Below are 144,179 nucleotides of genomic sequence, written 5' to 3' on the forward strand. Positions count from 1 at the left end.
ATAATGTTAAATAAGGGTGCATTTCACTTTTCCTTGCCTATGGACCCAAAAGATTTTTTGGTTCGCTCCGCTCGCCATTTGGCTATAATACCTTATCTATCTTATTTGCCCCCCCCCCACATTTTAAAACCTTCCTGCGCCCCTGACTTTGTTTCAACAACATCAAGGCTGTGCCTCAACACAGGCAAATGTAGTAGAACAATTTGGCATAGATTTGGAGTCAGTGCCTGACATGACCTGGAAGTTATTGAAGAAAAGTCCCAACTTTTGTCTTTAAAAAATCTTAAAAAATTGAAAATAGCTTAAAATGGAATAAAAACAAGTGTGCCTTACAGATGTTATCTATTGGCATGATTTTATATTAGTTTCGTCTTAGCTGGGCACAGGATAAGGAATTTATTGATTTTTGCTTCTGAAGAGTGCTTGGTTCAAAGAATGTTGACGGTCCCTAACTGCACCACCGCGTGGGGGAGGAGGGAGCAGCTGAGAGACGCTGGCCGAAATCCGAGTCCCTCAATCGAATCCACCGTGAGCTAGATCCCGCTGACTCCGCGGAGCTTGAATATCCAATATCCAACTTCAAACCAACTACACCGCGGTTTTGGACCGCACAGTTTAACTTTTTAAAATTTAGATATTGAATAGAATACAATGCGGGATGAGTAAATTGTTGAGACGCTGATATAAAATTATTATTTTTTTTTAGGAATTTCTAGGAATTCTAATTAAAACAAAGAAAATGTGACAACCATCCCCAGTCTCCCCTAAATTAGGAAGGAATCGAACGATACCGTTACCCAGTCCGCTTATAATGAGTGACTTTCCCCCCTCTATCTCCGAAGTCGCTTTTAAATTTGTTGAGTCATGGGTTGCGGCTTTTTGGGCTGTATTTTCACCGTGATGTCGCTTATTTAAGCATAAAACAAAGCTACACAGAGCTGCTCGTGCCGTCTGTCCGCGTGCATACACACCTCCCCTCCTCCCCCAAAGCTGTTTTCATAGAGCTGCTCGCTTGTTTCTCTCGCAAGATCTGTCAACAGTGAATAACATCGCAACGTGAAGAATACCTTAAAAAGAAGAAGAAAGAAAAATAAACGCTGCTTGATTGGATCGCAAACAGGGATCTCTGACGTCATCCGGCGAACCCCAACTTATCGCCATTTCCATGCTGCGGACGCCCGTTGACGGAACGGCTTTGATGTCTGTGACGTATGTTGATGTCTGTGACGTATGTTTGATGCTCGTAAATTCCAGTTCGACTGTGAGTTCACAACACTTCGACGAGCCTTTGAAGACCAGTACACTTTGCTGCTTAATTTGCAACAAGTGTGCTACATTCACAACGTTTGCTAAGTGCAATAATTCAACAATCCCAGGTGTCCTCATAGTTCATAGAAGAAAAATGGAATCTGGAAACCTTAAAATGAAAGAACTTCCCCACAGCATCTCAGTGAATCGCATACCTGGAGGTCTGCAGTCTATCAAAGGCTGTGCTGCACTCAGCTGCACAGAAATGAGGAAAACAAAGGGGAGACTTGGAACCTACAGTAGATACCGCAGAGGCAATGAGTGGATCAAAGAGGGAGAGCCCAAGTTATCCACCATCCCAGAAGTCTCTCAGATGGAGGAAATGTCGGCTGAACTTGACCATTTTGGATACAGCATCCAGAAAGAGATTGATGTAAACGGTCCTTCAAAATCAAACACAGGCAAGGACACATCACAGGAGCCCAGTTTAGAGGACAAACGGCGAAATTATGTGGCAGACGTTATTAAGCGCGTTTTGTTGGAGGCGATTAAAAGATCAGATACACCATGCACTCCAGAAGAATTTATAAAGCTTTACAAGACAATCTATCTAATGCTCTGGCCTAGGGTTAAGAGCCAACATTTTGATATTTGCCCAAAAGTCTGGGACAGATTTACGGATAGGTTCTGTTTCTTCGAGCTTTGTGGAAATATCTTTAGTACAAAGGAAGATTGCCTGAGTGAGTTAGCCCTTTCAGCACCTTGGCTTGAAGAACCAATTGTGTCCTGTTTTGAGAAGTATCTGATATGTAGAAATAAACTAATCAAAACATATTTGAAGGCCAAACGTAAAAGTTTGAAGAATAAGTTAAAAAGTTGGTGGGACAGCTTCAAATCCATATTTCAGCCTGAACCGATTCCCAGAGCTACCAGCAGCAGTGCGAGACAGCCTGAACCGATTCCCAGAGCTACCAGCAGCAGGGTGACACATCCTGAACCGATTCCCAGAGCTACCAGCAACAATGAGACACAGCCTGAACCGATTCCCAGAGCTACCAGCAACAATGAGACACAGCCTGAACCGATTCCCAGAGCTACCAGCAACAATGAGACACATCCTGAACCGATTCCCAGAGCTACCAGCAACAATGAGACACAGCCTGAACCGATTCCCAGAGCTACCAGCGGCAGTGTGAGACAGCCTGAACCGATGCCTGTCGTAGATATCTAGAGGAAAATTCCTCTAGAAAATTTAAATAAACCTTTAGCAAATATTTTCTTGTGTAAGTCTTGTGTAATAGACAGGGGCGGTTCTAGACCAAATTTACCAGGGGGGCCAAGGAGGGGCCAGTGTTTTTTCACAGGGGCACAGAACAAAAAAATTTAAAAACAATAAAATGGCAATATTTAACTGTGTAATAATATTAAGTGAGCCACTTGTGGCTCTGGAACTGCAGGTTTCAGACCCCTGATCTAGCAGTTGTAAACTTTGGTCCCTGCTCAATACGGCTAAAGCTAAACATGAATCATCTTAAGTTTTAAATTCTTTTTAGAGTACAGCTGTATAGGTAACAAATAATATTGGTCAAAGTGACCAATCAGTTATGGTTTCTTTGCCATTGCAAATAATTATGAGAAGTTTATTTAACATCATGCTTTTAGTACAGGGGCCATAACAGGGGTCAGGGCCATTTCTACAGGGGCATGGGCCCCTGTTGGCCCCTGTCTAGAACCGCCCCTGGTGATAGAACATCTGAAGAACCCCCTTAGCAGCTTCAAATCATAGAAATGGAAAACAATATTAGCGTTTTGCTGGGTTTTATCTTATTGGGTCGTCTGACTTGATAAAGCACTATAAAAGTACAAGGCATTTACCATCTGATATGTAAATACATTTTAAAAAGCTAAACTTCCAGAGGGATGCAGTTGTAAGTACTGGTGCTTTGCAGCAAACGGTTTCCCACCTTAAATCCTGGTTGGGACTCAGTCTGCATGTTCTCGTCCGTGGAAGTGTGGGTTCTCTGCGGGTGCTCCGCCTTTCCCACAGTCCAATTTGTTGTCATTTATTCGAATCAAAATTAAGCCAAAAAAACTCTTTAAAAATGTAACTCTTTGCGTAAGGTATTCAGCAAAAAAATGTATTTAAACTAGAAAAAGCTGTTCCTGCGTAACAGCAAGTGAGAAAGCTATTCTGCAGAATGATTTGAGCAGAAGATTCAGAAGATCCCTGCAGAAGAGAAAAAGAAGCTGAAATCCACATTGAAATCAAAGAAGAACAATTTAGAACCTGAAAGGACAACAGCTGAAGGATTAGAAGAATGTTGTGAGGGGGGGTCACGTGACCGAGGTCCAGGATGGCAGCATCAGTAAACAACTCCGAGGACTTTGTTCTGGCTCGTTATCTTCTCCCGGATCCGTTGCAATTCTCTCCTCTGTTGCCTCCAATTCCTCACTTCCTCTCCTCCTTCATCACCAACTTTCCACCTTAGATGTCTGCCTGCATGACAGTTTCCCTGATTTCAGCCAATTGAGCATATTTGCGAGAATGAATGAATGTAGTAGAGGCCATAAGCCAGGTGCGCATATACAGCACAATGTGGATATTTCATGTTAAATTGAAGCGTAGAAGAAGATTTCTTCTAAATAAATACATTTTCGTGTGAATACTGTAACGGTTCTGTTGAGGGTTGTTCCCAACTAGTTCTGTATCTTGTACGGTTGAATGTGTGAATGTACGTACAGACCTGCATTTTCAGTACCATTTTTACTTCATTTATTTTAGTTTAACAGTAAATTGAATAATCTGATATGGAGAAGACAACCAAAGGAAATATTTTAAATATCAAAATTACAAGCTGAAATGTCAGAGGAATAAGGAAGCTAACTAAATTGAAACAAGTATTAGACCGAATCTAAAATCATTTTTCTACAAGAATCTCATTTAATAGAGCCAGAAATACATCGGATGACCAAAAGATGGCAGTGTCAGGTGTATCACTCTTCCTTTACCAGTCACACCAGAGGAGTTCCCATTCTTATACATAAGTCAATACCACTTCAAACTGTAAGATCAATCAAAGACCCGTATGGGAGATATATTATTGTGCAGGGACGCATTTCAACATTAAAACTAAACTTGATAAATATTTTTGGACCTAACAATGATAACCCATCCTTTTAGGCTTTATTACATTATTGTGTGTTTTATTGGTGGAACATGAAACAAAGGCTAATCAGATGCTGTAAAGTTTACATTTAATTGATTTACTTCTTTTGTTGTGGAAGAAGATAAATCAATTAAATCAATAAAAAAAATCTTCGTTTCTCTGTTAGCTTCAAAAATATGTACTGTTCACTAAAATCAAGACACATATAGACAGTAATCCTATGCGAAGGTGGGTTTTGCTTGTTGAGAAAAATCTTCATCAAATAAACTTTGCTTCTATATTTTTGGTTTACATTATAAACCAAAAATATAGAAGCAAATTTTATTTGATGAAGATTTTTTTATTGATTTAATAGATTTATCTTCTTCCACAACAAAAACAAATACTGCCACAGGGTAGCGTGCCTCATATATTTCCTATTTGTTATACAAAAGATGCTAATTAAAAAGTTAAACTGTTCCCTGTCTGGGCTAGAAATGCGTCTAGTTTGTAGCATCTGTAGCGGATTCCACGGGAGTTCCTCAGTGCTTCCTCTCTCCTGGATGAACATTTTTGATTACATTTTTACTAAACAAGTGTTACAATCACCCTTATTGACTAGCCTATAGATGGAGATTCTTATTCATAAGGAAACTGAGATCCAATCTAACTAATAGCTAGATAAGCTGCATTGCCCATCTTTTCCAAGTCTTTTTTAGAAAGTGCAATTCTTTGCTCATTTGCTGAACAAACCAATCCAGAAAGCTGGTCCTGTGCTGAGGATCCTCTACCGGAACCGCTGAGCTGAATATCCAGAAAAGAATGCTGCATAAGTTGCCGAAGATGATGGACAACTTCACTCCTCTCCAAAACACAGTGAACAATCAACAGAGCAAGGGACTTCTTCATGTTCTTTAAGATGATAGCTCCAGAAGATCCTTCCTGCCAGCAGCTCACGTTCTACTCTATTTTCGATTGAAGTTTTATATATTTTAAATTTCCCTTAAGGTACTAATAATTTTTCATATTCATTTTGGCTTGAAATGTTGCAGATTTGTGGTTATTTCAGACATGTCTGAGACCAAGTGGTTAATATTTTATTGAAGTGTTACACTATAAGTATCTAATGGATCTGTCTCCACAGCTCAGAATTAATGCAGCCCCAAGGGGAAACAAAGTCCTGTGTCCCATTTTGGGCCGGTCCCAAGCCCGGAAAAATGCAGAGGGTTGAGTCAGGAGGACCATCAGCGGTAGCATGAGAGCCACTTAAGGTCTTTTTGAGAGGACATATGATCCAGTATGCCTCTCATAAAAAGAAAGAAATGATCACTAAGTTGCAAAACCTTGAACAACAAATAAAATAATTGAATCCAATTTTAAGAAAGACACCGCCTCCACTAAGTTGAACAAAATGACTAAACTGAGACGTGAATATTATCACAAAAATCAGAATTCTGTTTCGCACTAGACAAAGGTTTTTTGAAGAAGGAACTAAAGCAGGCAGACTCTTAGCAAAATGTGCTACGCAAAAGGAAGCCTGGATACCATCATAGTTTTTAGAGATAGTTATGAAAATCTATCATCTGAGCCAGGAAAAATTAACATGGTATTTAGTAGGTTTAGATAGATCTTTATTGGCCAGAGTCAAAGGCTGATGAAAATGACAGAGAAATTCCTGTTGAATCTTAAGCTTCCCACTATAGCAGTGGTGGGCAACCTGTGGCTCCAGAGCCGTATGCGGCTCTTTGATCCCTCTGATGCGGCTCAGCTGTTTAAAATAATTATGTCACTGGGGCATGTGGGCAATATTGTTGCAATATTATTTGCAAATGTGTGTGGAGATTTGTGTGCTTGTATCTCAATTTGTGTGTGTGCAGTGGGATTTGAAAATGTGCAAATAAACCTGTAAATGTGTGAGGAGATTTGTGTGTCTGTACAACAATCTGCAAATGTGCAACACAACTTGTGTGTGTAATCCGGTTTGCAAATGTGTAAGAAATCCACAAATCTGTATTCAGATCTAAAAATATGTGCTAAGATTTGTAAATGTGTACTATTGCTTTGTTAATCTGTACTAAGATCTGCAGACGTGTAGATCTGTAAGCACACACAGAGACACTTATGTCTAAAGTATTTTTGCTTCTAGACCCAGAAATACAGACACATCATTGGTTACAAGTCAGGCAGTTTCTATGTTGGCTCTCTTTACACACAAGATTTTTGCTACACTTCTGTTGTGTGAGATCCACAAATGTGTAAAAGGATTTGTATGTGTAATTTCTTGATTTGCTGCCCCTGAGCTCTTGCCAGAGCCATAGAGAGAAAGAGTTGCGACACTCTCTGATGTCACCGCCAGGGCAGTCACGTGGTTCGTGTAGACCGCTATAGTTCCAAAACATACGCTGGCTTTCATGTTCTTCTATGGGACAGACAGCAGCGATTGCGTTATTTAACGGTAAATATATATATAAACATACACCCTACTACTTTTTCAGCTGTTATTGCATGATAGATATTTGTTAATGTCAGTTTTCCATTTTGAGAGGCAGGGTGACAACGAAAAGCTGTATATTACTTAGATACCTTTTACATTTTTGGAGGGAAAAGCTTATGTTCATGTTCGTATGGACAGGAGTACAGGCTAGAACGGCTCTAACTTAGGTTTTCTTTTCCATATCATTCATGTGATGACAGATGTCTCATGATTTTCATTTTATCGCGACTGGGCTGTATTATTGATTTACCGTGATTTTGCTTATAAATTCCCATTCAGCCATTAGCTTACCTTCGTGGTAGCGTTAGGTCTGCCGTGGTTCATTCAGCATTCGCCTAGCAGCTAGCTCACTTCTGATAAGTGGTCACCCCCAGACCACAACGTGAAACATGATAATTTTAAGACTAAGAATATAATTTTAAGATTAAGCCATTGACATATTATCAAAAGCATTATGCTTATATGTTTGGGTCTATAGGTAAGTGCAGAGCTATTAAGATTTTTCTCTACGTCTGTGGGTTAATGCACAGAGTAAGAGTAATGTTAGCTGCAGAGAGGGTGATAGAGAACAGTGACAGGCAACACTCCCATTGGACTCCGTTGTTGCTTTTTGCTTTTTTGAGAAAGAACAGTCCATTCAGCATTTACACCCACGTTTTCTGATGAGACAGGAATTGGCCACACAGCAATGATAATTTTAATACTAAGCCATGTACAAAGAATCAAATATATTAAAGAATAACAACTCATTAAGCTTGGATGAATAAATCAAATATTGTTTAATAAAAAAATACTGAGTGAGACAACAAGGTGTGTGTGTGTGTGTGTGTGTGTGTGTGTGTGTGTGTGTGTGTGTGTGTGTGTGTGTGTGTGTGTGTGTATCTAACTGGAAAAACAAGAACAAAGTGAAGGAACAGGGAGGAATATTATAAGTGATTAATACATTTAAAAAAAATCCTCCACATACATCATGCTTCAGAGTGCATCAGGGCTGAAAGGAAGGACAACATTAATAATAAAAGGTACCTGGCATAAGATAAAAATGAACAGTGTGGAACAAAAAAATGGGAACAAGCATGAACAATATTAACAAACATACGTACAGTATGTGTGAACAAGAACAACAAATGTGTAAACAGGCGTTAAAGGTATACTATGCAACCGGGGTTGATTTTTCAGCGAGGCTCCCCCCAGAGGGCGAAAGTAAAAGTGCACTGTCGTAAAGATGCTCAGCTGTTCTGGTTTCTCCGTCAAGCCAGGCGCGGTTGTTTTGAGCTTAGCAGACAGGCGAACGCAACGAAAAGTAAAAAAAACGGTAGTACAAACAATGACACAGTGAAAGTATGAACATCAGGCTTCCCGCAGCGCTATCTTGGCGAGACGCTACCGCCGCAGCCGCCGCGGCCGCCAACATTCAAAAAAAAAAGATAAAATAAAATAATAATAATAATAAAACTCGATATGCTTGCATGTTTATTTGACGTTAACACGCGGTTCTTTGTTGTTGCTTTCGCGCGTGCATATAGTGAATAGCAGGGCAAAAACACATGGAGTTCTCGCCGTAAAGCAAGACCGACTCTCACGGTCTTGCACGAGAGTTCTGAACCTGTGAGTGCGGGCCGAGAGCTCTTGCAATTGCAAGTGCGGTATTTCCCCCACAGACCACCAGGGTGGCCGAGAAAACCTTTGTTCGACCTGAAATGACTCATTTAATCATCCAAAACGGTATGGAACACATTAATTAACTGAAAAATGTTGCATAGTATGCCTTTAAGAACAGGTATCCTAACCATTTTTTTGAGGGGGGTGGGGGGCTCCACTGAAACCTGAGATGGCCACAACAACGATACTGGTGGTCCAGCAAGATCTGTTGAGACAGGGGCACAAATATGTTCATTCAAGCCAGTTCATTCAGGACTGCCTAGAAAAATAATTTCTCTTGCATACATCATATCTATATCTATCTATCTATCTATCTATCTATCTATCTATCTATCTATCTATCTATCTATCTATCTATCTATCTATATCTATATATCTATATATCTATATCAATATCTATATATCTATATATATATCATTATATATATATATATATATATATATATATACATGTATATATATATATATATATATATATATATATATATATATATATACACACACACACACATCACTGTGGACATACAAATAAATATAAGCATATGCACCATAAAGGGCCTATTTATGTAATATACAGAGTTGACAATTCAAAAGAGGTAGCTATTTAATCAATTTACGCCTGGATATAACAGTGACCTCAGGTACAGTTTCTAGACGTTAGATCCTCTTTGTACCAGGTCAAGGAGGTTGCAAGAAATAACAGAGGCACGGTTTCCAAATAAATATATACACCTTAGTGTTCCCCAACAAAAACACACTCACTCCAAAACCCTAGTGCATATAATACAAAAGAAAACAAACTCTCCTCCCACTAGTCCCCTTAACCCAATCTGAATAAAACCAGAGCAAGATCCAGGGACAGCATAGGTCCTCAGGTGGGTCGAACCCAGACAGCAGCTAAAGAACACAAATTCTCCCCTGCTTTTACTAACACTAAAAGAGGAAGAAAACAAGAAAACAATCTGGAACTGTCGTGGAACAATAATTAAGATGGAACCGAACAACAAAAGAAACAGTAGCAAAACAGAACTAAAATCCCAACTGAAACAGTAGCAGGTCAGCCTGTATGGAGGACCAAGTCTTCCATAATTAAAAATAAATACAGAAATAAATAAATGCTCAATAAATAAATATGCATACAATTATGTGCCACCAAAAATATAATAAACAAATAAATGTAGGTAGAAAATAAATTATACAGTGAGACAAAATGTATATATCTCCTTTAATTAGCCACTTTATTTATTAATTACTTATTTTTTAAGTATTTATTTATGTGCATGTTATAATATTTTTGTCTGTTTTATTCTTTCTTTGTATTTTTTTGCCCTATTTATTTCTCCGATGCTGTTTATTTCTGCCTGTCCTTTTTACATTTCTGTTTGTCCTTTTTACATTTCTGTTTGCCGTTTTTACATTTCTGTCTCTCCTTTTTACATTTCTGCCTGTCCCTTTTACATTTCTGTATGCATTTCTGCCTCATTATGCAAATGAGGAGGGGCTGTGTCTTAAGGGCTCAACTTCTTCCCATTGGTTGGTTAACATTTTTACTGCATCGGTCAATCTACATGGCTTTTCCCCGCACTAAAGCTTTGTTTAGTAGTTTCAAACTCAGCAGGCAGACGTTCAGTGGCCGACCTCTTACGGGAAGCTGCTAATAGACTGGAAGAATTAGAACGCTGTACATTTGGGATCTGAAATGTTTTTCGGTGGTTTCAGATTCGGCTTTCCAGATCAATAACTCATCGGCGGATGATTTATTCTACAAAACAGACACCTCTCCGCAACCACCGCAAGGCAGACACTGAGCTTCAACCGTAGTTTCCTCAAAACGAGTCTTAGTCCGTGGGCCAGAATCTGTGGGACGTCTCCTTAAGAAGTTTCGTATGAACTGTCAGACGGCAACTTTCTTCCACCGGGAAAAGTTGCTACACATAGCAGTGATCTCAAAACACCAATAATCCCACGTTTTCACTTGCACATTAATAAGTTATTGCTGATAAAAAATCTAAACGGTTGCGCTCCGGTCCGAGAGGTCACGTGATTCGATTTTTGCTGCTCAGCCAATCAGATCGCTGTATTGTCAGCTGAGTGCGTTCAATGTATAAGGTGTTTTAAACATTTGTTTCCAGACGAAGAAAGCCCAATAATAGTATTTTCTGGCGCCAGTTGGCAAAGATCTTGATGGCAAGGAAAAAGAAATAGCCCAGACCATCCATTATCCATTTTCTAACACGCTTATCCCTGCTGGGTTCGGACCGGTGCCGATCTCCGGCTGTCAATGGGCGAGAGGCGGGGTATAAACTGGACAGGTCGGCAGTCCATCACAGGGCAGAAATAGCCCAGACTTTTGCTCATTTTGCTGTGATATCACCAAGACCTGCTGCGCTAGGATAGCACAGCCAAACGACTTATCCCCGGCAGAATTTGGATCCCCTGCGTCGGGAGAATGTTTGAAATCAATAAAAGTTTTAACCTTCAGCTTTGTGAAGTCTAAATATTTTTAAACATCACATTCTAATAAAATGAAATTGATTTTTTAAACTCCTAATACATTGTTCTGTTTTTAAAATCGACATATCTTGTTTTCTTAATATAGTTAATATCTCTATATGGTTCTTGGTTGAATTAAAATCTTATTAAATCTGATAATTTTGGCTGTACCTTTATTCAGTGTTTATTTGATCACACGTGAAATCCGCTTTATATGATCTATTCATGCGGGTCTAGCTACCAAAAAAGAAAAAGAAAAAAGACGAACAAGTAGACAGCTGTGATGGACTCATGAAGGTGGATTTTTGGTTTAAGCAGACAAACATGCGACAATCTAATAACAAAGCTAATATTTTTGTGACACATGTGGAAATGACCACAGAGCCGTTTACTTTCTCATAACATGTTATATTGAGTGATCAATCGAATTTTAACCGACATAACAATCCTTGATGATCGCACTAACAAGTGTTACATTTTTAACCCACTAACTGAACGATAATGTAACGACACCATTGATATATTTCATTAAGAAAAGTAAATCATCTTCATTTCCACGCCGGTTGGAGATGAGGCGGAGTTGACTGGATTCATTCTTCCAGCTGAATGCACTCCCGACGCAGGGGATCCAAATTCTGCCGGGGATAAGTCGTTTGGCTGTGCTATCCTAGCGCAGCAGGTCTTGGTGATATCACAGCAAAATGAGCAAAAGTCTGGGCTATTTCTGCCCTGTGATGGACTGGCGACCTGTCCAGTTTATACCCCGCCTCTCGCCCATTGACAGCCGGAGATCGGCACCGGTCCGAACCCAGCAGGGATAAGCGTGTTAGAAAATGGATAATGGATGGTCTGGGCTATTTCTTTTTCCTTGCCATCAAGATCTTTGCCAACTGGCGCCAGAAAATACTATTATTGGGCTTTCTTCGCCTGGAAACAAATGTTTAAAACACCTTACACATTGAACGCACTCAGCTGACAATACAGCGATCTGATTGGCTGAGCAGCAAAAATCGAATCACGTGACCTCTCGGACCGGAGCGCAACCGTTTAGATTTTTTATCAGCAATAACTTATTAATGTGCAAGTGAAAACGTGGGATTATTGGTGTTTTGAGATCACTGCTATGTGTAGCAACTTTTCCCGGTGGAAGAAAGTTGCCGTCTGACAGTTCATACGAAACTTCTTAAAGAGACGTCCCACAGATTCTGGCCCACGGACTAAGACTCGTTTTGAGGAAACTACGGTTGAAGCTCAGTGTCTGCCATGCGTTGGTTGCGGAGAGGTGTCTGTTTTGTAGAATAAATCATCCGCCGATGAGTTATTGATCTGGAAAGCCGAATCTGAAACCACCGAAAAACATTTCAGATCCCAAATGTACAGCGTTCTAATTCTTCCAGTCTATTAGCAGCTTCCCGTAAGAGGTCGGACACTGAACGTCTGCCTGCTGAGTTTGACATTACTAAACAATTCTTTAGTGCGGGGGAAAGCCATGTAGATTTGACCGACGCAGTAAAATGCTAACCAACCAATGGGAAGAAGTTGAGCCCTTAAGACACAGCCCCTCCTCATTAGCATAATGAGGCAGAAATGCATACAGAAATGTAAAAGGGACAGGCAGAAATGTAAAAAGGAGAGACAGAAATGTAAAAACGGCAAACAGAAATGTAAAAAGGACAGACAGAAATGTAAAAACGACAAACAGAAATGTAAAAAGGACAGACAGAAATGTAAAAATGACAAACAGAAATGTAAAAAGGACAGACAGAAATGTAAAAAGGACAAACAGAAATGTAAAAAGGACAAACAGAAATGTAAAAAGGACAAGCAGAAATAAATAGCATCGGAGAAATAAATAGGGCAAAAAAATACAAAGAAAGAATAAAACAGACAAAAATATTATAACATGCACATAAATAAATACTTAAAAAATAAGTAATTAATAAATAAAGTGGCTAATTAAAGGAGATATATACATTTTGTCTCACTGTATAATTTATTTTCTACCTACATTTATTTGTTTATTATATTTTTGGTGGCACATAATTGTATGCATATTTATTTATTGAGCATTTATTTATTTCTGTATTTATTTTTAATTATGGAAGACTTGGTCCTCCATAAGCCTGCACACAAAAGAAGTCATGTTAAAAACAGCACCTTAAACATCCAGATAACCTGCAACTGTCAATTTACCTCTAGTGTGAAAAAAAACAGTCCACGGTTCTTTGTGCTTGCCTACAAATGGGTTGCCTAAAATAATCAAAAAGAGGGATTTAACCAAATCATTCACCAGCAATCTCACGCTCAATGATAGCCATACCCATAGACATCATATACGTAGACGCCCCATTGTACGCTGCCGGCCGCTAGACTAACGTGCCTACAGGGCGGCCATCTTGGGTCAGACCACAGATCAGACATCTGCTGTCAAAATGAATAGGAGGCAGCTCAGATTTAATTTAAATCATATGTTCACAATGCTGGTGACCTTTCAGACAGATTACACATATTTATTCAGAACAAAAACATTTTAAACTGAAGTCTAACGGGATGATATATATACTCACAGTTATATATTTTCAGTTACATATTAATATAATAAACACAAATTATACACACATCTCTCTCTCTCTATCTATACATATACATATATAAATATACATATAAATATACATATATTATAAATATATATATATATATACACATACATACATATATACATACATACATATATATATATATATATATATATATATATATATATATATATATATATATATATATATCCTCAGTCAGATCTTTTAGAAATCAGGGTGTTTAATGTACTTTTCTTCGCTTCCATCCCTGCTACCCATTAGCACATAATGTGTTTATGCATAAAATCTTACTTGTGGAAGGTAATTCCCCGGGATCTGGTTTGTAATGCCCTTTTATTTCCGCACCCATAAGCCGAGCAAAAGTCGGGCATCCTGGGACGGAGCTCTGGAAGTTTGCTGACTGTCAATATAAAATCGAAATTATGTATTAAGTTAGACAATCAATCTTTTAATTCAATCAATTGGTCCCATGTAGCCCCTAAAGGGGTGACGTCTTCAGTCAGCTAATTTATCTGGAAATCGGTTGAGAATTCACCGGATTCAGAGTGTCTGAAAACATAAAGCACCACTTACCTGAACTGACTTGTATTCTGTCTGACTGCCGCTTGGTCTGACCTAAGATGGCCGCTCTGTCGGCACGCCTCTCAACCAAGAACGCGGCGTCTACGTATTCATGTCTGTGGCCATAACTTTACAGGAATCCTCTGCCTCAAATGTGCTTTCCTGAGCTGAGAGAAGATGGCGGACAGGGCAGTCGTATTTCTCTGAGCTCCCAAAGAGGTCCCGACACTAAATTATTTTATGAAGTGAACTATTAGTTAATATCTGTAAAATCAGCTCTCAGCTTGAAATATGAAGAAAAGCAACAAGTTGATGCCACCTGCAGTCAAGACTCTGCATACTAAAAGCTCTGAAAGTGATCACGACTATTCTGTGCCTATGGAGTCAACAACAGTTAGCAAACGGGAAAGGGAAGCCAATACCCCGACCAGCACTCCAGAAAAAAACATACACATGGAGAAAAGAACAAAAGGTACGTCCCAGGAACAAATGAACACCGAGTCCATTTTAAACGCTATAAGTTCCTTAGGACAGAAAGTAGATGACCGCATGGAAGAAGTTGGCACGCAAATGAAGCAACACAGTGCTATGCTAGCGGCTATTGCTAAATCGGTTCAGCTAAACTCAGAAGAGCTTGAAGATTGCAAAAAGAAAATAACAGCATTGGAGAAACAAGTGGATACACTCTCCAAAGAGAACATGCAGTTGAAAGAAGGTGTCCTTAACAGTGAAAGATATAAAAGACGGTGGTGCCTCCGCATAAAAGGAAAAAAGGAAAAGTCTAATGAGAACATCCGTGAAGAAGTGGTGGCCCTTCTGTGCAAAATTGCACCTAATTTGGCTTCAAAGATGGATGAAGAGGTTGATGTTGTCCATAGAGTGGGTCGAAGGATGAATAACAGGGACAGACAGATCATCATTATGTTTGTGAGACGAGCCTTAAGAGACGACATCTGGAGGAGAACTAAAACTTCTCCCATTTGCAAAGAAGAAGGAGTTCGCTTCTCTGAAGATTTGACACCAGAAGATTGGAAAGCGAGACAAGTTCTGTGGCCAAAAATTGAAAAGGCAAGAAAAGAAGGCAAAGCTGCGGGCTTCAGGGGCCCGTTTGGTTTCATTGAAGGCAAACGCATCATGGATGCTTCTACAGCTGAGAACTGAGATGCAGCAGAAATGAACATGGAAAGATAGAGGACTGTTCTGTTAATGGGACCTCTCACTCAACGTTTTTTCTTTTCACTCTCCTAAACCGTTTGTGCATAGGTTCATGTGTTCTATTTTTCAGATAAAAAAAGATTTTTCTTTAGTTTCTTTTAACACAAGGGGACTGAAAGACTCACTTAAACGGAAAGCAGTTTTTTTGTTTTGTAAAGGACAACAAGCACATTGCACCTTTTTACAGGAAACTCATTCTGACGCATCTGACGTGAAGTTCTGGTCGCAGCAATGGGGAGATAAAATTCTCTTCAGTCATGGGACAAATCGATCTGCTGGAGTTGCCATCTGCTTTTTCAGGTGTCCCGGTAAGATTTTGAGTGAAAAAGCAGATAAGGATGGACATTGGGTGGCCTGTGTTTTAGAAGTTGATAATGTCCCAATAATTTTGTTAAACATTTATGGATATAATAAGGATCAATACAACAGGAATCTGCTACATCAGATAACAATGGTTATTGCAGAGTTTAATGCTAATTTTCCTACTGATCATATCGTAGTTGGAGGGGATTTCAACTTGGCTCCAGATGAATATATGGATCGTTGGCCTTCACTGCTGGCAAAAGAAACTCCAAATCCTATTGTTAAAGAATTTGTTAGCAGCACGAAATTGATGGACGTCTGGAGAACGCTACATAGTGGAGTCAAACAGTTCACCTGGCACAAACCTAATGGTCAAAGTAAATCACGCATTGATTATTGGCTGGTATCTACTGCAATTCTAGAGTGTATTAAAGAAACAGAGATAGCTAACTGTCCTTTAAGTGATCACTGCATTATTAGTTTAAAACTACAAAATCTAGATAGACGTTCTAAACCCAATAATTACTGGAAATTTAATTCAAACCTTCTTAAAAACTTTGAGTTTTGTCAATTTATTAAAGAACTTATTCTAAATATATCAAATGATAATTCTATTGAAACACCAATTCTTAAGTGGGAATACTTGAAATACAGTATTAGAAAGTTTTCAATAAAATTTGGTCAAGAATTACATAGAAAAAAAAAGTAGAAGAGACAATAGTGATTAAAGATCTTATGTCACTTTACAGAAAATTAAGTTGGACTGATGAAGATAAAGAAACAATAAATAAATTGCAATCTAAATTAGATGAGATTTACATAAATAAGGCAAAAGGTGCTTATGTAAGGTCCAGAGCCAGGTGGATCGAAGAAGGAGAAAAAAATAGTGCTTTCTTTTGTAACTTAGAAAAACATAGACAGGAATATAATTCTATTAATAGTCTTATTATTGATGGAGTGGAATGTTCTGAGACTAATAGAATAACAGAAGAAGTATTTAATTTCTATAGTAATCTTTATAAATCTTCACATACAGAGAGAATTACTTCATCCTTTTTTGATAAAATAAGTAATCTAGTTCCTACTATTGATGAAAACTTTAAGAAAATCTGTGATGAAGAGCTAAGAATCTCTGAATTTGACATTGCTATAAGAAATATGGCGTCTGATCGCGCTCCTGGTCCAGACGGACTCACAGCTAACCTTTATAAACATTTCTGGGAGGATTTAAAACTTTTGTTGTTTCAGGCTGTAGAAGAATGTGTTAGTAGAAAGGAACTCATGCAAACTATGAAACAAGGCATAATTAAACTAATCCCAAAACCTGGTAAAGATAAGAAAAACTTAAATAATTTAAGGCCTATCACGCTATTGAACACAGACTACAAGATCCTAACAAAGGTTTTGGCAATGAGGTTAAAAACTGGCTTGCCTAGAATAATTAGTCAAACACAATCTGGTTTTCTAAAAGGCAGATCCATCCATAACAACATCCGCCTGGTTCTGGACCTTATTGATTATAGTCACTTAATAAAAGATGATAGTTTTATGTTGTTTTTAGATTTTCACAAAGCATTTGATTCTGTAGAACATCAATTTATTGTTAACACGTTGAGACATTTCGGATTTGGTAATAGTTTTCTTAATATGATTACCATGTTAAACACCAATATCAACAGCTGCGTGTCTCTGTCACAGGGCACATGTCTCAGATTCAAAGTAGAAAGAGGAATCAGACAAGGTTGCAGTATCTCGCCTCTCTTATTTATTTTAGTCACAGAGCTACTAGCAATAACAATTAAAAACTCCAATATTGAAGGTTTGGAAATAAATAACCAGAAAATAATCATTAGCCAATTTGCAGATGATACAACCCTCTTCCTAAAAAACAAAGAACAAATTCCTATAGCTCTAAAGGTAATAGAGTTGTTCTCTCAAGCCTCAGGGCTGCAGTTAAATATAAACAAATGTGAAATTATGAGCATTCACAACTGTTCTGATTCTTCAATTTTCAATATTCCAGTTAAAAATGAGATTAAATACTTAGGCATGTGGATTACTAAATGTAAAGCTACCAGCGTTAGAAAAAATTTACAGGACAAAATTGATAAATGTGGCAAAACCTTAAATAATTGGCTTCAAAGAGACTTGACGTTGTTTGGTAGAACGTTATTAACAAAAACTGAATCCTTATCCAGGCTGACGTATCCTGCATATTCCTTAGCCGTCCCTCCAAATATCATAAAACAGATTAATAGAATTAATTTTAACTTTATTTGGAAAAACAAACACATTATATCAGAAAAAGTGATTTGCTAAAAAATTATGAGGATGGTGGTATCAAGGCAATTGATTTTGAAATTATGAATGGTACTTTAAAAATGAGATGGCTTCAGTCCCTTATAAAAAACAGTGATCTCATTTGGTTTGTTATTCCGTCATTCGTATTTCAAAAAGTTGGAGGTATTGAGTTGTTATTGAAATGTGATTTTGAATTATCAAAACTCCCCCTACAACTCTCTAATTTCCACCAACAGGTTTTGTTACAGTGGAAGTTAATGTTTAAGCATAACTTCAGCCCTCATAATGTTCCACTGTGGAACAACAGAGCCATTCTATGTGGTAGAAAATCTATTTTTCTAGAAAATTGGTGGAATAAAGGAATCTGGTCAATTACTCATTTACTGGATGGAAATGGTGATTTTCTAAGTTTGGAGAATTTTAACAGGAAGTATAGAAATGATTGTTCACTAAGAATTTATAAGAAAGTTTTACGATGTATCCCTGATGTCCTCATTCATTCAGTTAAAAACAGTTTACCTAATTTCCTTATTCCTAGACTCCATAAGATTCAATTTGAGCATGTGGACATTAGAGATAATAGGTGCAACAACAAGTTTTTGAATCAGTATTCTATAAATAATATGTACCCAGGAAGAACAAAAAACACAGTTCTCTTACAAAATTTTAAGAAATCTATGATAGTCAAAATTAGGACAAATTATTTGAAATTCCCAATTCCTCCTAAATATAAAGAATTACAATTTAAAATAATAAATAACGTATATCCTTCAAATGAGTTTTTAAGGGAGAGATTTAAGTTTAATGTCGAGAATTGTGGCTTTTGTACAACTCAATTGGAAACAACTAAACATCTTTTTTATGAATGTAAAGAAGTATTAAACTTATGGGATCAACTTCGGAACTTTCTGTCTTCTAAAACAATAAATATAGATTTTATTTCCTTGCAAAACATTCAATTCGGTTTATCCATTAAAGAAAAAAATTTGGAATTTTTAATCAATATTATAATAATTGTAACAAAGTATTATATCCATAAATGTCGTTATGCAAAATGCTCCCTCTCAATCTCTGCTCTCAAAAACGAACTTTCCCTTTTCCAAAGATGTCTGAGAAAGATGCAAAATATAAATGCAATTAAATTGTTTAAGTTAATTGAAGAGTTTCAGTTGGTAGTCCCCACGGATTAATTTATTTTAACTACTATTATTATTTTATTTATTTTTATTCATTTTATTTTATTTTATACTTTGTTCCAGCCTTTGTATTTAACTGTATTTTTCAAAAGCAGGAGTTGTGATATTTCTACTTGTATTGAAATATTTGTTATTGACTTGTTAATTGAGATTGTTATTGTTTTTCTATATATTCAATAAAAAATAAAAATAAAAAAAGTGCTTTCCTTCTTCTTCTTCTTCTTTGTGTTTTTTTCTGGCGGTTGGCACGCAACGAAACGGTGCATTACCGCCACCAACTGGTTTGGAGTGTGGGTCAGGATGACTCATACTACCTAAAATAAATTAAACCAAACTACCAAAACAAAACAAACACCCAAAAAAATAAAAAAAATAAATAAAAAATAAATAAATTAAATCCTATCAATTAAATTACTTAGTCTAAGATAATGAAACATAATCCCATAACACTCATCTCTTGAATTACTTCTAAGCATTTCTATTAAATCAAATTTTATTCTTTTCCTTTTTAAATTTTTAACCATTTCCCTTCTTTCTTCTTCATATTTCTTACAGTATATCATAATATGCTCAACTGTTTCTTGTTCCCCACAATACTCACATCTTCCAGTGTTATGCTTCCCTATTTTGAATAATGTTCCATTTAATCCTGTGTGCCCAAATCTAAGTCTTGATATGATTGTTTCTTCCCTTCTGCTCCTCCCTGCACAACTCATTTCTCCCACTCTCCTCTGAATCATGTACAGCCACCGTCCTTTCCTCTCTTCCTCCCATTGCTTTTGCCACCTTTCCTTCATCTTCTGTTTAATAATGCTCTTTACTTCCATCTTACTAACTTTAATTGAGATATCAATGTTTTCTCTAATTGTAGCCTCCTTTGCAACCTTATCTGCCATTTCATTTCCTTTTATTCCCATATGTGCTGGTACCCACAAAAATATAACTGTAATTCCATCATTTGAATTCTGAACAATGTTTGCTGGATTTCTATTAAAATATCTGGTCTACTATCTGAATGACTTCTCTGTAAACTGATTAATGATGAAGATGAATCTGAACAAATTATTACTCTCAGTGGTCTTATTTCCTCTACCCATTGTACTGCCAACAGAATTTCTTCTGTGTATACTGATATGTTATCACTGATCCTCTTTCCTATTGTAATTTTAAACTCTGGAACAATAACTGATACTCCTATCTTATTAACTAAAGTTTTTGATGCATCTGTGTAGATCTGAATGAAACTATAATAACTGTTAATATATTTCTGTATTGTATCTGATTTAAAAAAAAAACTCCCTATCTTTGTTTTTCTTTTTAATAATTTAAAATCTACTTTTGCTTCAGGTAATGTGCTTTCCTTACCCATTTGCCCCCTTTTAACTGGAAAGGCTGATTGCCTCTCGTTAACCCCCAGCTGCGCGCGATCACAGCATCCTCCATATGTGGCAGGAGGGAGGGTGCGCAGCACAATGCTTCTGGGACAGAATGCCCCGGCTACATAACGTTAGTGCTACCTTTACAGAGGGCGAAGTCAAGCTAACAAACTAGCAGGCAATCGGTGGTCTACCAAGATAAAACATATAATTTCTCTCTATGGCGCTGCTCTGGCTCACAGGCTGCCTCTTCTGGCTGCAGGAGGTCACGTGACTTTCACGGATCGTACTGAAGAGTTTTGCTGCCAGAAGGGTGACATTGGTAACTTGCTATAACAAGATAAGTTTCTCGTTTTAATGGCATATGTTTCCCTTTTTAATGAGAGACTTATCTTGTTAAAACAGGATCATTTTCTCCTTATAACAACAGCATCATCTCGCGGGATATGTGTGACATGGGAGAAGATGGAGACAGAGGGAGGCCCTTTATTTCTTTTTAAGAAGTCGTCATTTGTCGGAGGAATGTGTTTCTGCACTGAGGAGTTACAAGGTAAGTCATGCATACAAAGCAAGTAGCCTACTTGAAATCTGATCAATTTGACAGTTATTATTTATAGTTAACTATTCTCTGGATACATCTGTAGTACCGTCTGGCTCTGTTTACACGGTGAAACAGGTTTGCGTTGCATTTGTATTGTCTACTCACACACTACAAGTTTTAACTGTTGCTTAAGGTGACTTGCAGCTATAGCTGTGGGTTTATTCAGAATAGTTTGCAGCCGAAACAGTACTAGGTGTCACTAACCGATACGTACCGGTAGCATGATCCGTTCCATCAGCTCATTTGCGCACGCGCGAACAGAATAACTTCAGGTGCATCCCTGCCGAGATATGCATCCACTGTCGCGGGAGCGCGCCTCGCTCTGTACAGCTGAATATCGACGAAGAAAGCGGATTAAAATGTGACCAACGGAGTTACTTGTTCTTATATTAATGATATCAAAACGTTTGAATATACCTCTTGTGTGAAAAAAACGGTGTTTATTTGGCAGATTCGTTTACAAAAGTACGGGTGTAATGAACACCATTAAATCCAAAGTTTTTATCTGAGGTACGGCTGATTTATTTGTTGTGCTCTCTTGTCATTCACATACAACAATAAACCGTGAGAACCGACGTGAGTTTTGAAACTGCAAAGCTTTGTCTTAAACGGAAGATCAGACTGCTTCTACAGTAAACAGCACAGCGTTCATAGACCAGTATGATGCATTCGCGACTGTCAGACAGCTATGTTGCATTCAGGGGCATGGGACATTTCCAACCTACAAGGAAAGAGGCATAAAACGGAAAAGAACTTAACTCATACAATAATGTATTTTTCCAGAAAATAGCGTGACCTTTCTAACAATACTGAATGCTTTATGCTTGTATTTATGATATTGTTTTTGATTATGCACATCTGCTAGCTTTTTATTCTGAAAATTCTATAATATTACAACAGCAAATTATCAAAGTTCTTCAAAAGCCTGTTTAAAAGTTCCAAATGGGGCTGCAGATCAAAGAGCGACAATTGCCCTGTCATTGTTTTAAAGGGCAGAATTTGCATTTGCTGACCCTTATCCTTTAACTACAGATGGATATAGAGGAATAAAGTCATACCAAACCCTCATAGATAACAATGGTTATTGCAGAGTTTAATGGTTGACCTTAAGTGCCAAACCCTCATAGAAACCCTCATAGCAGGGGGTGCGTTTTTTGGCAAGGGGCTGCCGAAAAGAATCCCCCTGGTTTTTAATCTAAAAATTGTCCCTGACTCATGAAATTCATACTGGTAGCTCAGAACAAACGAGTTAACATGTAGGAAATGTTAAATCAGCTACAAGTGTATATTTAAGTAAAATAGCAGGGGGGTGCGTTTTTCAAGTACATATCGCTGCAGCGCCTGTTGGATATCCAACTCCGCCCATCCAAGTCGGCCATTTTGATGACGTCACCCCAACTCAACTCGCCCATCCAAGTCGGCCATTTTTAATACGTCACCCCTGGGAAGTGTAACATAACAAACTGCAGTCACGTAATAGGGGGTTTTCAGCTGACGTCACACTCACATGACTACTCAGCGCGTCCGCCATATTGGGTGGCAGTCGTTTCGCACCGTTGACCTGCATTGTATGACGCCTTAGGCAGTATTGGAAGTGAACAATGGGGAAAACGTGTTTAATGGTTGGTTGCACGGCCCGTGGAGGTGGAGATCAACGCTCTTTCTATCGCCTACCAGCCGTAATAGTGAATCAATGTGAAAAAACTAAACAGCTATCTGAACAAAGCCGTCACCTATGGCTGACACGGATATCCAGGTCCGATTTGGATGGTGTTAAGCTGGAATACGCCAGAGTCTGCGGTGCTCACTTTGTCACAGGTAATTAACTGTTAAGTATTTAAAACATGTAATATGGGAGTTCGGGTCATTTTGACCTTTTTCCCTGGCTCTCGCCGATGGAAGCAACAGGAAACCATCTGGAGTCGTTATTTACTAGGACTGTTCCAAAATATGTCAAGTAGCGGAATTAATCGCTCTGTTGTTGTACTTTTAGTGATAAACACTTCCCAGAATTTAAGCCCTGTTGCCAATTGACGTCAATAGCGTGTAACGCACACACACCAATGGAGACACACAGACACTTGTGTTTAACGCACACACATTATGTTCTTTTAAAAAGACGACCATTGTATTTGAATGTCAGAATTCGCTCCGGAAACCCGTTTGTACGTTTCTAGGCATAATAAAGACGAATTCTCGTTGTTAAGACAAAGGAACGCCATTTTCTCTGAGTCTTTCTTTCTTTTTATAAGGTTAATAGTTAAGTAATTCTCCCACAAAATTGGTGAACCCCGACGTGATAGGAAAAAAGGGAGTTTTTGCCTTCCCGGACAGACGGCTTGGGTTCCCCCGCACGGACCTGGCCCCTCCGCGCTGGGGTGGAGGAGAGAGGACAGAGGTGAGTGAAAATACATTTTTTACTGCTCTGTCTTCTCCTCTCTCTGCTTGTTAGCGATGAATCTGCCGCCTGTGTAATTTGAATTGGGAAGAGCGTTGTTTGTGATTGATTGACAGACGGGAGTGGTCGTTCCTTTGGCTTGACATCTATTTGGTATTTTTCTACGTAGAAAAATAAGTTGTCTAAACATCAAAAGATTTGGAATGATATTTGCTTCCTCCACAGTTGGGCACACATGACAACTTAAAGAAGTGATTGGTTACTCCCAGCCGCTTTTATCGGATGTCCCGTCAAATATGACGTTAGAAGCGACGGCGTATAAGAAATGAATCGGACCAGTACGGGTCTTTGCTGAAGTTTTTCTAATATACATAACTTTTTAGAATCAAAGAGATCATTTCTGAAAGAATTGATCTTATAAATGTTCGGTTGGTCGGAGTCTTTAGGGCGCGGCCCTGTTAATGTAAGCGCTTGGAAAAAGAATAAGGCAGTTCTCGGATCATTCCATGCGTGGAACTCCGATGAAAATGTGGCCTTAACAGAGTTGACTGCAGTCTGTTTTTGGTTGAGTACTCCAGGTTTAGGCAAACGAGGTTAAAGCCTCCTATCAAATTTGAAGCAAAGAGGCCTTGCTGGTGCACGTGAAGTATAAATGTTTATTTTTAACTTTTTTTTTTGCTCTGGGTCCCATAAAAAAACCTGATTTAAATTTTCTGTGCGCACAGTTAAAATCCAGGAACATTGAACATTTGGACCTTTAAGAAAAACAATAAGTCTCCCGGGAGAGTGAGAGTGAAAGGAAAACGTGAGAATGTGGGAATGTTGAAAGGTGATGATTAAGAATGTGTGATTGTTGTTGACGTCTACGTGTGATTATAAAGGATGAGAGCTTTATTGGATGACTAAAACGCATGGATGAATGAAACTGCATGGTTGCTTTTGTTTTGTTTTTGTTTTTTGTTTTTTGTATTCAAGTCCCACTGTTAGAGGTAAAGTTGTCTAGGTTGATGAGCTAAAAAGTGCTTGGAAACTTTTATTGTTGTAAGGAAATCTTGGTGGACCAAGGTGTGTATACTTTTTGAAGCTGTTATGTTGTTAAGATGTGGGTGCAGGTATTTAAACTTTGTATTTGTAAGACTGTTTTGTTTGGGGAAGGAGACGGCTCCGTCTGCCTTTTTTGCCTGTCAGCGGGGCAGAACCACTGGCAGGCTGAGTTATTTTTAGCCTGTTAGTTAAAGACTGCCAAGTAGCTCTCTCCCCCGCCCGAAGGAAAATCTTGCACACACACACTAAGTTCTCCTCAGGCAGAGGAACCACACATACAGCTCTACGCAGGCAAGGAGAGCCACACACACAACACTTTTCACTCCCTCCTCCCGGAGCGTTGCCCCTCCTCTCCCTCTCTCCCCCGCCCGAGGAGAGACAAAAGGACCTCTGAAAAAACAAAAAGTAAAAAGATTTTAGTCTCGCTTTCGCGAGAGAAATTAACCCCGTATTGCATCTCAATTTTTTTTGTTTTTCTTAATGTGGATTAACGAAATGTGGACGATTTGTTAATCTGCGGAAACACACTAAATGACTGTCATCAGGACTCAATCAAAGTTCTGCAAAGATTAGCAGAGGGAGGACACAAGGTCTCCAAACAAAACTACAGTACTGTCAACCACAGGTAGATTACCTAGGAAAGACAAATACCTCAAGGAAGAGTTAGCATTTCACCTTCTCAACTGGAAGGTTTTAGCAAAGCTCCAAGTCCACGGACAGTCAGCGAAATGATGACATTGTTGGGAATGACAGGTTTCAATGCAGACTGGATTGAAAACTATGCAGGAAAACAGCATCGTTTAGAGAACTCCTAAAAGAAGCAGGAAACCAGTTGTTTAAAGCAGTGTTAAAATGGACAACTGAAGCTAAAATAGCTTTTGAGACACTAAAACAGCACTACGATAAATAATTTTACCTGTATGTAGCCAACAGAAAAACATGTACGCGTCAATGTACTAATGCAAGAAACCTCACCCCCACCAACTTGTCAGTGAGAGCCTGCGTCTGCTCCGCTGTCCCCTGACCAAGGAAAAAACTTACAGGGTAGAGTTGAAATGTAACAGTATCTTACAAAAACCTTAACCCTTTGTTACCTCCTTGGCAACCCCTACCGTTTGCCAAATTAAACTCGCTCTGTACAAAGAACATTAACCCATTAATAGCCCTACTGTCGTCGGTTCACTGGATCGATCATTGATTTTGAGGTTGAGTTGAAGCCTACTTAGTATGGATGTTTAATTGGATGTGTGATGTGATGAATGAGGTTATTTGAATATGTGAAATGCATGTGACAAGGTATTAACATTGCATGTTCGGCTTTAAGCATTAACAGCTGTTTCAATCGTAGTGCAGAGCAAACTCGCTGTGTGAAAGCAGACACACACACACACGCGCATGCTTTAAATAACTGCTGACAAGCAACTAGAAACGTAAAACTGTTTATAGCAATTCATAGAATAAATGCCGGCAAGATTATCTATAACATACAAAAGTTTGTGTTTGTCTAAGTGTTGTCTAAATGTTGTGTACGTCTAAGTGTTGTTTAGGGGTATTTTGTGTAAATGTTTAATCTATGTTGCGAAGGCGGTTTACTGACAGTTGTCTGATTTTTGTTTGTGCTATCGCAGTATGTTTTAATAATAATGTTGATAAGCATTATTAACGCAATGACATAATGGATCAACAAGAATTTATTAGTGTAAACAAAGGTCATAAGTTTTAGCTGTCCACAATGCCTGATGTCTCAGTATTCACAAAAGTCCGGACTGAAGTGAATGTTGGCGAATTGCCTTAAGATTATGCATTGGATTGTACTAAATTCTTAGGAATACTGGGGTGTCAGTCAGGCTGGAACTCAATTGTGAGGTTTATTAAAAAGAATCATCATCCATAAGCCTTTGTCAGTATCAGGAGTATGGGTGGAGAAAAGAAAAGAGAAGGAAAAGAGGAAAACCATTAATGATGTCTGTGTATTATGTGATAATGATGTCTTAAGAACAATGACCATTAGACTTTTGGTATATTTAAGGTAACATATACTTGCGTTAATGGTTTAGATAATTAAAGTGTAAATATTACTGAACTTTGCGGTTATGCAAAGACTTTGGAAGTGGTTGTGTCTCTCCACTCCTAAATACCAGGATTGACACAATGCCAGGAGCTGCAGAGCTCTGAGAGGAGAGCAGCAGAGAGGAGGTTGAGACTCCCGACTGCACAACAGGGGCGACCCTAGGAAAAACAGGGCCCCAACATATTTGACGTCTGTCGAATCACTATGAGTCAATAAACCATAAAATTTAAAGCATATGGGAGATCTGGATAATTAAAAACAACTTAAACGGCGAAACTGAAAAGGAGGCTTGTGATCAAAAGGTACTTCTAAATTAGTTCTCTTTTGGTTGGTTCACCATTGAGACTGATTATTAAAATACAAGTTTAATGTAAGCAACAGCTAAAAATTATAGCATTTACAGTGATTAATAAGGTCTAATTTAAATAGAATTAGAGTTGCCAAAGAATAGGTTGTGATAATTGTCATTCTTGTTAAAAACAATAAAATAAAATAACTTAAAGTGAAGATTAAGATGGTGAATTAATTATTTTGCCATTGGGAAACCTCTGTGACTTTGTAAAATTATAAAATGACTTCAGAAAATTGTTTAATTTGGTACAGGGGAAGTAAAGAATAAAATAGAACATAAGCAAAATTAAGGAATCAACTTATTAATCTCTAAATGGTGGATCTGATGAAAAGGGTTGCACATACTGAAATGGCACTGAAGGAGAAATGCCTAATGAGCAGCTGACTGGTGATGGTACAACCTGAGGTTTGTCAACAAGGAGAACCAGAACAAAATTTACATCGGCGGGAATCCTGCCCGGATTCCAGAGCGCTGGCTCAATGCCTGCTCAGACATGGAGCAGCGAAGGACGCTCAGGCCGTCAGGAAACACGGCTGAGCAAAGGAAGGGTCTCCACGTCTGTTGACAATGACCAGAAAAAGAGCTGCAGCACACTGATATTTGTGAAAACCCAGCGACTGAAGGTCCACCAAAGAAATTAGCACAATCCAATCGATTCGATTAATTCTGGAAGTAAAGTAAAACAAATATTGAGAATGGCAACTAGTTGCTATAATGTATTAAATTATATAAGTGGCTAAAATCAAATTGTCCAGTGTAATTATTAACAGAAAATTCCCAGTGATCAGATAAGTTAACATTTTGTTTTATACCTTTGAAGTTGAACTAGTAGAGTGTTGAATAATAAGACGATGGGTCCTCCCATGACAAAGTAATTAATTACCTCCGGCACTGTTAATTAGGAAACAGGCACTTTTAAGAAGAGGATAGCAGAATTTGAGGATTACAGAACAAATGAGGTATTCAACACTAGAGTGTCACATTATGATTGAATGACACGAGTAGATTGAGAAACCAATAACTTATGTATTTGAAAACAGATTTATGGCTTAATGACGTAAACACTAGAAAAAGATTAAAGTCATAAATTAAAATAATTTGGGTTGAAGATATTTCAGAAATAGTTTTGAACCCTAAACTAAGTACTTTTGTTTATTTCCTTTAAACATTAGACAAGAAGGACATGTTATTTTTTTTTATTCTTGAATAAAAATATTTTTGAAGTGGATTGGGAATCTTTCTGCTAGTATCAGCAGATCACAAGCCTCTGCTCAGTTCAGTGAGTATTTTATTTTGGTAATTAAAACCTTGGGTAACAGTGAATCAATCAGTGACAGTAACCCGATTTTTGTTATAACTATAAAAATCCTAATGTAAAAAGATACATGGGGTATGTGTAAATGCTTCATTTGAAAATTGAGTTTGTTACCGGGTAAACAGACACAGCCACAATACAAAGAGTAATGACAGGACCAGGTTTTGATTGCATGCTTAGCATTAACAACTCAGTCCTGATTGAGAGCACTAACTATTCTGTCTTCAGTCCTGTTTTTTCAGAAGTTGAGATTCTGTCCGGTTCTGGCCAACCTTTTTCTGATGGAAGACACATTGAAAAGACGAGAAGAACAGCTGTAAAGTGAGCATGGAGAGACGGTATGATAAATTATAAAGTGAAAATCAGACTGATGTCAACCTCTGATTTAAGAATAAATCTGAGCAGTCGGTTATATTTTTGGATTAGGATTGCAGTGCAGCATGGAGCAATGAATATTTGAAAAAAAAAGAAAAAAAAAAAAAAAATTCTAAATTGCTGAACAAAAGAGAGAATAGAAATATACCACTTAGTTTTACTTAGTTCTGGAAGGAAAAAGGGGCCTCAACTTCTAACACTTCTTCTTCTTTTCTTCTACTTTTGCTCCCTTATCTTGCATGAAAACCCTGGTCACTAAATTTTAATCATAAGGATGGAAATTTTTGTTAGGAATATCTTTCAGGAGCAGACGGAGAGCAAATTTGCACAGGAGTATGGCTGAGTCTGGGTACTGGCGGAGTAAGCCCTGTGAACATATCCTTTTTAAATTGTGAATTTTGATGAACAATTTTGTGACAAATGAGGACATTTTTGTTTAACCTTTTAAATATGTGAAAAGTCACTATTTTGCAGTTGATGTGGACTTTAAGTTCTAAATGTGCTGATGTATTTTATTTTCTACTGTTCCTATGTCCTGGAGTGGAGCATGGTTAATGGAGAACGGGATGAATTGTCACCGAAGCGGACTTTTATGTAAGGGCTGATAATATAGTGTGAAAAGAAGTTCCTGTCCAGGGATGGTGGTGAAGAGACCAGTCAAACCGGGAGACCTGGTGTACGTGAAGGTGTTCAGACGGAAATGGAACGGCTCGAGATGGGATAGACCCTTTGAGGTCAAACGAGCAACCGCAACCGCCGTCCAAGTTCAGGGAAGTGAAACGTGGTATCATTTGACTCATTGTACTAAAGTACACGCCAGAGACACTGTGAAGCCAGACAGTGCAAAGATAGACACTGTGAAACCAGACATTGGGAAAAAGTGTGAACAGACGATTTGCAGCAATGAGACTAGTATTAATGACATTTCACCTGTGGATGTTGGCAGAAGTGGTGAACCTAACGACAGCGAGGCCGGAGATGAACTCTCACAGCCTGCAGCCAGCGCCACAGCATCAGCTAACGACAGCTCAACCACGAGAGAAAGCAACGAGTAATGTGGGTCGAGACAGTCGACGTCCAACCATGAACTGTGGGACTTCGGTCTATAAAGGGAAATCCACCTTTGTAGAACAAGATAAGTACAACACAACGTTAATGGGTTTGAACAAGTACACACCAGTGTTTTTGCCAGCTGAACTAAAGTTAACGACTCATCTAGGTCTTAGAGAACACTTAAGAGTAAAAACAAAAAGAATGCGTAAGAAAAGACAGACCCATGCTGAATTCAAATGGAAAGCAACGGTAACCGATACAGAATTTCATACAGAATTAGATACAGAATTTGAGGTAAATGTCTATTACAATACCAGGAAATTATGCGGAAAAAGTGTTAAATAGGAATATAAAGTGTATGGGGCAGACCAGTGTTCAATCCTTTTATACATTAAGGACGATGGTTTTGGCGTAGAAGTAAGAATAGAGTCCCATTGGGATCCTGAGGACAATTACAAATATGACTTAACAGTAAAGAATCCAGGTAATGGTAAAGGAGGTACACAAAATGGTGATTTAGAGCGAATAGGAGACAAGGAGATGATTGCTACAGTTCAAATTGTTAATGATCAAATTAGGATTCATGTTGAACCAGACAGTGATAAATATGATTTGGTTGAAAGAAACGTGATTATCTCTAGATTGTTGCAAAAGGGTGACAGACGAAGGATGTGTAATTCGCATGCTAATGTGAGCCATCAATTATCTAGTATAAATCAAGAAAACATTAATTGTAAAATGACTGTTAAGATTACAAATTGTGGATGGATTATTGAAGCAGATGTTATAGCCTTCCGTATTGACAAAACATACGAGTTGAAATTTGAAGACATCACTTCAAGTGGAAAAGTTGATTCATCTATATTATGGAACTTACCGAAAAAAGAGGCTTTACCAAAAGAAATCATTTGTTTCCCCCCAACAACTATGGCTTCTACAACTACTGTAGAAGTGAAGAAAATTACTGTCCCAAGTGCACATGTGACTTTACCTACTTCAATCACCACATCAGGACCAAATAAACCGACAACCTTAACGGTTAAGACATTAACAGTTACATCAGCATCTACAATCTTAACTAGCACAATACAAAGTTCAAACAATAACGATAAAACTACAAAGGTATATATAAATAAAAAGGAAGTGCTACCAACAGAGGTTGATAGCAATTTAGAAAATGCAAAACCTACGGTGCCTCGACCTGAAAATAGCATAACCGAACCTCCAACAACCGCCACGACTAAAGCAAATCCACGGACAATAGTTTCAACTGCAGTAGAACCCAAAACAGCAGTAGTTTCAAGTACAGTTAAATCCACAAAGGAAGTTTTAAAAAGTACTAAACCTTCATTAACAAGATTAATTACAACAGTACCTTCTCTGGTTGAGGTAACGTCAAAACCAGGACAACAACCTAATATTAGATTTCAAAGAACCGGATCCAAAACAGTATGGATGCTCTGAAAAAGAAGGATGTGAGGATTTCTCTGAAGGTTTAGATCAATTTTATGAAAAACGCAATCCAAAAGTAGCTATACCAAGAGCAATAAATAAACTACAGGATATTAAATGGCACGGAATCAGACCAAGGGGAGATCCTTTATGGCAAAGAGCCTTACATAATACATGGTATACAACATCATGGTATACTGTCAGGGAGTTAACTAAAAATGATTGCTTAGTCTGTACTGTTGCTCCGGGAGCAGTACCTATGGTTATTCCAGAAAAATATACGTCAAAAGAATGTGCAGTAGTGCAGCGTAAAAAATGTAGCAATGGTGAGTTCACTTCAAGGGAAGATGCAGTGTCATTTTTTTTAAATTACCTATGTGTGGTTTGAGTTGCAGACTCTTATATGGTTCAAGAAACTCTCATCAATACTTAGAAAAATGGAAAGGGTATAAATTAGAATCATTGTGTGCAGAATTTAACATTAGTACTACAGATAATGTTCCACCTACTGATTATGACATAGATTATGATGCAGACTACGAATGTTTCGTTAGTGGAGGTTTTGAGGACAATGAAGGAATTAATGTAGGAAACACCACTGTGAAATGTAATGTAACTTGGGTGTTATCTTGGTTTAAGCATGCAAATGTAACACCAGTGTTTGCTACAAAGCCCGTTTGGTTTGAAAACCCAGAATTTGTAGAAGAGGACTGTAAAAATATAACTATGACTTTTCCCAAACTTTTCTTTTTAGGAGATCAAACGTATCCAGTGGCAGACAGTTACTGGATGTGTGGTGATGACATGCTAATGAACACTTTACCACTGAAGTGGATAGGACTTTGTGCATTAGTACGAATGAAAGTACCGATAACCTTAGTGTATGAAGGGGTAAAAGAACTAGCTCAAATGGAAACAGGTAAAACTAGGTCCCGTCGGAGTCTAGGAGATTACGGACTAAAGGAAAAAGTTTATTTAAATCTTATTGGTCAACCAAGAGGAATTCCAGATGAATTTAAAGCACAACATGAAGTTAAAGCAGGTTTTGAGTCTATTTTGCCTCAGATTACTATTAATAAAAATGTTGAATGGATAAATTACATTTATTATAATCAGCAGAGGATGATAAATTTCACGGTGGAAGGATTTATGGCACTAGGAGACCAATTACATGAAACAAGTAGAATGGCAATACAAAACAGGCAAGCTTTAGATGGGCTTCTAGCCAGCAAGGGAGGTGTATGTCATATGTTTGGCAATGAGTGCTGTACATATATTCCCATGAACACAGCTCCTAAAGGTTCGTTTAGGGTAGTAATGGCTAAACTTATGAAACTTAGAGAAGAAGTAAAAGAGAATGCTGGAAGAAACAACTGGTCGTGGAAAAGTCTGGAAGAAATTTTAGGAGAATGGGGAGCAATGGCTGCAAAAACAGGAATAATTTTGGTGATAACGCTGATTGTATTCTTTCTAATTGTGTGTTGTGTTGTGCCTGTTTTGAAAAGGTGGATTGTGGGGACAATGTATAGATGGATGACATCAGGCAGCAGCCATCCGAAGGGCTGATCCCCGGCCGCCTGGACACGTCCATGGACTCATGCGTGTGCTACAGACTCATGCCACATGGAAAGGAGCCCCGTGATCGGGATGAACTCTTTTTGTTTTGCTACGTGTCCAGGAACTCATTCAAGCCAAGCACACAACTGAAGATGACTAACCCTATTAACCTTGTTTAAGTTACTCAATAAATAAATAAACAAAATACAATACAATGAAGCTTTGATAGATAAGGTAGCACAGGCGGCCGGTTAGTTTAGTTTATACTATCATAACATTAGATTCTAACATCCATTTCGTTTTTTAATCCTGCGTATCAATATTATTAGCAAGATCATTTACATATGTTGTTTGTTGTTTGTATTATGATGTTTTGTTATTGTATCATGCTTATGTACTCTTTTTATATGACAAGTGCTGGATGTCATTGCGAGTAGCATGGCTGACTTCCAATTGATGCCGTCGGTCAGGTGACCGATGATAACGGCGGATGCTCAGAGGTATAAGAGGTCCATGAAAGACTTTTTCCCCGAGAATGACACATAAATAAGTGATAATTATCGGGGTTTTTTCACTTTCATATCTAAATTGGAAAGATGTTATTGCAAAAGCAATGACTGTTTTGCATACGTGCACTCTCTCTCTGACTCTCTCTCTGTCTCTCTGTCTCTCTCTCTCCTCTATCCATTGGAAATATGTTATTGATTGTAATCTGCACTTATTACATGACATTTTATATCAGCACTTGTGTAGACACCATGATTACATTAGTATGTTATCCATTGGTTGTGTAAGAAATTAGACTTTTTTACATGTTTGTTATTATCACAGCTAGACTTGATCAGTGTGGAGTCAGATTTTCAATATAGAGGTCTTCTAGATATGTCACGCTGTAACGTGCCAAGGGAGGATTTATGGGAGTTCGGGTCATTTTGACCTTTTTCCCTGGCTCTCGCCGATGGAAGCAACAGGAAACCATCTGGAGTCGTTATTTACTAGGACTGTTCCAAAATATGTCAAGTAGCGGAATTAATCGCTCTGTTGTTGTACTTTTAGTGATAAACACTTCCCAGAATTTAAGCCCTGTTGCCAATTGACGTCAATAGCGTGTAACGCACACACACCAATGGAGACACACAGACACTTGTGTTTAACGCACACACATTATGTTCTTTTAAAAAGACGACCATTGTATTTGAATGTCAGAATTCGCTCCGGAAACCCGTTTGTACGTTTCTAGGCATAATAAAGACGAATTCTCGTTGTTAAGACAAAGGAACGCCATTTTCTCTGAGTCTTTCTTTCTTTTTATAAGGTTAATAGTTAAGTAATTCTCCCATATATAATATATTAATAATAGGGCTTGGGCGTTATGACTTATTACTTTCCGCGGCTGCCATGTTGACTGCCTCCGCCGCCTCTACTGCCTATGACTACCGCGTACTGTACTCCCTCTCTCAGCCGTGTTTTAATTTGATTAATTTCACCTTAACTTGATTTCAACCATGGTAAACCGTTGCTGTATTGTGGGCTGTAACAGCGCAACACATGATCGCCATGGGAAAAACATAGAAACAGATTAATTTTCCACCGCTTTCCTGCCTGGAGGCGCAACCACGGAGAACAACTGTTAGAGATAACAAAGAGTCGTCGGCTCGCTTGGATCGCGGCTGTAAGTCGACCGAACATAACTTTCCACAGTATCCCGATGTCAATGAGAGTGTGTTCTAAACGTTTGAAACACATAGCAGCAAGTTAAAAGTACATTACATGCGTGAGTGGTTGTTAGCGCTAACGGTTAGCATGTGCCAGAGCCCGTCTGAGCGCAGCTTACCTTTGAACGAGTTACAGAGATAACAAAGAGTCGTCGGCTCGCTTGGATCGCGGCTGTAAGTCGACCGAACATAACTTTCCACAGTATCCCGATGTCAATGAGAGTGTGTTCTAAACGTTTGAAACACATAGCAGCAAGTTAAAAGTACATTACATGCGTGAGTGGTTGTTAGCACTAACGGTTAGCATGTGCCAGAGCCCGTCTGAGCGCAGCTTACCTTTGAACGAGTTACTGTGTTCCCACTGTTTGCTGGCTTTATGATCTGCAGCTCCTACCGGCGCCAATACGGTAAATACAACTTAATTTTGCACTGGTCATTGTTCTGCTTAAATAATTAAAGCCGCGAGCGGCGTCGATCGGCCCTGCAGCCAAGCGCCTTCGCGCACCGCCGGCCGCCAGCCACCGCAGAAGCATGCGACGCATTTGCGCCGGATTGTTTACATTTTTACCATCTTATTAAAACTCACCCGTCCACGTATGATGGCGATTTCCTTGATGTACATAACCAGATGTGAACTGGTTGTGAACCTCTAGACCCTTGTAAGCTCTCATTTCCTCAAGAGTGTGCAGAGGGCTTTCACCGAACACCAGGTAATGCATCTGGATTACGGCTAAACAAGGCACCGTGGAGGGCATACGGGTCCATATGGTCGATCACGGAACATTTCCTCAGGTATACGTCCTTATCTGGTCGCTCTAGCCCGCTGGCGTACTTATCCATTCGCGATACGATAATACGTGTACGACAACTAGAGATAAGGAAGTGAACCACCCAATATGGCGGACCGGAAGTTGGCCAGTGACGTCAGTGAAAACCTCCTATTTTCGGTGACAGTAGCCGATAAATAACCTTGGAAACACTGTGGAACACCATTTTTTTTATGTTCAATAAAAGACGAAACAGATGATGCTTTGTTCCTGTCGTTTTATTTAAACAATTATTTATAAAGAAAAGTCAGCAAGTCATCTTTTGCCTGCAGTAAGAGATAGTTATGTAAAGTCAGTAATACTACTATGTGTAAAATGGTGTATTAGAATTTACTCTGAAGGTCCTTTTGAAGCAACTAGATCTCTAGTGCAGTTTTTCTCTTTTTCACGTTGTGGAGTTCAAATTCTCCTCTTAATTTGTGTTTTTTTTTTTCAGGTCAAAATACTTTTTCTTTTGTTGAAGATGCCGTTAATATAGGGAACAGATGGCACCTTGAGTCATTTAGTGAAAAAAAAGAAAAAAGAAAAAGGGTTAAACATGTAAAAGTAAAAAGAACCCGATTTTTTTCAGCCTTCTTATTGGTGGCTGTTAAAAACAGACAAACACATAAAGGCTATCATTTTGTAGAATATTCTTGTACTTTTTCCCCATGTTCCAGTGGCTCCCATGGAGGCTCTGACATAAAAGAACAAAGTACTTGTGAAATTATTAAAATGCGAAAATATATACTGTAGAAAGTGATAGAAACATCTATCATGGACAGTATTTACAATTTAATTTCTCTGCGGCTGTTTGCCAGACCTCTCTCCTGGTTTTAGCAGACTTTGAGGTGTTACCTGTCGTTTTAATTAATGACTCAAATTCATCATAACCTTCTTTTAAAAGCTCTTGTTCTGCTGGGAGAAAAACTGGGCGTTCTTTGTTCATGCTGAACAGCCAATAGCAGCGTTGCTGATCAATGTTTCTACTATCGATACATTTCCCCTTTTAAACAAACGCATGGACGCACAGTTATCTCAGATAACTTAATCCAGGCATACTAATCATAAACAACAGATGTGTTCGAAGAACCCAATTAGCCGGATCATGATTAGCCGGATGAAATCATCTTGGATGTCTCATTTGATCTTGGATGTTTTAAGCAACGTACGAAGAACAGACCCCAGATCCCAAAAAATCCACCTCTGAGACCCAGACCAACGTGTGTGTGAAGGATCTCGGTCTGAGGGTCTGTGTAAAACACTCTACATCACCACATCAAAGTCGAGGCAGACTGCCATCATCAACATGACTCCCGGTCATATTGATTATGTGTGAAATGTAAGAATTACATCTGCAGAAAGAACACAATAATAGTACAAAACGTGTTTGTGACTAGGGAAAACACCCACACAAAATAGCTATTAAATAAAGTCTTTAATAATTCATTAAAATTGTATTGTGTGCCACTTTTCTAAAGGTTTATTCAATATTAGTTAATTGTTTATTGGTTTAACCTGTTTTTGTGACTGTTTTGCATTAATTTACATAGTACGGGTCAAAATGACCTGCAACATAATCAATATAATTTTTTTTAACATAGTATAAGGGTTAAATAGGTTTGTACAACAAGTCCAAACAAGTTTATCCAAAAATGTATTTATTTTTCACAAATAAAAGTCAACACAACAACAACAATTAAAGATAACAACATCAATAATAATAATAATAATAATAATAATAATAATAATAATAATAATAATAATAATAATAATAATATAATATATATATATATATACAGATTTTGGGGTGGTAGGTGGGCCATGGGTGGACAGGGGTGGTGCCCGTCCTCTGGCTAAGGGGAAAGGCAGGGGTGTTGAACATTGCCGACACAGCTGGACAAGAATAAAAAAAAAACTGTGTAATCTTCTTGACATTCAAAAACAAAAAGGAGGCATTCTCTTGAGTCATGGATGTCATCATCATTGGCAATGTTCTGAAAGAACTGCTGTCGATCCACTGCTGTCATGGACAATATGCTGGGCAGTTCAACATGTCCACGGAAAAGAGACATGTTGTCCCGTATCCAGTTGTCCCGTATCATTGATTCTTGTCATGGTTCTCTGAGAGGAAGACAAAAGTAAATTTGATATCACATTTACATTCAGTACAATACTTTTCACCAATACACATATTCCCATCCTAATAACGTACTGTTAAACCCACTGAGGTCCAAATAATGCTGTGTGTTTGGATGGCCTGAGGAAAACAATTGTTTCAACAAGATGTTTCAACAAGATGCTGAAAGTGCAGTATCAACCACTAAAACCTTCTTAACCCCCTACACCTGAATACCTGTTCAAGGGATTCCTCGGGATGTATGTCCCCCATACGTTGAATTTTGCTAAGAAAGAAAGAAGAGACCTTGTGAGGAGTATAGTACAATTACAGAATATTTGGTTTTTAGATTGGATTTACAGTTGTTGTTTTTTTTTTTATTCCATCATACCTTGCCGGTTCTTCGGCTAGCAAGACATTACATGCCAAAGCAGTGTCATTAGCGCTGTCAAATAAAACCAGCAGAGAATTAGGAACAGGTTTGCTCCTCATGGAATCATTACTTTGAAGAAAATAAGTAGTAATTGCATACTTTGCAGCGAGAGTCATATTTGCAAGCATCGTATGGCACCACCACCTTCGTAACCATGGCATGTCATCCTAAAAGAAACAAAGTGCAAACAGGCTCACAATACATGTTTAAACTAAAGGATGCTTTGTCAGTATGATGAAGGCTGTGTGCAAATATCAGTTCATGAGAGTAGGAATACTCAAACGGGAATAATCAACTTGTTTAGAATATTTAACTGACAGACAAAATATTAATTTAGGACCATCAACGTTTGTGTGTGTGCGCGCATTAGTGTCAGGGTCACAAACTTTCACAAGAGGAGTCCCCACAAAGTCATACCTGACTGAAGTCAAATCTCCACCCCAAGGCCATATAAAGAGCGTACTGTAAAGTAGAGATGCAAATCAGAAGGATTGCACTAACATTTTGTATAGGTCTACTGAGACATCTACATGAATATTTCAGTGCCAGTCAAGAGACTCAGACTGGACTACTCTGTATGTCATGAGGAAAACAACAATGTAAAAAGTGCCTCTGCACTCAAAACTGACCATAACCATGAACACTCCACAGTCATTTGAATTGGCCTGGCCTGGAGGGTCCTGCAAAATGTAACAAAATATTGTAACATACACATACACTCCCCTCACACTAATACAATTATTACCACCACAGCTTAATAATGCAAATCCTAAATACTACTGTACCGTGTTTCTGATGACTTTCCAGTGGCCAGTAGCCAAACGTGTGGCAATTGAGCTACAGATAGTAAACAGAACATTAGTTGAGCAGGCAAAGAGTTGTAGCACAAAACCCTCACCACCAAAACCCTTCACGTTTTGCAGAACGAGCAGTGAAGCTAGGTGCAACTAAAATGTGCAATTTAAAGTAGAGATGATCTCTTCTGATTGACTTTTGGTTTTGATAACTTAAATAATGCTTCACTGCCCCACTACACATGCACACAAACACATATATTCCTAAAGCCATAGACAACAGTTAAAGCTTGATGTAGTAATCGAGTGAATGAAGTAGTTTAGTGGCAAATTTGCCCATTGGTGTATGAATGAACAGTCTATGTACTAACTAATGTCCCCATGTCAATTTTCTAATACTTATTTCATAACTGCTGTCTATGAGTTTCAGAACATGGAAAACAACAAAACAGCACAAACCTTCGGAACATGAAAGATGTTGTTTTCTTTCAAACAGCATTGCATAGGGAACGGGGAACAGTTCCAATTAAAGAGACGTTAAACCTGAATACGCCTAAATATTGCTCGTCACTAAAGCGCAAGGGATCAGCTGAGTCCAGCTGATATATTCGGAAAGCTTTGGGCATCAGGAGCTGTCAAGTGAAGTGTCACTAACAACAAACTATCAATCAATGCATAGCACATTTTTTGGAGAGATGTTATAAAGGTGGCTACTTTCAATATAAGTATAAGCAGGTGTTCCTAGAACTGTGGAAGCTGGATCTGTGGTTGGGAGTTTCCTGCTGTCCCCATATTCCTACACTGCTACAATTACAGCCACTGTTCATAGTCTTATTGCAATCATTACTGCCATCATTATCATTATTATCAATATCATATAACTTTTTCTGTGATGTGGCGCTATATAAATAAAATTGAATTGAACAAGTTAAATGTCAATGCATATATGTAGTACCTGCAAGGTCATTACTGTAATTGGTTTTAATAATTAAACAACAATCAACAATTTGAAGCTACACTGGAGCAAGTAAAGACTTACACAGAGGAACCAGTGTCCTGGTTTCCACACAGGAAAAATCAGGAGATCCTTTGATGCTGCATCAGCCTGTAGGTGATCATAAAGCAAATAAGTGTCCCCTTTCCCAACTTATGAAAATGGAAGACATTACAGGGGGGGAAAAAGGGAGTAGAAAAAAGTAAATAAGCTTACCGGTAAATTAAGAAAAGGGTCCTGGAAACTTGGTGCATGCCAAGTGGCAACGACATAAGCATCCGCTTCATATACATCCTTCTTCTGCCAACACATAAGTAAGGGACAGAAAAAGCTGTCATGTGAGGAATCACATGTTTGACAGACTTCATGATCAACTTAAAGGTTAACAAATAACTATGCACACCTTCCACCAGGCCATGTCACAAATCAGCTCCATGCAGCTGTTGGCAATCTATAAAGAGAAATGCACAGGTTAATTTCAAATGTGAGGTAGAAAATCCACACACGTATAACTGCTACTGTTGCTTCAAAGTTGTGCTGCAATCCAAGTGACTGGAAGTCTTGCCGTGATAAGATGGTAGTGCCAATTGTCCCAATAATCTCGGTTTCTGGTCTTTTGGCATCGAGCACATAGTCAACCTTGAACAAAAAGGAATTATACATAAATATACACACATATATACACACATACACATACATATATACACATACATATATACATATATATATACATATATATATATATATATATATATATATATATATATATATATATATATATATATATATACATATATATATACATATATATATATATATATATATATATATATATACATATATATACATATATATATATACATATATATATATACATATATATATACATATATACATATATATACATATATATATACATATATACATATATATATATATATATATATATATATATATATATAACAAACTAAGAGCATTAATGATCATGTTATTGTAACTACAGCATATACAGTAAAGCCAACAATCATGTTATGAGCATACATTTACATGTTTCCATTAAACTGAACTTGGGATCATTTTTAAAACGCACCTGTGACTCTGTGATGCCTGATCTGGCAAGCAGATGTCTTAAATGGGATAGGCCCCAACAGTCTGGTCTGCACACTGATTGAACTGGCACAAAAAAACAAACAAACAAATAAAATAAACAAAGTTTGTAAGGCAGACTGTCATTTAGTAGATAGTCCATAGTGGAATATATCTAAGAACATATGCAACCACGCACGTCTGCAAAGTGTCTGTAAAAATGTTTTTTGTTGAAATACCAAGTACTGAAGCCTCTGTCGTTCCAGTGTTTGGTACATGATCTGTGGCCATGGCAGGATCTTGGGCCTCATCTGCGGTTGTGGTGGGGTCTTGGGCCTCATCTGCGGTTGTGGTGGGGTCTTGTTACCTGACTCCGCCAGATAGATTTGCTCCGCATATCCATCTGGAAACCTTCCGTTGAAGTAACTTTGGGAAGGGGCGAAAATACTGGTTAGCTGATTGGCCTATGTTGGTGATAGACGGGCCAAATGAACCAATCAGATTCGTCGTCGCTCTGTTACGAGCGACGACGAAAACACAACCACAAGCCAAGCTACTCTTGCTGCTGCAGGTAAAGGCTCGTTAGCTCAGCAAATAAATACTCTGTAATTCCGATAAAACTTGCTCGATAGCCACGCTAACGCTAGTTTCATCGGCTGAAGCCGCCATGTTGTTTAGACTGAACTGACGCGCTTCCCGTTGCGTCACACCTCAACCCGCCTCAAAGCCAACGCTGATTGGACGTTCGTTTGGTGAACGGCTCCAAATTTTCTTTAACGGAGAGTAGCCAGACTGATCTGCGAGTGAAACCTTGAAAGCTCGCGAGATCAGGATGGTCTCACGAGGCTAGGGGTCTTGTGCCTCATTAATTCCAACTGACAGGGAAAAATTAAAAACGGTGAACCAACACACAAGACCTACCAAATTCAACAAATCAATGCCACATACATCAAACAATAATGTTCAGCATCATGAAAATGTAAATATATCAATGTACTACATACCCAGCACTGTTTGACCATAAGAATTAAATCCGATGTCGATCCCCACACCAAGCATCTTTTTCATATTTGCTATGGTGGCTGAATTCTTTGCTGTGTTGTAGTGATGTAATATATTCCTCATCAAAAACACGTGAGAGGTAGGAGTCATCATATTTAAAAAATAGTTAGTTTTCCTCATCCCCGAGAACAGCTGTTCGGCACATTGACTGTTCAGCCAGCCACATAATTCTGGGGCGAGATCGACCCTTCGCAGAACATCTCTGGCATCTTTAGTGTTGGCTTCATGAAATCGGTCATACAGAGCATAACGCTCTGATGACCCGGTGATAGGGTGGCCATTAAAATCAGGAACCTCCTTTTTCTGGGATAGCCACGACAAATTGGCTTTGACTTGCCCTGAACTGGCAAGAGAAATATTTGACAGGGTGGGCTCCAGCAGTCGTCCATCGTGTGGTCTGAATGTTCCTGGCAGCCTGGTATAGCTGGGTTTCAGTCACGTGATGATTATGACGCGGCCAGGGGGCGCGATTTCAGATGGAGGGCAGGAAGTCTATGAAGCCAGCGTAAACATGGAGGACACCGTTACCGAGAGCCCGTATTGTATGGAGTTAGAGCCTATATCAAGACATAGATACAAGGAGTTAATTAACAGATATGTTGGACGTGACCCGTACCTCATGAAGATGTGTGAATTTTCGGTGGACCTTAAAGATTTGCCGACAGTGGAGGCCGTTGATATAACAAACTATCTGGTCCTTCAGACATCGTTTTACACTAAACAGCAAATGAAGGCCTATAAAAGTATGGAGGAATATAACTTCTTTGTCTGCGGGTGGGTCCACAACCTCGGCGCCAAACGTCTCCACGACGATAATATTTTAGTCTTCGCCAGGGTGAGTGTTTGTTCTTATATTGTTTTATGTGTTAAAAGATGCTAGCGTTAGCGGTAGCGGCTATAGTGAACGATCATGCAACACATCTTAACAACAACGTTAGCCTGACAGTTGTTTATGTTTCAAGGTAAACCACTCTCAGCGTTCAAGCGAAACACCTCTGAAGACGTGGATTATTGCGAAGAAGGATGGAGAAGTCATTGCAGCTCATTGCAATTGCACGGCAGGGTAAGTAAGGCTAGGATGTTTACCACGAGATCTCTCTCTCTCTCACACACACACATGTAGCACTACTACTAGCATACTGACAGTGTACTTCAGAACCAGGGAGAGCTGTAACGTTAACGGATAAACATGTTTATTCATCATTTAAGGGGCTACTCCATATTAGTATAAGTGGGCTATATTACACATCATCAAAAATGTGCTGATTTAGATTGCACTTTGCTCCTTAATTGTGTAGATTGCAATTTGGGTTTTAAAAAAATGTTATATTGTATTCTATTCACAGATTATCAGAATCATGTTCTCATGTAGGAGCAGTGCTTTTTTCCATTGAAGCTGGGGTAAAAATGCGAGATGCAGCTTCCTGCACAACAGAGCAGTGCAAGTGGCTGATGCCATCACATGTAAAAAAGGTAGGGTGATAATTTACCTGTTGGGCAAAGAGGAGCTAAGACAGCAAAGACCCACATAAACACAGTTTGGCATCTCAATCCTGTGATGATAGCCCTACCTGTTTTCTTCACAGCCATCAAATAAACGGCAGATTTATACTGCATATAGATATGTTATAAATAGGGCTGGGCAACGATTAAAATATTTAATCGCGATTAATCGCCCTGATTAATCGCGATTAATCGCGATTAATCGCATTGTATTTACAAACTCCAAGAATGAATTCAAAAGTAGTGTAAAGAGCACTTTTATTTTAATGTTCTGCTGCCATATGAACAAAAGTGTTGTAACATTTGTAGCACTTATTTTATACTGGATATTTTCAACCCATCTATTGAATTTAGTGCACTAGTTGATCTTTTCTTCATAAGAGAACAGCAAGCACTGCAGCCAAAATATGGCCTTTTTTGACCTGCTGTATATTAGCCAGTCCCTAAGCTTGATGTATCATGAAACTGTTGACCTTTTGGGTTTTGTGTTTTTTATTTTATTATTACAATTAAATAATAATAATAATAATAATAATAATAATAATAATAATAATAATAATAATAATAATAATGTTATGTTCAGTGTTTTTTCGCTAATCCACCTCTTATATATTTCAATCCTTATGTAATTTTGTCTGTGTTGTGTGCACCTGCCTGTTGCTTTAATCCTATAAATTTCCCCGTCGTGGGATAAAAAAAGGATTAGCTAATGTTATCTTATCTTAAATAACACTTTTTAATATATGTACTGGGTTCTTTCAAGGTCTTAATTACATGTTATGTGTGGGCTCCAGTAACATCCATCCATCCATCCATCCATCCATCCACTGATCTACCTGGATGTTCCCTGGAGGACTGAAACGCCTCAGTCAGAGACGTCTGTGGGTCTGTCGGGGCAATGACAGAAGTTTCGTCTCCTCTCTCCGTTTCTGGGGCTCGACGTTTTCATGTTTTTTCACGTGCTTAGATAAATTTGTTGTGTTTCCACTGAAATGAACCGGCTTTTTACAAAACATACAGCTTGATTTCATTTACGGTATTAAAATAAAGCCAAACGGTGCTACTTCCCCATTTCATGTTTTTTCGCTGCTGCGGTCTCTCTCAGCTGTTTGTGGATAAAGTTTGTGTGAGAGCTGAGTGGGCGGGCCAGGCTGAGCCTGCGTGCTGATTGGCTGGCGCCGCTGAGCCATGTACGAGAGGGGAGGGGGAGCGGGAGAGTGCTGCCGTGACGCCTGCTGACTGACACTGACTGAAAGCATGTGAGCAACATGCGTTTATGCGCGATAAAATAAATATCGCCGTTAATAGTCTAACGAATTAACGCGAAATTAACGCGTTAACTTGCCCAGCCCTAGTTATAAAATATAATGATCTTATTTGTATTAACTTATTTTCAGATTCCTGCTGCTCCAGTAGCTCAGATTGACTTCTCCTCAGCAAAATCAAAAAAAAAAAGCTTGACAGCTCCATTGATGGCAGGACAACTATAAACAAGGTTGGGAAATCACTTCCAGTTCCATGCCCAAGAGTGAAGAGAGGGTCAGAGACATATGCTAGTTTTTTTGCAAAATTAAGCAAAAACTGCCCAAGGAGTGCAGCATTGATGGCTAGGGAGCCTTACCACAAAGATTTCATTCCCGTATCTAGCATGCTTCCTCTTCTTGAATACAGAACACCAGACACACTGCAGTTACCCCCCAAAGAGCTTGGAGAGCTATGCCAGGATTTCAAGATAGAAGAGCTCACCCTGTCCCAGGTCTAGGCTGTAGAGAGGTCAACTTGGAGTCAGAGCGCAGGCAGGACTTGGTTTAGACAAAGAGCTGGGCGCATAACTGCCTCTAAGCTTAAACAAGTGCTAAGGACCAAACCCCAGCAACCATCAACGAGTTTGATCGAGGCCATATGCTACCCAGAAGCATATAGGTTCACCACAGCAGCTACAAGGTATTTAGGGTTTGAATTAGGGTAAGGCAGAGGTAAGATCTGGGGTATGAGGCTGTCTACATTAAGAATTGTAACTAAAAAAGTGTTCTATGAAGTGGGAGGAGAGTCCATACCACAACTATAAAGCTATGGTCCTTACTCTGCCATCTACTGTAGACCTTTTTTACATTAGAACAAATGTTTACTGTTTTCATAGTTCATTTGTGGTATGGACAGCTCTGAAGAGTCAACATATGTTATAGGGTTATAAGGTTAGGGTTATGCAGGAGTAGAACTAAGTATAGGGTTTAGGGTATTGGCATTGAAATCACTGAACTGGCTCTACACATCCAATACTAGGTAATAATTTTGTCATGGTTGAGTTTTGGTTTGGCGTTGTTTTTCTGTTATTTTCATTTTTTCATCTCTTTTGGGTTAGGTTTGACTTTATTTATTGTTAGTTTTCAGTCATCAGTTATTTTCTGTCATTTTTCACTTCACCTCCTCAGCAGTCAGTCACACCTGTTATCATTTACCAGTCAATTAGCCAGATCCTTGTTCCACCTGTGTAGTGCTCTATTTAAACCTCCCTCTGCCTTCAGTTCAGCACTGGGCCGTCATCATTCCACACCTCTCCATGCCAGTCCCCGTTTTGCCTTGGAAGCTTTGTTTTGCTCCTGTTGTTAAGGTTAGTCCTGTCAGTCACTCTAAGACTGTTCATTCACTGTTTGTTCCTGGAGAGGTTCTGCTCTGTGTCCTGGTGTCTCCAGAGAACTGCTAACTGGACTAGCCATCCTGGAAAGGCTCTGCTCTGAGCCCTGGTGTCTCTCAAGTTCTGCTAACCTGACTAGCCGCCCTGGTGAAGCTCAGCTCTGTGCCCTGGTGTCTCCAATGAACTGCTAACCTGAGTGCTATGCTGCGGCCTGCTAGCCGAGCAGCACCTAGCAAGTGTGGACTCTCTGTTTCCGGGCCGTCAGCTCCTGCCATCATCTACATCCCTGACTATCTGCAGTCCTGAACCTCCGGTCTTCATCACTCATCACCTAGCACACTTCTTTCAATAAAGTCTCAAACTTTTAGTTCCGTGTGTTTGTCCTGAGTTCATCGGTAAACAAAACCCTGACAGTACGGCCCAGTCAAAAGGTGAACTCAGGCGCCATGCGGAACTTACCTGCAGGAGTTGACGACCCGGACATCCTCGCATATGTGGAGATGTGCGAACGCCAGATGAGGGAGAGGTATGCCAAGATGGCTTCCGCCCGGGACCCTGCGCCACCCGTCCGGATCGACTCCACTCCCCAGGTGGTTTACGTGGGCGTTGTTACGGCTACCCCGGAACCCAGGAAGAGAAGCCACTCAGCCTCTCGTCGTCTCGGTCATCACCTCCATGACTCGCAGCTGGCCCCTCGAGTGAGGCTCATCGTTCCAACTAGCGGAGCTCCACGCATCAAGGAGAGCCAGCTGTGGGATTTCTTCTACGGTGACCGAGACGACCTTCTGCCCTGCTGGCCAGCTGCCACCCCCGAGATTGCCCCAGATTCCTCATCTGTCCCCTCCCGGCGAAGACAGCAGAACCACCGGCGCGGAGGGTCCGTCAAGGCTAAAGAGGAGGATCCGCCTCCAACCTCGGCGTCCGCTGAAGCCTGTAGCCCGGCGCCGCTCTCTGAAGCCTGTAGCCCGGCGCCGCTCTCTGAAGCCTGTAGCCCGGCGCCGCTCTCTGAAGCCTGTAGCCCGGCGCCGCTCTCTGAAGCCTGTAGCCCGGCGCCGCTCTCTGAAGCCTGTAGCCCGGCGCCGCTTTCTGAAGCCTGTTGCCCGTCACTGCCTGAAGTAGCCGAGGAGAGGGTTCCGTCTCCACCAGTAAGCTCTGCTCTGCCGGCCGCTGAAGGATCTGCTCTGCCGGCCGCCAAGAAAATAGATCCGCCAGCCGACGAGGATGAGCCCGAGGCCTCCGAGGGAGCCGCTTTGCCTCAGCCCGAGGCCTCCGAGGGAGCCGTTTTGCCTCAGCCCGAGGCCTCCGAGGGAGCCGCTTTGCCTCCGCCCAAGTCCCGTGAGGAGGACCAGGCGGACCTGCCTCCGCCCAAGTCCCGTGAGGAGGACAAGGCGGACCTGCCTCCGCCCAAGCCCCGTGAGGAGGTCCAGGCGGACCTGCCTCCGCCCAAGCCCCGTGAGGAGGTCCAGGAGGACCTGCCTCCGCCCAAGCCCCGTGAGGAGGTCCAGGAGGACCTGCCTCCGCCCAAGCCTCGTGAGGAGGTGCAGGAGGACCCGCCTCTGGTCTCGGTTTCCGCCGAGACCTGTAGCTTGGCACCGCCTCCGACTGATCTGTTCGGCCGGAGCCGCAGATTGCGGACTTCGAGCCGCTCGACTCTGCCTCGTCGGGGCCGTCCACCACGGCGCCCGTCTCTGACTTTCCTGTTCGGCCGGAGCCGCCGACCGCGGTCTCCGGGCCGCTTGACTTTGCCTCGTCGGGGTCGCCCTCCTCGAGGGTTTAGTCAGGCGATGCTGCTCCGCCGCCTGCCTCGTCCAGGACGACCTCCACGAAGACTTTTTCTTTTTTGCTTAGCAGCCGTTTTTGCCTGAGCCCTTAAGGCCAGTGCCTTCTGTTATTTTTTGGGCTCGATTTCAGTTTTTGATTTACTTAGGATTTTTGGGGTTTTAGAGTTATTTAGGGGTTCTTGTTTTCTTAGAGTTCTTAGTCTCTGTTTTACTTTTGTTTTTCCTGCTCCGTTTTAGGATTCTAGATTTTGCCTTAGTTTCCAAGCTTTGCTTTGTTTCCTCATTTATAGCCTTAGTTCTCTGGTTTTCTCGTTAGTTTACTTATTCATGTTCTAGTTTTCTTTTGCCTTAATTTCTAGTTTAGCCTTAGTCTCATAGTTCTGCTTAGTATTTTGTTTTGGTTTTGCATTAGTTTTATAGTTTTTCTTGAATGTCTTGATCTTTTTCCTAGTTTTTTGTTTTATTTTGATTTTCTAGTTTTTTGCTTCGGTTTTTCTTTTGTTATCCCTACCCTAGTTCTTCTGGTTTTGTTCTATAGGTTAGTTCATGCCTGGTTTTCTAGTTTTTGGTTTAGATCTTTAGGTCCCAGCGCTTCTTAGTTTTGTTTTGGCCCCCTAGCTCTTTGTCTCCTGGCGTGTTAGGACGCCCTCTGTTTTCGGTTCCCCGGCGTGTTAGGACGCCCTCTGTTTTCGGTTCCCCGGCGTGTTAGGACGCCCTCTGTTTTCTGTTCCCCGGCGTGTTAGGACGCCCTCTGTTTTCGGTTCCCCGGCGTGTTAGGACGCCCTCTGTTTTCGGTTCCCCGGCGTGTTAGGACGCCCTCTGTTTTCGGTTCCCCGGCGTGTTAGGACGCCCTCTGTTTTCGGTTCCCCGGCGTGTTAGGACGCCCTCTGTTTTCGGTTCCCCGGCGTGTTAGGACGCCCTCTGTTTTCGGTTCCCCGGCGTGTTAGGACGCCCTCTGTTTTCGGTTCCCCGGCGTGTTAGGACGCCCTCTGTTTTCGGTTCCCCGGCATGTTAGGACGCCCTCTGTTCTCGGTTCCCCGGCGTGTAAGTATGCCCTCTGTTCTCGGTTCCCCGGCGTGTAAGTACGCCCTCCGTTCTTGTTCCTAGGCGTTTTAGATGTTCCTGCTTCCCTCATATCCCGACGTTCTCTTCCCCAGCCCCGGCGTTTTCCTCACGCCCCGGCGGGTTTCCCTTTGGCGCTAAGTACGCCCGTTCCTTCCCTTTGGCGTTAGGTACGCCCGTTCCTTCCCTTTGGCGTTAGGTACGCCCGTTCCTTCCCTTTGGCGTTAAGTACGCCCGTTCCTTCCCTTTGGCGTTAAGTACGCCCGTTCCTTCCCTTTGGCGTTAAGTACGCCCGTTCCTTCCCTTTGGCGCTGTCGTGCGCTCGTTCCTTCCCTTTGGCGCTGTCGTGCGCTCGTTCCTTCCCTTTGGCGCTGTCGTGCGCTCGTTCCTTCCCTTTGGCGCTGTCGTGCGCTCGTTCCTTCCCTTTGGCGCTGTCGTGCGCTCGTTCCTTCCCTTTGGCGCTGTCGTGCGCTCGTTCCTTCCCTTTGGCGCTGTCGTGCGCTCGTTCCTTCCCTTTGGCGCTGTCGTGCGCTCGTTCCTTCCCTCTGGCGCTGTCGTACGCCTGTTCTTCCCTCTGGCGCTGTCGTACGCCTGTTCTTCCCTCTGGCGTTGTCGTACGCCTGTTCTTCCCTCTGGCGTTGTCGTACGCCTGTTCTTCCCTCTGGCGTTGTCGTACGCCTGTTCTTCCCTCTGGCGTTGTCGTACGCCTGTTCTTCCCTCTGGCATTGTCGTACGCCTGTTCTGCCTTGTGGCGATGTTCGCCTGTCAACGTCGGTTAAACGCCTTTTGTTTTGCCTACCAGCATCTGTTAGACATCCTTTTTAGTTCGCCCTAGTGGGTAGTTTTGGTTTGATTTTAGCCCACCATCCTACTTTCCCTCCACCCACTCAGGTTAGATCAGCTTAGTTATGACTCTTGCCCGCCATCCTGCCGTCCCTCCACCCACCCTGGTTAGATCAGCTTAGTTATGACTCTTGCCCGCCATCCTGCCGTCCCTCCACCCACCCTGGTTAGATCAGCTTAGTTATGACTCTTGCCCGCCATCCTGCCGTCCCTCCACCCACCCTGGTTCGGTCACTTTGTAGTTTGTTTTGTTTGATAGGCCGTCCGGAGTCCGGCCTTGAGGGGGGGGTAATGTCATGGTTGAGTTTTGGTTTGGCGTTGTTTTTCTGTTATTTTCATTTTTTCATCTCTTTTGGGTTAGGTTTGACTTTATTTATTGTTAGTTTTCAGTCATCAGTTATTTTCTGTCATTTTTCACTTCACCTCCTCAGCAGTCAGTCACACCTGTTATCATTTACCAGTCAATTAGCCAGATCCTTGTTCCACCTGTGTAGTGCTCTATTTAAACCTCCCTCTGCCTTCAGTTCAGCACTGGGCCGTCATCATTCCACACCTCTCCATGCCAGTCCCCGTTTTGCCTTGGAAGCTTTGTTTTGCTCCTGTTGTTAAGGTTAGTCCTGTCAGTCACTCTAAGACTGTTCATTCACTGTTTGTTCCTGGAGAGGTTCTGCTCTGTGTCCTGGTGTCTCCAGAGAACTGCTAACTGGACTAGCCATCCTGGAAAGGCTCTGCTCTGAGCCCTGGTGTCTCTCAAGTTCTGCTAACCTGACTAGCCGCCCTGGTGAAGCTCAGCTCTGTGCCCTGGTGTCTCCAATGAACTGCTAACCTGAGTGCTATGCTGCGGCCTGCTAGCCGAGCAGCACCTAGCAAGTGTGGACTCTCTGTTTCCGGGCCGTCAGCTCCTGCCATCATCTACATCCCTGACTATCTGCAGTCCTGAACCTCCGGTCTTCATCACTCATCACCTAGCACACTTCTTTCAATAAAGTCTCAAACTTTTAGTTCCGTGTGTTTGTCCTGAGTTCATCGGTAAACAAAACCCTGACAAATTTCTTTTTCATGTTTTGCATGTGTACTGTTTACAGTTATGGATGCAAACATGAGGCACAAGCCAGAGGAGCATATGAGAAGCTGATGGGTCGGGAGCATGCAGACTTCTCCTGTATGGACAGTGGTCTCTGGCTGAACCCCAAGTGGCCATACATGGGATCCTCTCCTGATGGGATTGTCGCTTGTGACTGTCACGGAACTGGCATCTGCGAAATGAAGGTGATAATACAGTCTCTGTTGTAGTAAAGTCCCTAAATCTTCGAGTCTAAAGTCCTGGGGTCCGTTCTTCGTACGTCGCTAACTCAGTTAGCTGGATTTGATTGTTGACGATTTGGCATGATTTTGGATTGTTTGGTTCTTCAAAAGACATCCTGCACTTGTTGTCATAGCAACATGTGTGCAAGCTTAAGCCTGCTCGCTAACAGGCTTATTTCATGTAAACAGGATTAGATCACGCCTGTATAAACGGAGGAGATAGGGAAGTCTGTGCAGCCATGTCGTCCGTTTTTACGACGGCAACCTGTTGCAGAAGGTGCAAGAATAATTTGCAGAGTTTTATAAATTAATCGGGTATTCAATTGCGTAATAGAGAGGATCCTTTAGCGCTGCGCGACAGTGTAATTGTAGAGAGATTTTTCTTGGTGGCTGTTATAAACAGACAAACACATCATTTAACAGAGGCTTTTAAAGAGGAGAAGTGATGTTAGAGCCATAAATAAAAAATATTTAAGTTATTTGTATGATGGTTTGCTTTTTATTTTTTATCATATTCAGTAAGAATAAACTTTATTGTGAAGTTTGAAAGGCTTGCTTCCTGTCGAGCCGTATATTGTATTAGAAAAAAACTATGGATGGATTATCTAGACACGGAGCAATACAGTTTTACCGTGTAAACTGTGGATGACTTGGAAAAGGAAAAACTTCATTTTTTATAGAGTATGCACACGTCCTTTACTTCCCGTGTCTAAGGAATGACACTGAAATTTTGATCTCCTGACGTAACAAGTGCCTTGTTAAATTGAAGTATAATAATTAAAGGCTACCATTTTGTAGAATATTCTTGTATTTCACTTTTACTATTCCCCATGTTCTAGTGGGTCCCATGCAGGCTCTGATATAAAAGAACAAAGTAAATATGAAATTATTAAAATGCAAAAATTCATACCGTAGAAAGTGATAGAAACATCTACCATTACGCATTAATTTGTCTGCTACTTTTTGCCAGCCCTCTCTCCTCGCTTTAACAGACTTTAGGGTGTTCCCTTTCGTTTTAATTAATGACTCAAATTCGGCATAACCTTCCATTAAAAGCTCTTGTTCTGCTTGGGAGAAAAACTGTGGGCGTTCTTTGGCCATGCTGAACAGCCAATAGCAGCGTTGCTGATCATTGTTTCTACTATCGATACATTTCCCCTTTTAAACAAACGCATGAACGTGCAGTTGTCTCAGATAACTCAATCCAGCCATACTAATCGTAAACAACAGGTGTGTTTGAAGAACCCAATTAGCCGGATCATGATTAGCCGGATGAAATCATCTTGGATGTCTCATTTGATCTCGGATGTTTTAAGCAACGTACGAAGAACGGACCCCTGGACTGAGTAAAAAAGCCGAAAATATATTTGCTAATCTATTGTTCACGTGTCCTTCTCACTGTGATTTTAGTGCCCATACTCTTACCAAGATGAAGCCAATCTACGTTTGTGTGCTGGGAGAAAGGGCTTCTGCCTTATCAACGATGGGGATCATGTCATGCTGGACCGGAGTCATGATTACTACTTCCAAGTTCAGGCACAGCTACACATTGTAGATGCAGAGTACTGTGACTTTGTTGTGTGGAACCGCAATGACATTTTTGTGGAAAGGATTTTGCCTGATTTTGAACTTTGGGATGATGTGATTCCTAAAGTTGAGTGTTTTTTTTTAGAAAAAGTGTACTTCCAGAAATACTGGGACAGCAAGTTACAAACGTACATGTGTAATGTGATGAAAGAATGTTTACTGTAAAAATTAAATGCCATTGATAAGATGAATAACACATGGTGGTTTATTTACAAGATTGGATTTGTCAGCAATTGCCTTTAGACCCCTCTTAAAAGACCTAAAACTATCATTACATTTCAAAACATATTTAAATTACATTACATATTTACAGATTGATGTGTGTCAGGGCTCAGGTACTGGACTGACTGATTATCCTTACCCCCCTCCTCCTTACTCCAATGGGACGACAGACTGAGAAAGATTAGACAAGACACAGCAAATAACCCCAATCTTGTCAATCAATGCTAGTGCCTCACCTGGTTTTGTTGCCATGTGCTCTATGGGCATAGCCCTGCTTTGCAGAATCTGATATTTTCTTCTGACTAAACCGATGATTCTCTCAACATGAATACGCAAATTAGCAATTTTTCTAGTTTCTGCCACCTCATACGCTGACAGCTGTTTTCTCCCCTTGGTAAATGCAGGTATCTGTAGTGAAGCACAGTAAAATCCCACACTATCGCCAATATTGAACCCACGGTCTGCTAGAACAATATCTCCAGGTAACAGGTTATTTAGGAGGCCACTCTCTATTGTGATCTGTTTATCACTGACTCTCCCTCCCCAGGCACAAGATATGTAAGTGACATAGCCTTGGGGTGCAACACCAATCAGAAATTTTACAGTATGGTGATGCTTATAGTTTGACCATGTTTGTGCTTGGGCTAGTAAATTAGAGGGCTTCTCAATAAAAACTTCAAAACAGTCAATTATCACAGCAACTTTACATCCAAATGCCTGTCTGAATCCCATTGGCATTGTAGCTTGAAGTACATGTCGCTCTGGCCACTCAATTTGAAATTCTAACCTTTCATGAAGTATGTCAATTATTTTATGCCAAACTCTAGAGGTGGTGGGCAGAGATATATTGAACCTAAAAGCTAAATCTTTCAGTTGGAGATTTAGTCTCAGCCTCAGCAAAACTAAAATTAACTGTTCAAATTTTGACAGCACAGACATAGGACCAGAGGGAATGTAGGGTTCACACAGCTCAAAAATCTGCATTAAAACTAAGAAGTTGGGGAGGCCTGTGTAGAACTTTGTCTTGTCTTCATTTTTTTCAAAGGACTCCTGGTTGAACTGTGTGTCCAGTGCTTTGGTTCGAAGATCTCCCAGCTCTGTTGTGATCTGTCCCGGAACATCCTCCATCTTCTCAATGTCATCCATGGTTAGCTCAGTCTGGCATCCGGCATCTGCATAGGCTGCAATATAGCAGTGGGGAGCATAATTAGTTAATTCATAAAAATGTATTATGTGAATTGCTGTGAAGTTATCTTTTTGACAACCTTTTTACAAGCATGCAAGTTCTCTGGCCCAATTATACAGGTTGATTTTCTGACAATCACATTTGTAACATTTAATAATAATGCTGTTTACACATCTTAGTACAATAATTTACCTAGATCATTTAATGTCCCATTGTCCCCACTGCTGCCTTCTGATTGTGGGTTATCAGCTGTCTGCTTCGGTTCAGAGCAGTCGCCTGTCTGCGTTAGATCGGAGCTCATACCCGGGCTCTCAGCTGTCTTTTGTAGATCCAACATAGCCTCTGCACATTCTGACCGGCTTTGTTGATCTTCTTTGAGCTTCATCCTCTTCTCTCGTTGAAGAGATACTTCCGATTTGGGCTTAGTTTTTTGGTAACCGAGGTTGACCGTCGGAGCCCAGTCTACCGACTCAACGTCACCCAAAGCGCTAGGACAGCCTAAACAGTCCCAATGAAGTTAATCATTACTAAGTAAATGAGCATTTAACGACAACCTTATGCTATATAAACACAACCACAAAAACAAGTTAGCTGGCTAACATAACGTTATAGCTTACCTCCGACGAAGTGGTCGCTGCAGACACGGGCGTTGGCAGACTCTGCTCCTCCAGACCGCAGACGTAAGTTTAATATCCATTTTTTACGGCATTGTTCTGTGAGCTTTTGACAATTTTCACCTTTATGGACAACAATCTTTGGTACTCTGTAAAAGCTCTTTTCCTTTTCTCGGTTCGAACGATTGGAGCAGCCGTAAACTACACAAAACATAGGCATTATTTCAGACGGCCGATCCTCAGCTAATTCACTTCCTGCCCTCCATCTGAATTTCGCGGTATCGCGCAGCAGCACTGTGACGTCACGTGAAACCAAGGTATTGGCATGTGTTGCCAACCCTCGTGCAAAGTCATAAAGTGTGATGTTGGGGAAGTGCTTCATTGATAATAAGAGGTCAATGAAGTCCCTTGGGCTTTCAGCTCTAAGGTTAAATTTCACGGCATACACCACAGCACATGGGCACGTGACTACTGCCCAGCCACCTGTCAGAGAAAACAGGACATACAATAACTGAACTCCTCCAAGCAAATCTCTTCAACATATTCCAACTTTCAAAACACAGCATTTTAGCAACCTTACCAGAAGCACCCCAGACATGTGAAAACACCTTGTCGTATGATGCACGGTTTTTCATCTCCGTCTGGAGTCTTATTATCAAGTCCAGACATGACCCCTTAGGGTCAATCCCACACTGCCTGCACAAGGAACGCACAGCTTCCATCTACAATGAACATTAGCAATTTGTTTAATGCAGTAAACCAATACTACTTCGCTTTTGGCCACAATGTGGTATCCTTGTTAACAGACACACAAAAGAATTTGTGATCCATACCTTTAACTTCAGTAGCTCATCTTTAAGACGGTCCTCTGTCACAGTCAATTCCATCTCCTCATTTGCACTGTGTGGTGAATGTATCTTACTGTGTTCCGTGTTTAGGACCACACTTCCCCTCCTTGTGTGAGGCCCTAACCATGGAGCCCAGAACTTGTAACTTGGCCTGACAATGAAAGGATTGGCCTTGTTGCCTTTAAACGGAAATATAATTAGGTTGCTAACATTATTGTTAGATAAACATTGCCTAATTACATAACCAACACCCCATATGCAACTAATTGAATCAATTAGAAAATGTAATCAATTGTCTACATACTCACTTAGCACTAACCCACGGGAAATCATTTCCATGGAAACTTTATCCCAAAAGTCCTCGACATTTACATTGCCATCAAAACCCTCTGGTGGGTTATCAATGTTGCTCACTTACAACAAACAAACAAAAAAATTAAATGGAATACATCTAAATATGTACAGGCTGAACAGGTGGTGTTTCAAACAAGGGCAGCAAATCCCAGGTACAATGGAATGATGAATAGACAGGCAGATACTAAGTTAGACAGACATGAGCTTACCAGGCATACTGAAGACACCCTTCTTATAAAGGTCCATCACAACAGATACTGGGTTATGTCCACATGACACACATGCATATGTGTAGTCATGATCACAAAGCGCTTCGAATGCCAGGTAGGCGTGCAGAATTCTGTTTTTTGAGGGATAGGTCTGGCCAGAGGTTCTCTCTAAAACCTCAATGGTTCTACTTACAGCCTGGTGGGTCTGTAAAATCAGGATAAACACAGTCAAACCAGTTAGCTTCATACAAGACACATTCAGCCAGTCTACACCAATACAGGCCAGAATGAAAAGAAATGAAGTAAATTAAAGTAATGCAAATAAAGACAAGAACTGTCAGAAATGTCATCTGCGTTGGAATGGCAGACATCTCACGTCCCATATCAAAACTATGGTGGGCCACCACAGTCTCATCAATATATGGAAAACACTGTGTGTGTATATACACACCCATCCTACACTCCCAAGTTAATTAGAGGATATCAAAGACATTATACATCCTACCTGAAGACTGTTCCGAAGAAAGAGACAGAGGTGCAAGGACAGGAGTGTATGGTCATCGAAATTGTAGACACCATCTGACCACTCCTGATATCGGTACATCATCCCACATGTGTAGCACTGCTTTCTGAACAATGAAATTCCTGATGAAGGCAAATACAGGATGTTTCACAGGCGTAACCTGACAGTTTATGCCAAATACAAATAATTACAGTGTATACAAATGCAATGAACCCTAAGATCAATCTATAGATGGATAGATAGATACTTTATCAATCCTGACGATAAGAAATTGACAAACCTTCAATAACACCTGTCACAGTGAGGATTCTGCCCTTGGTTGTTATTAGCTCCGGTTCCCCAAGTAGAGCGGCCTCAGAACATTCAGTGCAGAATGTTTCTGCTGGGGTATATAATCTTGGGAAATTATCTGTGATTACCATATTAGCGTCTGGTACAGAGGGAATTCTCTTGTGGTGGTATATGTACTGCACCATTTTTTCTAAAACATCTCCCTCTGGTGGGTAGTGGCCTCCTTCCTCTTCCTCTTCACCTTCCACTTCTGTAGGGAAATGGTTTGGAACAAGTTCTTCCTCCACACTTCGTGTCCTCTGAAAAAGTTCTCGCTCAAACTGAAACAGGTGCCACTTTGCAATACATTTGTGCAGGCAAGACTGCATTGGCCTTGCACAAGGACAGTGCCAGGAATTCTGTTTTGAGTCAAAGGTGACCATAAGTCGTCCAAACCTACTGTAATATGATACAGTAGGCTCATAAATGGAAATAAACCTCTTTGTTGAGGGATTGCAAATTGAGAGTTTACAGGACAGAGGTGTTCCTGCATCTGTAGCCTCCCTTTGGTGTTTCAGACAACTCTCCTTCTTGGCCTCTCCAAACCATTTCTCATTCACCATCTCCTGCAGAACATCTTCAGTGAGAGAGGGGTTTTCACCTCTGAATGGTGGACAGTAAACAAGTGACTGGATGTGGTGACACTCAAAAGGTCTAAAATTTGAGCGTTCAGCAAATTCTGCATTGATTTTGCAGATATCCAGCTCACATTTGGTCGACTGTTCCTTCCCCCAAGTCCTTTTGACCACATGGATGGGAGTGTTGGGTCCTAAAATGACTTCACCACAGCAAATATTCCATTTTTATAATCTATTGCCTGGGATTTCAAATGCTTACTTGCTGTAATGTCTACTCCTTTGGGCTTATGTTTCCTCTGAATGTGCAGTCTCACGTTTCTCCTGTTTATAGTCATAGCACAATGTGGACACATGACAGATTCTTTTTTCCTCCTCTTGTGTGGTGGTGCACTGGAGGGCACAAGGGAGGTGGCAGGAGATGGTGGAGCACTGGTCGCTGCAATGCTGGAGGCCAAATGATGGGGGGAGGCAGAAGAAGAAAGGGGCGTGTTGGAGGGGCAGTCATTTAGGTGTGTTGTTACCTGGTCTTTCCTGATTATTGTCTGAGTACAATACAGACAGTGGAAGTGTGCAGTTGACCTGCACTGCAGGTTGCATTTGCAAATGTCATACTCTGTAAAAGAGAAACAAAACCACTTATCAATAACTCATAGAATTGTAGTAGTTGTACATAGTTGTGGTGTAAAACAAACTACATCCATGTCTGCAACCCTACCTGCATGATGCACAGCATGTTTAAGGTGATTATCAATATGATTAGATAATTTGTAGTTATTCTCTGTAGAGAATTTGCAGCAGGGGCATTTGAATATACCATCCTTGAGGTACTGCTGAATGGCTGGACGGTCTTTGAAGTGTGTTGGATGCTGAAAAACATGATCAAATCATGCATAATGCATTAATCATCATAGTGTTTCTTTACAGGGCTTAAACATGCCTTTAACATTTGAAGATTCATTAAGCTGGCCTGCTGACAAATCTTGACCAAAACATTTGCCTTTTTCTGTGCATGTACAGTTTTAAAAAATATTAATGATTATTATCTATGACAACAAGCTGAACTGTTCGCCAACATAGTCAAAAACTTTTGTAAATGGACATTGTTTTACAAATTAAACGGCTAGCAACTCTGCTGATATGTGTAATTAACGTTAGCAGGCTGGATACTTTGGATACTTGGACACTTTACATGGATACTTTAAAGCAGAAGCGACTTCACCGATGGCGTCGATGTATACGCCGCCCCCCCCCAGCATTCATCCGCGCAAAACTTGTCATCCGTGCAAAACTTGTCAACCGCTCAAAACTTGTCAACCGCGCAAAACTTCCACCCCCCCACCAGCATTCATCCGTGCAAAACTTGTCATCCGCGCAAAACTTCCACCCCCCCCACCAGCATTCATCCGCGCAAAACTTGTCATCTGCGCAAAACTTCCACCCCCCCCCACCAGCATTCATCCGCGCAAAACTTGTCCCCCCCTCCTGCTCCGCCAGCAGTCAACCGCGCAAAACTTGTCAGCCGCTCAAAACTTGTCATCCGCGCAAAAATTCCCCCCCCACCAGCATTCATCCGCGCAAAACTTGTCAACCGCGCAAAACTTGTCAACCGCGCAAAACTTGTCAACCGCTCAAAACTTGTCATCCGCGCAAAACTCCCCCCCCTCACCAGCATTCATCCGCACAAAACTTGTCATCCGCGCAAAACTTCCACCCCCCCACCAGCATTCATCCGCGCAAAACTTCCACCCCCCCCACCAGCATTCATCCGCGCAAAACTTGTCCCCCCCTCCCGCTCCACCAGCAGTCATCCGCGCAAAAGGTTATATTTCTCAAGACGAAATAATTTTCACTCTAACTGTTGGGCTCTTAATAATCTTGCATACTTTCTGATAACGTTCTGTAATGTTCATTTGACATCACGGGATGGATATTACATAAACTCAAGTTCACAACAAACATCTATAACTAAAACTAAACAGGGCCTAGCGCTAGCTAACATTAAATTAATGGTAGCCTACAAAACTACTATGTTAGTATTATTAGTTATGCAGAAAACTAATGAAAACAACAAACTAGATTGTCACATCAAATATCATATATTTCAAATACATCAAATATCATATATTTGATGTGACATATATTGTGACATATATTTCATCCAGCAGGGTCAACAAAGTAACAACATAAAATTTTTCACTTACCGACATCGTTCGTTTTCCGATTTGCTATGGGTAGTAAGTTTTGTTTCGCGCTTAAGAAAGCTCATAGTCGCATGACGTCATCAAAATGGCCGACTTGGATGGGCGGAGTTGGATATCCAACAGGCGCTGCAGCGAAAGGCTTCTCGCGTTTTTTGGCAAATGGCTGCTAGAAAATGCACCCCCTATGTTTTAATCTAAAAATTGTCCCTGACTCATGAAATTCATACTGGTAGCTCAGAACACACGTGTAAACATGTTGGAAATGTTAAATCAGCTACAAGTGTATATTTAAGTAAAATAGCAGGGGGGTGCGTTTTTTGGCAAATGGCTGCCAGAAAATGCACCCCCTATTTTTTTAATCTAAAAATTGTCCCAGACTCATGAAATTCATACTGGTAGCTCAGAACACACGTGTAAACATGTTGGAAATGTTAAATCAGCTGCAAGTGTAATTTTTTTTGTATTATGTTTTAATGTTGTATTTGTCCAAAAACCTCCCTCCAAAGGGAAGGTTGAAAAATAGAAAATTGGTGAGTTAAGAAGACATTCTGTCTAAGCAAAATTAATGTCTTTAACCAACACACTTTGAAAGAGATTCTGTAGAAAGTTTGCTCAAGCATCAATCTGTTCAAAAGTTTTTAAATACCGTTATTTTTCGCTTCTCCATTTTCAGTTTTACAATAGCAGTAAAATGCAACATTTAGAAATGCATTTTAATGCAAAAATATTATTTTAATCAAAGAAACAAAATACTAAACTGCAAAACATTACCAAAAATGCTTTAAAGAAATATTTATCTTAATAACAGTAATAATAGTTACTATAATTTTAACAATGACAGACAGGAAAACAACAATGCTGTTACTTAATCACAATGTATTAAACAGCACTGATTCCGATTGTGTGAGCTCCATTACACAATTTTACATAATTCAAATTTTGTATATGGATATCTATTTAACATGTGCCTGAAACTTGTCTATATGAAAAGGGTTAGACATTTGTTGATTTGTTTATTTATGTTGAATGTATTTGCTCCTTCTTTTAGAGCTTAAGAATGCTTTAGGGAAATCAAAAAATTCATCTCCAGGTAAAGATCAAATTTCATATATTATGATAAATCAGTTAAGTAATTCATCTAAAAGGATTTTATTGGATTTCTATAATAAGATTTGGGAAGTGGGTCATTTACCTAAAGTTTGGAAGAAGGCAATTATTGTTCCTATTTTAAAACCAGGTAAAGAAAGATCAAATCCAGGGAGTTATAGGCCAATTGCATTAACATCGCATTTATGTAAAGTAATGGAAAGAATGATAAATGAACGGATGACTTATTTTGTTGAAAAGATAAGGTATTTATCTAACTTTCAAAGTGGTTTCAGGAAAGGTAGAAATACAATGGATTCTATTTTGTTATTGGAACATGAAATAAGAAAGACACAAGTTAATAAAGAGAGTGTGATAGCTGTATTCTTTGATATTGAAAAAGCTTACGACATGATGTGGAAAGAAGGATTTTTAATAAAATTAAAGAAGATGGGAATTGGGGGTTCAATGTTTAATTGGATAAATGATTTTCTCAATAATAGATCAATACAAGTAAGAATAGGAAATCAATTATCAGAAAATCTTTATGTTGAAAATGGTATTCCTCAAGGAAGTATAGTTAGTCCATTATTTTTTTCTATTATGATTAATGATATGTTTGAGGATGTGGAAAATAAAATGGGTGTTTCATTATTTGCTGATGATGGAGCAATTTGGAAGAGGGGTAAAAATATAAGTTTCATCATTAAAAAAGTTCAAGAAGCCATTAATAAAATAGAAGATTGGTCTTTTAGATGGGGATTCAAGATTTCTGTAGATAAAACAAAGATTTTGTTTTTTACAAGGAAAAAAGTTTCTGAAGAATTAAAGTTACAAATTTATAAATATGATTTGGAAAGGGTAAAACAATTTAAATTTTTGGGTATATGGTTGGATGAAAGGCTTACTTGGAAAGTTCATATTGAGAAGATGATCGATAAATGCAAAAGAGTTATAAATGTTATGAGATGTTTGGTTGGGAATGAATGGGGAGCTGAGAGGAAGGCATTGAAATCAATTTATATAGGATTAATTAGGTCTGTTTTTGATTATGGATGTATAGCTTTTGGTTCAGCATCATTTTCATTACTTAAAAAATTGGATATTGTTCAGTATCAAGCTTTGAGATTATGCACAGGGGCCATAAGAACTACACCAACTTCAGCATTACAAGTAGAAATGGGAGAAATGCCACTAAAGTTGAGGAGATTACAATTACTTTCCACTTACTGGTTTCAGTTAAAAAATCATTGTGAAAATCATACATGTCAAGAAATTTTAAAACCAAGTTGGGAAAAAGGGAAGAAGAAATTAAATTCTTTTGGGTAGATAGCAGATTCTAATATAATAGATCTTGAATTATCTCAAATAAATGGCAGTAGAACAGTTATTAGATCAATACTTCATCCATCTATCCTACCTGAAATTGATGTAGATTTAAGATTGTTGTATAAACGGAAAAATAAACAGGATATTTTAGATTCAAATATGGTTGAGCAATATATAGATAAAGAATATTATGGATATGTAAAAATTTATACAGATGCTTCAAAAGATTCAAATAATAGGAATGGTGTTTCGTTTGTAGTTCCAGAATTTAATTTTAAATCAGGTAAAAGAATTAGTAATGAAGTTTCAGTTTACACAGGAGAAATGTTTGGCATCATGTTAGCATTAGAATGGATTGAAGAAATTAGACCATTAAGAAGTGTAATTTGTTCAGATTCTAGTTCAACATTATATTCATTTAAAAACAATCATTCAGATAGCAGACCGGATTTATTGGTAGAAATTCAGCAACTATTATTCAGAATTCAAGCAATAGGATTAACTGTTTCTTTTATATGGATTCCTTCTCATATAGGAATAAAAGGGAATGAGATGGCAGATAAATATGCAAAAAGAGCAAGTGAATACAGTTTAATTGATATAATAATTCCATTTAGTAAAGGTGAAATAAAATCAGTAATTAAGAAAAGGATTAGAGCAAGGTGGCAGAAACAGTGGGAAGAAGAAAGAACTGGAAGATGGTTTTATAATATTCAAAGAAAAGTAGGATTAATGAGGATGACATCAAGGAATAGAAGGGAAGAAACAGTAATGTCAAGATTACGTTTTGGACATACAGGGTTAAATAGCACATTATTTAAAATGGGGATTCATGATACAGGAAAGTGTGATTTTTGTTTTGTTGAAGAAACAGTGGAGCACGTTATATTATTTTGTAGTAAATATCATATTGAGAGAAATGAATTGGTAAATAGATTACAAAACAGTAAATTAAAGTTAAACATAAAATATCTTTTAGATATGAACACCAAATCAGAGGGTTATTCTTTATTATTAAGATATCTTAAAAAGACTAATTTGATAAAACGGATTTAGTTATTTATTTATTTTTATTATTTATAGTAGTAGGATATTAGAGTAGGTCATCCCGATTCACACTCCATTTCAGTTGGTGGCGGTAATGCACCAAAAGTTGTTTGCCAACCGCCATAAAACAATAGAAGAAGAAGAAGAAGAAGTAGTTCTCCGCCAGATCATTTACGAGCCCATGGTGAGTTTTGTTCCAGCGTTCTTTATTCTGATTGACCTGTTGATGCAAACCCGATTGCTTTTTGATTCTGAGCCAGCCTGTCCCCTGAATCTGTTTTGTCCTGCCCTATCTGACTGATTGCCTGTTTTGCCGACCAGGCAAAACAGGCCTAAGGAATATCCGAGCTTGCTTTATACCTGTCTGTACTTCTGCCTGATTTTGGACTACCTTTTGTGTACCGTTTTTGGACTGCCATTTTTGACCATTGAGCCTGCCTGTCCCAGTCTTGCTTGTCTCAAAGCAATAAAACGTCTTAAAGACACACATTCTGCTTGTGGGCCTGAATACTGAGTCCACCTGTTCAGTTTCAATCATTAAAAGTAATTTTAAAATGGAGCTAATTTTCTCTACAACTAGCAGAACGTTGGAGGGTTACCCTAAGCATTAAGTTCATTATGTAGAAATAATTTAAAGCTCAGGCTATGACATAGCAATGGTAGGACATTGTTGAGCGTCTAGATGGATTTAGATAATGGGGGGAAATGTAAGCATTTAATCCTAGTTACAAAAAGTCATGTATCTTTTCCATTGCTCCAAATCATAATGTATAATGTAGAGAAATAATACAGGAACAGAAGAAACGGCTTTCAATAATTTAATATTATTTTATGCATAATAAACAATAGAATTGTAATTAAAATGACATTCATAAATTGCAGGAAAATACAATGTCATATAAAAAAGGTTGTGTCCTATTCCAAAGTGCTCATTATATGCAAAATAATTTGCCTTGGTCATGCTCATCTCTGGCATGATCAATTCCTTGTATTGACTTAACAATAGCAATGCTAATTCCTTTCTCAAATTGTTGACATTTGATTGTATCTAAAAATTTTTTTAAATGTTTTCCAGGAGAATCTTTGTTTTATATGAGGAGCCCAGAAAAAACAACAACTATTGTGGTAAATGGTGGTGAAGAAGCAAATGCCATCTTCATCAACTTGCACGCAAGCCCCACAGGAAGTCACAATGGCCAAAAAAGAACGAGAGATGCCATTTCGCAACGCTACTATTGGCCTGGAATGACCAAAGACCTTGATCAATGGGTAAAAACGCATATACCTGATTACATGTATACACCTGTCAAGTTATTTACCTCTAAAGCTATATCTCTGTTGCAATGTGGGTTTGCCCAAGATTGTTTCTCTAGTTAAATGCCAGGAGTATTTTCAGATTTGTGTATTTATTACTTGTGCAAATATATTTGTAACACCAATTTAAAAAATAATGCTAAAATTATCCTAATACAAAGCTTTATTAGTTAGGACAATGAAGAGAGAACAAACTGCCTATGAACACAATTACAAATATGTTGTGTTAGAAATTACATTGTATAAATATAAATTTTACTTTACATTTGTTTTATCTTTTTGAACAAAATGCATTAGTAAACCCCCTACATAAAACCAATGATGACATTTCTATATAGTAAAGAGTCAAAAAGCAGAAAGGTGACCCAACTGTATCATAACCAAATTGTGTTTTGCTTCTTTATCAACTTCTACAGGTATCTGAATGTGCCTACTGCCAGTCTGCTCAGAAGAACATAAAGGAAGCTGTAGAGCAAACCCCAATAAAGATATTAGTTTTAAATGAATTTATTTTATGTTCCAAGACTTGCTCTTGTCTTCATATCATTATACTTAATAGAAATACCAAATATTCTCAATGTCTTAACTTGAAATGCCCTGTGTACTGCTTTTATAAACTACTTTACTTCCAAAGGTTTTTGTCAAACATTTTTGCATGGAAATATTATCTGTTATTATGATTGCAACACTAACATAGCAAAGTGGTTATCTGGTACTTTTGTATTATTTTTTATTATTTCAGGTTACACAGCCGTTTGAACTTGTAGAGATGGACTTGATTGGACAACTAAAAGAAACAGCCACTGGAAACAAGTATATTTGTGTAATGATAGATTATTACACAAAGTGGACACAGGCTTACCCGATCAAGTCCAAAACTGCAGAGGAGGTCACAAAGCAAATTCTGAAATTTGTTCACCAGTTCCAGGCGCCCAAACGCATATTAACAGACCAAGGGACAGAGTTTGTGAATGCGGTAAATTCTTTTTTTATTACTACTTCATGCATCATCAAAGTATTGGATGCAGATGAGCAACTCACACACTACCTATGGTTGAAACAGATAAACAAAATGTATGTGAGAAACTGGGTATAAAACGCAGTCTGTGTGCACCCTACCATCCTCAGACAAATGGACTTGTTGAAATTTATGAACGGCACAATCCAAAGGTAATGGTGGAAAGCTTTATTTCAAAAGTACAGTAATTATTTCACAAGGTAACATACTTCATATGATCTTGATTACCATGCTTGTATTAGGTCTTTGTGCAAACTTGTGGGGACCAAACCGGAGACATGGGATGTATATTTGGATGCAGTCATGTTTGGGCTTCGGACCAAAAAACAGATGACCACCAAGTTTTCTCCATACTTTTTAATGTTTTGGAGAGAAGCACGCTATCCAATCCAAATACCAGAGGAATACCAGGTTTGCAATGCTAAAAACAGTAAATCTTTTAATGGTGGAAATGCATATGTATTGCCCATATGATATAAAACTCTGAACTGTTTACTCTTTGTAAAGGTCAGCAGCAGTGTTGAAGAACTGATTCAGGAGGAGACTGTGAGCCAAGGCATCAAGCTGCTTGATGAATTGAAAACCATCATTGAGGAAAATATCTCCAGATCCCAAGAAAAGAGGAAAAAAAGACTAAGTGCATCAAGACGGAAAGAACGTTTTGTTGTTGGACAGAAAGTCTTAAGGCAAAACGTGAGGAGTCAGCAGCGTAAAGGTGGAAAGCTTGAACCCAACTTTCTCGGTCCGTTTACCATCACTGCAATCCAGGGAAAAAGTGCCGACCTTCTTGGGGAGAATGGATCAGTATTCAAAAATGTCAGTGTTGACCACCATAAACATTTTTTGCCACAACAACCACGAGTTCCTCATAAAGTAACTGCCTCCTTGCCTCAAACCTTCAGCATCATCCCCCACGGCAAAACCTCCAACACCCTCAGCATCCACCCATGTTGCTCCTCCCTCATCTCCTCCTTCATCTCCCCCAACACCCTCAGCATCCACCCATGTTGCTCCTCCCTCATCTCCTCCCTCATCCTCAGCATTCCCCCCTGTTGCTCCTCCCTCATCTCCTCCCTCATCCTCAGCATCCACCCTTGTTCCTCCCTCATCTCCTCCTCCTTCATCTCCCCCAACACCCTCAGCATCCACCCATGTTGCTCCTCCCTCATCTCCTCCTTCATCTCCCCCAACACCCTCAGCATCCACCCTTGTTGCTCCTCCTTCATCTCCCCCAACACCCTCAGCATCCACCCATGTTGCTCCTCCTTCATCTTCTTCATCTCCCCCAACACCCTCAGCATCCACCCATGTTGCTCCTCCTTCATCTCCTCCCTCATCTCCCCCTTCATCTCCGCCAACACCCTCAGCATCCACCCATGTTGCTCCTCCATCTCGCCCAACACCTTCAGCATCCTACACAGCTGCTACAATGTCATTGGAGAGTTTGCCAAAAGGTCCTTTTTTCTATTTTTATTTAACAATTACGTCTTAAATGACAATAGTGCGTTTTACATCTTTTGTCATATTCGATAAATAAGATAGAAATGTGTTTTATAGCAGTACACTAATCTTCCACATCTTTTCCAGTTTTAGGAAAGGTTTGGAGTGGAAGAACAAAACAAAATTGCATTCTCCTGTCAAAGATTGGCCCATACAAGTTGTTTTGGTGGGATTTTGATAGAATCCGTCCTGGCAATGAGCTGGAGAGTGAGGTAATAAATCAAATGTAAAAAATAACATTTATTAATTACGTGTTGGGGGGTGTTAAGAATACTGTTCGATAGACTGTGATGCAAGAAAATCAAAATAATGAATTTTCTGTTGCTGGAGACTGAAGAAATGTATGACATGTTTTAAAGATTTAAGCTTTAAAGATTTGTTTTTGGACAGGTAAAGTTAATTTTGATGTCTAACAAATCAGACATCAAAACAAGCGTTGATTAGGGATTATGTGGGGTTGTGCGTGAATGATTTTACCGGATGTTCCCTCCGGTACAATCATTCACGCATGTCGTTTCCATATCCTGCACAAATAAAATGTTAGAGGAAATGGATGACAATGGGTATTTATTGCTTGCGGTACAGTTTCAAAACATGTTAGTCCCACACATTAAGAAATGCTGGGTTAAAAGTAACCTAATTTGTAACCCAGTGCTTGGTCAAAGTTGGACCCAGCCAATCCTGGGTAATTTCAACCCAACTGAGATGGCTGCTTTTTTAAGCTTGTCTTCATCCCAACCTGCTGGGTAGTTCTGATCCAATATTGGGTCAGTTTTACACAACAGCAGTGGTTAAGCTACAGTGTCAATGAACCAGAGACGTCGCCAACCCTGAGTAATCATTGCTAAACCAACAGGTTTTACCATTGGTTTAATTATGAAAATAACACAGCATTTCTTATTGTGCATGTAAAAGGTGTCCTAATTTGATAAAGTAATAAGGAAAATTATTTATAAATTTAAATTGTGTTACAATATCATATTTATCTTTACAGGTGATAAATGCCTATTTACATGTCGTGGTCGAACGGTTTAATCAGAAGCACCAAGAACAAGCAGCCCTGATAGACAGTTTTGAAATGACACGTATTTGGAAACATCAAAAATCCAGATTAAAGGTTTGTATTAAAGAGAGTGTGTGTAAGGGGTGGGGTCACTTTACTATATATATATATATATATATATATATATATATATATATATATATATATATATATATATATATATATAAAATTTTTTTTTTTTTCCAGATTGATCCTGAAAAATATGGAAGAATACTGGGGATTGCAAATGAAAGTCACCACTGGATGCTAGTGGTAGGAAAGCAGGAAAGCTAAATTTACTATTTACCATGCTGATAAATTTAAATATTCAAGAAATTTGCAATTGGAAATAGAGTTGACACAGTAATTAAGCTAATTGTTATGGATAAAAAATAGTTTATTTGACTGTGATATTACTGGATTAAATAAAAAAAAAAAAAAAAAAAAAAAAAAAACAGTTTACTGGCATATGAATTAAAATTCTAAATAATGAGTTGGGCTTTATGTTTAAACCCCAAGGTTATGTATCCCATGGATAAAAAAAAACAGTCTTCCTTGACCCGTTAGGAGAATCCCCGGAAAAAATAAAGAAATGCTTGGTAGCAACAAGGTGCGAAACATGACATTCATTCACGTTTTTGATAAAAACTTGAGAGATCTTGTTATTATAATGTTTATCATTTTATCTACACAAGAGCTTTCATGAGGCAAAAAGGACTAAAAGTGTCAAGATGGACATGCCAGAGTGTTCCACATGCAATCCAACCCGACATTGTTTCCTGTGGTGTGTTTGCACTGAAAGTAAGTCATGTTGGAAAACAACATTTTGAATTTACTTGGATCTGTTTAAATTTGGGTGTTAAGGAAAGTAATTTCAGTATTTGGGTAAACAAACACAAAGGCATAAAGTTCCAACTGAAGCACATGTTATATACTATTCTGGATTATTTTGTCCAATTCAATGACAACATTTTAATTTGGCATTGTGGCTAACTGTTATAATGCAAACTATTTATTTGTAGTGTTTTACAGTTGTTTTTAGTATTTTGTTTACTAATGTACAAATTTTAGGGTAATTCTATGAGGTAAGGCCACATCTAATATAAACTTGTACATAAAAGGATAGTTGTGTCCATATTAGTCAGAAGTTGTGCATAACAAACATTTGTAAACTCATAATAATTTAAATCGCATTCAAAAGATACAACATACAGTTTAAATAGTTACAACTTCAATAACTAATAAATACAAATTTCAAGTTTAAATTTGTGCTTTACTCGTTATGAATACAAACAGCAGCGGCTGCTTGAGAATACAGATTTTTTCTTTGAGAATACGAATTCACAACAGTGGTCTGACGTCACGGTTTCCAAGGCTGGTTAGTGGAGCACAGAGTGCGAAGATAGGAGCCGCGCATGCGCTCTTCAGACTGACCGTCTCTGAATGCACCGCGGCTGCAGCTTCATTCCAGACAGTGCAGAGCTCACAGTGGTAAGTTAAACACTCCCTTTTCTGCTGCTGTTGTTCTTCAAAAGTACGTTTTCAGATCGTTTGAGGCGAGAACATTATATACTTTTAAGCTTCCCTATGTGGCCTGTTTACAGAGTTAGTGTGTAATTTAAAAAAAAAAAAAAAAAAAAAAAAAAAAGAGTCTGATTTATTTGTTTTGTGTTTATCAGGCTGACGCGTGTTGCTTTATTGACTCAATAATTGCTGGAATAAATTGTCAATGTCTTCCAAGGATGACAGCAGCATATAAAATGGAGCTGGACGATAATTTAATAACATATCAATCGAAAGACGTGTGGCACAATAAGAGGGAAAAAAGGGTTGATAAAAGTTGGTTATAGAGACAGTTTTCCTTTCTTCCTCTTAGCCTATATTAGTTGATGCTGCAGTCACTGCTTCCTCTCAACCAATCGTAATCGCGGACCCAGGGACACCGTCACAAAGCGCCGCCCTCTCAAACCACAACACAGAGCACGTGAATATGTCACAGCAAGTAGCGGCGGGGGAAATTGTCCCAAAACGTTGTTTTACTAGTTTGCCAGCCTGACAGAAATAAACCACAGTGAACTGTAAAATTTGCAAGGAACCGGTAAAAACAAAGTCTGGTAACGCAACAAACTTGTTTCATCACGTAAGCCGCTCACTGCCGCAGCAGCGCGAGCTGTGCAGCCCTGCGCGACTCTGCGTCGTCTTCTTAGGAATCTCATGGAACTTCTTCCAAAACAAAGCAGGTACAGCAGCTAAACTGGGCTCCCTTCTTTGTGATAAAATGACAAAGCGTCCGGGCGGCATGAGGACATCACACATGCAGTAACGTGCCTCATAGTGACGGACATGCTGCTTTTGTCTGCAGCTGAAAAACCTGGCTTCAAACAATTACTCGCTACTCTTGATCCACGATATAACGTTCCGGGCTGCAAGTTTTTCTCTAACAGCGCTCCCTAACAGCGCTGGTCACTTTATTCTTTGTAAGTATTTAATAACATCACCCAGGTCTCTAAGTTGAGTCATTTTTCATAAAAAATTCCAACAACGAAAATTTGTATGACATGGAATTAACTTTTGATGGTACATAACAAAGTCTGAGTTTGGAGATGACACCTACAATCAATAATCTAGTTTTTTAACAAGTTTTATTTAATTAACATAAAAGATAGTTGCTGTTTTGAAAATTTTGGTAAAGACATTAAATGATACATAAACACGTGAGTTAAAAAAGTCCCATTACATCCAGAACATATATACATATTCTGTTGTAGAAGCTCTGATATGGAAACAAAAAATTATTTAAGTAGGAATGCAAAATTGAGGTATAAAATGCAAAATAGACATGGGGAGGTAAAGCAATGAAAGTCATGATATATTAATAGGTTAATGATTATGTTTAAAACTACATCAAAAAGCATTTTTCTTTGAAAAGAATAACACGAGAAAGATACAGCGTTGATCTAACAGACACGCATATATGTATAAACATCATCAAAATCCTGTAAATTGCATCACTTTGTCATTTCTTCTTTGTTTTGTAATTTAAATAAAAGTTTTATAATCTAATAAAATTATGGAACACAATGTTGGCTGTTAAAATAAGAACCTACAAAGAGGTTTTCTAATACAAGCCATAGGACAGGAACCAGAGCATGCTTAGTATGGAAAGATATAAGAGAAGAACCGCAGAGCTAGGAATCACACACAGTCAGTAAGAAATGGATGGAGCATGAGGTGAGCTTCTTGTCAAACAAGAGAAAAAACAATTGAAAAAGAGGAGCAGCCATGCAGTGTTTCCATGCTCCTGAAAAGTAGTAAAACTATTTTTTTCTTCTTTTCATGTAGAATTACTGGACAACATGTGCAGTCACTGTGGGAGTGCGGACACAGACGATCCTCTGTGGGTAAGTGCATTTAATGGGTTAAAAGGGAATCAAAGAAATTGCTATTAACATACAAAAAGATTTCCAAAGGAGTTTAATCTGTAATGATTTTGCAGGAGAGGAGAACCCGGTATTCAGCCAGACACTTAGGTAAAGTTTAACAGGATTTATTTTAAGTGATGAGGGGGTGGGTCCGGCAGGCAAAAAACAATCCAAGCTGGGTACAGAGCAGAACATCCAAGCATAAAACCAAAAAACTAACAGGAACTGGGCATGCTCAAAAAAAAGCAAACAGGTCAGAAACAAAGAATGCAAAAATGCTGGAGAACTCTTACCACAGGAGGCGTGACATGAAAACATGGGGAAATGAGACGAGACATTCTAGCAGGGAGCAGAGACCTGAGGCAGGTATAAATAGGCAGGAGAACAAAGGAGAGAGGGAGAGCTAATTAAACAGAACAGGTGGAAGTAATCAGAAGAAGAAGTGGCTGAAAGACTGACAGGACAAGTGGCAGGAAAAGGGATAGAACTGAACTAGACAAAATACTTAACTAAAGTAACCATACAAACTAATCCAAGACAGGAAGGCTCACTTTAACCAAAATAATTAACATATACCAGAACAGAACATTACATAATCAGCTATTTAAGAAAGTTCTTAATACATTATCATACAACAAAGTGTATCATAACCAACCAAAGATTTTTTGACAGTAACATTTAGTGTAGACTGATCAACATTTTGCATATAAGACTTTTAATACACATCGACATAGTACAACTTCACAGACTATGTTGGTTAATCAATTTATTATGGATTACCATATGGATTTATTCTGTTTTACAGAAACATTGCTGTAAGAGTAATAGCTTAGTATAAATGAGTGAACTCCCTCTAATTATTTACATTCCCAGAACTACAGCACGAGGAGGACTAGACAACCATGTTTCAGTCTGATTTCTTAATTCGTCCCCAGCCAATTCATAACTACAATTACTGTCTTTTTTTTTTAGATCAGTTTTCAGACCTGATGAAGTACAAGCACAGACAAGATTATTATATTGGGGGATTAAAACAATAATGTTGGCACTAAATGTGATAAAATTAAAGTTTCCTTTAAACCTATCCTAGAGTGACTCTAGGATAGACTCTACTCTAGTAGAGTCCATTTGTTTTTCTACTAATGTGCATACACTGACACTACTGCCTGCATACTTTGTACCTTGCACTGGTATATAACATTGATTGTGAATAATTATTAGTATTTCCTCACAGCCCTGTCCTATCAGACAATTTCTTAAAATAGTCTTTGAGTGATTTGCCCTCCAAACAATGTTTCCTTACAGTAGACCCTTATTTGACAATGCTGGATTAAGCTGTAAAGAGTCAGTTCCTCTTTTAATTTTCTCAATAACACGGAAATGCCCATCAGATAGGTGCAATGTTATTGCTTCCTATTCACAAATGGCCTCTATGCATCCCCTCCACTTACTGAACTTAAGGTGGCTCCTTTGTTTCCCATCTTTCGTTACTGGATTAACCACAATGACAATACCAATGACCATAGGCAGAGACGCACATACATCATGTATCCATGGTATTAAATGCTAATTGTAACATGTATGAATGGTATTAGTAATCCTATTTGAATCTTTTCCATTTCAGATTGCCTGTGACAGATGCAACAGGTGGTACCACCAGGGCTGTTTCCAGAACCCACCAACTAATGTTGAATATTGCTGTCCACTGTGCATGTAGTTTTTTTTTTTAAGTTCCTTTAAACTACTTTTGCCTTACACTGTTCAAACTTTAAATTTTGATTTATACGTTTTCATATTTATTTGTCTTTGTTTAGTAGGTACTTTGAAAATTTGAAACATGTTTAATGTTGTTTGATGGAACTGTAAGACTTTGTTTTTCATAACATACTTATATTAAAGTTGATAGTACAAAAGAAATGCAAAAATGTCTTTGCAAGTGGTTTGATTTTTTTCCAAATCCAAAAAGGTGTAATGCAGATATAAGGTAGAAGTTTATATTTAGGTCGGATGTAAGATGAAAATCTTGAGCACCTTGACAGCAGCCATGAAAAACGCACCCCCCTGCTATTTTACTTAAATATACACTTGTAGCTGATTTAACATTTCCTACATGTTAACTCGTTTGTTCTGAGCTACCAGTATGAATTTCATGAGTCAGGGACAATTTTTAGATTAAAATCATAGGGGATTCTTTTCGGCAGCCCCTTGCCAAAAAACGCACCCCCTGCTATCTATAAGGGGTTGGCACTTGTATGACTTTATTCCTGTATATCCATCTGTAGTTAAAGGATAAGGGTCAGCAAATGCAAATTCTGCCCTGTAAAACAATGACAGAGCAATTGTCGCTGTATGATCTGCAGCCCCATTTGGAACTTTTAAACAGGCTTTTGAAGAACTTTGATAATTTGCTGTTGTAATAGTATAGAATTTTTTGAGTAAAAAGCTAGCAGATGTGCATAATCAAAAACAATATAAATACAAGTATAGAGCATTCAGCATTGATAGAAAGGTCACGCTATTTTCTGGAAAAATACATTAATGTATGAGTTAAGTTCTTTTCCGTTTTATGCCTCTTTCCTTGTAAGTTTGAAATGTCCCATGCTCCTGAATGCAACATAGCTTTCTGACAGTCGCGAATGCATCATACTGGTCTATGAACGCTGTGCTGTTTACTGTAGAAGCAGTCTGATCTTCCGTTTAGGACAAAGCTTTGCGGTTTCAAAACTCACGTCGGTTCTCACGGTTTATTGTTGCATGTGCGTGACAAGAGACCACAACAAATAAATCAGCCGTACCTCAGATAAAAACTTGGATTTAATGGTGTTCATTACACCCGTACTTTTGTAAACGAATCTGCCAAATAAACACCGTTTTTTTTCCACACAAGAGGTATATTCAAACGTTTTGATATCATTAATATAAGAACAAGTAACTCCGTTGGTCAAATTTTAATCCGCTTTCTTCGTCGATATTTAGCTGTACAGAGCGAGGCGCGCTCCCGCGACAGTGGATGCATATCTCGGCAGGGATGCACTTTTCGGCATAACACCTGGTCGCCAAAAAAATAATGTAATTACGGTACTGAAAATACTTATTTCTATGCGTAAATCATTAAAGAATGCTAAACTATATTGTATAGAAAATATTTACGATTTTTCTGGAAGAAATTGATGCGTTTTACATTCTCTCCATTGACGTCTCATTGGATATGCTCAGAAGTCCGGGAATATATCGTTGCATAACGTTTTGTCTGAATGCACTCTATTAGTTTTATTATTTGTTCAAACAGGACTGGGAAAAATATTGTCATCCTTAATTATAAGGTGAATTTTGTTATACAAATTATGTTGTACTAAAAATTAGTTTTATTAGAAAGTTAAAACTATCGATTAAGAGTTTAGCACCCTCTGGTGTACAAATCATGAACAAGAGAAGACCCCGTCATTGTTTATTTATTTATTTTACAAAAACCGAACCGGGAATACAAAAAAGAACACATAACAAAGCCAAGGCATTTTTTTGGTAAAATGCATTCATTAAGTACAAAATACACAAATACATATGCAAATCAAATAAATGATAAAAAACCTGAAGAATATTCAAAATAAAATATGTTTCTATACTCCTAAACGTGTTTATAGCTGTTTTTTTAATGTACTTTAAGAAATGGTGTCAGGACTCAGTCAGCAGGGCCACGCAGCTTGCTGCCGGTCCTGTTGTCATTTCTTTTCCACAGGTGCGCTGAGTCAACTAGGGGGTGGAGCCCACACACCTGCGGGTGGTTGAGCGACACTGGCAGCACTATAAGAACTGCACGCAGACAGCAGGAAGGCGCCAGAGTGTTATCAGTGTTGGTATGCATTTAGCCTTGGCCATCTTTGATACCTATAGAAGAAGAAGAACTAATGTCCTACCTTTGTGTCTCCCAGGTTTCACCTCGTGCTCCCTCTCGAATTGTCCTCCTGAGAACCACCTACGTGCAATCCTCCAAGATAAGTTCTCAGGTCCGCCTTGTGCTGACATCCTCGTATTCCTTCCTGCTGTCTCGGATCCCTGGATTCCCCAGTGCTGCTCGGCCCGTGAAAGTCCCACCCTCTGGTCACTCGGACACCTGTGGCCCCGTCATCACACTGAGTCCACTCCATCTCCCCGGCTTAGGTCGTCTGGCCAGTGGTAAGCTTACGCTCCATCATACGGTTCCCCGTGTCCTTACCGCATCTAATCACCACTCTCGTTCCCTTAGTGTTTCCCGGTACCGTGTCCTCCTGGTTCCTGCCCGTGTCCTCTTCTCCAGAGACTGACTCATCACTAGCTCGTTGTTAAATAAATCCTTGTTTACGAATCTGCCTGTTTCCCCCGAGTGTTTTCTGCATGTGGGCTAAACACATCAAGTCGCCCACCATGACAAATGGTGTATATATTCTTATTTCCTTAACCAGGAGGTGGACTAGTTACCAATGCTGAGATGAAAGCGCCACCGCGAACTGGAAGCTGGGGACTCATCTGTGCTCATCACTGGCACCGGTGTCCAAATTGAGGTTTTAAGAAAAAAAAAAAAGCTCATTCCTGGATGTGGTCTCCATGGTTTTGACTGTTTTCACGTCAGATTGTCACTTTGACCCTCACGCCCTCAGAGTAGTAAAGTAAGGACTTCCTAAATGTAACCGCCTAAGGTTTAATAAGCTACATGTCATTTTCTTCATCCAGTGCAAACACTTTCCACACCTGTCATGTCAGAGGTCCTGTTAGCAGCTCACTGCAGATCTGCTGCTGGAGGCGTCCATCTGCTGCCTTATTTCAAAGCTCAGCTGTCATCAGCACACCTTCAGCTCTGGTCTGAAGCTAAAAACCTGGACGGACCGGGCCTTCGTATGCCTGGCTGACGCCTTGGACTTTAACGTTTAATTTGTAGAGTTTGAGTGGTGCTTGCTTAAAGGTATACTATGCAACCGGGGTTAATTTTCCAGCGAGGCTCCCCCCAGAGGGCGAAAGTAAAAGTGCACTGTCGTAAAGATGCTCAGCTGTTCTGGGGTCCGTTCTTCGTACATCGCTAACTCAGTTAGCTGGATTTCATTGTTGACGATTTGGCATGATCTTGGATCGTTTGGTTCTTCGAAACTCATCCTGGACTTGCTGTCATAGCAACATGTGCGCAATGTTGAGCCTGCTCCCGAGCAGGCTTATTTCATGTAAACAAGATTAGATCGTAGCGGAGGAGATAGGGAAGTCCACCGTATGGACCACCTAGTGGCAGAGGAAGGGACAGAATTGTGGAATGCTTTGTTCCTGTCGTTTTATTTAAACAATTATGTATAAAGAAAAGTCAGCAAGTCATCTTTTGCCTGCAGTAAGAGATAGTTATGTAAAGTCAGTAATACTACTATGTGTAAAATGGTGTATTAGAATTTACTCTGAAGGTCCTTTTGAAGCAACTCGATCTCTAGTGCAGTTTTTCTCTTTTTCACGTTGTGGAGTTCAATTTCTCTACTTAATTTGTGGGGTTTTTTTCAGGTCAAAATACTTTTTCTTTTGTTGAAGATGTCGTTAATATAGGGAACAGATGGCACCTTGAGTCATTTTGTGAAAAAAAAAAGAAAAAAGAAAAAGGGTTAAACATGTAAAAGTAAAAAGAACCCGATTTTTTTCAGCCTTCTTATTGGTGGCTGTTAAAAACAGACAAACATATAATTAAACAGTGGCTTTTTTTAAAAACAAAGTGCAGCCCAAAATGCCCCTTATGATGAGTAATATTATTGGACCTCGTGTTCCCTCGCCCGGACGCGGGTCACCGGGGCCCCACTCTGGAGCCAGGCCTGGAGGTGGGGCACGTTGGCGAGCGTCTGGTGGCCGGGCTTTTGCCCATGGAGCCCGGCCGGGCTCAGCCCGAAGAGGCAACATGGGTCCCCCTTCCAATGGGCTCACCACCTATCGGAGGGGCCAAAGGGGTCTGGTGCATTGTGCAACGGGTAGCAGTAGAGGGCGGGGACCTTGGCGTTCCGATCCTCGGCTGCAGAAGCTGGCTCTTGGGACGTGGAATGTCACCTCTCTGGTGGGGAAGGAGCCTGAGCTTGTGCGCGAGGTTGAGAGGTTCCGACTAGAGATAGTCGGACTCACCTCGACGCACCGCTCTGGCTCCGGAACCAGTCTCCTTGAGAGGGGCTGGACATTCTTCCACTCTGGAGTTGCCCATGGTGAGAGGCGCCGAGCTGGGGTTGGCATACTGGTTGCCCCCCATCTCGGTGCCTGCACGTTGGGGTTTTCCCCGGTGAACGAGAGGGTGGCCTCCCTCCGCATCCGTGTGGGGGGACGGGTTCTGACTGTTGTTTGCGCTTATGCGCCAAACAGCAGTTCAGATTACCCACCCTTTTTGGAGTCCTTGGAAGGGGTACTGGAGAGTGCCCCTCCTGGGGACTCCCTTGTTTTGCTGGGGGACTTCAACGCTCACGTGGGCAATGACAGTGGGACCTGGAGGGGCGTGGTTGGGAGGAATGGCCCACCTGATCTGAACTCGAGTGGTGTTTTGTTGTTGGACTTCTGTGCTCGTCATGGATTGTCCATCACAAACACCATGTTCAAGCATAAGGGTGTCCATATGTGCTCTTGGCACCAGGACACCCTAGGTCGCAGTTCAATGATCGACTTTGTTGTCGTTTCATCTGACCTGCGGCCGTATGTCTTGGACACTCGGGTGAAGAGAGGGGCGGAGTTCTCCACCGACCACTACCTGGTGGTGAGTTGGCTCCGATGGCGGGGGAGGAAGCCGGTCCGACCGGGCAGGCCCAAACGCACTGTGAGGGTTTGCTGGGAACGTCTGGCAGAGTCCCCTGTGAGGCGGAGCTTTAACTCCCACCTCCGGGAGAACTTTAAACACGTCCCGAGGGAGGCGGGGGACATTGAGTCTGAATGGACCATGTTCCACGCCTCTATTGTTGAGGCGGCTAGTTGGAGCTGTGGCCACAAGGTTGTCGGTGCATGTCGCGGCGGCAACCCTCGAACCCGCTGGTGGACACCTGCGGTGAGGGAAGCCGTCAAGCTGAAGAAGGAGTCCTACCGGGCTTTTTTGGCCTGTGGGACTCCGGAAGCAGCTGATGTGTACCGGCAGTCGAAGCGGCAGGCGGCTCGGCTGGTCGCCGAGGCAAAAACTCGGGCGTGGGAAGAGTTCGGAGAGGCCATGGAGAAAGACTTCCGTACGGCTTCGAAGCGATTCTGGTCCACTATCCGGCGTCTCAGGAGGGGGAAGCAGTGCAGTACCAACACTGTTTACAGTGGGGGTGGTGTGCTGCTGACCTCGACTCGGGACGTCGTGCGTCGGTGGGCGGAATACTTCGAAGACCTCCTTAATCCCACCAACATGTCTTCCATTGAGGAAGCAGAGCCTGAGGACTCTGGGTCGGGTTCTCCCATCTCTGGGGCTGAGGTTGCCGAGGTTGTTAAAAAGCTCCTCGGTGGCAAGGCCCCGGGGGTGGATGAGATTCGCCCTGAGTACCTTAAGGCTCTGGATGTTGTGGGGCTGTGTTGGTTAACGCGGCTCTGCAACATTGCGTGGACATCGGGGGCAGTTCCTCTGGATTGGCAGACTGGGGTGGTGGTCCCCATATTTAAAAAGGGGGACCGGAGGGTGTGTTCCAACTACAGGGGAATCACACTCTTAAGCCTCCCTGGTAAGGTCTATTCAGGGGTTCTGGAAAGGAGAGTCCGTCGGATAGTCGAATCTCGGATTCAGGAAGAGCAGTGTGGTTTTCGTCCTGGCCGTGGAACACTGGACCAGCTCTATAGCCTCAGCAGGATTCTTGAGGGGGCATGGGAGTTTGCCCAACCAGTCTACATGTGTTTTGTGGATCTGGAGAAGGCATTCGACCGTGTCCCCCGGGGGATCCTGTGGGGGGTACTCCGGGAGTATGGAGTACCGGACCCTTTAATAAGGGCTGTCAGGTCTCTGTACGACCGATGTCAGAGTCTGGTCCGCATTGCCGGCAGTAAGTCGGACTCGTTTCCGGTGAGAGTTGGACTCCGCCAAGGTTGCCCTTTGTCACCGATTCTGTTCATAACTTTTATGGACAGAATTTCTAGGCGCAGCCAAGGTGTTGAGGGGATCCGTTTTGGTGGCCTTAGGATTGCGTCTCTGCTATTCGCGGATGACGTGGTCCTATTGGCTTCATCAGGGCGTGATCTACAGCTCTCACTGGAGCGGTTTGCAGCAGAGTGCGAAGCGGCCGGGATGAAAATCAGTGCCTCCAAATCCGAGACCATGGTCTTGAACCGGAAAAGGGTAGAGTGCCTTCTCCGGGTTGGGGAGGATGTCTTGCCCCTAGTGGAGGAGTTCAAGTATCTTGGGGTCTTGTTCACGAATGAGGGGAGGATGGAGCGGGAGATCGACAGGCGGATTGGTGCAGCGTCTGCTGTGAAGCGGGCGCTGTACCGATCCGTTGTGGTGAAGAGAGAGCTGAGCCAAAAGGCGAAGCTCTCGATTTACCGGTCGATCTACGTTCCTACCCTCATCTATGGTCACGAGCTTTGGGTCGTGACCGAAAGAACGAGATCCCGGATACAAGCGGCTGAAATGAGTTTTCTCCGTAGTGTGTCTGGGCTCTCCCTTAGAGATAGGGTGAGGAGCTCAGTCATCCGGGGAGGACTCAGAGTAGAGCCGCTGCTCCTCCACGTCGAGAGGAGCCAGTTGAGGTGGCTCGGGCATCTGGTCAGGATGCCTCCTGGACGCCTCCCTGGTGAGGTGTTCCGGGCACGTCCCACCGGGAGGAGGCCCAGGGGAAGACCCAGGACACGCTGGAGGGACTATGTCTCCCGGCTGGCCTGGGAACGCCTTGGGATTCCTCCTGAGGAGCTGGCCCAAGTGGCTGGGGAGAGGGACGTCTGGGCCTCCCTACTGAAGCTGCTACCCCCGCGACCCGACCCCGGATAAGCGGAAGAAGACGGACTTTTTAAAAAAAAGAAGAAGTTGCTTTTTAAAATACAGTATAATAATTAAAGGCTATCATTTTGTAGAATATTCTTGTACTTTTTCCCCATGTTCTAGTGGCTCCCATGGAGGCTCTGACATAAAAGAACAAAGTACTTATGAAATTATTAAAATACAAAAATATATACTGTAGAAAGTGATAGAAACATCTACCATGGACAGTATTTACAATTTAATTTGTCTGCTGCTTTTTGCCAGCCCTCTCTCCTTGTTTTAACAGACTTTGAGGTGTTACCTGTCGTTTTAATTGACTCAAATTCGGCATAACCTTCTTTTAAAAGCTCTTTTTCTGCTGGGAAAAAAATTGTGGGCGTTCTTTGGCCATGCTGAACAGCCAATAACAGCGTTGCTGATCAATGTTTCTACTATCGATACATTTCCCCTTTTAAACAAACGCATGAACGCGCAGTTATCTCAGATAACTCAATCCAGGGATAGTAATCATAAACAACAGGTGTGTTGGAAGAACCCAATGCGGTACCGCGCACGTGACGTCACCGTCTCAAGAGCAACGCCCCTTTTGCCGCTTAGGTAGGGCATACAGGAGAGAACGCACGGATAACAGATATGACCGACTTTACAGCCGTTAAACTTTCCCAAGACGATGTCCCAGGCACACGGATTACTGGTCTCACTGTCGAAGAACACACCAACCTTCAGCTCAAACGATGGCTTGAGGTTCGAGGGCTTAAAAAGACTGGAAAACTGGCCGAGTTGATGAACGGTAAGCTTTGTTTTTTTTTTCCTGCGCGGCGATCATGGCAGCGTCGGCCGTTTTTTTTTTGTTGTTGTTGTTTGCAATCACCGTCCAGGAATGGGTATATGTTTAATGTTTGTCTCATTTGAAATGTTTTTGAGTAAGCTATCCTGGTAGCAGGCCATCATGTTAGCGGCTGCTACCATGATAGCCTATATGCTATCATGGTAGCAGGCGCTACTTTATTAACATGTCGGCCACCAAAATACTCTTACCTTGACTTGATGTCGCTGGAATTGGGTCAGGATGTTCTTCGGTTGTGCCCTTTCCTCCGACAAAATGCTTGCTACATATGTACTTGAATTTGGTAACTTTTTCCGGGTTGAACTGTTGTGTAGGCCGACCGCCCCGGTGAACCAAGCGCACACATTTCTCCTTGGCAGTCTTGAAGAAAACATCCTTCATATACGGCCGATCAGCGTAACTCGAGTCGCTGTTGCCCGTTCCATAGCAACAATGTTTAAAAACCATGGTCTTAGATTTGGAAAAAGCAGTCGTTTACCGAGTAAAACCTAGGCTAACGCACGTCTCTTACAGCGAAACAACGGCGGCTTTTCCGGAGTTTGCCCCACTGCGTACCACGTGATGTGACGTCATCGTGACGTTGTGTTTCTAAAAATAGCTCGCGCGCGGTACCGCATTAGCCGGATCATGATTAGCCGGATGAAATCATCTTGGATGTCTCATTTGATCTTGGATGTTTTAAGCAACGTACGAAGAACGGACCCCTGGTTTCTCCGTCAAGCCAGGCGCGGTTGTTTTGAGCTTAGCAGACAGGCGAACGCAACGAAAAGTGGAAAAAACGGCAGTACAAACAATGACTAACACAGTGAAGGTATGAACATCAAGCTTCCCGCAGCGCTATCTCCGCCTCGCCAAGCCGCGGCTTATTATCCGTCCGTCCGTCCGTTGTCTTCCGCTTATCCGGGGTCGGGTCGCGGGGGTAGCAGCTTCAGTAGGGAGGCCCAGACGTCCCTCTCCCCAGCCACTTGGGCCAGCTCCTCAGGAGGAATCCCAAGGCGTTCCCAGGCCAGCCGGGAGACATAGTCCCTCCAGCGTGTCCTGGGTCTTCCCCTGGGTCTCCTCCCGGTGGGACGTGCCCGGAACACCTCTCCAGGGAGGCGTCCAGGAGGCATCCTGACCAGATGCCCGAGCCACCTCAACTGGCTCCTCTCGACGTGGAGGAGCAGCGGCTCTACTCTGAGTCCTCCCCGGATGACTGAGCTCCTCACCCTATCTCTAAGGGAGAGCCCAGACACACTACGGAGAAAACTCATTTCAGCCGCTTGTATCCGGGATCTCGTTCTTTCGGTCACGACCCAAAGCTCGTGACCATAGATGAGGGTAGGAACGTAGATCGACCGGTAAATCGAGAGCTTCGCCTTTTGGCTCAGCTCTCTCTTCACCACAACGGATCGGTACAGCGCCCGCTTCACAGCAGACGCTGCACCAATCCGCCTGTCGATCTCCCGCTCCATCTTCCCCTCATTCGTGAACAAGACCCCAAGATACTTGAACTCCTCCACTAGGGGCAGGACATCCTCCCCAACCCGGAGAAGGCACTCTACCCTTTTCCGGTTCAAGACCATGGTCTCGGATTTGGAGGCACTGATTTTCATCCCGGCCGCTTCGCACTCGGCTGCGAACCGCTCCAGTGAGAGCTGTAGATCACGCCCTGATGAAGCCAATAGGACCACGTCATCCGCGAATAGCAGAGACGCAATCCTAAGGCCACCAAAGCGGATCCCCTCAACACTTTGGCTGCGCCTAGAAATTCTGTCCATAAAAGTTATGAACAGAATCGGTGACAAAGGGCAGCCTTGGCGGAGTCCAACTCTCACCGGAAACGAGTCCGACTTACTGCCGGCAATGCGGACCAGACTCTGACACCGGTCGTACAGAGACCTGACAGCCCTTATTAAAGGGTCCGGTACTCCATACTCCCGGAGTACCCCCCACAGGATCCCCCGGGGGACACGGTCGAATGCCTTCTCCAGATCCACAAAGCACATGTAGACTGGTTGGGCAAACTCCCATGCCCCCTCAAGAATCCTGCTGAGGGTGTAGAGCTGGTCCAGTGTTCCACGGCCAGGACGAAAACCACACTGCTCTTCCTGAATCCGAGATTCGACTATCCGACGGACCCTCCTTTCCAGAACCCCTGAATAGACCTTACCAGGGAGGCTTAAGAGTGTGATCCCTCTGTAATTGGAACACACCCTCCGGTCCCCCTTTTTAAATAGGGGGACCACCACCCCAGTCTGCCAATCCAGGGGAACTGCCCCCGATGTCCACGCAATGTTGCAGAGCCGCGTTAACCAACACAGCCCCACAACATCCAGAGCCTTAAGGTACTTATTATTATTTTTTTTATTTTTTTTATGTTGGCGAGACGCTGCCGCTGCCGCCGCCGCCTCGCCGCCGCCGCGGTAGCGTCTCGCCAAAATAAAAATTAAAAACAAATAATAATAATAATAATAATAATAATAAAACTTGATATGCTTGCATGTTTATTTGACGTTAACACGCGGTTCTTTGTTGTTGCTTTCGCGCGTGCATATAGTGAATGGCAGGGCAAAAACACATGGAGTTCTCGCCGTAAAGCGAGACTTCTGTGTGTGCGGGCCGTGAGCTCTTGCAATTGCAAGTGTGGTATTTCCCCCCCAGACCCCCAGGGCGGCCGAGAAAACCTTTGTTCGACCTGAAATGACTCATTTAATCATCCAAATCGGTATGGAACACATTAATTAACTGAAAAATGTTGCATAGTATGCCTTTAAATGTGTGTAAATTATTTTTGTTTGAGTTGCAGCAGCGTCTTCATCAAGTTGGATCAGGAGAAGTCGTTTTCTTTTTCCCTGTTTTTGTAATATTTAATCAAGTGGATGCAAGTGTCAGAAGGCTTTGGTATAAACCGAAATATGCATGACTTCTTTTTGGTACAGGCTGTAAGGCTTCCCCTCAGCTCCAGTGCCGTGTTGCTCCAGCTCAGTGTTGCAGGTTTGTCTTAAGTTGTCCAGCTTAACTCTTCTCCTCGTTTGTCATGAACTGCAGATGTAAAGTGAAAAAGATTCTTAATGCTGCTGTGGAAACTGGGAATGGTTGAAAAAAATAAAACTGTTTTAACTGCTGATGGAAAGGCCTGCTCTGTTTTCACTTGTCTCCTCCCCTGTCACTTCAGAAGTATCTGGGAAAAGTGCTAGTTAATAAAACTAGTGAAGACTACTGCTCATGTTTTATAAGTCTTTTTCTCAGAAATTCCAACTCCACTGAACTGCAGGAAGCTGATTATTTCCCACTAACCCAGACCATCATTTATGATCTACATATTCTTCCTATAGAAGTTTGAAATGCTTGACTTTTGCTTGAATTATTTTTCTCTCTCTAATTTAAACACCTCAAGACAAAGACCTCGCATTTTACCGCTTCATTCCTTTACCTCAGAGTTATCTTGTAAGTGCTTTGAGCCTTGCAGGCTTCTTTGCGCTTTGGTGTGGTGAGTGAAACTGAACTCTGCTTTCCACGTCGTTGGGCACATTTAACTGATTTACTCTGTTGCTAATTCCTTCCAAATAGCTCAAGCTAAAAAAAAAATTGTTTCCTCTAAGTAACTTACATCTTATAATTATCTTTGTCTAACATTAATATTTGATGATCTGAAGCATTAAAGTGCGACAAACAACAAAACGGAATCAGGAGTTGGACAATACTGTTTGATAGCACTGTACTAAACTATTGTGGGACAAAAGTGACAATCCAGTAAATGTCACAATTTTACAATCTGTCATCATTTACAAAATGGGACATGACTATAGGAAGCTTAAATATTGAATTGGGTCAAACACAATTCTAAATACAATGTTAATTTGCTGTCCTCCATGATGATTTAAACGTCAGCTGTATTAGCCCAGCCCACTTCAATCTGGCATAAGCTTGATAATTCAAGCATTTTAGATTATGTTTTAAAACTAATATGTACAGAATAATGAAGGTTATTTCTTTGAAAATACACAGAATGCACCACTATTACCAATGTTTTGCGACGTGTTTGTATAATATAGCAATAAGTGAAGGAAAGACTGTTATTGGGTGGTAGGGGGAGATCGGTGTTGGTTGCCACTCTCATACCTGAGCAAGAGGTAGATAACATCAATATATAACATCTTTAAGGCACATCAATTTTTATTCCATTTTAAGCCTTTTTATATTTTTAAAGATTTTTATAATTCAGAAAATGTATATTTCTTCAATAGCCCTGCGACAGACTGGTGACCTGTCCAGGGTGTACCCCGCCTCTCGCCCGGTAAACACTGGAGATAGGCACCAGCGACCCCATGAGGGATTAAGCGGGTCAGAAAAATGGATGGATGGATATTTTTTATCAATAGCTTCCAGGTCATGTGACCCACTGACCATGTATATATATATATATGGTAGTTTTCCTTTTTTGATTAGTGTTTGATGACAAGACATGTTGCACAATGTGTGCTGCCTGAAAGGCCCCAGTTTCTGGACCTCCAATTACAGACTGGGTGAGAGTATGAGTTGTCAATGTATAAATTTGAAGCATAAATATGGACTACCTCCAGGTAGTGTTGAAGTTGTAATTTATAGAATAGAATTTAAAATTCTCCTTCTTATGTATAACTGTTATGGGAGTTTTGGGTGGAATTCCAAGCAATAGTAACAGAGTTCCCATCTTTACTAAATGACGAGACGGTGGTATGACGTTCCAGCACTTTTATTGAGAAACAGAGCAGAGATTCACATAGATGGAAAGTAATCGCACCCCACGGTTCCGCTGCAGTCTGCGTCTGCCCTGTCTCTGTCTGTGTCGCTTTTCGGGCTTCCCCTAATACTGCACCGTGGCCTTCCCATGAGACAAAACAAAGACAGTCTATCGTAAACAATCAGTATCCCTCAGCAGCTGCAGCATTTGGCCTTGCAATCAGAAAACAGTGGATCTTATACACAGACATCAGGTCTCCAGGCCTCCTCTGTCCGAGTGGTGTGAGGCCATAGTGACTTCAGAATAATAATTCTTATATGATGGAGCTTAATAATCAAGCTCCATCATATATCAGAGCTCTGATTACCCCATATGTTCCTAACAGAGCACTTCGCTCTCAGACTGCAGGTCTGCTGGTGGTTCCTAGAGTCTCTAAAAGTAGAATGGGAGGCAGATCCTTTAGCTATCAGGCTCCTCTTCTGTGGAACCAACTCCCAGTTTTGGTCCGTGAGGCAGACACCCTGTCTACTTTTAAGACTAATCTTAAAACTTTCCTCTTTGACAAAGTTTCTAGTGGCTAGAGTGGCTTATGTTACCCTGAGCAACCTCTATAGTTATGCTGCTATAGGCTTAGGCTACTGGAGGACATCAGAGTCTATTTTCTCACTCTTTGAGTTCCCCTACTGTTCTCCAATTTGCATTGTTTTTCATAATTTCAGCTTTTAACTTTTAGTTCTCTCTTTTTTTTCTTCATAGTAGGTACACCTGTTCTGGCGTTCTGTTAGCTGTGACATCATCCAGGGAAGACAGATCACCCGCTATTACCATCTAATGTAGAACAGATTACTGGATCAATGTGTGCTTCTGTGCTTTTTTGTCTCTCTTATTGTGTCTCTGCTCTGTCTTCTCTAACCCCCAGTCGGTCGAGGCAGATGACCGTTCTTACTGAGCCCAGTTATGGTTCTGCTGGAGGTTTTCCTTCCCGTTAAAGGGGTGTTTTTCTTTCCACTGTCGATTCATGCAACTTATGTTGTCAAAACTGTACTTTCAATGGCGTAGGAATAGGGGGGGCAAGGGGGGCAAGTGCCCCCTCACTTTTTGGACAGGGGGGGCAAAAGGTATGTTTTGCCCCCCCCCCCCCCTCCACTTTTGAGATAAAATTTCATTTTAACATTATTTTGATAAATATAACAATAAGAAAGCTATCAATATCAACAAGAAGTATTTGGCTACCCAATTAATTGATAGTGTTACTGTCATTGAATTCAATTCTTATTATTAATTAATTTGTTTTCTCTTAATTCACTATTTAATTACTTGAAGTCTACTGGTTATTTCATTATCTTTTTAATGTTCAAATTCATTATTATTATTTTGTTTAATATGGGTTAAACTTCAGTACTCTTGTATGACTATGTACTGTTTACTGGGATCTAGTTAATAAGTAACATGTGTGGGCATCTTCTCTGTATCCAACTTTTATGAGTCTGTCCACTTAATGACCTCTTGACTTATGCGCTATAGTCACTCCCTTTAAAACCATTAACACAAAGAAGACAAGATTTAAACCAAGACATAGGATAACCTGAATTTTTACAAGAACCCACCAATTCCCAGCGTAGTAAGTTATATTACTTACCATTTTACTCTGAAATCAATATTAGTAACTTTAAAGGGGAAGTCCGGTCAACAAGGAAAAATCAGGGGATCATTAACTATACCTAAAACTAATACGTTTGTGGTTATTTAATGAATTTAGCGTTAATCAATAAGAAAAAAAAACATAAATTGTCGTCTGGATCACTGTGTATGAGGGCGGTCAATACTGCCCAAATATGGGCAGTAATGGCCGCCTGACATCACATCCTATGGCGTGGGTAGGTGGACAGCCGACGGCAGTTCGCCACGCATTAGCAGCTGTAGGAGCTGTTGGACACAGCTGCGATCAACAACAATATTTTTTGGATTTCCAGAGGACTTCACCATTGAAATTTGCGAGAGCTATTGTTGAAGCAACAATGCTCACGTGCATGGCAGCTGGATGTAACAAACATCGGGTAAAAGTGGAAAAAACATTAGTTTTTTCACCTTTCCGATTCATCATCCACCATGGGCTGTTTTGCTGGATTACCACCATGAAGAGGGAGGATTTGCCATTGTGTGTATATATATATATATATATATATATATATATATATATATATATATAAATGCTTCTCCACAACTAGGTATATATCCAAACTGCTAAATGTGTGGGCTACCATGTGTTGCTCTGTTAAGCCAGAGAAAATTAAATTTCAAGAAAGCTAAGTTAGTTTTTTTTGTCTTTAGGGAAATTATTTCTCACTTTTATCAATATAGCTGGTCTAACTATTGCCATCATGCAGGTTTTACAAATGCACAAGGTTTTATCAAGTGAAAAAAATTCAATCTGGTTGTCACTGCCTTTGGATGGGCCTATATTGTAGCTTGTTTGATGAGCTTTAGCTCAAAAATGAGTCAACTCTAAGAATCTTACATCTGGACTAAAAATGGAAAGCCTGTTGTTTATGCCAGGAACAACAGTCAACACAGTCAACACTGGGGGCTGAGCACCCCTAAAGGTCAGATCCTAGAATCGCCCCTGGTGCTCACTGTTGTGAAGCCCACTTATTTTATACGACTTTGGTCTTATTTTTTCTAAAGTCGCTTGTATACTTCATGAGTTGAGGGTTGCAGGTTTTTTTGGGCTTGTTTCTGAAAGTGAAGTGGAAAGTGAAGGGCTCTAAACTAAGTGACGCCGAAATATCCCTCTGCCTCATAACGCACTGCAGCTTATCGTGACAGCAGAAGCAGAGTAAACCCAGAATGAGCCAATCTGACCTTATTCTCTGCAGTTTACGGCTGCAATAACTGATGATAACTACTGAAAGTAGATTAGGCGGTGCAGATCACCATTTTGAGCAGAGATTGGTCCTAAAGATGAGTTTTATACTCATCTTCTAACATTGCAGAACCCAACCCATAAACCGTACTTTAATGCTTATTTGATGTCTTTTTACGTCTCTAAAATGTAAAATTAGTATTAATTTAAACGCTTAATACAATGTCTATCTTTGTTTAAGTGGTTAAAAAAAATATTTTGGCATGAAAACAGTATTTATTTACAAGGGGAAAGATAGGGCATTGGGACTTGCTCTACAGCTGATACCGCACAGTGACGTCACAAACTGGGATGAGGAAGTACTGTTCTTCACCAAGATGGCGGCCCCCATAAAAAAAACTTCAAATGAAAATTACTCTTAATTAAAAAAGCTTATCATTTATTGAACAGTATGTAATAATTGTATATTTAAACATTGTTCTTTGTCTTTGAGATAATACCAAATTTAATCTGTCAATATCTGTTGCCACTTGGGGTAGTTCTTTGTTTGGTAAATACCTCCTAAATGTTGAGAAGATAATGATGTGCCTCGAAAAAATAACTCTTAAGCCTACACTGCTGATGTAGATGTAGATGTACTGACTGCTTCTTTAATCAGCACGCTCATTAATAATGTTAAATAAGGGTGCATTTCACTTTTCCTTGCCTATGGACCCAAAAGATTTTTTGGTTCGCTCCGCTCGCCATTTGGCTATAATACCTTATCTATCTTATTTGCCCCCCCCCCACACACACACATTTTAAAACCTTCCTGCGCCCCTGACTTTGTTTCAACAACATCAAGGCTGTGCCTCAACACAGGCAAATGTAGTAGAACAATTTGGCATAGATTTGGAGTCAGTGCCTGACATGACCTGGAAGTTATTGAAGAAAAGTCCCAACTTTTGTCTTTAAAAAATCTTAAAAAATTGAAAATAGCTTAAAATGGAATAAAAACAAGTGTGCCTTACAGATGTTATCTATTGGCATGATTTTATATTAGTTTCGTCTAAGCTGGGCATAGGATAAGGAATTTATTGATTTTTGCTTCTGAAGAGTGCTTGGTTCAAAGAATGTTGACGGTCCCTAACTGCACCACCGCGTGGGGGAGGAGGGAGCAGCTGAGAGACGCTGGCCGAAATCCGAGTCCCTCAATCGAATCCACCGTGAGCTAGATCCCGCTGACTCCGCGGAGCTTGAATATCCAATATCCAACTTCAAACCAACTACACCGCGGTTTTGGACCGCACAGTTTAACTTTTTTAAATTTAGATATTGAATAGAATACAATGCGGGATGAGTAAATTGTTGAGACGCTGATATAAAATTATTTATTTTTTTAGGAATTTCTAGGAATTCTAAAACAAAGAAAATGTGACAACCATCCCCAGTCTCCCCTAAATTAGGAAGGAATCGAACGATACCGTTACCCTAGTCCACTTATGAGTGACTTTCCCACCTCTACCTCCGAAGTCGCTTTTAAATTTGTTGAGTCATGGGTTGCGGCTTTTTGGGCTGTATTTTCACCGTGATGTCGCTTATTTAAGCATAAACCAAATCTACACAGAGCTGCTCGTGCCGTCTGTCCGCGTGCATACACACCTCCCCTCCTCCCCCAAAGCTGTTTTCATAGAGCTGCTCGCTTGTTTCTCTCGCAAGATCTGTCAACAGTGAATAACATCGCAACGTGAAGAATACCTTAAAAAGAAGAAGAAAGAAAAATAAACGCTGCTTGATTGGATCGCAAACAGGGATCTCTGACGTCATCCGGTGAACCCCAACTTATCGCCATTTCCATGCTGCGGACGCCCGTTGACGGAACGGCTTTGATGTCTGTGACGTATGTTGATGTCTGTGACGTATGTTTGATGCTCGTAAATTCCAGTTCGACTGTGAGTTCACAACACTTCGACGAGCCTTTGAAGACCAGTACACTTTGCTGCTTAATTTGCAACAAGTGTGCTACATTCACAACGTTTGCTAAGTGCAATAATTCAACAATCCCAGGTGTCCTCATAGTTCATAGAAGAAAAATGGAATCTGGAAACCTTAAAATGAAAGAACTTCCCCACAGCATCTCAGTGAATCGCATACCTGGAGGTCTGCAGTCTATCAAAGGCTGTGCTGCACTCAGCTGCACAGAAATGAGGAAAACAAAGGGGAGACTTGGAACCTACAGTAGATACCGCAGAGGCAATGAGTGGATCAAAGAGGGAGAGCCCAAGTTATCCACCATCCCAGAAGTCTCTCAGATGGAGGAAATGTCGGCTGAACTTGACCATTTTGGATACAGCATCCAGAAAGAGATTGATGTAAACGGTCCTTCAAAATCAAACACAGGCAAGGACACATCACAGGAGCCCAGTTTAGAGGACAAACGGCGAAATTATGTGGCGGACGTTATTAAGCGCGTTTTGTTGGAGGCGATTAAAAGATCAGATACACCATGCACTCCAGAAGAATTTATAAAGCTTTACAAGACAATCTATCTAATGCTCTGGCCTAGGGTTAAGAGCCAACATTTTGATATTTGCCCAAAAGTCTGGGACAGATTTACGGATAGGTTCTGTTTCTTCGAGCTTTGTGGAAATATCTTTAGTACAAAGGAAGATTGCCTGAGTGAGTTAGCCCTTTCAGCACCTTGGCTTGAAGAACCAATTGTGTCCTGTTTTGAGAAGTATCTGATATGTAGAAATAAACTAATCAAAACATATTTGAAGGCCAAACGTAAAAGTTTGAAGAATAAGTTAAAAAGTTGGTGGGACAGCTTCAAATCCATATTTCAGCCTGAACCGATTCCCAGAGCTACCAGCAACGATGAGACACAGCCTGAACCGATTCCCAGAGCTACCAGCAACAATGAGACACATCCTGAACCGATTCCCAGAGCTACCAGCAACAATGAGACACATCCTGAACCGATTCCCAGAGCTACCAGCAACAATGAGACACAGCCTGAACCGATTCCCAGAGCTACCAGCAGCAGTGTGAGACAGCCTGAACCGATTCCCAGAGCTACCAGCAGCAGTGCGAGACAGCCTGAACCGATTCCCAGAGCTACCAGCAACAATGAGACACAGCCTGAACCGATTCCCAGAGCTACCAGCAGCAGTGTGAGACAGCCTGAACCGATTCCCAGAGCTACCAGCAGCAGTGCGAGACAGCCTGAACCGATGCCTGTCGTAGATATCTAGAGGAAAATTCCTCTAGAAAATTTAAATAAACCTTTAGCAAATATTTTCTTGTGTAAGTCTTGTGTAATAGACAGGGGCGGTTCTAGACCAAATTTACCAGGGGGGCCAAGGAGGGGCCAGTGTTTTTTCACAGGGGCACAGAACAAAAAAATTTAAAAACAATAAAATGGCAATATTTAACTGTGTAATAATATTAAGTGAGCCACTTGTGGCTCTGGAACTGCAGGTTTCAGACCCCTGATCTAGCAGTTGTAAACTTTGGTCCCTGCTCAATACGGCTAAAGCTAAACATGAATCATCTTAAGTTTTAAATTCTTTTTAGAGTACAGCTGTATAGGTAACAAATAATATTGGTCAAAGTGACCGATCAGTTATGGTTTCTTTGCCATTGCAAATAATTATGAGAAGTTTATTTAACATCATGCTTTTAGTACAGGGGCCATAACAGGGGTCAGGGCCATTTCTACAGGGGCATGGGCCCCTGTTGGCCCCTGTCTAGAACCGCCCCTGGTGATAGAACATCTGAAGAACCCCCTTAGCAGCTTCAAATCATAGAAATGGAAAACAATATTAGCGTTTTGCTGGGTTTTATCTTATTGGGTCGTCTGACTTGATAAAGCGCTATAAAAGTACAAGGCATTTACCATCTGATATGTAAATACATTTTAAAAAGCTAAACTTCCAGAGGGATGCAGTTGTAAGTACTGGTGCTTTGCAGCAAACGGTTTCCCACCTTAAATCCTGGTTGGGACTCAGTCTGCATGTTCTCGTCCGTGGAAGTGTGGGTTCTCTGCGGGTGCTCCGCCTTTCCCACAGTCCAATTTGTTGTCATTTATTCGAATCAAAATTAAGCCAAAAAAACTCTTTAAAAATGTAACTCTTTGCGTAAGGTATTCAGCAAAAAATGTATTTAAACTAGAAAAAGCTGTTCCTGCGTAACAGCAAGTGAGAAAGCTATTCTGCAGAATGATTTGAGCAGAAGATTCAGAAGATCCCTGCAGAAGAGAAAAAGAAGCTGAAATCCACATTGAAATCAAAGAAGAACAATTTAGAACCTGAAAGGACAACAGCTGAAGGATTAGAAGAATGTTGTGAGGGGGGGTCACGTGACCGAGGTCCAGGATGGCAGCATCAGTAAACAACTCCGAGGACTTTGTTCTGGCTCGTTATCTTCTCCTGGATCCGTTGCAATTCTCTCCTCTGTTGCCTCCAATTCCTCACTTCCTCTCCTCCTTCATCACCAACTTTCCACCTTAGATGTCTGCCTGCATGACAGTTTCCCTGATTTCAGCCAGTTGAGCATATTTGCGAGAATGAATGAATGTAGTAGAGGCCATAAGCCAGGTGTGCATATACAGCACAATGTGGATATTTCATGTTAAATTGAAGCGTAGAAGAAGATTTCTTCTAAATAAATACATTTTCGTGTGAATACTGTAACGGTTCTGTTGAGGGTTGTTCCCAACTAGTTCTGTATCTTGTACGGTTGAATGTGTGAATGTACGTACAGACCTGCATTTTCAGTACCATTTTTACTTCATTTATTTTAGTTTAACAGTAAATTGAATAATCTGATATGGAGAAGACAACCAAAGGAAATATTTTAAATATCAAAATTACAAGCTGAAATGTCAGAGGAATAAGGAAGCTAACTAAATTGAAACAAGTATTAGACCGACTGAAATATTTGAAATCTAAAATCATTTTTCTACAAGAATCTCATTTAATAGAGCCGGAAATACATCGGATGACCAAAAGATGGCAGTGTCAGGTGTATCAGTCTTCCTTTACCAGTCACACCAGAGGAGTTCCCATTCTTATACATAAGTCAATACCACTTCAAACTGTAAGATCAATCAAAGACCCGTATGGGAGATATATTATTGTGCAGGGACGCATTTCAACATTAAAACTAAACTTGATAAATATTTTTGGACCTAACAATGATAACCCATCCTTTTAGGCTTTATTACATTATTGTGTGTTTTATTGGTGGAACATGAAACAAAGGCTAATCAGATGCTGTAAAGTTTACATTTAATTGATTTACTTCTTTTGTTGTGGAAGAAGATAAATCAATTAAATCAATAAAAAAATCTTTGTTTCTCTGTTAGCTTCAAAAATATGTACTGTTCACTAAAATCAAGACATATAGACAGTAATCCTATGTGAAGGTGGGTTTTGCTTGTTGAGAAAAATCTTTATCAAATAAATTTTGATTCTATATTTTTGGTTTACAGCATAAACCAAAAATATAGAAGCAAAGTTTATTTGATGAAGATTTTTTTATTGATTTAATAGATTTATCTTCTTCCACAACAAAAACAAATACTGCCACGGGGTAGCGTGCCTCATATATTTCCTATTTGTCATACAAAAGATGCTAATTAAAAAGTTAAACTGTTCCCTGTCTGGGCTAGAAATGTGTCTAGTTTGTAGCATCTGTAGCGGATTCCACGGGAGTTCCTCAGTGCTTCCTCTCTCCTGGATGAACATTTTTGATTACATTTTTACTAAACAAGTGTTACAATCACCCTTATTGACTAGCCTATAGATGGAGATTCTTATTCATAAGGAAACTGAGATCCAATCTAACCAATAGCTAGATAAGCTGCATTGCCCATCTTTTCCAAGTCTTTTTTAGAAAGTGCAATTCTTTGCTCATTTGCTGAACAAACCAATCCAGAAAGCTGGTCCTGTGCTGAGGATCCTCTACCGGAACCGCTGAGCTGACTGTCCAGAAAAGAATGCTGCATAAGTTGCCGAAGATGATGGACAACTTCACTCCTCTCCAAAACACAGTGAAGAATCAACAGAGCAAGGGACTTCTTCATATTCTTTAAGATGATAGCTCCAGAAGATCCTTCCTGCCAGCAGCTCACGTTCTTCTACTCTATTTTCGATTGAAGTTTTATATATTTTAAATTTCCCTTAAGGTACTAATAATTTTTCATATTCATTTTGGCTTGAAATGTTGCAGATTTGTGGTTATTTCACACATGTCTGAGACCAAGTGGTTAATATTTTATTGAAGTGTTACACTATAAGTATCTAATGGATCTGTCTCCACAGCTCAGAATTAATGCAGCCCCAAGGGGAAACAAAGTCCTGTGTCCCATTTTGGGCCGGTCCCAAGCCCGGAAAAATGCAGAGGGTTGAGTCAGGAGGACCATCAGCGGTAGCATGGGAGCCACTTAAGGTCTTTTTAAGAGGACATATGATCCAGCATGCCTCTCATAAAAAGAAAGAAATGATCACTAAGTTGCAAAACCTTGAACAACAAATTAAAATAATTGAATCCAATTTTAAGAAAGACACCGCCTCCACTAAGTTGAACAAAATGACTAAACTGAGACATGAATATTATCACAAAAATCAGAATTCTGTTTCGCACTAGACAAAGGTTTTTTGAAGAAGGAACTAAAGCAGGCAGACTCTTAGCAAAATGTGCTACGCAAAAGGAAGCCTGGATACCATCATAGTTTTTAGAGATAGTTATGAAAATCTATCATCTGAGCCAGGAAAAATGAACATGGTATTTAGTAGGTTTAGATGGATCTTTATTGGCCAGAGTCAAAGGCTAATGAAAATGACAGAGAAATTCCTGTTGAATCTTAAGCTTCCCACTATAGCAGTGGTGGGCAACCTGTGGCTCCAGAGCCGCATGCGGCTCTTTGATCCCTCTGATGCGGCTCAGCTGTTTAAAATAATTATGTCACTGGGGCATGTGGGCAATATTGTTGCAATATTATTTGCAAATGTGTGTGGAGATTTGTGTGCTTGTATCTCAATTTGTGTGTGTGCAGTGGGATTTGAAAATGTGCAAATAAACCTGTAAATGTGTGAGGAGATTTGTGTGTCTGTACAACAATCTGCAATTCAAGAAGTCGTCATTTGTCGGAGGAATGTGTTTCTGCACTGAGGAGTTACAAGGTAGGTCATGCATATAAAGCAAGTAGCCTACTTGAAATCTGATCAATTTGACAGTTATTATTTATAGTTAACTATTCTCTGGATACACCTGCAGCACTGTAGTACCGTCTCTGGCTCTGTTTACACGGTGAAACAGGTTTGCGTTGCGTTTGTATTGTCTATTCACACACTACAAGTTTTAACTGTTGCTTAAGGTGACTTTCAGCTATAGCTGTGGGTTTATTCAGAATAGTTTGCAGCCGAAACAGTACTAGGTGTCACTAACCGATCCGTACCGGTAGCATGATCCGTTCCATCAGCTCATTTGCGCACGCGCGAAGAGAATAACTTCCGGGTCGGCAAAAAAATAATGTAATTACGGTACTGAAAATACTTATTTCTATGCTTAAATCATTAAATAATGCTAAAGTATATTGTATAGAAAATATTTACAATTTTTCTGGAAGAAATTGATGCGTTTTACATTCTCTCCATTGACGTCTCATTGGATATACTCAGAAGTCCGGGAATATATCGTTGCATAACGTTTTGTCTGAATGCACTCTATTAGTTTAATTATTTGTTCAAACAGGTCTGGGAAAAAATATTGTCATCCTTAATTATAAGGTGAATTTTGTTATACAAATAATCTTGCACTAAAAATTAGTTTTATTAGAAAGTTAAAACTATCGATTAAGAGTTTAGCGTCCTCTGGTGTACAAATCATGAACAAGAGAAGACCCGTCATAAAATCACCCGCATTGTTTATTTATTTATTTATTACAAAAACCGAACAGGGAATACAACAAAGAACACATAACAAAGCCAAGGCATATTTTTTTAAATGCATTCCTTAAGTACAAAATACACAAATACATATGCAAATCAAATAAATTATAAAAAAAACCTGAAGAATATTCAAAATAAAATATGTTTCTATACTTCTAAACGTGTTTATAGCTGTTTTTTAAATGTACTTTAAGAAATGGTGTATATATTCTTATTTCCCTAACCACAACTGGGAAACATTTTTGCTATTAAAAAAACTAAAAGAATATGTATATATATTTACGTATTTACGCAATATTTAAGCAAATACAAAGATATACAAAAAGAAACCCCGGCCCAAAAAAAGACACAGATTAGTACAGATTTTCAAAGCAATAGTACCTGTGGTTTGTCTGGTAGCTCGTCTAATGCAGCTATTAGCTTGTTAGCTGGTTAATAACAGGAGCTCGTTTACGCGTGTAACTTTCCTGGATGTGATTAAAATGTGTTTGGATTAAAAGAAAAGAAAGTATTCCGAATGTACTGTTTATATGGGCTGAAAATCAAATAATCCGACCATGACGTGCGTTTACTCGCACCATGCTATATTGAAAATAAAAACTCTGACATTAGCAGAGTTGATGATTTCCAAAAAACAACAGTAGAAGTTTTGTACTTTGTGCGGAAAAAAACAACAAGCACAGAGGTGCGTTGGTCCTGGTGCGGGTCCAACCTGTTGCAAAAAATGTTTTATATGCAGTGTTATTTAACTTAAAATTTCAAAGGGTTTTGTGCCTCCCAGTGTTTTCTTTACTATGTGAAACAGGTCCAATTGGCTCTTTGAGTGGTAAAGGTTGCCGATCCCTGCACTATAACATCAGATCAGCTAGAACATCTGGATTCACCTTTCACCACTGAGGGAATAGTCTGAGTTATTAAACATCTGCCTTCGGTAGGGCGCCAGGTTTAGACGGCTTTACAGCCGAGTTTTATATTTTCCTGAATAACTGGTGCCATTGCTTCTTAATATGTACAATGAATCTCTTTTGAGAGGAATGCTTCTATCCTCTTTGTCAGAAGCCCTTTTTACACTAATTTTCCAAAAAGAAAAAGCCCACTCTGATTGTATAAATTACAGGTCAATGAGTATAACTTCAAATGAAAGTAAATCTTGGCTGAACTTCTGGCTAACCGGTTAGACAGGGTGATAACATCTCTTATCCATCCTGATCAGGTGGAATTCATTCGCTCACCATTTTCCTCTGATAACACGAGAAGACTTGCTGATATCATGTGGGCAATTCAGAACAGTCACACTGCTGCTATTTTGTTGGATGCTAAAAAGGCATTTGACAGGATTGAGTGGGGTTACCTGTTTACTACTCTGGACTGCTTTAGCTTCAGCAAAAACCTCATTAATTGAATCAGGCTTATATATACATGCCCCAAGGCTGCTGTACTGACTAATGATATAATAGATTTAGTTTGAGCTAGGGAGGGGTACGAGGCAGGGGGATCCCCTGCCTCGTACCCCATTCTTCTTTTTGTATCAGACCCACAAGATTCTTTCTCCTCTCTGCTTGCAATAATTGATCACTTCTCACATATCTCTGGTTATAAGGTAGAGTGAACCAAGTCAGAGGCTCTTCCGCTAACTGATTACCACCCTAAAAGTTTTTTTTCTCTCAAATGGCAAGCTATCTTGGCCCAAAAAGGGAATTCATTGGAATTACATTCCCACCCCAGCTTTCAGACCTGGTTAAATTTAATTTTGATCCCCTATCAAGCAATATGAAGCACATTTCACAGAAGCGAAATGTCAACAGTAGAAGAAGAAAAAGGCGGAAGTGTCGATGCTCACTGTTAAATATGAGGCTCACTAGAACGAAACGCGCTGCCTTGGCAAATCTACGAGTTGCTCCTCCGTAGTTTGACTCCATGTCACATGTACCGCCGTCATGCTTCTCTCCACTCCTATGTTTTTGTTTGAGAAGATGAAGAAGAATCTACTTGTTTTGCGTGTGCAAAGTGTGCAAGGTCGGGGAAATCGGCTTGTAGACGGTCGCTCGCGATCGCTCACGAGGGCCGACTGAATTTCAAACATGTTTGATTTTCTTACCGATTTTCTTATTCCTGATCGGGAGGTGGTCGTGAGAGGCGAATCGTCCCTCATTACCGCCTCTATACTACACGACGCAGGACGCACGATCAAGCTGAAAGCTGATCAAGCTGATGATTCTTTGAATTCAGTCGGGTATTCAGAGGACAATAATTCCCCCCCCCCCCCCCCCCTTTTGTCACTCCATCGAATCAGGCAGATGAGTTTCACAGAATGCCCGTCCTGTGCAGTGTTAGGATATCAACAAGGTCAAGTGGAACGAGCTGTTTATCCCGGCACATATCTATCAGATACCACCCCGGAGGTGACACAGCTTCCCTGCTGATGTCACAGTTTGGATGTGTACCGCCCTTGTATGGGTGTGTCCCGAGATCCCTTTATAATGTTTGTGTGATGAGCACTCGGGGCCTCCTGCCGATCAGGGGCCCATCAGCGCTGGTGTGACTGTAACTATTTCTCTGTCTTTACCTAGATAAAATATAACTAAAAGCATACTTGTCTGTTTTATGCGTCCTACATTCAAGGTAATAAGTAAGTGGGGGTCGCCTGACTGGGTAAAACGAACTGGGTCCACCGAGGGTGCTTCACCGTAGACACAGCACGGTGAAACAGTAACAGCAGCTTGTGGGCTTTTGGGGCCTTGAGGCCCACATGTTGCCTCAAGGCCTCTCCTCCTTTGTCTCAGGCAGGAGAAGAAGGTGAAGAATACTGTGGTGGCTTGCAGAGGCGGCTGGTTAGCCACCCTCTCCTCGGCAGCCCCAGAGAGGAAGTGAAGAATGGGCTTGAATCTGAGGAGTGGTCCAGGCTCACGGCAGGCACCCTGCCGAGAGAGGCCGTCCCAGCCTGAAACTCTTTCTCACAACCCCCTTCTGAGTTGTCCTCCGGCTACATGGCCAGAATTCAATATGAATATTGAATTAATCTTTGAATTATTAAATTCAATATCAATATTTTTTCATCATGGCTGATGTAGGTTTAGAACAAAGGTCACGGATTAGCGGACCGGGGTCCGGATCCGGACCCACCTGCTGGCTAATCCGGACCCAACCTGATTTAAAACATTTATATATTACTGCATGTCCAATGACAGTGTCTAACTCAAGGATATAAATTCTCGGTCGCTGCGACGCATTTCCGTCATTTGGAAACTGAGCGCAAAAAGTCCCGTCTAGACTTTTTATTCAAGGTTTTAATCTGAAACTGCACTCAACCAATTAAACCTGGTAGAGCCGGGACATTAGCCAATCAGAAAGAGAGTAGGACGGGTTTTAAACTGGCCACAGATGGTATGAATGAGAGTAGCGGTGGTCAAAGGTTTTCTTTGGATAAATGCAAACCAGCAGGTCAGAAAGCTTAGCGGAAAGAACAGCTGACAACGACTTCCTCGGTAAGTGTTTTTGTCGCTGCTCCTGCAGTCAATCAATAAATTATTTCTACCTGTGGCCATGTCACCTGTCAGCGTTTATTCCCTCGCCGCGTCGCACGCGGCGACCAACCAGGGATCTCCCCGTGATTCGCTATTATGTTTTATTTAAAACACAAAGAAGAGTAACGCACTAGCTCAGGCTAATTTATGACCCTTGACGAAGAGGAGTCGGAATGTGAAACGATGTCCCGCATTTGACTGGGTTTGATTCGGAAAAAGTAAAAAAAAAAAAAAAAACCTGCGTTGTTCAGAAAGAAAGAAGGCAGAGCTGCATCTGCTGTCGGTATGCAACAGTGTTCACCTGATGAGCAGCTGCGCTCCAGGACACTAAATAAAATGACAAGGATTTTGATGTTTACAGAATTGTTAAGAAAACTACATCAAAAAGATAAAATAAATAAACTACAGCTGCAGCATGGACTGGAGAACGGGTTCTACCTGGGTGAGGCCAGAGAAAGGCAATTCTCACAGAGTTTTTTATGAAGTTAAAGTGGAGCGCGGACACAGGGTTCATCCTGGACCGGTCCCCAGTCACTGGGCTAAAATATAACCATTTTATTAAACTTAAAAAAAGTTAAATCATGCCTTTTTATAAACTGTAATAATTAATTGGTGAACATAACGGGCAAAGCAGAGACTTATTATTGTCATGTGCAATCTGTGTCAAATTAAAATGTATTATATCATGATAGTGTTGATGATGTGTCCTGCATTTCTAAGGCTGTGGTTGGCCTTGTGTGATCATAATATTGGTTTATATTGAATGTGACAGGGAGCCAGTGGAGTTGATGTACAGGTGTGAAGGAGATGATGTAATGATGAAGCTGCTGTCCTTCGAACCAGCTGCAGTTTATGGAGGTTTTCCGGAAGACAGGGAGGAAAGGGAGCTGGGATTGTAAAGTAAACAGTGGACCAGTTTGTCAACAGTGTGAAGGAAGAACTTGATGCTGCATAGATGAAAGGCAAGGCAAGGCAAGGCAAATTTATTTATATAGCACAATTCAGTACAAGACAATACAAAGTGCTTTACATGATTAAGATATACCAAAATAATAAAATGTAGATAGAAAATAGAATAAAAGCAAGTAGGGATAGAATGTAGTAACAAAAAAGAACATTAAAAACAGTAAAACTGTTTAACTAGAACAGTCAAAGGCAATTTTAAACAGATGTGTTTTTAATCTTGATTTAAAAGAACTCAGGCTTTCCACACTTTTACAGTTTTCTGGAAGTTTGTTCCAGATAAGCGGAGCATAGGAACTAAATGCTGCTTCTCCTTGTTTAGTTCTGGTTCTAGGTAGGCTGGAGCCAGAAGACCTTAGTGGTCTGGAGGGTTGATACACTGATAACAAGTCTGTGATGTATTTAGGTGCTAAGCCATTTAGGGATTTATAGACTAACAGAAGTATTTTAAAGTCTATTCTCTGAGATACAGGGAGCCAGTGTAAGGACTTTAGAACTGGGGTTATGTGCTCTACTTTCTTAGTATTAGTGAGGACGCGGGCAGCAGCGTTCTGGATCAGCTGCAGCTGTCTGATCCACTTTTTAGGAAGTCCTGTGAAAACACCGTTGCAGTAATCAATTGGACTAAAAATAAACGCATGGATTAGTTTTTCCAGATCCTGCTGAGACATCAGTCCTTTAATCCTAGAAATGTTCCTCAGGTGATAGAAAGCCGACCTTGTAATTGTCTTTAGATGCTTTTGAAGGTTCAGGTCTGAGTCCATCACTACTCCCAGATTTCAGGCCTGATTGGTGGTTTTTAGCTGAAGCGACTGAAGCTGTGTGCTAACTTTTGATCTTTCCTCTATTGGTCCAAAGATTATTACTTCTGTTTTGTTTTTATTCAATTGGAGAAAATTTTGGCACATCCATGCATTGATTTCTTCTAGGCATTTACTCAGTGCCTGAATTGGTTCATAGTCACCTGGTGACATGGTGATGTAGAGCTGTGTGTCGTCTGCATAGTTATGGTAGCTGATGTTGTTATTTTTTATTATCTGGGCTAGAGGGAGCATGTAGATATTGAAAAGGAGGGGACCCAGGATGGACCCTTGGGGAACCCCACATGAGATTTTTGTCATCTCTGATGTAAAGTTACCTACTGATACAAAAAAGTCCCTGTCCTTTAAGTAGGATTCAAACCAGTTGAGAGCTGTACCAGAAAGGCCGACCCAGTTCTCCAGGCGTTCTAAAAGGATGGAGTGATCAACAGTATCAAATGCTGCACTGAGGTCCAATAGAACCAGCACGGTGGTTCTTCCACAGTCTGTATTTATATGGATGTCATTTAATCCTAGAGCCAGATGATGATGTGGATGTGGAAAGTGATGGAGGGGCTGTCCAGGATGACGCAAAGGCTCTAAAGCTGAAAGGTGGCAGAGATACAGGAATTTTCAATAGATATTTTAAAAGTACCAGATTTGGTTGACTTTGCACACTAAGCAAGTGAGCCAACTAATGCGGCATGATGTCCACGGCTCCGGGAATATATGGGTTGGCGAGAAAAATCTTTTAGTCAAACATTATTTTTGCTTCAACCCCTGTGCTAACTTCACTTGCTCCGCTTCTCTTGTTAATATGGCAAAGCCCTCCGGAGCGTCAGGCACCAGGATGCACGTGATACAAATTAGCCAATGAGCTGTCAGTCAGGGTTGTTGCTGCTGGCTACTTTTTAGAAAAAAATAAATAAAGCAAAATCAAAAAGCACTTTGGATTTTAAAATAGAAATACGTTCTATTTTTATGTTTTGTTTTTTTGTTTGTTTAAAAAGTCAATGTATAAGGTGGATGCATAAACATTTTATTTCAGTGTTAAATACTGTTTGAAGTAACGGATTGTAATTAAAAATGTGTCCGGACCTTTACTGGTTGTTGATTTTTGTTATTCGGACCCCGCTGATTTTTAATTAGTGACCCCTGGTTTAGAAGGTTTAGCTAAATAGGTGTCTATTTTTCTTCTTCGGCCGATACATGGCATCCCTAAAGTATCCCATTTTAAATCTTTTGCTGGTTCCATAAGGTAATTTTGATCTATTTCCAAAAGCAAAAAAAAATGCGGACTGATGAATGCTCTTTCCAAAACCAAACAAATATGAGGGCTTTCAAAATTTAGAAAATATAAAAAGAAATCTGTTATATAATAGTAATTCCAGATAATCAAGATATCAAGAACCAACTTCATGTTACTAACTATATATGTTCCAGCCATAAAGCCATTATGAGATTGCTCTATAATAAAACTAAGAAATAGAAACATTTAATTTCTATAATAATTGTTAAAGAGATAAGCTGCCGATTATCTAGAATTAATGTATTGTTCAGTTGTTTTAATTGATTAAAGTATTTTCCTTTTTGATGGAAGTCTTTTATTACAGTAGCTTTCAAGGAAAACGCAATGTAAGAAACTCTGATTTTAAACCAATCCGAGCCTGCGGATTTATTTATTTTTAACTTCCTTGATTACATCAGATAATTTTCTTGTTGCTGCCAAATATCTCTGTGCACCCCTGAGAGAGTTAAAGGAACGGGTAAATATCCGTTTGTAGATATCCGCATAGACATAGACTACAAGAAACCGGTTTGGCCAGTTGCTGTCATACGTCACAGTGTCCGCCATATTGGATGTGGCAGCAAATACTGTTCGTAAAACGAAATGATGGATAAATGCAATCTTAAGTTTCGGTTTATTAAGTGTAAAATGTGATGCCAGCTGGTCTGGTTTGTACAACAAACCGGTCGGCACAATTCCACGCTGCACTTGAACGCGGCATGTTCCACTATGCCACTCCCAATATGGCGGCTACGTCAACCTGCAATTCAGCGTCTACGTATTTATGTATGTGGATATGGGTCGTTCTACCGGAAACAAACTCATGGCTGAGAGCCTAGGTAGCCTAGCCTGACACAGACCCGCAGCGCTGTCATGGCGGAGGAACACGAAGCCGCAGAGAGCGGAGGTGTCGGCGAGCCGGGGCGGGGGACAGCGGCTGGCCCCGCGGTGTCGGTCCCTCGGGGACTTAGCAGCACAGCGAACCACGCTCCAAAGAGAAAGTTGATCCTACACATGGATCTGAACAACACTATCCTGGTGTCAGACTCGGTGACCGGCCAGGGGACTGTTGCTGCCCTGGATTACTTCCTCACCACCGTCACCTGGGGGAGGATGAGCAAACGAGGTAAAAAGCCGGCCGGCCGGCGTCACCGTGGCTGCTTTCAGCTGACAGACAGGGAGCGCATTGTTGCTGCTCCTCTAGAACACAGGTGGAAACAAATAGCCGACAAGCTCTTAGAAAGCAGAAACGCGTCTGATTGAGGTAAATCATTTCTTTATTATATATACCTTTACGTCCACAGTGGGGAAATGTGGGAGCGACGGTGGAAAAACAAAAACAACATAGACAGGAAAGACCAGACCTGTGCTCTAGATTAAATAATATCAATAAAAACCTAATACAAAGTTAATTTGTAATTTAGAAGAGAATGAACTTAAAAAAGGGGGAAGTATAGCGCAATTATTAATTGATAATGATGATGATGATGATAATTATAATATGAATAATAACAGTATTATGGTATATATTTAGATAAAAAAAAGTCAATATTCAAGTTAAATAGAGAGAAGCTGACAAGGATGTTGGAAAACTACACAAGCAGCTGTGACTGGCAGCAGCTGGGATGAAGGACCTGTGGAAACGCTTCTTAGAATACACTCTACAGACACTACAGACAGACTGCTGCGTCCCAGATACACAGGAACACATCAGTCTGTCACTGAAAGAGATGTCCAGCGTTGCTACAGCTCCCTGCATCCCTGCATGGGCTGGCAGACGTTGTCCATCAGCGATGTGACTTTCCTTCCAGTCCTTCTGTCTCCACCACCTTCACTGGCTCCAGGGAGCATCCTAGGACAGAGCTGGCCCTCCTAAGCTGCTTTTGTGTTTGTCTCCTGTGGAAGCTTGGAATGAACGCAGCTTTGTTGCATGTCAGTTTAATCACAGTGGACGAGCAAATTAATCCCTTTTTGTTTTTAAGATAGTTATTGAATTTTAAAATAGTTTTCCAGGCGGACCCCACAGTTTTACACACAGCAGCATCATGGAATTAGTAGACATTATTATTATTATTATTATTATTATTTCTTCTCATTAATTCTACCATGTGTCCTATATGATGTCACTTTTATGATTTGCTGTCGTTTGTTGTGTTTCGAGTGTTTCTGTCCATCGACTCAAATGTGAAAGAGCAAGCTAAGCCCAGATCATGACAGGTCCACCTCTGTGCTTAGCAGTTGGGGACATTTTAGTTTATTTAGCCTGAGCGCCCCCTTTCTCGTCAACCAGCAGCTGTTAATTTGTTTTCTTTATGCATGAGTTTACAGGCTGGTGTCCTGAGTGACTGGAGAAGATGTCCTTTACAAACTTCCCTCTCAGATATTTCCCCCCCCCTACCCATGTTTTGCCACCGTTTGGATTCAGTCCCATCTGTGTGGCAGCTCTGTAAAAAGTGAACCGTGATCTTGACAAGTTGCTGATTCCGCGCGTTTCTTTCCTCTCATTCCCCTAAAAAGGGCCTTACCTGTGTCACATTCTGCTTAGACACTCCTGCACTCTGCTAGATTTTGACATTGAATGTTTTTTTTTTTTTTTCTGTTATTGCAGGAAGGTGGGAATGGCTGAGTGAGTCGGCTTCCATGTTCCCACCCTGCAGCGACGCCGCCAGCTACTACTCTCAGTTTGGACGCTTACCAGGCTTCACCTCTGCTGCTGGCCGACGCTTCAAAGGACTTTTGGATGAACATCTGGAGCTGCTCCGCTGGCCTGAGGGCATCGAGGCGAGTGAGAGATTCTGGAACCCTTCCTGATGCCCTGAAAGGAAGATGGGGCTCCCCGGTGACCCCTCCTGCTTTAGACACTCCGATCTCTCATTGCTGGTTTTAACTCCCTGCTGATGTTGTCACTCTTGAGTCAGGCGGGATGCTGCCTTCATTGTTCACAGGACTCGCTGTCCAAGACGAGTTAGATCAGCGTAGACATGCTTGATTTCCCAGCTGACACACAAAGCAGGATATTTACTGGTCACACATCGCAGACAGCTGTGCGGTAGCTTCGACTGGTCCAGTCAGGCATTGTTCACCGTGTCCCGTCTCTGTGTTTCCAACAGAAAGACAGACAGCTGTCTGTTAAAGGAGAGGACGGGCGCCTTTACCACTGGATCCTGCCTTCCTTCTTCCAGCTGATCAGGGACCTGGCGCGGGAAGGTCGAGAGTTTGCCATCGTTTTCCGCACATTCGGAACAGACCTGCCTCGTGTGCTGAAAGCCGTGTCTCGAGCAGTAGAGGAGGGAGCTCATCCGCTGTTCCCTGATCTGCCGGAGCTGAAGGTGAAGCAGCATCACTGCTAAACATACGCTAACGTCTGATCCTCAATGCTGCCTTGCAGAATAAATTACGTAGTTATTGCAGTTTAGCAAAAATGTGGATGTTTAAGTTGAAGCTTAGTGAGCTTTTCGTCAGGCTTCAGTGTCAGCCGGCACAGATTTAGACTTCAAAGTAGGGCTGGGCCTTTATCAGATCAATTCATCATTATCATGAAAGATTTCTGACCGTGACAAGAATTTGGGTTTATCTTGACAATGATAAATTCCTATTAGCAATGTCAGAAAACCCCAAAAACTGCCAGTGTTGTCAGAATTGTTATTCCTGCTATTTTCCCCACGGTTGGTTCTTCTGGAGCGTTGGTAAATGTTAAGAAAGTTACTTTGTGCAATTTACTGATAAATATATTTTGAATTTTAAGATATGTTCTATGATTAAACGTGGTTGTTTTTTTCTGGACAGTATTTGTTTATGGGGCATGTTGTCAGAACCACAAAGTTGCCTAAAAAGACTACAAGAAGCTGTTCGTAGTCTTTTATCATCACTTTTATTGTTATTATAATAATACCATAATGCATCATGATAAAATTTAAAGTCCACATCGCCCACCCCTACTTCAGATATATTCAGATATATCTCAAATCAACTTTAAAAATCAATCAGAATTCACAGAAATGTATTTGTAAAAGGTCAGGTTGTTGTGATGTCAAAACTCTGACGTATAGCAAATGTATTACAAGTGGAGAAATACATAAACTATAAAAGCTGCTAAAACTTGAGTACACGCTCATAACCTGATACCTTGTTGAAACAGAATTGGCTTAAAAAAATGGCATCCAGTCTTTGTTGGTAGCAGTCTATCATCATCATCATCATCATCATCATCATCATCATCATCATCATCATCATCATCATCATCATCATCATCCCACATGTTGGTTTAGGAATATTTTCCCAGCTCTCCCTTACAAAAGTTCTCCAAACTGATCAGACCTTGTCCCCAGGCCTCTTCCTGGGGGTCCACAGAGTTTCACTCAGACTTAGTTCTGGACTCTGGCTTTGTCTGATTGATACTAAGTTCCTTTTGTAACCTGTCAGCAAACTATGCCTTTAGCTACTGGATGCAAACAAGCAAGTTCTTCTCATGACAAAGAATCATCCTTAGACGATCAACCTAATGTGGCTCCAGAGTGTTTGCTTTGACATGTGGCTCATTTTCTACGGTTGTCCTACCCTGTTTTTTCTTCCTAACCCTAACCCTTCCATTTTGCTTTGCTTTGGATCAGCTGAGTGTAGACATGACTCCAGGCAAGATCCGCTGCAGCAAGAAAGGGATTGTTCTGAGCCGGGCTGAGGACCGCTTGTCTACCTGTGATGGGGAGAGAGGACTCTACCAGTACCTGAGCTCAGTGCAGGGTCTGAGTGGTTTCCAGGACCACTTTGACTGGTACACATATGGATGCAAACAGCAACACTAGTTCTTCTCCTGCCAATGATCGTGTAACCGGGGTTTCTGTATCCAGGTGGGCTGCCAACACCTACTCTATCCGAGGTGGGAAACCGCTATGGATAGACCCCTTTGACCAGGATGTTCAGCACATCTTTATAGATGACAATATCCGACAGAATGATGAGGATACCATTGTTAGTCCGAAGGTAAGGTGACCTCATTTAAAAGGCCTGATAAATTATGGTCTAAAGTAGAACAGATTGGTTATGATCCGGTTTGTTACTGTTTCAGGACATTAGTTAGAGGAGGAAGGTTTAAAAATATTTACCATCACACGTCATATCATTCTTTCATTCATCAAGTTGATGAGTCAGTCAGTAAACCAACCAATAAACTAATCAGCAGATCACGTACTCATTACTCAGGTGACCAGCAGATCAATCTATCAACCAAACATTGAACCAAAACTCTTGAGCTTGTTCTCTATTTGGCTAATTCAGAACGTGTGGAAATGAACTGTGAGCAGCTGTAGGCGTTTAAAGTGTCCACGTTCATGTTCCTCCTTGTTTTCTTCACATTTGTCAGGTCTTCCTGGAGCCCGACGGCCCCCACACCCGTACAGCGTCCACCTCTGAGCTGTACGACATCTCCTTGGTCCAGACTGACCTCCTCCGGGCCATTTCGGACCACAGCTACTTCACTCGGCGCGTTCACATCTGCCTGGAAAACTACGAGAGTAATCTCCAGAACGGCACAGTCTAGAAGCCACTCTGGGCTCGTCTGGGTGTGAAACTTGTCTGCAGTTTAGGGTGCTGCCAACTAAAAGAAAGAGAAAAAAAAAAACATCCCTACTCGGTAAGGGGTCAGAACCACTAGAAGGGTCGTCTAGGACCATTTAGGTCAAAGAGAAAGACCTCGCTATGGGAGGTTACATGAGCTTCGCGTAGAAAAGTGTTTCCTAACATGTGGACTCACTTAAAAAGTGGCACTTTAGGTTATTTAAATTCTAATTATTATTATTAAGTTATTTATGAAATACTTGATTTCTAAATATTGCCAGTTTATACAAAGAATCTGCTAAACCCTGGATTATTCATACGCCAGGCAGATTTAAATTTAACTTTAACGTTTTCATTTAGTTTCAAGAAGTTTGTTTCTGAAAATAGACGGACGTCTCAAAGATAAAAACGATCAGTTATGAAAGAAGCAGATTTTAATTTACCTTTTTATTAAAAATGCCACATCAAATATGATTTATACCCCCTGGTTAATTAATAGAAACATCTTATTTTAGCACTACAGCAATCAAACCTTTGCTATCGTGGCTGGACAGCTTTACGTCTCGTCTGGCGATTTATCTTTAAAGTTGGAAGGCCTCTTCACCATCACCCTAATGCGTTGCTTCCTCTGTAGTAGACAATAAGACATGGGGGAAATAGACTAGCAAACAGCATTAATGTCTCTCTGATTTGGGCTCACAGCAAATGGAGGCATCAGATACAGCGTAGCCTGTCCAGCTATCACCTTTTAATCTTGAAAGAGTTGTCTCTAGCCAACCCCTACTGTTTTGGCTCTGAAACAACTTAGTTGTAGTTTCTGAATCACTTTGCCACCTTACTACCTCTTGACCCGTTATAGCATTTTTATGCTGCGTTAAATAATCAAATCTGTTTCAGAAGCAGAATCCCTGAGTGCAGTCTACTGTAATAGTTCATTTTTTTCTCTAGTCTGAGCAGTTCCTTGTGATATGCATGTAGCACACAGTGATACTGAGATGGCAATTCATTTACAACATGTTGTTCAACCCTCAATCACTCAGATTGACATCAGGACTCTGGCTTGGCCACTCCAAAACTTTAATATCACCTCCAGTCAGAAGAGACATGTTAGTAATCTGAAAGATTACTTTAGATATAAATCTGCCATGGCTATGGCTAGTTTTGTGTTTACCTTACAGCAGAGATGTTGACTTTCAGACTTGGACCTGACTTGTAATTTTCTCTACAGAACCACAGACTTGTGTTCTACCTGAGCTCTAAAGACTTGAGCCTTGACTTGGACTTGTTGTCTGGGACTTGTGTCAGTCTGGATATTTATTTTCTGGAGTGGAAGGAGACATGACACCAGAGCTCTGGGTGGACGTGCTGAATGCTCCTACCTGGCTGTAATTATCAACCAGGGACGTTGTTGAACTATGAGCTGCTAACACTTTACAACAATCTGTTCAATTTAGCTGGAGCTACTAAATAAGGATCACACAGATATCTCTCCAGCTGAATGCTGTATTAAACAGCTTTTTTTTTTCTTAGAACAGAATAAGATTAAAGGAGCTCAGACATTGTTTCTCTTTTGATGTTATGCTAGCTGCATCATTCCAAAAGCCTTTCTGGCTAATCCCAATAAAAGCATTTTCTGTTGTGTTCATTCAGATTTATTAGGTTGTAATTTATAGCCTACATGGAAACAGGTTTACTGTTTAGATTTGATTTGGCTAAACTGATCCAGCACCTTCATGTTGGGTGGTTTTTGCTTGTGAACAGCGATCTCCCACTCTAACCTCACAATCTCAATTGGATTGAGGTCCAAACTTTGACTAGGCCACTCCAATACATTTTAACCAGTCGAGTGCTGCTTTAGGTCACCGTCCTGCTGGAAGGTGAAGCTCCGTCTCTAATCTCAGGCAGACCGACACCGCTTTTGCTCCAGAATATCCCAGTATTCAGCACCATCCATCTTTTACTCGACTCGGATTTAGAGCAGCACATAACGGTGTTTGCGTATTCAACACGTGGAGCAATTAAACTAAAATGTTTAAAGCGGGCCTGAGTATAACCAGATCCTGAATCTCCAGCAAAGCAGTGTTACTGACAGAGTGGACGGCTTGCATTTGATGCAAAAATGTTTATTTCAGGTTTTGGAGACATGACTTGGACTTGAGAACATCTCTGTGAACTTGTAGTTTGAAGTTGAGTTTTTTTTTTGCTATCACAGGGTAACGGAGTCTGTGAAACTGGTGGTAAACGGATCCAAGTGTTTTCAGAAGCACAACAAAACTGCTTCAGCGGTTGGGTTTGTTGGGTTTTTACCTGGACTGTTTATTGTCAGTGCAGTTCTATGCCAATAGTTCTACTTGAATATTTCTAGATGAATCATTCTGATTTTAGAAAATAACCAGGAAATTGAATAGTGGATCTGAATGTGATCTATGAATGTAATTATATGTGACCATCACAAACTGAACGTCATGCTCTCTTCCTGATGTGGTCAGATAAACCCTGGCACACACTGTGTGATTTCAAACATATTGGACTTGAACCTGTCACACTTTATTCTTTAAAGCACTTTGTGTGAAGTATTTTTTTAAGTTTCCCTTGCCTTAAAGGTTTTAGAGTATATTTAGTATTTTGCTTTTAGAGAGGTCAGTTTATAAAGAGCTAAAGAAACACAAAGATGAACCACTAATCTTCACCTGGAAGCACTTTGAGTAATGATGGCAGACATTTACCCTTTTTACACTACCCTTTTTAACCGTGCCAAGAATGGTCCGAGCTCAGTAACAGATAAATTTCGAGTGTAAATGGATCGCAAACTGAACTGAACCGTGCCAGACACAACCGGCCCGCGCTAAATCTAGACCAGTTCGATGGGTGGGCTCGGCCCGGTTTTTTCCCTGGCTCGGTTCTCAGATAACAAAGAGCGCATAAGCAGACCGTGTCATCTCCTTACAGTCAGCTGACTAATTTTGCGGTTTCAGACATTCATATAAATGCTAGCTTCCCTGCTGTGATACACGATTTCCAGTGATGATTCTGCTTAGCAGTGTGATGAACCTCAACGTCTGCCGTTGTTTCCTGCGTCTGTAAGCCCTGATTAGACGTTCATTTGTCTTTTCCACTTCCCAAAAGCCGACTCTGTCAAGTAAAGTCCCCAAAAGTTGCCTTCTTCGCTTGACTCTCCGCAAAAAGCAATTATAACCAAGCATAACTTCCTGAATGTTACGGGCGCCGCCATTTTGATTTGCTTGGTCCCTCCTTCAATCCCAGAGAGCAGCAGTACCGCAGATCGTCACTAGGAGGCGAGGAACCGTGATAGCGTGATGTGTAAACTGTTGTCAGAACCGAGCTCGGCTTGGTTAACTGATCCAAGCTCGGTCCGAGCTCGCGATGGATCGGTTTAACAAGGGTAGTGTAAATGGAGCTATTGTTTAAGAATGCATTGAGTACACGTTTCCCTAGAACAAGGTGACGTGAGTTACACAGATAACTACAGGGTTTCTTTTACAGTAACTAGTGTGGAGTTTTTTTTAGCAGTTGAGTTGTGTTACACCAATCTAAAACTCCTTTGCTTATATTAGCGTTGTTATACTTCTAACCGAGTAAGCTTAGTCAATAAATAGCTATAAATTTATTTGAAAAAGACAACTTAACCTATTTACTAAAACACACGTCTGTCCAAATAACAGTTTAGTAAAATGTTATTTGGACTGTTATTGTTGTGGTTTACAATAGGGATGTGTAGTTCATCCCCTAGAGAAGTAGCAGCTTAATATTAGATGGAGTTTATCTATTGTTGCCATTGTTTTAAGCTGCCAGTAAATGAAATTCATAAACTGTGTAAAAGGAACCCTTAACTACTGTTAACCAGGTTAACTGAGACTGGCATTTACAATGTGCATATTTATTGGCCCCTCTGGTAAAGATGTGTAAAAACCTTCAAATGAATTCATCTCTTACTGTAGCAACATGATCCCCCCCACTGAAATGTTTAGATAAATCCAAGTTTATTTTTTATATGGAGCAATGATGACTTGATCTTATCTATTTTGAACAGTGTATTTTCTCTTTGGTTGATGGTTACTGTCAGTCCCAGCATCTTGGGCCGCCCCTGCTAAACATATCTCAACTATATAGAAATGTTCATGTTCTTGACATGCAATTCTTTTTTTCTTTTTTTTTTTTTTTTACTTTTATTCTGTGGAGATCTGTGGGGAAAAGGTGAAAATTTAAAATGTTGTTGAATGTTTCTTGGTTCCTCTAGATGCCATTACATCCTTTCAGAGGCAGATGGCATCATATACAAACTGTGTAATAGGGCTGATTTCTTGAAGGTCCCCAGACAGGGATAAGGTTTGGGACTCACTTATTTTTCTAAGGTTTCTGGTGCTGGTGTTGCACAACCAGTGTTTGCTATTTTTAATCACTAAACATATTTGGTTTTGTTCCTCAGAGGATTGAAAGTTGTTTTGAATCGTTACATTTTAAATGAGTTGTGCAGCTAAACAGTTTGTAGCATTTTTTAAAGTGAAAACCAAACCAAAGCCACTGTATGGATCCTCCATGTTGTGTGCATTTAAATTAAGTTTAAATGCACATCTTATAAAACTTGAAGTGTAAAAAAAACAAAAAGAAGTTTTATCTGAAGTTTTTATTTTTCTGATGTAAAACATGAATATTCAGGTAAATAAAGGATGGAGATTTAGTTCCTCAGTTGTTTTTTGTGCTTTGTATAAATTCTGAGAACCCATACATACGGCTCAGCTGCTCAGGATCCCAATCAGCAGCAGGCTCCTAAAATCACTGGAATTGTCACATAAATCAATGTTAAAACTGGCCGTGTGTGTGTGTTTGTGCTACATAGGTGTCATCGTATGAAAGTAAAGGTTTGCTCATTGATAGAATGGCTGAATACGTTTAGTTAGACTTTTCCTTAGTAGAATATTCTTTGTTTAATGTTTAAAGGTTTCAAAGTAATCTTGCTTTTTTCACAATCCACCTTTCTACATGGTACAATTTATTTAACTTCAGAAGTAAAAAAACAAACTACTTTAAGCTATGTCAACATCATGATTGTTGACCTTCCCCAAAATGATGTGGATTATTTTTTGAAAGAACAAAATGGAGAACCAGAGGCGTGCTGTGAGAACATTTCTATTGTATTGACTTCTGAATTCGGAAAGGCACAACAGCATGTCTGTCAGAACCAAAACCGTGTAGTTTTAAAGATTTTCACGAGTGTATGAGGGAAAAAATGTGTGCCTTACAGATTTCTGCTGTTTTTGCTTTTTAATCACAATCAAACAATCATCAGGCAAAGATAACCTGAGTAAACACACAAAAGTTTTCCAATGAATATTGCATTTATTTACGCCTACTATCCACCCAACCTGATTCAACGATTCCTGTCTAAACCTTAAAAAAATGCCTGTTCTTTTACACCGGCATCAGAATATTTTTCAAAAGTCTTAAAGGATCCTGAAGATATTTTTGTTTTCATTGAATCCTAAACCCTGATAGAAATAAGCTCTGTAGAGCTTTGGATGTTCTGGGTTCTGCTGTGACCTCCTGGATGAGTCGGTGAGGGGGTCTTGGAGCAGCTTTGGCAGGCCAGCCATCCCTGGGAAGGTTCACCGCTGTTCTGTGCTCTCCATCTATGGACAACAGCTCTCTCTGAGGTTTGCTGGAGCCACAAAGCCTCAGAAATGACCTTGTAATGCTTTCTAGACTGATAGTCGCCAGTGACTTTGTTTCTCTGCTGATTTTAGTTCCTCTAGATCAGGACATAATGTGAGGCTCTTTTAGATCTTTTTCCCTATTTCCTTTTTCCGTAACGGTTCTGTATATAGGTGATTTCTTGTTTTAAGAGGACAATCAGTAATTACGTCTGGATAGCCTCAGCTCACCACAAAATGCGAATAATCACAATCAATTCAAGATCGAACAAGGGGGCTGATAACTTCTTGACAGTAGCAGGTTCGTTTTGACAATCTTTTTCTACTCGATAAATGAAATCCTCATTTGAAAACTGCTCTTGGTATGTAGGGTATATTAGATGAACATTAATATATACTACTTTATAATTTCTGTGTGAAAAAGGGATATATTTCACCCTTAATTAAACCATTTATTTACATGAATTTGGCATTGATGTCTATTGATCTATTATACTCACAATTAGTCCTCTCTATTTCTCAGCTCTAGGACTTTCTGTGGAACACAGCATCCAATGATAAGAGGAAGAATCACAAAGGGCTCCCTCCCTATTAAATCAAAGTACATTATTATCAATATGCATTTACACAAATTGATATATTTTAAATATATGTAGGAAACATGACTAAGACAAATCCAAAGAAACAACATAGACCATATAAACTACTAATGGTCTAGCAAGGAAACACACAGCTAATGTCATAATTTAGAGTTTTGAATTTTCTGTCAGAAATGTTTCAAACATATTTGATGTTACTGCGCTTGTTTCCACTCAGTAGTCTTAAGTTTGTAGGTTACTAAATGTACTTAGTACATTTTGTGTTAGCCTACACCCTGGGCCTCTTAGAGACTTTTAGAGCTTCTAAAAGGTGGAAGGAGCTGAAAGTCAGGCAGACTCCATCTTTTGCTGTTTTTAAAACTTAAAACACACCTTTTCTTAGTGGCTTTTAACCCTGAGTGAGTTAGGATCAATGTCTTAATCTTTTACCCTTCGCGTGTATTAACAAGTTTTATTCATGTTCTTTGTCATGCATCTTTTCTACAGCACCTTGGTCAGCTGTCACGTTGTTTTTGATTTGTTTAGGAATAAAGTGGTAATTCGTGATTCAATTGAGACACAGAGTTTCTTCAGACCACATGAGGGCAGCATTGGAGTGTTTGGAGCAGTTCTCGCCTTCAGCGGCAGGCAGCAGCATCCTTTCCTTCAGGTGAGTCTGGAGTTACCTGGTGCTGCCGAGTTAGTCCCGGGAAGCTTCCAAAGGTCCGACTCTCTTCGCACTGACCTGAAGAGGATTAAAAGCTCAGTTTAAAGCGGAGGAGGGTCGGCTGTTTTAGTCAGAGGTCAGCCTGGGAACAGCTGGCACACAACGGGGACGCGGGAGTTGTCGTGCCTGCGTAAATGCGCCCTGGAGAGGGAGGAGATGGGAGGACATGGACGTTCATAGCCGACAGAAAGCGGAGAGCTTGATGAAGAAGAGGAGAGGAACTGTTTATGTTTTTCCCCGGATTGTGTGAGCGAAGAGGAAGGGGATTTCCGCTGCTGGAAACGATCCGATTTCAAAGTGTTTCTCAGAGATTCTCTGGTGATCTCCGACGCACCACTGCCTCCTGACACAGGTATGAAACGCTTTACGCTGAACTTTCAACGCATCTAAACGACGCGCAGGTATATTTTTATGGACTTGGATGGCGTTTTACTGCTAGGGAGTCAGGATTTTGGGGTCTGAATCGGTGCTTGGCGCACCGAAGCTGCCAGGGGTGATGATAGCATTCCTGTTTGGTCCAAATGATGATAAGGCGAGACAGACACTACGGCTGAATCCAATTTCTTGGGTTTATCCCACTTTCCCTAGCCTTTGGCACTTCACATTCATAAAACGAATAAAATAGTTCACTGAGAAATGAAACGCGCCTTCTGGAAGCTGATATCTAATCGTGCTTCACCGTTTCCTGCTGCGTAAACATGCATGATTTACAGTGCCTGGGTAAAGTATTCATAAAGGTATTAAGATACATGAGTTTCAACAAAAAAAATCACAAAAGTGTGGTGTGCATTTGTATCCCCCCCCCCCCCAACACGCCTGCACCTGCCCACCCTGAGACCATCTGTGTGTAACTCAGCATAAATGCAGCTGTTCTGTTAGGACCTTAGAGGTTCTTTAGCAAACATTACTGAACAAACGGCCAAATGAAGACCAACAAACACAGCTGACAGGTCAGGGATAAAACTGTGGAGAAGTTTAAAGCAGGGTAAGGATATGAAATATGTTCTAACCATGATCTCACATAGCCCTGTTCAATCCATCATCTGAAAGGGGCATAACTGCAACCAAGTGTCGTTCAGACAGCCCATTTAGTCTTTTGACTTTTCATTAATTTTGATTATCTGTAGTTATTTTATTTTTAGTTTTGTAGACTAATGTAAAAGTTCATTTATTCAGCTTGAGGAACTAAATTTTTATGGCCACAACTTCAATTTGTGGCTTTATCACGTCGCTCCAAGAGCTTCAAGCTGCAGCTGGATCTCCACCAGAAACTTGTGATCTGTGCCAACTATTGTTCAACTGGTTTTCACTTTCAGTGAGACTAAACTTTGACTTCAGTGAATTTTGTTTCTCCAACATTTTTGTCTCATTTTCATTAGTTGATGAAAATGTCAGTCATTTTTATTTAGTTTTTAATCAAGATTTCTACGGGGTTAAAAGAGCCCAATGACAGAATGTAGGACCAAGAGTTGATGTCAACAGAATTAGCTTTGCAAAGAAAGCATTAATCTGAGGACCCAAGTCACCTGTGGTAACTCTGGAGGAGCTGCATAGATCATAGCTACACAGCTCAGGTAGGAGAATCACAACTGTTAGCTATACTGAAAATAAATCTGCTCTTTATGATACAGTGATAATGAAATAACCTTGAGAATTACCGTTTAATATTAGCAATGGGCCATGTTGTAATATAATTTACAGCAATATTGTACAACGAGGTGCTCTATTCAGATGAGTCATAGATTGAACTTGCTGACCCACTTGCATAGCACTATGTGTGGCGTAATATTAACATTATATATGACCGTAAATATAAAACAACTCGTTGGAGTGGCTGTTGTGAAAGCAAAATGTTTTAGATTAAAACATTTGATCTTTATTTTTTAACTGTTATTACCAATAATAACCAGTGATTACAAAAAGCATAATTCCAAAAATCTCAAAGTAGACAAGGAAGTGGTCATTGGTTAACTGAGAAAATATTTACCATGTCTTCACAGTCTGTTTGCCTACTAACAGATTCTTTCTGATTTTGCTTTTATTCGTCACATTTAAGAGTTTTCAGATCATCGAATGCTTTTAGTGACACAGGTAACCTGAATAAACCAAAAATTGTGTTTTTTAATGAAAAAACGTCATCAAAGAATGGAAAATGGCTATCCAAACCAACCTGGCCCTATTTAAAAAAGTAGCAGAACCCCTTGGTGAATTCTAAATTAAAATAAAAAACAAAAACAAACAAGAAATCTGTAAGGAGGCAAAACCTTTTAATTTTGAAGCGTGCCCATGAAAAATCTCTGTTTTTAAGGTGTACAAACATCAAGCAACACAGTAATAGCCAGAGACCCCAACCTCCTACTTCTAGCCATGAAGACTAAGGGTTGAAATGGGATTAAGCGTTAGACATTCCACATTTAACTGCACAAATAGCAATAAAATGGGGAGCCGAATCCGCTTGGACACCATCTCCAACAACATCTGTGTCCTCTGGTTTGTCAGTCATCAGTAGCTCTGCTGTTGGGCTTTCAGCAGCAGTGCGCTCTTTAACCCGGGGGTTAGTAAAAGCCTTCTTCCGCTTTTGCTTCCTAATGGAGTACACAGCTTTTTATCATATTCAGAGAAAATCCTTCCAGCATGTTTAATAACATGGATCTTTTCTAGAAAATCTGTAATCTGCTGGCCAACATCTGGACATGTGTGACGCTCACCGGAGTTTATTCTGTCCTTACTGTTTGTGAGAATTCTTCCTCCTCCTCCTCTACCATCCTGTCGTCTGCCTGCTGTCCCAAACACACAGTTTGTTTTTATTTATCCCGGGTTTCTCCTTATCTGTCTCTCTCTCCTTACTTTTCCCATCTGACCCCCGATGATGGCATCCGAAGTGCTGTGAATTCATTTGCATTATCAGGATTACAGCTGACATGCAGCGTCTGTCTCCTTGGATCCTGCAGGGACGCGCAGTGGTGCTGTGGGCCGGCACAACGCCGGCACAACGCCGCCTTCTCAGCGGGCTACAGGCTGCAGTTCAGTCCTCTTCACCGGTGCAGAATGAGGGGACAAATACTGCTGTCAAGGGTGTGAAATTCAGAGAATAAATGAGCGATTGATGTTGCAGATGGTGCTTAGACTTGTTAGATAAAAGGCATAAATTAAAAATGATTTGCACATCCATTAGTGGTCTTGGGTTTTATCAGGAGGATTAGATGTGTCTTTTTTCTTTGTATTGATCTTTACGGCTTTTATTCGATTTGTGCTGTAAAAACACAGCTGCCTACCTATCTGCTAAATTCATCCTGAACTTCAGTCCACAGGTGAAGTTCAATTCGCAGGAGGACTCCATCCTGAGGCTATGATTCGACTTAAGACAGAAATAGGAACGTATGTTTGATGAGGCGCTTCCCAAAGGAGGGATGACTGCATCTGCTGTCTTTCCTTTTTTTTTTTTTATGATTTTCTCTCATTACCATGTCGTTTCAGTTTATCGTGAGATTGCAGATTATTTGTTCCCCTTGCTGCTTCGTATTAAGGAACTGATGCTTGTCCTCCTGTTGCTCTTGCTGTAATTTGTGAAAACGTCCCATGGGAGTTGTCATGGGCGACCTGTGAACAGCTTTGGTATTTAAACAAGCCCTATGCAAATCTCATGTGATGGCACACAGGTTTGAAGGAGTGTTGAGTAAACCTTAAACCCCAGGTTGGTTGTGTGCTTCACGTCTTGGCTTTGGGAACTTAAATGCAGATGTTTTGGCCATATGCATGTATGATCATTTGCAGGTTTCTGAAGTGCAAGCAGATGGATGTTGAAACGCTCAGATTCCTCAGTGCTTTTTGCAGTGTCCCATTTATCCTAAGTAATTACCATTTTTGGTACGGACGTTTGTTGAATGTGTTCGGAGTCTACCCGCGATGAATGGACCTCCTGTGCTCTGCAGGACAGAAGCAGAGAGTGAGTGTGAAATGTCTTTAGCCGTAATTAGAGTTGCTTGCATGGGACAGATAAGGTGGTTGCCGCACACATACATAAAATGGCTTTTTCAGATACATTAACCCGGACGGAGAGGTGTGGAATTTAGCCAATATTCTCATCAGGGGATTAAGAGGGCTATTTACAGAGGACAGTTTGGACACTCAGCCTGCCAGCGAAGGGGACTTCTAATCCTGGGGCATATATCACAGTAGTAGGAAGTTATAAAGCAGGATGGTGCGTGACAGGAGAACAGTTTTTATGCAATTCAAGTCGGCAACAGAATAATAAATTGGCGGCTTGTGTTTTATTAGGAAGTGTTTGGCTTGTTTTATTTCACTCAGTGCAGCGATGTCCATCTTAAAACTGGAAGTGACAGCCTTTTGCTGTTTCACTCATCACTTCCTGTGTTTTCTTACATAATAACTATTGCAGTGAAAGGGTACCAACCTTACACCAAGGGCGACCAAGCAGCCAATGTAAGGACTTATTGTAAAAAGACTGCCACCAAGAGCCAGTTTCATGTAATTTATAGTGCATTTGTAGAAATGTAGGGAAATCCACTAACAACCCCTACATTTGAGCAAATTGTAGTAAATTAGAGCAATTGAAAGGAAAAATTCAAATTAAACATGTTCATATCAGCTCTGTATGAGGGGTGATAAATTGTCCACGCTTTCTATCGAGTCCATTTTTAGGTTTGTCTCTGTGTCTTCTCAGCCAAACCACGTCTGTGTTTCCACATTAAGGCAGAGGCTGCAGACAGCATCAGTTTATTCATCCATCCAGGTTGCCGAGGCGATTTGCAAACAACGACGAGACCTGCTAAAGCACAGACATTTTTTTTGATGCAATTGCACAAATGACCAAGACATTCATAGGTTTACCCCGATCTCGGTGGACTTGGAGTGGACTGATCACAGCTGATCTTCAGCCAGCGACCTCAAGCAATGTAACTCTAGTGTAGAAACACAGATGTTGTTCAGCTTGGAAAACAATGACAAACCCACCAATAGTTTCTTGTGTCTAATGATGTACAGTGTCCTATAAATATTTTTCATTTTTGTTTGTTTCAAATTTCTTAAACTTGGCTAAAATGGTGATCCTTCTGACTAATCGTTAGCCTTCCAAAACTATGGAGATTTCTATGCTTTCCTCTGAACTCCCTGAGATTTGCCATCTGAACCTGGCCTCTGCCTGTTGAATCAGTGTTTTAATGGTGCTGCATCTCTCTCACACACCATAAATCTGATCAAATACAGTAGAAAACTTTTTGCAGCACAGCAAGCGGCTCAGACCCGTTGCCACTCTGCAAACAGAGCAGTGACGTGCAAACACAGCCAAACATCTCGCTAATGTGTTATTTTTTTAGTTTAGCTTCACAGCTCCTTGCCGCTGTATGACATCAGAGAAAGGTGGCAACAAAAAAATGTGAAAAGCACCTGTAACGTGGTTTTGTAAGTGTGAACATTCATAGTACCAATAGTGGAAGTTAGTTGAACCACCTTTAGGTTCAGTCTTATTTGGTACACACCTAACAACATTTAAAGATAATCTAATGAATCTGAAATTCATCCAGGAAGGTTAATCCATTTTTCCTGACATTTCGTCACGTCATACCATACAATGAGTGTGTCAGGACAGTCCCCAAGAATTTCAGGGAAAAAAAATGGGACAACGGGGACTTTACAGAAACTGGATGTTTTAACAAAATGGGTGAAAAGAGAAGCCAGAAACTGGTCAGGAATACTGCCAAGAGGCCGACTGCAACACTGAAGGAGCTGCAGGAATTTCTGTCAAGTGCTGGGTATGTCGAGCATGTGTCAGAAAGCTCCCATTGTCTCCCTTTGTCTGGACTGAAGAGTAGAGCCGCAGAGCAGAAGCCTTCCTTAAAGATACCAGCTAGTTTTGACCCAAAATCTCCAGGTGTTTTTCTAAAAGCTGAAACTGAAGAGAGATTTTATTTTTCCTGCGTCACAGTTAGTCCAAGCATACATCCAAATCAACAAACTTCACCGTGGGACGATAACGTCGTGTTAATTAAAATGCCTCAGTTAAGATTCACTCGAGAACATTTCCATAGCTCAGTCCAACAGCTCTGTTTGTGACAGTAACTGTCTTGCTGTTTAATTGCCTTTTATTGTTTACATTGCTTCCCTCATTAGGCGCGCTAACCTGCCGGTGCTGCTGGGACCATGATTGCAGAGACGTGTAGGACAGCAATGATCCTAGCAACATGTAATGTTCTGGGGGGAACAAAGAGAGGTCCACATGTAGGTACAACAAATCATTTCTTTCCTGAGGAAGCAGCCGTGCGTTTAGAATAACAAGCGTGAACGCATTAACATCTCAGAGGCACCGATTATGTGACTGGCTTACTGTACACCAGAAATAGTGACTCAAGTTGCACTTCAGTCGCAAAAGTAAAAGACTTTGATTTGTGTCCTAATTCCTTGACTTGGACTCGGCCTTCAAAGACTTGAGACTTGAGTTGAATTTAGGAAAAAAAAATTACCTGTGAACCTGTTTTTGCATTTGGACAAAATACATTTTGTGCCTCATGGAAAATCAGATTATTCCAGCTTTAAAAATGTCTATTCTGAGCAAAAGATTAACTGTTCTCCATATTGCCAGTTATGAAAGAAACACTTCTTTAGTGTAGAAGTTCTCTTTAATCTTATCTAAAATGAAAGAAAGTAAAACAAATAAGCACCAAATTAACGTTTGGACATTTTAAGTCGTGGATTAACTTTAATGAAGTTTCAAAGTTTAGATTTTTCCCATTTTTTCCAAACAGTAACAGTAATGAGTTCCTCCAACTAGCTCTATAAAGCCCAGTTTGCCTGCTGGTGTCATGCTTGAACATGTTCAAGTGAGCTGATGGTAGAGCGGAGGCTTCTGCTGTCTCTGATCGTCCAAACATGGATTCCCAGGAGCAACAGCCTGCTGTAGAGCCAGTAATGAGGTTTTGGGGGTTTCTTTTAGCCTCTTGGGGTCTGCTTGTATGATCAGGCCTGGGTATGTTGGAAGTTGCTTTTCATGTCTTCCACTTTTCCATTCAGTGAAAAGCCAGATTTTAAATACTTTTGAGACGCATTTAAACCCTCTTACCAGGCTAATGCGACGCTGCAGCTTCATTCCTCAGGCCTCAGAGAGCTTCTCGAATCAGCCAGAAACACAGCAAACTAAATATCGGAGGTTGCGTAATGTTTTGCATATGTCCACCTGACGTAGACACACCTATGTGTGATTTAAGCCATTTTGGGTGGGAATAAATGTGGGGATCTGCAACTTTGTCAGACATCAGAAATTACATTTTGATAGCATTTTACAGACTAAGAAAATATTTTCTTCAGTTTCTATTATTTATCTTAGTTGAATTTTTCAGTATGAAATGTTAGAGAAACTCAGTCTTCTGTAGGGTGTCCTAATTTTTCCTCACGGCTGTGTTTACAAGCTATGCAGCCATATCCATATTTCAACTTCTCAGAAGATTAACAAGATCATCTGCCCATTAGGGTGGATAAGAAATTTCTGTTCTCATTTCATCAAGCGGCGTAAATCCATGCTTCTGATTTGTGTGCGTTCATACGTGAGTTTTTGATTTGATTAGACCTCTGCGCCGCAGTGTTCTGCTACAGTAAGTAAAAAGCAGAAATAGAACTCCTGTTTTTCTCTGTGGCAACAGCAACACACAGCAAAACAAAGCATAAAATAAACAGAAAAGAACTACGAAGTGATCTGCATAGTAATTACAACCAGACATTTTGATTACATGCTGATTAGGTGTTATAGGTCCCACTATGGCCGTGGTAGCCGGGTAACTAATAGGTTGGGGGAGATTGAAAAACAAGCTTTTGACAGTTTATGGCAGCTAGGAGCAGTTCAGAAGGTGGAGGCAGGTTTAATCGAGGAATCAATGTTATGGCTTAAAGTATTAGTTGAGTATTAGGAGATCCAAGCTCAGCAGAAACGGATCCGTTTGGGTGCTTTTTTTTTATTTTTTATGATTGGTTCCATTTTTCTGTTTGCCAGAAGCACAGCCTCACACTGTGGGAATTAGACCTCCATGTGATTGCTGTGACTGCCACCACATGGAGCAGTAGATATGATTGTACGGCTGCCAGAGGCACTGAGAGACATACGCTCATGGAAACTGACTGCTGTTTGATTGCTGCCACCAGACACACAACGTAACTTCCACATGTGGTCGAGGGAGGTGATCGGAGGTCACACAGAGGCTGAGCCGTTCTGTCTGGAAAGGTGGAAACGATAACTTTCTAAATGAAGGATGGTCATTTAAACAACAGATTTTAGGATCACAAAATTACAATACCACAGGTCAGAACTCAGTTATATTACCACCAATGGGTAGCTTGTGTGTTTTTGTTTTGTTTGTCGGCATTGCCGCTGTCTCTGTCTTTCTCTGTTGTATCCCTTTAAGGGGCTAATCCCACCCGATGAAGATCACCTCTACACTTCCTCTCTCCACGACATTCCAGACCCATTTGAAACAGTTTTAGAAGAAAAAAAAACAAAAAACAAAGTGTGAATTATAAGCCGTGCCGTCACTCAGCTGTGGAATTGCTGTTTGTGGCAGGTTTGTTTTACCCAGGCAATTCGTAGTGGGTGTCAAATGTTTGCAACATTTTTTTGAATTGCTGGCTTTTCAGCTAAATTAAAGGGCATCATCTCTTTAGAGATGAAGCGAATTACAGTGTCTGTAAGTGCGCACTGATTTGCATTGTCCTTTTTCGTATCGGGTCTGGCGATGTGGATTGTCAGGAAGACGGAGACGGCCTACTGCTTGTAGTTTTTTTTCCCCCCCAGCTGGGAAAAACAGCGTTGCGATTGTGTTTTAGGTGCAGCTGTAAGTCTGTGGTTTTGCCGTGTTTGTTGCCACTGCTTTGGAACAAATGCGACATACTGGCTCGTCCAGGTTAGGTGGTTCACCACGGTCTGCTGTCATGTTTCGGTTTTCAAACCAATTCTGTGTCTTTTTCAAATCTCAACCACCCTTTCACTGCCCTGCTACACCTCACGGGGCTCTCATGCTAAACTCTGAGCTTGGAATGAGCTCAGCCTGGCTTGTACTGCTTTAGATTTCTGATGACCGCCCACCTTGCTCATGGACACTCCTCTGTTGCTGCCACCATGTTTCCAAATGCTCTCCATTCACCTCCCTTTTACACTACAACTACAAAACTCAACCAGTACTATTTCAGTGTGGACAATTTCTGCGATCTGAAAACTCTAAGGTTCCCACCTCACAGCACTCTGGGAGTACTTTGGTTTTGCGTTTACCTGTAGTGAACAATGGCTTTCACTGTTCAACGGAGTCCCAAAACCCTTAGAATTGGCTTTGTAACCCTTTTCCAAACAGATAGATGTCAGTGAGTTTATTTCTCATCTCTCCTTAAATTTCTTAAGTTTGACTCATGATGTGTTGCTTTCTGAGGTCACCTTGGCAACTGATTTCCAGGTTCTAGCCAGGTTCTACAGGCATGTGAATAGCCAGACCTATGTGTAGCTGGTGAACTAAACCCAAAAAAGTGACGTCAATGTCACTTAATTCAAGGAGGGTAATTCTATTTTCACAGCAAGTTTAATTTTTTGCCCTTAGTAAATGAAACAATTATAAAAAAACTGCATTTTGCATTCACTTAGGTTCTTTTAATCTGATGTTAAAATTTGGTTGGGGCGAAACAATTAAGTGTGACAAAAGCAAAAATACAAAAACAGTGAGTAAATACTTTAATCATGACATCGCATACAAACACATAGTTGCAGTGATAATTGTCCCTGTTAAACACACTGATCACATTAACAAAGCAGTACATAGATGGATATTAAACAGAGCGTCAAATCAATGACTTTGGGACGGCAGTATGTACGTTGTTACTGAGTTATTTCAGTTGCAAAATAACTTTTTCAGCCTAATGCAAATTATTCTTTCCTGCAGCTCACCCGCTTTGACCTCAAAGCATCCATCTGCAGCAGGAGCGGGCGTCATTCAGGTAGCCGGGAGAATGCGGAAGCTATAAGTCACCACAGAATAACTGAAGAGCAAAGACAAAGCTTTTTTGGCTCTCAGCACCGTAACCGTTCTGTATGCAGCCAGCAAAGTGCAGCCTTCATCAGATTTGTGAAGCCTGAAGCAGGATCCATGTCCCAGCCTCACTGTACCTCTCTCCTTGTTCTCGCTTATCAAAAAGCACATTGCTGCTGTGGGCACCCTGCAAGGATTATTGTGAGCCAGGAGGCAAGAGACAACAGCTGGTGTTTGACGTTGTTGAATTAAGGCCTCCGTTGCGTTAATGCTTTTATGAGTGCGCCCGTGGCCTTGTCGGCTGTATGCTATGATTTGCACGCATGTTCGTTCCGCTCTAAGGACAGTCACATGGAAAGAAAAGTACATGCACTACAATTTTAAAAGGTTTTCCGATCCAGGACATCTGGTCCATAACCAGGGCTTAAAAATTTAGGTGAACAAAATGTTTGAATGCGTTATTTAACTGATGCTTAACCTGTAAGTTTCAGATTGCCAGTTTGTAAAGACATCTTGCGACATTTTGTACTGATTATACATGCCTTTGAATTAATTCATATTATATTTAAGCACTTTGTTCACATTTTGTCATGTTACACAAGAAACTATGACGCGTTAGAAGCCAGTTACCCTTATTTTCTTATTTTTGGACATTGGGAGGGAGTTGGAGTGCCAAAAGAGAACCCATGCATACACGGGGAAAACATGCAACCTCCACGCAGAAAGACCTCCGACCACAGTTTGAATCCAGGACCTTCTTTCTGCAAGGCAACAGCGCCGCCATGCAGCCCATAACATATAAACACCACATTGGTTTTGTTCCAAATAATCCTTTTACCTTATTTTATTATCTTTTAATAGATGCCTCTCATTTCCCATCCAGACAAGCAAACATTTTTACCTTCAAATCTACCAGCAGTGTGAATAATATTATGTTTACCTTTGCAGCTTATTTGCTACAAAATGTTAGAAGGGGAAAAAGTAAAGACAAAGAGATAGCAGCATTTAGAAAGAAACAAAGATGGACTGGAAAAGGAAGAAAAAGACCAGATGTGTATAGAAGAAGATGGGTGGGTGTTTTTATTTATTTGGTAGTATGACGATTTATTTTTGATGATGTGCTCCATGTCTTAGAGGTTAGGAGGCCCTTCACGTCATCACCCTAATCTTTAGCCCCCTTCACAGATTCTCTGTTTCTGGCTGGACCACTCCAATATCTGAGTGCGACTTCCAGTGAGGAGAAACATGTTGGCTAAATTAAAAGATTCCTTTACACGTTAATTTGCCAGAGGTATGAATAATAAATGGCTAAATGGTATGGTGTGACTTCTTTTTTACTTTTAAAAACCTCCTTTAATCATCATGTAGCCCTCTTTTTTCTGGTTTGCATCATCTAACTCTACTGTCACCCACTGGATAAAAATAGTAGAGGAAAGCTGGTTTTCCCTGTGTTTATTCTTCTTTTTTCCACCTCTCTGTCCCCTCCCCACTCCTCTTGCCCTTCTCTCCCCGGCTTTGTGACTTCCTCTCTTAACTGGGCCTTCCATCCTCTCTATTTAAGGACGACGACAGTGCCATTTGGGAAAACTGCAGGGCTGGGTGGGTAGATTAAGCTGAATGGCGCAGCAGATTGCCCTCTGTGGCTCATGCTGGTAAGGGAAGGGGGGAGAAGCAGAGAGCAGTGCAGTGGTGCAGATAAACAGATATGGACCGAGCAGCAGAATGGATAAAGAGGACGCTGTTTATATGTGAACGTGTGCACAGAGAGGACGGTTTACAAAATAATCTCTGCTGTACTTTGACCAGCAGTGACGGTCTTGTTGCCCCCCCCCCTCCCCCCACCATGACTCAGGATTTCCTCTTCTCTCTGTAAACATCCTCTACCTGATCTGAAAGTCTCAAACCAACAGCGCAGATTATCTTCTGTGCTTCCTGCTACGGGTTTTCCAGAAATGGCACAAGGCCGTGGACGAAGCCATGGCAGATGGATCCATCTGATGTGCTTTACCGTACCTGATGATGGGTTTCAAATGTGGGACTTGCTGCCCACCATGGCAACACTTGACAGAACCATCAAGAAAAGTTGGCCTGAACAGACAAAATGCAGAAAAAAAGAGGAATGTGAGCCATATAAGTTAAACATAAAACAAGGTTTTAAGAATTCTGCGCAATGAAAGAAAAGGAGACATATTTGACAATGACGATGCTTTCTGCTGAGGAACGCTGAATGTAAACCTGCAAGAGCTTCAAGAGAGAATGTCCACACAGGATACTGCTTTACATGCTTGGATCTGGGATTGCAGCATTTCTGCTGTGGAACACATTGTTAGGGTTGAATGAACTCAGACTGCATAAGGAAAGTACCAAGGAAAGATGTGTGGACCGTAGCCAGGGCTGGACAATAAGTCACTAACAATATTTATACCATGGCCCGGGTGAATCCTCGACTCTGATTGGCTGCAAGGGTGTCCGTCAAAAAGTGTTATAGGACACCTATAAAAAAGTTCTGGTCAAATAGCCTGATTGCTCTAAATTATTGAGCTGGCTCAAACGTTACCTGGTAACGACGAGACAGCTGGTGCTGGTTACCTTGGCAACGTGTCACATTAATATTAAATAGTTCTTCCAGCTGCTTCTTGTTAAAAATGTACGATTTTAACAATGAAAAAAAACATTAGAATATTAATAATTGATTTAATATTTATTTATTTCGTAAGTGACCATGTTATCAATTAATGGACTTCGCGAAGCAACCGTCTGGTAATGAACACCTCGTTGGGCATCACCCCTTACCTATCAATCGATAGACCCATGGGGCGATAGGGTCAGTAAAAAGTTCAATAAAACAGTGATCATGTTAGTTAATACTACAGTCATTACATCCTCCCAACCAATCACCAACGCAGACGCAGGAATGCTCCTGCCCCCTTCAAAGAGTTCAGAGAGCACGGGTTATTTGTTCTTTGTAAAAAACTTGCAGCTTTGATAAAAAGTTGGTTGAATAAAGGGTTGACTTTGAATTCAGTGTTTTGTGTTCTTATGGGTCAATAGGTCATTAAGCCACAGCATAAAATGTCCAGGGCTGCACTTAAAATATATGGTTTGAATTTATTTTGATAATTATTGATATCAATCAATATGAATTTTATTGTGTCGATATGCTTTTTTTTCTATATCGTCCAGCCCTAAGTGTAGCGACACATGGTGCCAGCCCGATGACATTCCCATTAATGATCCATTTACCTCAAAAGTAACAACTATTACGTAGATATTAAGTCATAACATCTCATTCCAGTATTATTTCAGAGAAGTGTTTGGATTTCCTAATGGTTTTACTCTGTTACCAGGTTATTAATCATTATATGTCATTCAAGCCAATGTATTTTAAGTCTTTAATGGATTCAAATAATGCAGCAATACTTTCCCTAACAGCTGGACAAGGAGTGATTTTTATTGAAATGCAACCGGTCGGAGGTCCATGTAGAAATGTCATTTCTTCTACTTTTGCTCTGGTTTGTATGCATTACACTGAGACAAAATTGGTGTTGGACTGAGTGGAAAGCTTTAAACGTTCCTACTAAACATTGCTATTGATTTTCCCTGCTTGGAAAACAATTGATAGCAGTACATTCATTGTGCGTCTCCATCCTGTTGCTATCATGTCGAATCAAGAATCTTTATAGTCATTACGTAACCATGATGAAACTTTGGTGAGACACTGGCTCAGAATTCACACAAAACAAGACATAATGTTCAAGTTGAATGCACTGACAACACTTCCTGAGAAGCTAAAAGCGCGCAAATAGTCTGTAGCATCTGATAACATTTAAATGTTCAAGTGATAGTGGTCCCTTTACAGACGATCTAAATTACAGTGCAACTAAATGTATCAGACAAAACACTCCTTTAGTGGTAGAAAAGTTTGCAAATAGTCATTAGCAAAAGTTGAATGTTCAAATCAAAAAGACAGGTAGCAGTCATTTACAGGATGATTTATAATACTGTGAAAAAACAGATTTTTGTTGTACCGTTGGGATTGTTCTTAGACATTTGCCAGCTACTGCTATGAAAGAATGCTACAGCTTTAGGGTTCTCACTGTTTCAAAACAACCAATATTTTTGTCACTCCATTCTAACGGTTTAAAGCCCTTTTAGTTTGATGTCAGAGAAAAGCTGTATAGAGTAAAGCCGGCTTCACACCTACTACGTTCCTTCTGCGCTCTGTCCGTTTACTGCAAAATGTGCTGCGCAGCATTTCAAACCGCATCTGTTCATGCATCCAGACAGCCCCCCTCCTCCTTTATTTTGGAAATCTTACTGGATCTGCTTTACACTTCCTGCGTCTGACTTCCTGTCTGGCTCATCTGGTTTTCAGAAATTGACACATTTCGCTCAGTCATCCATCACAAATAGTCTCAATCAGTATTTGATTGACGGACAATGGAGGAGGGTTCTCTGTCAAGCTGTAGCGCCACGGATTGGTGGGAAATACCCTGTTGACTAGAATGGCCTTTATTAGTGACATGACGGAGAACGTACGGATGAATGAGTATGCCTTGTAAGAATGAGGGGTAACACAGTGCTGCCTTTCCCTGAGGTGTTGCTGCACACGACTGGTCAGGTGGTTAAAAAAGGCAACTAGACAGTGATTGCTTACAACAAACAAATTAAACTGTTATCATCTTATAAGAACCTCATACTGGTCTGAAGCTAGTTTGTGATATTTTAAATGTTTGAGCAGTAACTCACTGATGGGAAATAATGCCACATTGGGATAAATAAAGTTATCAAGCCTGACTTCCAAGTATATAAGATTGAAAAAAAAGTCTACCTGGTGATAGTTTGCAATGTTAGAGACAAAAAAAGAAGAAAAAAAAATGCTTTGATAAAATTTGATCATCTTTCTGTTTCCCATATAATTTTAATGAATTTATTTTAAAATATTAGCTGTCTTTTTGCCCATTTGTATCCATAGCATTGAATTGGGCCTCCAGAAAATGATAACAAGGAACTTTGTAAATGTCATGCTTAAAATGCAAAATCACATATATACTAGAGATGCGTGGTGGCACTGCAGCAAATCGGAGGGTCATATTGGCTATAAGAACAAAAAAGGCCTACAGCTGTATGAAATATGAGTAGAAATGGGAAATGCTTGGAAAACTGGATTTCAGTAAGTGAGTGGGGCATTTAGTAAATAAATGGGTCTATTTCCAAGTTCAATCATTGATTTACCTCACAGGACTTTCTGCACTGCATACATTTATTTCCGACTTCAGATTTAAATACGAGATCATGTCGCCCTCCAAACAACCCTGCTTCAGAGAAAAACACAGGAGTCCTTATAAAGTGTGTGACATACAGTGGGAAGGCCAAGTCTAAAACAGCCTCTGCTTCTGTTTATTTTGGGCTCTACATAGTTTCCCTTCTACGCAGCTTCTCAGATCATGTTTGGTGAGAAGAGTTGAGGATAAGGAACAGAATAGGATGTATGACGTACTGACCTTGGATATACAGTGTTGGACAATTATCACTGCAAACGTGTGACTCGGTGGAATTATATGTCCACATACAACTTTTTCATTTATTTTTAATCACGCTCTTTTAGATCATCAAAGACATTTGAAGATAAACTGTGCTAATACACAATTTAATGTTGTTAAATTTGCGTAGCTACACCCAGGTGTGATCGTTACTAAACCTTTGCAATGGAGAAATCACAAAAATAGAACTTGTCTACTAATATGAAGTACGTCTTCGGCATCACATTCCGCCATTATCTTGGTTTTGTGGTACTCCAGACAAATCTTGCTCTTAGTCTTGAAATCCCTATTTTTGAAGTCTTGGTCTTGCCTCGGTCTCGTACATGCTGGACTTGAGATGTTTTTCAGCTTGTACTGGCAGTTCTTGAACATTTCAACACTGTGCTTCTTTCAGGAAACCTTCGATGAGGCAAAGGTCGGTGTGCTTGAACATCTTGACCTTTTGGGCACTGGTGCTTATTGGCTCCAAAAATCCCAATTAATTTGGTCAGATTTACCTCGGAAATAAACGCTAATTGCATTTTCATCAATGTTTTAATGCACATTTTGAAGTATCGTATTAGAAGTGGTTGATGGAAACGGCTAAATTTTATTTAACTCACTAAATTTTGCAAAACGTTTTTACGCTCGCTTGAGGTGGTTTTTGACTTTTTCAAAAAACAGTAAATGCGCTATCCTATTTGCAAAGGATAGATATACAGTAGAACAGCATCACCTTTCAGAGGAACATGTCTCGTGAACAAGTAAGTAACTCATAACTTTATAAAGCTGTTAGCAAGAGAACAGTTTGATCCGATGGCCGTGCTCTCCGCCATGTTGTGCCTGCCGATGGCATGTTATGGGCAGGGAGTGGCTAAGCCCTGACTGGCAGCTGGTCATGTATGTGCATGCGCGGCCGTCCTGGCTATGTAAACAACACAGAGAGATAGTGCTTGACGTTTAACCATAGTCCATCTAAAAAGAAACCTTTAATGATGAACTTTTGCTCATTGGTCCTTTAAAGCCTGGCCCCATTACTGATCCGTGCTAGTTAGCAACATCTACTTCCTGTTTATTACAGCCAACGTCAACGTATGACGACATTACACTGTGCATTTCCTGGTTAATTTGCTACAAACCAGTAAGTGGAAACATGTCTGATGCGCATTTTCCTTTCTGCGATAGTTTGCTCAAAATTTGCATGAGAACAGGATGGAAGCACAGCTACTGAAAGAGACTGGACAAAGAGGGCCTCCATGGGAGAGTTCCAAGGCCAGTTCCACTGCTGACTAAACAGAACGCAAAGGCCCTGCTCACAGTATATTGAGCTTTTCTAGACATAGTGACCACTCAAAGTGCTTTACATTATGGCTACATTCACCTAGTTGCATTCACTTACGCCTACACATTGTCGCGGATTATTCGGCAACGTGGTGTTAAAGTGCTTAGCAAGGGGCACATCAACATGTGACAGCAGTCCACAGACACCCACCTGTGGACTTCGCTGATATCCTCTTCTCCCTGTCCTATTCTGAGCCATTGCTGCTTTTCCCTAGGGGGCGGTGACATCTTGTTCTGAAAAGAGGAGGTCCTTTTGACTCCATAGGCTGCTGGCTTCATGTGCTGCCTGGCATGACTGTAGTGGACCTGCCAAAGTTTCCCCCTGGTTGTCACCCAGAAGGGATTTTGTAGCTCATATCGGGCACACATTGCTCACTGCTGCCAGGTTAGCCCTTCCGCGGAGCATCCGGTGGGTAAATGCCGCTGCCTGGGTTGCTTTGGGTGGGCATCACTGGTGGATAGCTGGCGGTACTGGGAGGTCGGCGCATCAGGTTGTCTATCATGGGCCCTTTGTCTGATGTTAAAATTTGTTTAACAATCTGAAACATTTGGGTGTGACAAAAAAAAATGCTTTGTAGGCTGTGTCGGTATTATATTGTGTAAAAGGAAAGTTAAAATAAATCAGCAAAATCCTTTACATTTACATGTCATTCACACCCATCATTAGCGTTTGTAACCTTTTGACGGAAACTACGTCTTGTGAAATGAATTGGATGTCAGCAATTCACCTCTTAAGGATATGCCTGAGATCTTGAGGTTAAACGTTTTTTTTTTCATCACCAAACTCCACCTTCCTATGTTCACTCTTCTTGTCACGATCTGTCCTGTCAGTTGTACTCTTGTCTTAGTAGACACTCTGACCATCCCCGTGGCACAGCCCAGTGCACCGCTGTGTTCTCAGAAAACAGCAGTAGCAATCCCAGCTGTCAGCATCACTTTGGTCAACTTCTGCAGAACGCTGCACCACTCAATACTCACTGCAGGGTGAGAATAGTTAAATGAAGAAACAGCCAGGCCATCAGTGTGAGTTCATTTCACGTTTATATAAAAGCAGGGGTGAAGTGGAAGCAAATGGGTCTCTGGTGCGATGAAAAAATGGGAAAAAACAAACACCTCTCTCTGAAGCGAAGAGTGTGTGTTTTTGTCAGAACTGGGAAATGGAGAGGAGGAAGAAGCCGTGTTCTCCAAGACGTAGGGCACAAAGAGGAACTCTGAGCTCCCTGTTATGTGTTAAACAGTGAAGCTTTTATGTTCTCCATCTCAACACTTTCAAGTCTGCATGTGTGCATGCACACATGGCAAATAGAAATAAATGTACAAGATTGTTTAAAAGCAGCCTGAAACACTGTAGTGTTTTCTGCTGACGCTGCTGACTCACTAGAAAAACAACCTTGAGTTGAGCCTTATCTTTTTCACAATATGCTATGAGATCCATACTGGTTTCAATATTATTAGGGGCAGATTCCTGCTATTGAACAAGAAAAAGCTTCAGTTACAGAAGAAGTAGTTTCTTGTAGGAGAACTCACACTCCTTGGATTTTTTCACATACTGTATTACCACATTAGAACCAGAAACCACGTTATAGCTTAATAGGATTCATGACCAACTAGCATAACTTACTGCCTACGACTGGTTGCAAATTTAAAGAAAGGAATACATTTGTATCATTATTATTTTTTACAAAAAAAAAACAAAAAAACAAAAGCGTGGTGGGCATTTGTCTTCAAGGCCATTTAACACATGCTCTGAAGATATGCCTTTCTCCCCATTTGCAGCTGCAAATGGATGTGTGTCTTTAACGGCTTTGCACATTTACAGACTGAAACTTTTGCCCATTCTTCATGGTTAAGGCCCTGACATGACCATGACCACGGTCCATTGAAAATGGGACTTTTGTGCTGTTTCTACTAACATGTTCACACAACAACATTCTAATTACAATCTCCATTTGCACAGCAGCAGTATACACTTGTAATTTCTAAAAAGCAAAACAAAAAAAAGAACTGTGTAATTCCCATGTGCATCAGAGCTCTCAAGCTGTGTAAGTTCAGAGTGATGTGCAATTACACACTGTTTTAAAGTTATTTAATGTTTAATGAATAACTCTCTGCCTGTTAGGTATTGTCCGGTGAATATCAGCTCTTGAGCTGATATTCACCGGACAATAGTTGAAAGGGATGAACAGCAAACTCTGCACACATATAGAATAAATAAGTAACAACTTCTCTTCAAGTTCAAGAATTTATTAACATAAATAAAATTAACATCCAGAGAACATCACTATGTAATGCTGTTTATCTGAATTAACACTATATTTTAATCAACAAATCCTCTCTACTAGGCTAGTGACACTTAACTAAAACTACTAAGCAAAATGAACATAAAAAGCAGCTAAGAACTATGTACACACAAAAGAAACAAAAGACAAAATAACAATGGTCGATCATCATCAGCATCATCAGAATAATTCAGTGAATCCTGGTTCACTGCAGATCTTAGTTAAAGAACCAAAGTTCATCTTAAGGAATGTGAATTGATGTTAAATTATCTTAACTAATTCAGACCAACATTTAGTATGTGTTTTAACCCAGTCACAATGCAAATCCTGAGTTAAAGAAAACATTGTTTGATAAAATAGCATTTTAAAGAATGATTTTTTCAGTAAAATCATTAACTTTAGGAACACCTGATTTTATTAATGTGATTATACCTCTGGGAGGCTTGGGGTTGCTGTAGTGATCAGTCGCTAGAATTGGCTAATCCTAAAGTGAAACAAAACACCTTTAAATCAACATTAATATTCCATATTAATGCGGTGATAATGCTTGTAGCATTATCGAACGATGGTGGAGCGAAACGAAACAAACCTTATGTTTGAGACGAATCGTAGTCGCATATCCGGGAAGAGCGAATGTTACCGGAAGCAAATAGCAATAGGCTAGCGGACTTTCGGCGCTAATTTTAAAACTTCGGCTTTATTCTGGTCATAATGAGTGGACCGGATAACATAAACATATAATATCCCATCAATGTATGAAACCCCTTGTGGAGATAACGTTTGTTATAACCATGAAAACCCACTGGAATTACATCAGCAATGGCCTGATTCAAAGAAGCTAGCGGGAGCTACGTCGGTTAGCTACATGTGTTTAAAAACACTATGTGAACGCATTGTGTAAACCTTCTAAATAAACCATTTAACTTTCCCTGTTTGTTTCAAGCAGAAGTCAGACTGCAGACTTATCTTTGATTTGCCCGTTCAGGTCCTCTGGAAGAAGAGAAAACTCCCCTATGTCGCTCCATTGAAGCGACGGGAAATGCGTTTCACAGAAAGCACGTTCTGCCCAGCTAGTGAGCCTTTGAGATGCTTGTAAGTCTGAGTCCCATGTGGCTCACAAGGGTGGCTGACTCTCCTTGAGAGTACCCGGCCAGAAGTGACGATGGGACTGGGGTGTAGACTGGCTCAATAGCAGGCACCCCGCTGAGAGAGGCTGTCTCTGCGTGGACGTGCAACATTCCTTTGCCTACGATGTATAAGGTTCCCGTGGGGAGGAATTGGGGATACCTAAAAGACACCACTACAAATAAATCTTTGAGATGGCACAGAATAAAGTTTTCCTATGGATAGACGATGAGGTTCAACCATTTCTTAGACTAACTTTGAATTATATCTATGCCCAGCTGTGGTTATATTCAGAAGAGTCAGCAGCTGTAATGTTGTGCCTGTGCATTGATTTCTACCGATCTCTGTCATAAGATTACCCCTTCTAAGATGTGAATCGATGCAGCTCCTCCAGAGTAACAACCCTTGGCTGCTTCTCTGATCAACACTGTCCCTGCCCAACCCATCAGTGTAGGTGGTGTAGCTCTGTCATATGTTTTTTATAACCTGAACCCTGGTTTAGACTTCTTTATTTCGTTATCAGATATGATCATAGCTTTACCTGTTGCCTGTGTAGCTTGATCTTCATGCTGGCTGGTTTTCTTTGACATAAAAATTCCATAAAGTATGTCAATATTTGTGGTTATAACAAGAGAAATGTTGCTCATAATCTATAATTGTTCAGTCTTAGCTGTAAATATCTACATATTCAGGAGAACCCCCCCCCCCCACCCACACACACACACACACACACTCTGCCCCTTCTCACTATCCTTAACACTGTGTCTACTGTGGATCACTTCGTGTTCTTACGAACCACTCTCTCTCAAGACCTGAGATGGTCTTCACACATTCACACCATCCGTAAGAAGACCCAGTAGAGACTGTACTTCTGGTAAATATGTAAACATTTTGAACATTATAATATGATCTGGGTGTTTATACTCCTTAAAATTGTGCTTTTTATTTTGAAATGGATGAAGTTTATGTTCATTGATGTGGAAACTTATTTTATCATTAGAATTTTTGCTATGTAGTCTTTGTATATTATTATACATATAGTATATAGAAAAAAAGAATAAACGATAGGCAGTATAAAAAAGTGTAAACTTCTTCCCTCTCCTGTTTTTTATGATTACTTCTATTATTATTTTAGCAGCATTGTTTGAGGTTGTTTGAAATGGATAAATTCTGTATAATTCAATTCAATTGCAGCACTCCTGTGAGTACAGGAAATGTTTACATTTGCGCACACGTTCAAAAAGATAGTAACAAATAGGAGCGCCAACATAATTATCTGTTGGTATTAATTAGAGTGCAATTTAATGTTACAAATGTCTGCCTTGCGGCTCCAATAGCTTATGTGAAATGAGGTGAAATCTTTTACATTGAACTTGTAGTTGTTTCTTAGCATTTAGCTGGAAGCTGATGAGAGCTTTGATTCACGGCGGCTGTTTGAGAAAGCTGGGGATATCAGTCAGACAGCAAAACGGCAAGTGGATTTAATGTTTTATGGCCTGATTGTGTGATTGCTGCTGATAAAGGCTACTGTTTGCTAAAGAGAAGTTATGTATCACTAAATAAATGTTAGTGTGTTGAAAACAAAATAACCCAATTCATAACATTTACCAGAAGGACAACTGAGAATCCAACTATCCATTTCCTATATTGTAAGTACTACCTATTTATCGGGGTCACAGGAAGGGGTTTGGCGTTTAGGGGCTAGTCTCTATCTCTGGGCTGCAGGAAAAACCAACATTTGCACACTCTTTAAAATAATTTAGTACACTCTGATGGTCATGAGGGATTTAATGAAGTTAGTCGTGCGATAACGCTTCCATATTAACAACAGCGAAGTATTAAAGAGGCTGATAATGATATAATTTAATTATTAACAATATATCAATAGCTTGAGTAGTCCTCTATTCAGTTGTAAATAATAAAACATGTATCTTCAATCCTGGAGGTTAGAAGAAAATACTGTTTTAGTGCTGCTGTTTCAATGTTAACAATCTGTCTAATGTCACCATTTAACAATGCTTGACAGTGTTGTATTGTGAAAGCCCTGCAGATCAGGTTCGAGAATGGTTTTAAATCTGAATCTCGTACGTCAGAGTTGCAAACATTTCTAAAAGTCGAACCATTATTTAAACAGTTACGTTTTTTTCCCCTGTCTTTTTGCAAAATGAGAAGTCGCAGTAACTCACTTCTCAGATTATTTAATTTCTCTAAAAGCTACTTTTTGCAGGTCTTCAGAGTGGGTTAAGTTGACTTGTGGTGCAGTGTCTTGTCAATCAGAATAGAAAGCATGTGTTGGATGCAGTGAGCTCAGGATAATGTGAGACATCTGGGATGAACTGTATCAGATTTCATAGTCACAGATGCCACCAATGGTAGCGGCCCAGAGATAACATAATAATCGCCATCATACACTGACAGGATGTGATAAGAAACTGAGTCAATAAGAGTGGAGTGAGATCCCAGCCTTGAGTCCCAGAATAAGAGCTAATGGGTGTGTGTGTCTGATGGCTCAAGATCCCTGAAGTATCACTCTGTGTCTTTTATCTTTGTAGGCATGTAAACCTAAATTAAACTGGAGCCCTAACTACTATTAAACTTGCCTGTGCAAATGTGCTGCTCCAGATACTTTGAAACAAGTTAAAACCTTACATGCTCTTCCTTTGAGGACATTTACAGCTAGTACCACAAAGTAACAGACTAATTTAACCGTTCTTGTTTTACATTTCAAGTTTTTTTTTTTAGATATATGTGACATATCGCACATATGCCATCATTGAAATATCTATGTGGGAAATGTTAATGCCTCTATAGACTGCTCTTAATGCATAAACTGTTGGCTTACATTTCCCAGATACTGATTTTGGATGACAATAAGATCTGTTGAATCAGCAGCAGGTGACCATGTCTGACAAACATTGCAGCGTCCAAGATGGTGAACGTCTCACAGAGTGGTGTTAGCACACATTAAAGATAGAGAAGTGAGAATTATGTGGATTAATTCCAGTTAATATCCTCAGCATGATATTTCCTGATGGTGCATGATTCTCTAATATTGTGCAACCATAATACTAAAAAGGAATTGTCAAGATTGGCCTCTACTTTGCTGGCATAATCATGCAAAATATAGAATTTATAACTTGTTTAAATAAGAAAACTGGCTTTCCTGCCACAGCTATCCATCAATGCTGTGTAAGATAGGAACTTTGCTATACTTTGTCACTGTGTGTAATTTAGTCTCAAGATCAGTTCAGATGTTCTGTGAAGGATTCAGAGGTTTTTAAATAACCAGAAAAATACTAAACAGTTGCTCAGTGAACCAAAGTCTGCTTTTCAGATTAAATTCAATTTTGCATTTAATTTGGAAATGAGGTGGAAAGGCACAGAACCATAGTTTCAGTCCAGTGTGAAGTTTGCACAGTTTTCCAATCGTGATGGAGAGCCATGCCATGGGGGTGGCTGGCGTTGGTCCACTGTGCTTTATTCAGTTCAAAATCAGCACAGGCATCCAGCAATAAATTATATGGGCACGACACGCTTCCTACTGCTGACAAGCTTTAGAGACACTGATTTCATTTTCCAGCAGAACTTGGCACCTGCCCACACTGGTAAAAGCTGGTTCAGTGACCATGGTGTTACTGTGCTGTTAATTGGCCTGCAAACTGGCCTAACCTGGAGACCCCCGTAGACAATCTATGGAGTGCTGTCAGGAGGAAGATGAGTGACCCAACAATGCAGATGACCTGCATGCTGCTAGCAAAGCAACCTTCACACCTGAGCAGAGCAACAGCAGGATCTTGCTAATGCTACGCTACATTGAAGCAGTCCATCACTTGTCTTATTCTGATTTTCTGAACACTTAAAAAAATATCACTGTGAATACATTAAATATATCCACTTCATATTTTGATGTTAATTTCAGAAAAAATAACTTTTTAATTATATTACCATTATGTGATTAATTGCTGTTTACCTGGATAACTAATGTGAGGTTAATGCACTATAGATTTTATATTGAAGTTTTTTTTAATTTTTATTTACCTCTGTAGACATGATGGGAAAAAAAACTTTCCTCTGTTATGTATTATGTGCAGCCATGCTCTTGTACCACCTGCCAGACTGGAACAAGGACAACAGGCTCCATGCTGGGTAGCTGCGGTACTTCAGAGTGTTTTGTGACTTCCCCAGGCACCGCTGGAGGTAAACGGGCGAAACAGCTGTGGAACATTTGCTAAAGATGTTCTTGATGCTTTGACCACTTTCTGACGTCTGACTTTCAACATAACTCTTTTTAAAGTTATGCAAGAGTCAGCAAGAGAGTCAGCAAGCTCTTACTTTATATTTGCAAATGTTTCTAAGTTTATTGATGCTGTATATTTTCTTTAATATCCAATTAAGTCAGATTAATTTATAAGCACATATAAAAACCAGTGATGGGGAAATGATGTGTATATATAGACAATAGAACAGATAACAGGAAAACAAAAAAGAAAAATAGCTTTCCCAGCTATTCCCAGCTCTTCAGACAGACAGTGTCTCTGCTGAGGACAGACGATGTTATTTGATAGTCAGTGTCTCGAAGAGAAGCATAGATCTTTTTGTTGCTTTCCGCGATCTTTGAATGTTGTTTGTTAGCCAAAAAACGGAACTTACCTATAATGCATTGGACTAGTTTTATCACAGAAGATGGGAGTTCAGCAAAATATAGTAGGTCATTTTTACTTTACAAATCACTGACATGATTGAGAATCTTCGCAATTATTACAAATCACATGTGGTCCCTACGTACAACTAATCTTGTCACATAGGGCTTTTGAAAGATAAGAGAGGTATGTAATATTCATCATAGGTACACTTGAGAGACAAAATGATGAAAAAAAAAACACACATTGTAGGATTTTCAAAGAATTTAATTTGTTAATTAGGGTGGAAAATAAGTATGTGGTCATAAGCAAACAAGCAAATGTCTTGCCCTCGCAGACCTGTAACTTCTTCTTTAAGAAGTGCTTCTGTCCTGCACTAGTTACCTGTATTGATGGCACCTGTTTGAACTCGTTATCTGTATAAAAGACACCTGTCCACGGCCTCCAACAGTTTTAGCCGTGTTTTTGCAACCCTCTCTTAGGCAGGTGTCCAGACAAGCACGGTTCAAAAGCGGGCTCAGCATAAGCAGAGGACCAGATTTTCAGCTAGGTATTTACAATATAAGAGTTACTTCATTAGTATTATTGCTCAATTACAATTGTATTTACCTAGATTGCCCTGCGCTGTAGTCCGCATCCTGCTTTTGGAGTGGCATCTGGTCCGCTTGGCATTCCTGTATGCATTCGAACCTCTCCAGAGTTCAGTTCAACTGAGCGGAGACCTAGGTTTTGAGGCGGACCCGAGTTAATTTGTTTGGTCTGGGTCAGAGTTTGATTGTGCAGTCACACCTCCGCAAACGAACCCAACTTTCTGAGCAAACAAACCACAGTCTGATTAAAGCATACTAAACTGGGCTGTTGTGAATGCACCCTTTGTGTTGTGATGAAGAAAGGAATCATTTGAGTGAACGAACTGAAGCAAATCACTTCATTAACTGAGTCGTTCATTGCTCAGTTCAGTTAAGGTTAGCACAAACGAGCCAGTCGCGTGAAACATACGCGTTCTGGAACTCAATAAGCATTCACTCCTTATCATACAGCTAGTGAGAGACACAGCGCCACCTCCAGCACAGTAATGGCAAATAATAAAAGTAGTTAATAATAGATAAAAAGCAAAATGAGAAAAAAAATTATTATAAATGCTGTAAATTATTATAAGCATAAAATATCAACTTAAATGCATTAAAAAATAAAATAAATAGGCCTCACGTTTAGTGCAAAAGCTAATATTATATATAGGGCCAAGAAATGCCAACATAAAAACTAAAGGCTCTGTGTAGCCTAAATTAAACAACATAAAAAGGAAAATATCTACTTAAAGAAAACCACAAAATATATAAAAAACAAAGGCATTAAAGAAACACCAAAACTGTCAAACAAATGAAAGATTCTCCTTGCATATTTTGCTCTTTCCCAAAGTATTTTCATCAAAAGTCATTGCTCCTACTACAGATCTACATTTAAAAATACAAGCTGGCTGAGCTGGGCCGATTTCCCCTTAGAATGGAGGAGTTCTATAATTAACTTTGTCAAAGACATTCTTTTTCAAAAGAGTAGCAACAGGTTATGAGGCTCCAATTTCTGATATTTGCAGAGTTTATGAATTACTCAAGGGTTACTCCCAGCCTGCCTCCTCTCAAGCTTTAATCCTCCCAATTAAATACCAGGCATGAAGGACACAGGATAAAAGTTGGTATAAGCTTTGGAGAACTTCAAATAAAGAAGCCGAGGCTTTCTTGAAACTTCCCATGGTATACGGCAGTATGCTGCGATGTGAATTGGCTCTGACTCATTCGTCTTTTCTCCTTTAACCCTGAGAAACCACTAGTCAGAAAATATACGCAGGAACCAGTAGCGATGGAGTGGAGGACTTCAAAAGAGGACCATCCTACTACTGGGGTGTGAAAAGGGGCTTAAAGCCTGTGAAACCAAAGAGAAAGAAAAACCTAATGTATATGTGAACCTGCACACGTACAGCTGAGGCTTATATTTAGGGAATGGAGTTTGAAGGCAAAGTGTAATTGCAATTTGCATAAAATATGGCACAAAAAAGATTCGATCAGGAGCGAAGGACTGTAAAGAGACTGAGCCGTTAGAAAGGGAATGTGATCGAACGTGTACACAAAAAAAGAAGCCGACGAACCGAAGCCAGAGCTGGCGAGAAAGACAAAGAGAAGAGAGAGAAACAACAGTCAGTCAATGAGGCACGGAGGAGCAAAGAAAAATGTGTTTGCATGGGAATTATATCAACGCGGGCTGTCGGCCGCGCAGACTAAATGAAAATGTTTTTCTCCGGTGCACATTTCCCATCAGTCCCAATAAGAGGAACAGCAAGCCTGGTTGGCGCAGATGCCCCCGAGGTTAACTGTCCAATCAATCGCTCCACTAACCGTCTCCACGGAGACAGCCTGTGTGACTTCATCGGTACCGAAGGCCGACGGAGAACCAAACTGATAGGCAACAACGTCAACAGCGTCCTGACCCCCTGAGTGCATATAACACAGTAACTGTTATGGTGTTGTTTCTCTTTGTCTGTGCCATTTAATCTCCTCCGTTTAGGCTAATCCTCTTTTTCTGGATCTCCCTTTCTTCTTTCTCTCCCTGGAACAACTGGTGATGAATGGTACGGAGAACGAATATGTGAAAATGAAATTTAATGAGCATAATAAATTCAATTTGCCCATAATTACAACAGTGATTAATTATAATAGTTACAATGACATGACACGTACCTACATATATCTCTGTGTGACAATGCAGTGGGCAATTTGATAACTGTGTGCGTGGTAAAAGGGAGTTTAATAATAAATTAAAACTATCAAAAGAAGCATTTGGCTTCTTAAGAAAAGGTTTGCTTTGCAAAAATATTCTCAACCTTCAAACCTTTCAAAAAGCTTCCCTTTGAGAGACCAACATGTATCTAACAGGTTTCCTTTCTACATTGCCCTCGGTTTAGTTTCATCCTTCTTCCTTTAACTCTGACCAACTTCCTGCTAAATAAAATATCCCACAGACTAATGCTGCCAATGCCATGTTTCCCAGTGTGGGTGATGTGCTTAGGTGGGATTTCTTTTGCCAACAATCACCAGATTCTCCCACCAGAGTTGAGGATCTCTACAGCTCCTCCAGGGTTACCATGGCCCTCTGAGATGATTCTCTGACCAACACTCTCCTTTTCCAGCTGTCAGTTTAGGTGGACAGCTATATCTTGATAGTTTCGTAGTTGTTCTAGTTTGGCCGATTAATATATTACTGGTAAACCAACCCTGCTTTAAACTTTAAGCTGCTTGTTGGCAATGTTCTTTGTTGCTGGTGCACCTTTTGCTACAATGCCTTATTCTTCCACTAAACTTTTCATTAATATGTTCGGATGCAGCCCTGTGAGCAGCTGGCTTTATTAGTAATTATATTTTGTGACTTACTCTCCTTGAAGAGGGTTTCAGCAGTCTTCCTCATCGTTGTGTAGGACGTAAGGCTTCTGCATGAAAAATCCTTTTCTTACTTAATCTTTTAATTAGCCATAATAAACCACATAATTCACT

General features: G+C 40.5%; 2 protein-coding genes, 3 long non-coding RNA genes and 1 pseudogene across 5 annotated transcripts; 4 read left to right on the forward strand and 2 right to left on the reverse strand.

Moving 5' to 3' along the window:
- Positions 1-24,258: 24,258 nt before the first annotated feature.
- LOC118566712 lies at positions 24,259-25,745 on the reverse strand. The gene is made up of 2 exons (XR_004933244.1): positions 25,552-25,745; positions 24,259-25,446 (listed from the first exon to the last, which is right to left on the reverse strand). It is a non-coding gene; the product is annotated as an uncharacterized LOC118566712 (long non-coding RNA).
- A 16,503-nt stretch (positions 25,746-42,248) lies between these two features.
- Positions 42,249-52,606, forward strand: LOC118563728. Its single transcript, XM_036139401.1, has 5 exons — positions 42,249-42,654; positions 42,782-42,882; positions 50,729-50,912; positions 52,359-52,510; positions 52,603-52,606. The coding sequence occupies exons 1-5, from the start codon at positions 42,262-42,264 to the stop codon at positions 52,604-52,606; spliced, it is 834 nt and encodes a 277-aa protein (XP_035995294.1). The 5' UTR covers positions 42,249-42,261.
- Positions 52,607-55,436: 2,830 nt separating this feature from the next.
- Positions 55,437-58,252, reverse strand: LOC118566698 (annotated as a pseudogene).
- A 7,028-nt stretch (positions 58,253-65,280) lies between these two features.
- Positions 65,281-66,204, forward strand: LOC118566718. Its single transcript, XR_004933248.1, has 4 exons — positions 65,281-65,352; positions 65,440-65,546; positions 65,637-65,805; positions 65,902-66,204. It is a non-coding gene; the product is annotated as an uncharacterized LOC118566718 (long non-coding RNA).
- A 1,701-nt stretch (positions 66,205-67,905) lies between these two features.
- Positions 67,906-68,477, forward strand: LOC110367818. Its single transcript, XR_002427733.2, has 3 exons — positions 67,906-68,011; positions 68,144-68,209; positions 68,456-68,477. It is a non-coding gene; the product is annotated as an uncharacterized LOC110367818 (long non-coding RNA).
- A 35,542-nt stretch (positions 68,478-104,019) lies between these two features.
- On the forward strand, positions 104,020-110,390 carry si:dkey-32e6.3. Its single transcript, XM_012879386.3, has 6 exons — positions 104,020-104,316; positions 105,799-105,971; positions 106,301-106,519; positions 107,801-107,961; positions 108,038-108,170; positions 108,550-110,390. Exons 1-6 carry the CDS (start codon positions 104,064-104,066, stop codon positions 108,724-108,726), a joined length of 1,116 nt encoding a protein of 371 aa, XP_012734840.2. The 5' UTR covers positions 104,020-104,063; the 3' UTR covers positions 108,727-110,390.
- Positions 110,391-144,179: the final 33,789 nt, after the last annotated feature.

This window comes from Fundulus heteroclitus, chromosome 1, assembly GCF_011125445.2.
Source record: "Fundulus heteroclitus isolate FHET01 chromosome 1, MU-UCD_Fhet_4.1, whole genome shotgun sequence".
Taxonomy (NCBI): domain Eukaryota; kingdom Metazoa; phylum Chordata; class Actinopteri; order Cyprinodontiformes; family Fundulidae; genus Fundulus; species Fundulus heteroclitus.

Coding starts and splice junctions, on each gene's coding strand:
- LOC118563728 (XM_036139401.1), top strand. CDS start 42,262: ATGATTATGACGCGGCCAGGGGGCGCGATTTCAGATGGAGGGCAGGAA. Junction 42,655..42,781: donor ATATTTTAGTCTTCGCCAGG/GTGAGTGTTTGT, acceptor TTATGTTTCAAG/GTAAACCACTCTCAGCGTTC. Junction 50,913..52,358: donor CTGGCATCTGCGAAATGAAG/GTGATAATACAG, acceptor CTGTGATTTTAG/TGCCCATACTCTTACCAAGA.
- si:dkey-32e6.3 (XM_012879386.3), top strand. CDS start 104,064: ATGGCGGAGGAACACGAAGCCGCAGAGAGCGGAGGTGTCGGCGAGCCG. Junction 104,317..105,798: donor GGGGAGGATGAGCAAACGAG/GTAAAAAGCCGG, acceptor CTGTTATTGCAG/GAAGGTGGGAATGGCTGAGT. Junction 108,171..108,549: donor ATACCATTGTTAGTCCGAAG/GTAAGGTGACCT, acceptor CACATTTGTCAG/GTCTTCCTGGAGCCCGACGG.